The sequence below is a fragment of the Oreochromis aureus genome, linkage group 3 (genome assembly GCF_013358895.1).
Source record: "Oreochromis aureus strain Israel breed Guangdong linkage group 3, ZZ_aureus, whole genome shotgun sequence".
NCBI lineage: Eukaryota > Metazoa > Chordata > Actinopteri > Cichliformes > Cichlidae > Oreochromis > Oreochromis aureus.
The window spans coordinates 27,528,779-27,630,006 of record NC_052944.1 but is presented as its reverse complement, the minus strand read 5'-3'; the positions used below and the strand labels follow the sequence as shown (position 1 = coordinate 27,630,006).

General features: G+C 40.4%; 1 protein-coding gene across 2 annotated transcripts; it reads left to right on the top strand.

The window, feature by feature from the left end:
- The first annotated feature begins 13,918 nt into the window (after positions 1-13,918).
- LOC116316896 (alpha-2-macroglobulin-like) lies at positions 13,919-59,548 on the top strand. Of its 2 annotated transcripts, XM_039609801.1 has the most exons (36): positions 13,919-14,038; positions 14,186-14,366; positions 14,525-14,681; positions 19,709-19,761; positions 20,123-20,143; positions 23,657-23,822; positions 23,909-23,993; positions 24,080-24,203; positions 26,962-27,076; positions 27,171-27,280; positions 27,364-27,531; positions 28,301-28,516; positions 29,075-29,138; positions 29,298-29,443; positions 29,763-29,912; positions 37,396-37,536; positions 37,883-37,970; positions 38,116-38,224; positions 38,533-38,758; positions 39,738-39,864; positions 40,027-40,148; positions 40,240-40,291; positions 43,108-43,191; positions 43,556-43,732; positions 43,819-43,894; positions 44,106-44,262; positions 44,353-44,427; positions 45,050-45,212; positions 45,285-45,472; positions 45,650-45,862; positions 57,629-57,750; positions 57,892-57,982; positions 58,094-58,162; positions 58,248-58,353; positions 58,514-58,555; positions 58,743-59,548. In XM_039609801.1, the coding sequence occupies exons 1-36, from the start codon at positions 13,959-13,961 to the stop codon at positions 58,745-58,747; spliced, it is 4,269 nt and encodes a 1,422-aa protein (XP_039465735.1). In that variant the 5' UTR covers positions 13,919-13,958; the 3' UTR covers positions 58,748-59,548. The 2 variants fall into 2 exon arrangements, with proteins under 2 accessions (XP_039465735.1, XP_039465736.1); XM_039609802.1 differs by lacking the exon at positions 37,396-37,536.
- Positions 59,549-101,228: the final 41,680 nt, after the last annotated feature.

Genomic DNA, 101,228 nt, shown 5'->3' with positions numbered 1-101,228 from the left:
GAGCAGCGCAGATACTGAAGGACCCGTCCCGTCCTGGCAACAACTGTTCCAACTTCTGCAATCCAGTAGAAGGTTCCCCATCATCCGGGCAAGGACAGAGAGACTCAAGAGGAGCTTCTTTCCCCAAGCCATCCGGGCCCTAAACCAACCCCGCCCCCTACACACACACACACACCCGCCCTCTCACATCATCATCAAACCCACCGGCACAATGTACATTTCAAACTCCTTTAATTTTAAATATGTTCATATTGTGTATTCTGTAAAATAGTCAGATTGTCTATTGTTATGTAATTCACTTAATGCACAGAATTCACCTGCTTGCTGCATACATGCTACTACTGCACATTCACTTAATGTATATATTATATATAATGCCCCCCCCCCCCCCGTATAACTATGCATGTGACGAATAAAGAACCTTGAACCTTGAACCTTGAGAGGCTACTGTGTGGTTTAAGAAAAGATAGACTTGGCTTAAATTGTTTGTTAAATACAAAAACCCAGTTTCTTGGTATGGCAATTTGTATTTATTCGTGTATATATTATCTTTCCATTTAGTGATTTCCTTCCTGTTTCCTGTTTTGTGTCTCCTTGTGCTAGTCTGTCATGTCTCCATGATTGCTTACTGTGTCAAGGTCCTAGTCTTTGTATTAGCCACTTCCTCTTATATTTTGATAGTCCATCATTTCATGTGCATTATATTTAGTTTTGTTTCCCTTGTCTTGTTTGTTTCATTCACTCCTGCTGTGTTGTTTCCCATGTGTCCCACTTCTCCTTATCACCCTGTTGTGTATATATTGTCTCACTTTCCTTTTGATAAGTCTAGCTGTTTTTCTATCAGTTTCAAAACTATTTTCAACACATGGCAAAAACATCTATGATGGAATTAAATCAATGATTATATACAATAGGTTTTAGATGTTAGAATGTTGAGTTACTTTGTACCATTGGTTCTCTGAGTGAGAGACTATCTCTCCACTCCGTTACATATTATGTATGTACGCGGTATGGGGTACAGGGAGAGGCAGCTGGAGGGTGGGCCAAGACACACAGCAGATGGAGAGTGGACACACTGCCTGAGGGCCTGGACATTGTGCCATTGCCTGTGAGACATCCACCTTCCTCAACTTGCTCAGGCGTAGTGGGAGTGGGGGTCAGTGGGTGCACCTGCCAAAAAAAGGTATGACGGGGCTCCCTGACACGTGCTGGATGAAAATAAAACACTCCACTCTTCCAGCAAGACGGTGGAGCATCCCCTCCAAACACCACACGCATCTAACATGCCCATTGGGCATGGCAGCCACAGCAAGGGAAGCTTGCTCTGCAGGCTGGAGAACTGGTCCGCAGTGAGGAGCCACTAGCTGCGTGAAACTGCGACCGTGGCAATATACCAGAGGGAACGGCCGGCACAGGACCCTAAGTGGGTGCTGAGTGTGCATGTGAGACATGATGCCAGCAGCCAGGGACTCAGCAACTACACTTTCTTTTTTGGGATCGAGGGCAACAGAATCCTTGGAGGCTGCCCAGGCAAGCTCTCCACCACAACGGTAAATCGACACAAACTGTCACCACCCACTAATCACACATAGTAGAACACAGTATTCTTGGGAAAGAAGAAGGGGGACGGATGGAAAGGAGAGGGAAAAAAAGCCTCTACCATCATGGTCCTGAGTCTGGTGACCCAGTGTTTATGTTTTCATTAGTTTATATTCTGTGATTTAGTGGTTTTCTCATGGTTTAGTCTTTTATATTTTCTAGCTCTCTAGTTCTTCAGTGTTTTGTGATTTCTAGTTCTTGGGTTGTGTTCCTGTGCCCCCCATGTTTAGTGCAGGTAGGTTTAGTTCTGTCTTCATGTTTATTTTCATGTTCCCGATTCATTCGTGTCTCATGTCACAGTTTCTTACTCCTGTCCCTGTGCTCCATGTTCTCTCTTTTCCTGATGTTTCAGTGTCAAGCCCATGTCTCTGTGCCTGTCATGTGTTTCCTGTTTTACTTTGTTGGTCCTTGTCCTACAGCCTCTGAAACATCCCTCCAGCATATTTTAGCAGCATTGATGCATGACTATGAGTTATTTCTTATATTCTTATTATAATGATGTTATTGTTATCATTGTAGTTATTATTATTCATAGTTGGTCAATGGTCATAGTTATTGTTATCATTATTGTCATTACTATGATTATTGGTGATGATGGTGATAATACTGAGTTAATGTTACTTTAAGTATTATTATCATTATTGTTATAATTTTCTCATAAATTGCATTAATCCTGTACTGAATAGAAATTAACACCTTCACACTCACTACACACACTCACTGTCACGGCTGGGGCAGCAGTCGTGTGGAAATGGGAAGGAGGATGTGAATGCGGCGGTGATGTGAATGAGTTTATTTACAGTGCACAAAACGTAACAAAAGCAAGGGCTGAACTAAACATAAACCTAAACCGGGAGAAACTAATAAACAAACCTGAAAACATAAGGACACCGGAAGATACATGGAAATGGCAAGGAGAAAGCAGGGCAGAGAGATGCAGAGAGACACGGAAAAACATTGATTAATACTGAGTAACACAGACGACGCGACGAGGAACACAGGCAGACACTATAAATACACACAAGGTAATGAGGGAATGACACACAGGAGGGGAGCACAGCTGAACCTAATTCACAAGACGAGACACAGACCTATAACGTAAAACAGAAAACACACAGACTGTTTTACAACACAAACTCGGGGACACGAACAGAGTACAAGACACAGGTAGGGCTGATAAACACTAAAGCACTAAACACAAGAACCAAACCTAAGAACTAATACTAAATCAGAATTAACACAAAACAAAAGGTGATACAAAAAGGAAACACAAAACGCTGGGTCAAAATGACCCAGGATCATAACACTCACAATCATACTTGTAATATTTTTCTTACAAAGTCTTTCTTGTCTGTAATTTTCCTAAAAAAAAATTTTTTTTAAAAAGGACCTACTGTGAATCACTACTTTATTGTGTGTCCCAGGGATCCCAGGAATCCCAGGGGCTATGTTGTCAGGGGGCTTTTGCCCCCTGGTAGGGTCACCCATGGCAAACTGGTCCTCCATGAGGGACCAGACAAAGAGTGATTCAAAAGACCCCTAAGATTACAACATTGAGGGAACAGTTCACCCTGCCTGGGATAGGGTTACCGGTTCCCCGCCTTGGAGCCAGGCCCGGGTAGGGTGCCCAAGGGCAAGCGTCTGGTGGCTGGGGCCCGGCCTGGTACAGCCCGAAAAAGAGACATGTGCCCATCCTCCTGTAAGCCAACCACAGGAGGGCCGGCGGGCTGGGGTGAGTATCCAACTTTCCCCTCTGCTTGCTGCCTATATGTTGAAGTTTCTCCTGGTGGACGAGAGGGTTTGTTCGCTGTGGGGAAGAATCCGGGGAATGGATCCTGACTGTCATCTGCGCTTATGCACCGAATGACGGTTCAGAGTACTCAGCCCTCTTGGAGTCCCTGGCTGGAGTGCTTAAGGGTGCTCCGCCTGGGGACTCTGTTGTCCTACTGGGAGACTTCAACGCTCATGTGGGCAAGAGCAGTGAGACCTGGAGGGTCGTTATTGGGAGGAATGGCCTCCCAGATCCAAACCTGTGTGGTGCTTTGTTATTGGACTTCTGTGCAAACCACAGTTTGTCCATAACGAACACCATGTTCGAACATATGGGTGGCCAGAAATGCACATGGCACCAGGACACCCTAGGCCGCATGTCGATGATCGATTGTATAATCATATCACCAGACCTGCGTCCATATGTTCTGGACACTCAGGTGAAGAGAGGACCTGCGCCACCTGGTGGTAAGTTGGATCAGGTGGCAGGGGAGGATGCTGGACACACCTAAACGTATATTGAGGATGCTTGAGATCTTCAACTCACACCTCTGACAGAGCTTCAATAGCATTCGGAGGGAGTCTGGGGACATCGAGTCTGAACGGACCAGGTTCAGCAGGTCCATAGCTGAGGCCTCAGTGTGGTTGGTGCCTGTCGCGGTGGTAACCTCCAAACCAAATGGTGGACAACCGAGGTGAAAGGAGCCATCAAGCTGAAGAAGAAGTCCTATCGGGCTTGGTTAGCCTGTGGGACTTCGGAAGCAGCTGAAAGGTACCGACAGGCCAACCGGCTGAAGCAAAAACTTGGGTGTGGGAAGAGTTCAGAGAGATCATGGAAAACACTTTCGAACTGCCTCAAAGAGATTCTGGCAAACCGTCAGGCGACTGAGGGGAGGAAAGCGGTGCTCTATCTGCACTGTGTATAGTCTGAAGGGAGCACTGCTGACCGTGACTGAGAACATTGTCTGGCGGTGGAAGGAGTACTTCGAGGACCTCCTTAATCCCACTGGCACATCTTCCTTGGAGGAAGCAGTCTGGGGACGAGGGGAAAGACCCGTCTATCTCTGGGGGTGAGGTGACTGAGGCCATTAAACAACTCCTTGGCAGCAGGGCCCCTGGGGTGGATAAGGTTCGTCCTGAGTTCCTGAAGGCTCTGGATGTTGTAGGGCTGTTTTGGTTGATACACCTCTGCAGTCTTGTATGGAGATCAGTGACAGAACCTCTGGACTGGCAGACCGGGCTGGTGGTTTCTAGAGATGGACCGATCCGATATTACGTATCGGTATCAGTCCGATACTGACCTAAATTACTGGATCGGATATCGGCGAGAAATAAAAAATATAATCCGATCCATTAAATATCAAAAAAACACCTCACAAAACTTGCGACACAGCGTAACTCGGCTCATAACCGTTGCAGCAGTATGCGTCACGTGATAGAGCGGCTGTGTGTATTTGTAGCCTCGCTACCAAACCAGCATTTCATCTCCCAGGACCTTATCCCAGAGAGAAGTAAAGCAAGTGTGTAAGTTCATCTCTGAATGTTTGTAAAGCGTTCCCATGTTAAGCTTAACAACCGATATATGGAGCGACTGCCTCTCTCTCTCCCTCCCTCTCCTGCTGCTACTTCAATCGTGAAACTGCTTAATGATCAGCTGATCGGCTTTTCTGTCGCGAGTCCGTCTCTCTTCTTTGTTTTTGGCCCACTTTGCACCAGAAAGAGGAAACCAGCGGCTGAACAACAGCAGCACGTTTAAGCTTGATAAGCTGTTGTTAGAATGTATTTAATATTACTTTCTACACCAGGATCCTTTTCACGTAGCTGACTGGCTGGTAACTGTGCAGGGGCGGATCTAGCAAAGTGTAGCCAGGGGGCCGACAGGGCATGAACAGGGAAAAGGGGCACAAAGACATACTTTTCTTTCTTATTCTCATTTAAAATGTCTAGCTTTTAATAAATAATTATCCGAATCTTACAGCCAAAGTTTTAATCTGATGTAAAATGTATAGAAGTCCATTACTTTATATAGTAACTGTTAAGTCTAATATACCCTAGTAAGCTATAGTACTTTTTCCTTTGGGAAAGTACCATCTGTGAATTCTGCAGTTCTGTTGAAGAAAGATGTTGAATCTATTTAATTATTCTTGAAAAATAATTTATTTCTGTGCATTTTTTCCACACTGCATCAAATTAAAGTTGATTACATCGATTAAGCATCATGAGGTGGAGGGTGGGGGGTGGTTCCCTATTTTCTTTTGCTGGGAGTTTGCAACCCTATTAGTTAGGTTGCTTAATATTTCTGCTAAGTACTCTTTAAAATACCAGAATAGGAAGGATGGAGTAGGTTTAAGTTTATTAGATTGATCAGTGTTGCTGAACTATGAAATATTTTGGGCGCAGTGTATTTTTTACATACAGGTATAACAGAATAGCTTTAGTGTTGTTGTTTATTTAAACTTGAGTATGAACTTATACACAGTGTTGGGAAGGTTACTTTTAAAATGTATTCCACTACAGAATACTGAATACATGCCCCAAAATGTATTCTGTAACGTATTCCGTTACGTTACTCAACGAGAGTAACGTATTCTGAATACTTTGGAATACTTAATATATTATCATGCTGTTTACAACTATGTGAATGTACTATTGCTATGATTTATTACTGTTACTGAAGGTCCGCGGCTCCGAAACGTAGTAAAGGGACCTCTGGCTAATACGTCAGGTTTGTGTCGGGCTGGTAGCCGAAAACTAGCTTTACTTTGTTGTCTGGGTCAACTTTGCTTGCCAGAGACAGAGAGAGGCGTTGAAAGGCTTCTCCAACGGAACTTATTTTTTCCGGAGGAAAACACGAACACAGTGTACAGTTGAGTCTTAATAGCTTACTTACAGCTAGGCTCGTCAGGCACTCTTCTTGGCTGCAGTGGTTATTATTATATTTACATGCTTCCAGCTCCCGTTTTTGCTCCGTGACAGCTCGGACTTTTCCTTTCTCTCCCTCCCTCGCTCACAGACACATAACGGGTATGGTAGTCCATTCTCCCTGCAGCACGGACTACACTGCCCATCAGGCTACATGCTTTAGAGCTATGCCTGTAGCATTCTGCCTTTTAGCTTAGCACAACAACAACAACAAAAAAGCGCTCTCTCACCCAGGAAACACGCAGAGAGAGAGCGTCACCCTGTAACCATGGCAACCGTAACGCTGCCGCCTGGAACAACAGAACATAGCTGTCAAACAAACCCAAACAGTCCTGACCCGCGACAATATGAAACAGGAAAGTACCGCCGTGTAATCCATTTATTTCAACAAAGTAACTGTATTCTGAATACCACCTTTTTAAACGGTAACTGTAACGGAATACAGTTACTCATATTTTGTATTCTGAATACGTAACATGTATTCCGTTACTCCCCAACACTGGGTATACAAAATGCAGCAAGATATTAAAAAAAACAGTTTTATTGATTAAAAAACACACTATATCGGATTCATATCGGTATCGACAGATATCCAAATTTATGATATCGGTATCGGTATCGGACATAAAAAAGTGGTATCGTGCCATCTCTAGTGGTTTCCATCTTTAAGAAGGGGGACTGGGGGATGTGTTCCCACCATAGGGGGATCACACTCCTCAGCTTCCCTGGGAAAGTCTATGCCAGGGTGATGGAAAGGAGAGTTCCTCCGTTAGTTGAAACTCAGATACAGGAGGAACAATGCAGTTTTTGTCCTGGTCGTGGAACACTGGACCAGCTCTTTGTCCCGTCGAAGATACTATAGCTTGTCCTTCTTCACGAGTGACGGGAGAAGGGTTGATCCACAGATGGATTGGTGCTGTGGCTGCAGTGATCCAGACTCTGTACCGGAATGTCGTGGTGAAGAGAGAGCTGAAAGTATAAGCGAAGCTCTCAATTTACCGGTCCATCTACATCCCTACCCTCACCTATGGTCACGAGCTGTGGGTAGTGACGAGATCGCGGACACAAATGGTGGAAATGAACATGCTCTGAAGGGTGGCTGGCTTCTCCCTCAGAGGTAGGATTAGGAGTTTGGCCTAATGGTGGTTGAAAATATAATTTTTGTAATTTGTAATGAAGTGATTTTACGGCTTTAACCTCTGCTTTGGTTAATCTGGGTGAAATGTCACAGAGAGAGGATAACAGGGTGTGGCTCACATCAAATGGTAGGGGGGAGAAAGGAGGAATAAGTATAAAATATCTGTGCAGAAGAAGTAAGTTGATGGGAGTTCACAGTTGGAAATTACAGCAAGAAACACCACAGAGATTAACCACTGCTGGACACTGTGGACTGTGGACAAATTGGTTTGAAGGATTTAGATTTATTATGCTGCTGTAGCCTATCAGCTTCACAGTTTGTTGTATTGTTCATTTAGAGATGGTATCAAGGGCACCAGTTTAGCTCACTGATAAAAAGGCTCTGATTTCTTGTCAGAAAATATCAGATGTTAAAAAATCAGAATTTTTTTTTTTAAATTTTATTTTCCATAATCTATAAACCTTTGGACGGTATTATGTTTAAACATGCCCCACCACAGCACCCCTTCCCTTCCCCCAAAAGAAAAAAACAAATCTTTTTCCCGTAAAGACAGATTATCAAGACCAAACAAGACTAAAGCAAATAGAAACACAGTGTGACACTGATAGGAGCTGAGTGTAAGAGCTTCTTTTTTAAAACTTATTATCAGCAGTTTTAAATGTCATGTAAAGAAGAGGACAAAAGTTAACAGTCCACACTCTTTTTTTTCCTCAGAAAATTTTTTAATTAAATTTAACCAGAGACAACATATGCACACACACTTATAACATGCACAGTGGAAAAGAGAAGATTGCAAGGATTGTGGAAAAAAACAAAAATAAAAGAATAAACATTTTGCAACATGATCTTGGATTCTGAGAGAGATCAAAGTTCACTTTGTTATTATTTCTTATTGTTATTGTTATGTTCACTTTACCTCGACTATAGGTAGTCGAGGTAAAGTGTGCAATCTTATGCCCAGCAAGCTTTCCAGAAATTAGTCCATCCACAAACCAGATTAAAAAAAAACCCTGTTGCCTGGTAATTTGGGATACATTAAAAGCCTTTCTGAGGGAGCAAAAATGTATTTTTTTTTTAAAGACAAATAAAAACACCAACACAAAGTGACTTCAGGTAGCTAATCAAATTAAAGAAATACTATGTATGCCAAGGATTAAAAAAAAATTGGAATTATATAATAAACAGGTGGAAGTCTCAGACCCGCTCGCCCGGTTACATTTCTACACCAGGTTCAGCACAGAAGGCCTCTGCTTGGAAGTTATCCAGCAGAGTCCTCCTTTTGACATAGTCTCTGTCATGTGACTCATCTTCAGTGAAGATGAGCCTCAGCAGTGAAATAAACATTTTAATAAAAAAACAAAAACCTGCAAGAGTGAAAATGAATTCAAACAAGCATTAAAAGCAGAACCTGACAGAATAACAGTAGAATATAATAAAACCAAAATACAAACCCAAATTCAAATATACTGACTAACAATTCAAACTCTAAAATTGACACAAAAACTTAGAATTGTGATAACAACAATTTAAAATCTACAAAAATACAGATATAGACATTTCCATAATTTGTATATGATAGTTTTATTATATGTACTGAAGGCATTCACATTTTTTCCTTCACAATATGAAAATATAGTTGCAGGTCCTGAAAGTACATAGTGGTGGGTTAAAGTGTCATGGTTCTGGGTCAGTTTATCCGGTGTTTTGAGTTTTGTTTAATTATCCTTGAAGATCTCTTGTTTGTTTAATGGTTTTTTTTTTTTCAATTCATGTATTCTTTAGTGTGTTAGTTTTGGCTCTTCTTAGTTGCTTGAAAGTTTAGCTCCTGTTATAGTGTTTCATCTCCTGATGTCAATTTCCTCGTTTTTAGTTTATTCGTGTATATATTATCTTTCCATTTAGTGATTTCCTTCCTGTTTCCTGTTTTGTGTCTCCTTGTGCTAGTCTGTCATGTCTCCATGATTGCTTACTGTGTCAAGGTCCTAGTCTTTGTATTAGCCAGTTCCTCTTATATTTTGATAGTCTATCATTTCATGTGCATTATATTTAGTTTTGGTTCCCTTGTCTTGTTTGTTTCATTCACTCCTGCTGTGTTGTTTCCCATGTGTCCCACTTCTCCTTATCACCCTGTTGTGTATATATTGTCTCACTCTCCTTTTGATAAGTCTAGCTGTTTTTCTATCAGTTTCAAAACTATTTTCAACACATGGCAAAAACATCTATGATGGAATTAAATCAATGATTATATACAATAGGTTTTAGATGTTAGAATGTTGAGTTACTTTGTACCATTGGTTCTCTGAGTAAGAGACTATCTCTCCACTCCGTTACATATTATGTATGTACGCGGTATGGGGTACAAGGAGAGGCAGCTGGAGGGTGGGCCAAGACACACAGCAGATGGAGAGTGGGCACACTGCCTGAGGGCCCAGACATTGTGCCATTGCCTGTGAGACATCCACCTTCCTCAACTTGCTCAGGCGTAGTAGGAGTGGGGGTCAGTGGGTGCACCTGCCAAAAAAAGGTATGACGGGGCTCCCTGACACGTGCTGGATGAAAATAAAACACTCCACTCTTCCAGCAAGACGGTGGAGCATCCCCTCCAAGCACCACACACATCTAACATGCCCATTGGGCATGGCAGCCACAGCAAGGGAAGCTTGCTCTGCAGGCTGGAGAACTGGTCCGCAGTGAGGAGCCACTAGCTGCGTGAAACTGCGACCGTGGCAATATACCAGAGGGAACGGCCGGCACAGGACCCTAAGTGAGTGCTGAGTGTGCATGTGAGACATAATGCCAGCAGCCAGAGACTCAGCAACTACACTTTCTTTTTTGGGATCGAGGGCAACAGAATCCTTGGTGGCTGCCCAGGCAAGCTCTCCACCACAACGGTAAATCGACACAAACTGTCACCACCCACTAATCACACATAGTAGAACACAGTATTCTTGTTGTCCAGGTGAGGAAGTACACAGCTGGAGAACGAGAATACTTATGCAAGAATGCTGCTTGTTGACTTCTGCTCAGCATTCAGTACAGTTATTCCCTCCAAGCTGATCACCAACCTTGTGGATCTTGGAATCAGCATCTCTATCTGTAACTGGATCATGGACTTAATGACCAACAGAAGCCATTCTTAAGGAAGGGAAACAGAGAGGAAATGCTGAGGTATGAAAAAAATTTACTCAAGAACTGGACTGAAAATTAGTGACAGCACATCTTGTGGAGTGATGAATTGAAGCTGCAGTAATCGTGCCTGCCCTCCTGGAGTCCTTTGTTTCTTGGATTCGGTAATGGATCAAGCGGGACAAATCCCTTCTGGACCGTCACTTGGCAGTCTCCTCACAGGACTCATACCAAGTAAGCAACCACTTCTTCCAGAATATTCCTCTCCAGTTCCTCCAGTTCCTGACCAGGCAGGGCACTGCTCTCGGTGAACATGAGCAAGCCCTGAGATTCTTAGAATAACAGCATCTGGCATCTGGATAGTCCAGGCTATTGATGCAAAATTGACCTCTGCCTACCGATGCAAATTCTGGCGCAGCAGCTCCATCTTCAACCCAAATCGGTGCTCAGACTCTGGTTGCTAGGGTGTCACTGCTGTCTCTTCCTCCACTCCAGTCACTGTGTCCCTGTCGGGTCCCCCAAACACTCATGTTAGCCTACCTTTTTTCTATCTCGCTCTCTGCTGTGTTTTTCCTTGCTCTCGCTTACTTTCTCTCTTTGTCAGTGTGTGTATGGCGTTTGGGGGTTACCTCTCTCCTTCTGGTGTGGCTCCTCCAGTCTCTCCATCTTCCTGTGGACACTCGCCTGTCAGCAATCAGCTGTGCTGACTCAACTACAGCTCATCACTGATCAAGCTGTCTATTTAAGGCTGGAACAACCATTCAGTTCTTGCTAGATCTAGATTTCATCAGCTAGGTACGCTCTCGGCCTCCATCTTGTCTGGATTCTCTGTGTTGGATGTCCTGGATTAATGCCTGTTTCTAAGTAAATCTCTCTGTGAAAGCTGAACCTATATGCTCTATTCATGTATATATGCAGTCAACATCTCCATGGTGTTACTCTATATCAAGTCTGATTTGGTACTTCAAGATAAAAGCCTCTTAAAATCACATGTGTATGTCATAGCTTAATTCAGAATGCCAGAATTGGTAGTACATGGTGTACTATCAGTGTGAAGCAATATCTGGCTTTTCTGCAACATATTTTCATTGAAAACATTTCAAATGCTATCTTTAAACTATGTTATCTTATGTTCCCTCCAAATTCAAAATGTCTTCTGTGAGCATTTGCACAGGAGCTGATTTAATGCATATTTTGAGGTATATTTTTCCATTTATGTAAACAGTCAGTCTTCCTGAAGCCTCAGTAGATTTGTGGATTCTTTGTGGTATCTTATATTTGAATCTTTTTTTAAGTTTTGAAAAACTGTTATTTTTTTTTAAAACTTTGCACATGTTACTACAACTTATTGTATATATTGAAGATATTATTGTAGCTTATCCAAAAGGCAATATACTTTTTTTTAAAACATATTCAAGAAGCATTTTAGTTCTGAAGTTTGGATGTTGGGTAGCTTGGATGTCACTGCCACTATAAATATGAATCCATTTTCTTTGCTGTTGAAATGTGAGATAATACTACTAGAAATGCTAGGAATGCAGTCATTGATGACATTGTGACTTCAAGCAGCTGATTACCTTAATTTATGACTGCCTAATTAATCAATTACATGTTTTTACTGTTCTGATCCATGTGTTATGTTTGAGGATGGTATGTCTACACCAGGGGTCAGCAACCTTTAACACCCAAAGAGCCACTTGGACCCAGTTTCCACGCAAAAGAAAACACTGGGAGCCGCAAATACTTGTTGACATCTAAAATGAAGATAACACTGTATATATTGTTTTTTTTACTTTTATGCTTTGTGTGAACAACTAAAGTGTGTTGCTTATGTAATCCATGAAGTGCTACAGAGAAAATTACATTTTATTTATGTAATGAACACATTTTGAACTCTTAAAGAAATATAACAAAAGGAAAGACACCCAGCTGAACTAAAATGATCCATGTAGCAAACAAAAACTGTTGTGAGCCGCCTCCCTTATATCGCCTTTGGGCTTTTGGAGCCTTGACCTGACTTTTAAAAAATAATTGGAAAAAAAGCTCTACGCTGCTAAAAAAAAGAAAAATAGATATTTGCAAAATTCTGCCTAAATATGTGTTTTTTACCTGGTTAATGTGTGTGGCGGGGCGTGGTCTGCAGTGCCGCTGCATGGGAGTCGGACGCACCTGAGCGGCACCCAATCACGTCTCGCCGCCTTAAAGTCTGTGCTATCTATGCTCTTGTGTTGGTATGTGTCGGGCTGTGAGCTGAAAAGCTACAGCCGGCTGTATGCGTACAGCAACCGTGTGTGAAAAGCGGTCAATAAAGAGATGCTGAAAAGCATGTTCATGCAAACATCGTCGGGTTTGCCGTGATGTGTTTACAATGGGACTTCTGCTCCTGAACCTCTGCTCACAGCGTCTGCAAATCAGGGCTGTACGAAGTCACTGTAAGCTGTCATCTGTGAGGCGTGAGCGGTGTTTGTTTTTAACATAGTTCACGGTGGAGAACAGCTGCTGACATAATGTCGATCCAAAGATCCATAATTGGCCTACCTGGGGTTGAAAGTCTCGATAGATGCACAGCGTTTCGGCGGGTATACCGGCTTCTGTGAGTGTGACGCTTATTTTGAGCGATGAAAAATAATAAAATATAATTTTATTTTTATATTTCAATATCACAATAATCTTCCAATTTAGAACTACAAGTTAAAAAAAGAACTAAACACAAATAAAATACACTTCAGCTAAATACTTCTAATTAATTTTCCCAAACCACCCGGAGCCGCAGTATAAGGACAAAAGAGCCGCATGCGGCTCCGGAGCCGCAGGTTGCTGACCCCTGGTCTACACTATTGATTTAACAAACTAAGCAACAAAGCATTTCACCCTGGTTAAAGGGCACTGTTGCAGCACTTACTGTACGTATGTTCCCTCCCCAGATTTCGGAAAATATCAACAGTTACAGAAAACAATTCTCTCTTTCCAGTATTGACAAAAATTGAAGGATAAAACAATAGAATACCTGCTTTTTATTAAGCACATGGACACATTTGGGAATTAAAAACTTTTCAATACTTGCTACTAGCTTTTAATGTTTAATTTTGAAGACAACATCAAATACTAAACAAGCCTGTGGGCAAAGAAAACCCTACACCATAAGTAACTAAAAAACATTAGACTTTTTTCTAACTATATACTGGACCTGTAGAAATTGTTGCATGATGAACTTTTTGTGCTTTGTGCTTTCACCAAAATTGTGGCTAGTAAATCTATAAATGATTGACTTTTAAGATACCTGGAGACCAAATAGACAGGGCTGGTCATGGGTGTTACTGTCTGTGCTAAGTGGGAGGGGGCATGGGGGTTGAGGGGGTGTCTATTTAACAGACGCTGACTCTGAAGATCTTCGCAGTGAGTCATGGGCTGTTTACGAATTCTGACATGGACACTGTGTGTCCTCCTAAGCTGGATCTGTGTGGATCAAGCGGTGGCTGAACCGTAAGTTTAAGTGTTCTTTATAAAGAAAAATAGAATTTTTTTGTTTTGTGACTTTGTGTAACATTTGTAGTTGAAGTTTGCACGAGTACTGGTTTGTGGTTTCCTTCTTTGTCAGTGCTTTATGTGTTCATCTGTCTGTGTCTGCAGGCAGTACCTGGTGGCCATTCCTGCAGTTATAGAAGCTGGAGCTGAGTCCAAATTCTGTGCAAGTCTTCTGCAGCCCGGTGAGACTGTGGTCATGACTGTCACTTTGATGTCCAGAGAGGAGAATACAACCCTGCTCACACATACATCCAATGAAGAGTTTCATACATGTACTCAGTTTAAGGTGAGCTCCCTAAGATGGGTTTTGATTTACTGGGTAATTTCTAATAATAAAAAAAAGCCTGCAGGAGAATACAGTCAAGTATTTTAAACACAGCACACAATTATTTATTTATTCTTATTTATTAATATGCCCCATTCTCTAAAATACCTCTCTTAAAGGCTCCTTCAGTGGAAGGAGAAAAGATTCTGGATTTTGAGGTGGACGTAAGAGGAGACACATTTCACTCAAAAGAAGTGAGAAAAGTCATGATCAAAGCCTACAAGGCCAGGACATTCATCCAGACGGATAAACCCATCTACCTCCCTGGACAAACAGGTAAGAGTGAGCTGATGACCCATCAGAGCTAGATGGATTTGTTCTTATACAGATTCAGCCTCTTAGAATTTCTGCTCTGAGATAGTTCCCAGCTCCTGGGAGTCCCCTCCTCCTTTTACTGGGGCGTATTGAACTTCCACCATGAGCAAGTCCCTTTCACTCAAAAACAAAAACTTTTATTTCTATAATTTCCAAATATTTTGATAGCATTTCAAGAAATATGTTCATTACAAGCTACTGAAAGAGTTTTGAAAATGTGCATTTGAGTTAGTCTGGCCATGTTTGTATAAATCACCAAAACTATTCCCAGCAAACATTCGTTCATTCATTCTTTCAATATAATCTAAAAATTAAATAGGCAAATAAAAAAATATAAAAATACAGCAGTGCTGCACAATCCAAGCACTCTCTGTGTCACCTACACTTTTGAAACACATTTTCACTTAGATTTAAACAAAAGCATTTCCTGTTCTGCCTTTGTTTAAACACTTCCTACATTCAGTCTGAACAAAGTATATTCTTCATAAATGTCTGTTACAAGCTTAAAAATATATATATATATATATATATGTATATATATATATATACATACGAGGGGTGCAACGATACACAAAATTCACGGTTCGGTTCGGTTCGATACTTTGGTGTCACGGTTCGATATTTTTTCGATACAAAAAAAGTTTCATGCCTTTTTAATTTGTCATTTATTAAAATTATAAATATATATTTTAACTCAAAAGTACAGTTTTTAAATGTAATGTTGCTGAAACAACAAAATAATAAAAAAAAAAAAATCTATCTGATCGAGAAATCACTCATCTTTGGAAAAGAGAGTTTATTACAGAGAAATGGCTCTTTCCAAAATAAAAGCTATACTATACGCTTCTTCTGGGCTATATTCTCAGCAGCATATTAAACATATCAGGTCCCCATAAGGAGAATCATGTGCTGACGGCTGTCTAAATGACTCGGGTAATGTTTGTAACATGCGTGCTTGTTGTTTTTGTCTGCTTCCACTTGTCTTTGCACTAGGATGATGTCGGCGTAAACGTGCAGTTATATTCATTGTGTTCCCACTAGTGCTGCCAGCGTTAATCTGAAATGACGTTAATGCCACAACACGGAAAATCTCTGTTAACGAGTTACCACGGATCGCCCTGTGCGTGGGGCTGGACGGCGTCAACACGTTAACGAGCTAACTGCGCTAACGCACTAGTTCCCACCAATGTAATTGAGCATTGCATGGCACATCCGACATACTGTTTTACTTTTGTCCATGACGTGCTTACCATCAGGGTCATGTTTCACATGAAAACCAAGATAGTTCCAAAGGCCAGATCTGAATGAGGGTGGGGGAGGTTCAATTTCGGGTAGCCTTGAGGCAGTTGCCATGTTGCAACGAGCATAACTTCTGTCTTGCTAGCTTGTGCTGTGCTCAGTGGATCTGCGCTCGACAGTGCAGCCTAGGCAGAGTAGTCGAACGCAGATCCACTGAGCTCTCAACACAGACAGCATCGTCAGAAGAAAAGTTGATAAAATAAATTACAAATTTCGTATTGTTCGATACATATGCGTACCGTACCGAAACATGTGTATCGAATGGTTCAATACCGATACGAGTATTGTTGCACCCCTAATATATACATATATATGTATAGGAACCAGGGCACCCTGATGAGAAGTGGGCTACTGGAACAAGAAGGCATCGGTGGGCAAGAATTGAAAATAGGGGGTTATTGCCACTGACTGCCTTGGCCAGCCGCTTGAAGAGGTACACCAGAGAGATTGAAGGCAGGAGAATAAACCAGCTGTTCTCCACAGAACCAGCCAAGGTGTACTCTCAGTGGCAGGGGAACAATATGAGAATAGCACCACCAAGGCTGGAGACAGAGCAATACTGGAAGAGCATATGGGAGAAGGACGCAACCCATAATGGCAATGCTCAGTGGCTAGTGGATCTGAGAGCGGACCACAGCAAACTCCCTGAACAGGGCCCAGTAACCATCACAGTGGCAAACATCCAAAAAAGGGTCTCCAGTAAGAAGAGTTGGACAGGGCCAGGCCCCAACATGGTTCACGCCTGCTGGCTGAAGAGGCTGACTGCACTCCATGAGCGTCTGGCAGCACAAATGAACCAGCTGCTGTTGACGAGAGACACCCAGAATGGCTAACCAAAGGCCAGACAGCCCTGATCCTCAAGGACCCCCAGAAGGGACCGGTCCCATCCAACTACTGGCCAATAACCTGCCTCAGTACCACGTGGAAGGTCCTGTCAGGCATCATAGCGGCTAAGATGAACAGGCATATGGCTCAATACATGAGTGGGGCACAGAAAGGGATTGGCAAGAATACCAGAGGTGCAAAACACCAGCTACTGGTAGACCGAGCAATCAGCCGAGACTGCAAGACCAGGCTGACCAACCTGTGCTCTGCCTGGATTGATTACAATTACATTACTGTGATTCAATGCCCCACACATGGATCCTGAAATGCCTAGAACTGTACAAGATTAACAGGACCCTAAGAGCCTTCATCAGGAACTCAATGGGGATGTGGGGTACAGCACTAGAGGCCAACTTCAAGCACATAGCACAAGTCGCCATCAAGTGCGGGATCTACCAAGGAGATGCTCTGTCCTCACTGCTGTTCTGCATAGGCCTTAACCCCCTCAGTGAGATCATTGACAAGACTGGCTACAGATACCGACTAAGAAATGGAGCAATTGTCAGCCACCTCCTGTACATGGATGACATCAAGCTGTATCCCGAGAGTGAACGAGACATTGATTCACTGATCCACACCACAAGGATCTACGGAAGGGACATGGGAATATCAATCAGACTGGAAAAGTGTAGTGGGATGTTAACAAAAAGAGGGAAGGTAGTCGGAACTGAGGGGATCGAACAACCAGAAGGCAACATTGCAGACATAGAGGACAGTTACAAGTACCTGGGGATCCAACAGGCAAATGGCAACCACGAGGAAGCCGCTAGGAAAGCTGCAACTTCTAAGTACCTGCAGAGGGTCAGGCAAGTCCTGAGGAGTCAGCTGAATGGTAAGAACAAGATCCGGGCTATCAACACCTACGCCCTGCCCGTGATCAGGTACCCTGCTGGGATAATAAGCTGGCCAAAGGAGGAGATAGAAGCCACTGACATCAAGACAAGAAAGCTCCTGACCATGCATGGAGGGTTTGACCCCAAATCCAGCACACTGAGGCTGTATGCTAAGCGGAAGGAAGGAGGTGGTGTCAGCACCACAATCCAGGATGAGACAAGAAACATCCACGAATACATCACGAAGATGGCCCCAAATGACAGTGTGCTCAGCAAATACCTCAGGCAGCAGAAACCCAAGAATGAGGAGGAAGACGAGGAACCATCATGGAAGGACAGGCCTCTGCACGGTATGTACCGCCGGCAGATAGCGGAGGTGGCTGATACCCAGAAATCCTACCAGTGGCTGGAGAAAGCTGGACTGAAAGACAGCACGGAGGCACTAATCATGGCAGCACAAGAACAAGCTCTGAGTACAAGATCCATACAGGCTGGGGTCTATCACACCAAGCAAGACCCCAGGTTCAGGCTGTGTAAAGATGCCCCTGAGACAATCCAGCACATAACAGCAGGGTGCAAGATGCTAGCAGGCAAGGCATACATGGAACACCATAACCAAGTGGCCGGCATAGTGTACAGGAACATCTGTGCCGAGTATAACCTGGAAGTCCCGAGGTCAAAATGGGAGACGCCCCCAAGGGTGATGGAGAATGACCGAGCTAAGATCCTGTGGGACTTCCAGATACAGACGGACAAAATGGTGGTGGCTAACCAACCGGACATAGTGGTGGTAGACAAACAGAAGAAGACGGCCGTAGTGATCAATGTAGCGGTCCCGAATGACAACAACATCAGGAAGAAGGAACACGAGAAACTTGAAAAAATACCAAGGGCTCGGGAAGATGTGGAGGGTGAAGATAACGGTGGTCCCAGTGGTAATCGGAGCACTAGGTGTAGTAAATCCCAAGCTAGGCGAGTGGCTCCAGCAGATCCCAGGAAAAACATCGGAGATCTCTGTCCAGAAGAGCGCAGTCCTGGGAACAGCTAAGATACTGCGCAGGACCCTCAAGCTCCCAGGCCTCTGGTAGAGGACCCGAGCTTGAAGGATAAACCGCCCGCAGGGGCGAGTGGGGAATTTTTATATTTATATATATATATATATATATATATATATAAAACTATGATTCTATGATAAATGCAGAACCCTTGAGGAATATTTAAAATGGATGAATATTATCACTATTTTACTCACTTCAGATTTTCCATGGATGCTGCTTCACAATGCAGATTAAAATTATTTTATGGTTAATAAAAAAAAAGCCACCTACTAAATATATTCAACACTTTATAAAATGACTGGCTTAAAACACTACAGACAAAACATAACAGTTGTAGCTGACTGGAGTTTGGCTATTTGTAATTTCTGTAAAGAGACCACTTGTTCACAAACATATCCCAATATGAGAGTTTGCACTCTCTTATTGTAGCTGTCAGGAAAGTCTCCGCAGGTACAGTATGAAGGTGCAAACACATCATTAACATTAATTTGGGTCTTTTTGTTAGGTTACAACTTAGTATTTTGATTTGTCCTATACATTTTTTAAACTTTGACAAAGTCTCAAGCCACCATCATTTCTTTAAACTTTGCTTTGGACAAGTTTGATTTTTCACCTGTTGTTATTTTTTTAAAGCTCTCTCCGGGCTTTATGAAAGTCTTTTGCTGCAAGCTGATATCACAACAAAGAGTGTATAGACATGGCAGTCCACCACGTTCATTTCACGCTTTGCCTCTACAAAGGACATGAGGATAAACAATATGAAACACACATTTAATTTAATTTTAGCTTGTTACAAATTATATTAGTACTACTGCTTATTTGGCAATAATGATGTTGGAGAATGTGCCAGTTTCATTTCTTGGTCAGGATTTATTACTTATTAAGGTTTAAAATCTTTGAACTTCTTCCACAGTTCATTTCAGAGTCGTTGCGCTGGACTCCAAGTTTAGACCTGTCAGTCAGCTGGTGAGTATTTCTGTCCCTCCTTTCCTCCTTGACTTTTATCACTCTGTTGAGTTTATCAGTCAACTTGCACTAACAAATCAATAGTACAATGTATTGTCTGTGTTTAGTAATGAGTTTTTACTTATGCTGTAATAACTCTAACAAGCAAACAGTTTAGCAATAGTCTTGGAGTGTACAAAATAACCTAAAAAAACATACTGTTGAAAAGTCAGTTTCATGTTAAATTGTGTTTTGTGTTTAATATTTTTGAATTTCTACCAAGCCTAAAGTTGGATAGAGAAATTGGTAGGACACTGTATAAGAAACCCATTTCCTCTAACAATTTTCTCGTTTTTGTTCCTTTTGATTTTTTGCCTTTTAGTGCAATATCGTTGAACTCAAGGTAAGAAAATAACCACACATCATTTTTTTTTCCTTTTGCAAATTCAGCATGTAAATCTAATAGGTTTGTTAAAGGTCTGAGCTTTCCTTAAAGCCAACAGCACAACAAAGTGCAGCAACTCGGAAATTTGTATGCTGATTCTGATATTAGTGTTTTACCATGGTACAATTTTGTTAATATATATTCAAGATCAAGATTCTTTATTTGTCACATGCATAGTTATACGAGCAAAACACGCAGTGAAATGTATCCCAACACGCTCCTCAAATGTGCAAAAAGGGAGAGAACATCATATACATTAAGTGAATATATACAGGGGACATTATGCGCAGTTGTAGCATTCTATGCAGCAAGTAGGCGAATTATGTACATTAAATGGATTAAATAAAAACTTCTTTCAAAGTGCATTTTATACACAGTATATATTGTGTCAGGTTAGTTCTTACACCTTTACATTAAACACACAGTACTGATAATGAAACTATTTTGTATAATTACAATACCAACAAGAAGAAGAACATTATTACACGAATCTAAAGGGGTGTCCAGGAAGCAACCAAAAGTGAGGTGACAACCAGAAACCACAGAAAGCGGCTGAAAAGAATTGCTTCCTGCAGATCACTTTGTTGGCCAATAGTTGGTCACTGGTAGACATTCCACACTCTGATCAACTCTATAATTTATTTACCACATTAGAGGGTTAGGTAGGCAATCAATGGTGTTTTTTGCTCTCGTAACCTTTAATGGCTCATCTCAAAGTGGAGAAAATGATCTTGGGACCTGCTTACATTATATTGCCAAGTATTTTTCACCAGTAGTTGCTTGGTGTTGTCAAATATTATTAAGTTTCTTTGGCCTTTGTTCCACATGTTGCTGCGAATCATTTCCAATGAGGACATAGCTTTAGTGTAAAGATTTCTTTTTTTCTATGTCTTCTTAGCAACTGCAACAATTTCTGAATTTAAAAACAGACAACCTGCCCTAAACTCAACTCAACTATAGGAACAGGAAGAAGAGGTGGTTTTAAAACAAAAATGACAGCTCTCCCCTACAAACTTTCTGTGGCAAGATTTGCTAAAACCTATCAAACCGAGGGTAACTTAAACGTTGCAAGTTACAAACAAAGAAAAGCTAACATGGAGCCTAGCCTACACAATAACATGACAAAGCTGGATACAAAGAATATGAAACAAAAAAAACGAAAGTATAGCTTCAGACATTTTAATTAGCCCACTGAGAGCACTCAGTGTGCCCTCATTGGGCTCAATGAGTGCCCTCAGGTGCGGAGACCTCTGGTAAAGACGAGACAGAACCAGCAGGCGTGAAGACCTCTGGCCGATACAAAGCTGACTGGATCTGTATTGGCTCTGCTCAGGCACCGACAGCAAGGTGCAGTCCTCACCTGGCTGAATGAGCTCACCGGAGCCTCCAGCAGAGGATGTAGGTGGCTGGGTTGACTCGCCCGAACTCTCAGTGGAGACTGATTGCTGAGACGGCCCGGCAGAGTTCACAGGTGACACAGGCTGCGCTGGCTCTTAGCCTCCAGGGGTCCAGAGTCAGATGGAGGCTGAAACTCAGCCTCTGGGGAGGACCTGGAGAGAACGACAGTCTATAGAAAGGGCAGCTTTTGAGAAACAGCAAAAGTCTTAGTAGGATTAGCTACCTGCTTAGAATGAGCAGGCGAAAAACAGTCCTTTATATTTTCAGGCTTTGAATAAACAGTCCTCAAGTCAGCAGCTTCAGGATGGACTGACTCCGGAAAAGCTAGATCAGCTGCCATACAAACAGTCCATCAGCTGGTTTCTGCCGAGCAGGCTTTGCTTTTACTTTCAGAGCAGGGGTTTACAGTCTGTGTAGGCATAGCTCTGTGTACAGAAAGAGCAGGTGAAACAAAGTCTTTTAAATCCGGAAACCTGGAAATAACATGCTCAGGAAAAACAGTCTTAGGCTCGGAACCCACTGACTCATGAACATTCAAACCAATATCTTTGTTAGAATACACAGTCTTATAAAACACACAGTTTTCAAACACTGGGGAGGCATGCTCAGGGTTAACAATTTCAGAAATCGTGGTGCCTGAGGAAACAGTCTCAGAGTTGAAATTATAGCGCTTAGAGTAACCAGTCCCTGTAGTGGCTGCTGATGCTGTTGCCGTTGCTGCGTAGATCGCCAGGAGTGGACGAAGTCTGCTAGCTCCTGAGCTTGTAGCATGTCCCGGGCTCGATGCAGTCCTTAATCAGGCCCTTTACTTATGAGAAGATTCCCCTCTAGAATCACCTCAATGGCGTTTATCCCTACAACCCTAGCCTTGATATCCGAGGTGTGGGAAATTCGCATCATCAGGCCTTGGATGCGGGTCAGGTTGCACTCCCACGATAAGCCTGCTGGGTCCATGTAGTGATCGCGTCATTCTGTCATGATTTGGCTGTGTGGCAGACAGGATTGGACCCATACATGGAAGGTTAAAGTTAAAGCGCAGCTTTATTGCTGGGAAAAAAACACAAACACAAAACCTCAAACACAAAACTAGAAACTAAGAAACTCACAGAACATCAAAGTAAAACAGGAAGCACATGACAGGCACAGAGACAAATTAGACATAGAACAGAGGGAGCTCAAAATACAAAAACAGAAACCAAACACTGGTAACCATAAACCAAAGTGAAACCAAAGATTAATAACAATAATAAAACAAATCAAAACACTGGGACACTGACCCAGGACCGTGACACTCATTGGCTATGGTGATTTCAATTTCAGCGAGTGAAATGGGAAAGATGGGAGCAAAATGGAAGAAATGGAAAATACCTAAACATCAGTAGCCTATGTTTGGGAAGTTCTACAATATCATAGTTTCAGTGGAACATAAGAACAGCTAAATAGTGAATCAGATTGAAAGATGTCTGTAACTACTGTGATGTTGCGCATACATTTGTGAAATCCCATTACGAAGCCTTGAGATGAGCAAAAATCTGCATATTTCCCTGCGTTTTCATGATGTTGATGTGACTATGAAGCTGTAAATTCACTGGCTAATAACTTGTCAGTTACACAAATCATTAGCAAATGAGCATACTCTGGATAGTCATAACATCCCCTACTGGCCATTGAACAGAATGCAGGTTTAAGGCTTCAATTTTCGGACCAGAAAGCTACATCCATCATTTATAGTTTACATCAAAAGTTTACATACGCTCATCGTAGACATGAATGTCATGATAATTTTGAAGCTTTTGGAACAACTCCACTGCTTAGGGGTGTTACTACTCATGGTTGCATCATCCACATGGCAGGCGGGGGATATCATCACGGTCATCTATCAGCCAGTCAGGATTCCATCATGGTACTGTCAGGGATGAGGAGGCCATTTTAAGTGGCTGTATCTGTATGTTATCTTTAATCTTGTTGAAGGGAAACGGAACCAGGAGCGTGGCTAGAACATATTTTCACCTGTATTCATGTGTTCATTTTATGTGTCATAAACACCCACTCCTCTTTGAATGTATTTAACAGGATCCCAATAGAAACAGGATTGGACAGTGGTTAAATGAAACATCCAATAATAAAATATTGCAGCTTTCATATTCCTTGAACTCTGAGGCCCCTGAAGGAATCTACCAAATAATAGTGTCTGTGGGTGAAGATAAATTTGGTCACAGATTCAAGGTGGAAAAGTATGGTAAGTCAGGTCTTTAAATCTTTTTACATTCTGTTTCTAAGATTCTTAATACAATGCAGATGCTAACTTTGATATTTTGTCCCCAGTTTTACCCAAATTTGACATAACAGTAAATGTATCTGAAGAAGTGAGTATTGGACAGGAAGAAGTTGATATTAAATTATGTGCAAAGTAAGTACGAGTCCTTGCTTGACAAATGGCAATTTAGATCTTCATAAAACCTGATTTTTGTTTTTTTTAAAAAATTATTTTCATAGGTACACATATGGACAGCCTGTTCCAGGAAGTTTTACAGTTACGATGTGCCGACCTCTTGGCGGCTCTCGAGTCTCTGCTAAGAAACACAAGATAGAGGCGCCCTGCCACACAGAGACCAAACAGGTACAGTTGTCAAGTCTCATATTTCTCCTGAAACAATGTGCAGATAAAAGCAGACCACATGCCCATGCAGAAGGTATCTGTATATCAGCGATCATGCAGCAACATCATTAAGCAAAATGTCTTCTGTGTGAAGTACTGCTCCTTTTAGGGCTAGGTATCGTCACTGATTTCTACAACTGATTCAATTCTGATTCACAAGGTCCCAATTCAATTGGATTCCATTTAATTTTGACTCAGAAATATTATAATTATGATAATTTACCTTGGATATGCACCTTCGATAGAGGGTTGAAAGAACCCTCTAAACCTTGTAAATTAAAAACATTTAATTCCAAATTATTTGACCAAATTAATTTCTCTGCAATTACAAACTCTGTGTAAACTATCTAGGTATACAAACAAAGCTGAGACTTGTGAGACTTCATCAGAGGTGTGAGCATCACAGCAGACGCCTTTGTGTCAAAGTAACTGAGGATCAAACACAGACAAACATGAAGGAGATTTTTCTGTCCTGGCTTTTTATAGCAGATAACCTTAAAAATATTCTGCAGCAGACAAAAAAGTGAGGAAAACCATGAATCAAGAGAGTAACATGATGATGATGCTTAAGTGAAGCAGAACAAAGTTACAGGGATTTTATTAAAGACACAGCTAAGTGTTTTGCAATCTGTCATAATTTGTAAAAGTTAAAACTTCTCCGGTTTTTAACAGCAGATCTGAGGCTTTCTTATCAGAGAAAGCCTCAGCCTGAAAAAAAAACAAAAAAACCAGCACTGTACACAATGGAGAGTGACGAAACTTGCAGTTTCGGAATCAGTTTCAGAATCTGTGAAATGTCAGCTTTCAGCACCCGGCATGCCTGTGTGCGTGCCGTCGGGTCGCGTTTTGTTTTTAGATCTTTTTGTGGAATCGGTTTACCTGCTCTCATTAGCTGTTTGGCAGTTGTTTAAATAGTTTTGTAAGCTTTAAGTTAAAATTCTGGCGTTTCTGGCAAAATACATTTGTAGCTGTGGCACTGAAATGTAATTATTATGTCACTGCAATGTTCAAAATTGGGTGTTTAATCTGGTTTCATGTTGTGTTGTTGCCACCTACTGGTGGACTTGAGAGTTGTGTCTTGTGGTGCGCATGCTTTGGGTCGGTGTTCAGTTAAGCGCATATGCCCCCAGAGACTGAGGACTCGAGCCAGAAAGAGCAGGTTGGCTGTGCATAAAATGAAAATATGGACATTGTGGACTGAAAATGCTCGTGGATGTTTAGTAGAAAGGTGCACACAGTATGTTAGTGTTTTTCATTGCTCATTTCACCAGTTTTTCACAGTGTTAAACATCAGTTGGAGCATGGCCCTTTATTCTACTCTAAACATCAAAAGGAATAACCTTCAGGAGCAGTTATAAAATTTATATTTAAAAATCGATTCAGGATTTAATCTTGCATTATTCAAATTAAAATCGATTTAAATTGGGATATCGATTTTTTAACCCCACCCCTAATCCCTATGACAGTATCTTATCTCAGACTCAGCCCAGTTTGGCTTGTTCATTTTTGTCTTCATTGTTGGTTGAGTGGGTTACTGTCATTGAGAGTTCTGTGTGCAGATGGGCCCCAGATTTAAAGGCTCGTCACCTTTAACTCCGACATGCAGGGAGAGGAGCAGGTAGGTCTTCCTGCACCACTGTTTCATGCCCCTGGGGTTTAGGTGTTGTTCTGGGCTAACTGCAACCTTGGGTCCCTTCTTCCAAACTTTGGAGGGTGGGGTGGATGTGTATCTGTGTGTGTGTGTGTGTGTGTGTGTGTGTGTGTGTGTGTGTGTGTGTGTGTGTGTTTGTCTTTCACTGTCTCTGTGAAGTTAAATCATGCAGCTCTAGCTAGCCATAAAAAGACAGAATCAACAGTCTGTGGAGTCAGCTGTAAGACTTTAGTGGCCTAGTATGAAGCAAGTGTTTTAGCACAGTTGAGATGCTACATCTGTTTATGGTTTGTCAGCTGTACAGTAGCTAAGAGTAAAGCTCTGAGACAACACCACCACCCAGGATACCATTGGATGCCCTCTGCCTTTCCTGAAAGATCTTTTGAGTTACATTTTGAGTTAAAAAAGTCAAAATTTTGAGATTATATCCAATATGGTTTGTGTATCCACTGGTTTGTGTTCATTATTTATAAATGCTGAATTTTTGTCAAGGATGGCTGTGTGGCAGGTAGGAGTAGGACCCAAATGCAGGACTTGAACAAAAGGGTTAACTGAAAGAGGCAGCTTTATCCCGCTGTAGATAAAACACTCAAAACAACAGATGGAGGACTAAATACACAGAGGATAACAAGGGGATGTAAAACAGGAGGGAAATATAGCTGAAATTAATCAGACATAACAAGAGAAGGAAGAATCATAACTGAATACACTGTACACAGGACAAGAAGCTTTCAAAATAAAACAGGAAACATGAGACACACACTAAGACATGGACTGACAGATAACAGGGAACAGGGGGGGGAGAGACATGATTGGGAAAGAGGTGAATAAACATGGAGACACGACAAACTAAATATATATTCTTTGGCTGATGCTTGTGTCAGTGTGTCAGCTCTTAATGAGCTAACCGATTAAATAATGAGTTTGAGTCTTTATTCGATTAGTAACACTGGTAGAGTTTTGACTGGATAAAATGGTTGTAACAAAGTCCAAAGTGTTGCAACCAGCTTAAAGTTTGATGGAAGTTTTTATTGTATTATTTTTGTCTTTTTGTGTTGGCCATTCTAGGCAGACAAGACAGGCTGTACAGTTGTTACCTTCAAGATGTCAACCTTCACCAAAATTCACAAATTCCTTCAAGATGAGCTGATTGTCAGTGCCAAAATGGAAGAGGAGGAAACAGGAAAGTCTTGCAATTGTTATTTTTCATTTAATTTTAATTATTACATTTTTTTAAATTATACATTATTGTTCTAACATTGAGGTTTTGTATTCAGGCATTTCGCAGGAACAAGAAAAGAGAATAAGAATTTCCAATATGCTTGGAAAAGTGTATTTTGTTGATATGCCCAGGATTTATGAACCAGGATCAAATGTAGAAGGAAAAGTAAGTTCAAATTTGTGCTATATAATTTAGAATGTAGTGTAAATAATGTGGGTTTTAGTAATGAAACATTGTGGTTTGAACAGGTTAAAGCCGTTTACTACAATGATACACCCATTTCCAAAGCACCTGTGAAATTGTCGGTGGGAGAACGTTGGTCGGGACACTTACTAAAAAATCTAACAACTGACAGCAACGGTGTCGCTGAGTTTTCATTCAGCACAGATAACGTTCATGAGGATTTTGTCCTCCATGTAAGTAGATAATTGCACTGAAACAGTATTTTTTAAGTAATCATTGGTAAGTTACATGACAATGTTTTCACTGACTTAATATGATTTCTGATGTCGCTTGCCCAAGGTGCTCCAGTAGTAATTAGTGACTATGGTGAAACTGACTACATTAGCTTGCTTCTAAAATCTGACCTTTGTTAGGTCTGCACTCGCAGGTCTTGCTGGTTCAGAGACTTGTCACCGTGAACAAAGCAAGAGAATCAGAGCTCAGTCAGTTTTTACTTGCTGTGCAAGGGAAGCCTGGTCAGCTCTTGAAGCTGAAAGCTCCTCACCTGATCCCAGACAACTTCAAATTCCAGCCTTCCCTCGCAGCCTTTTTATTCAGTGAACACAGTTACACAAGCCCCCATTGTAAAACCCATATGGTGTGTCATAAAACTAAGGCACTGTGTGTGTATGCATGTGCGAGCACGTATGTGCATGTGTGTGTGTATCTGTATACGTGACTTCCTGCTGGTCATAAAAGGGTCATCTCCCCTCACCCCCGTATATGTCTTAACTCTTTTAACGGTCCATCATATACAAGCATAGGTGAGCCCATAAAGGGCAGGAAGTAAACATTCCTTACTAAATAAGCAACCCAGAATCTTACATGCAATGTGCCTGCAGTTTAAGGCAAGGCTTACAAATTTTAAGCACTACAATGACAACTTTTGTCACAATCACTCTAACAACATTCCATTTTTTTTCTTCTTCATCAACTTATTTGTGCTTCTTTTTTACAATTCAGGCAACCCTAAACTATCCAGTATATGGAACTGCTTTTTATGATAGTGGATTTCACGTTATGTATATGTCCCGACCTCCTTCTCAAAATGCAAGAACATTCAGCTCGCTCGAGGTGAAGATGAAGAATCAACCCCTTTCCTGTGATGCAGAAGAGGATATATCTATCCAGTACACTATAGTGAGGGAAGCAGCAATTTCTATGGATGTGATGTATCTGGTGAGTTACTTCTTGTCACAAGTTCATCCACAGTACAAATATATGTATATGTATATATATGTATGTGTATATATACACATATACATAGATATATATATTTGATTTTCTTGTGACCATACGATTGCTGATAGGGAGCTGGTCATGAGATGTTGATCCATTCTCATTACCTCATGTATACAATGCACAACACACGATTAAGCCGAAACCCGGGCCAATAGCCAAAATGGTTGCACAGGTGAAAAATCGTCTCAAAATGGGCCAAAAATTTGCACTGTGTATGCCCAGCTGAACACAACCAAGACATACATTGAAGATTAAGCCTTTATGATTAAGGTTTACATGTCTGCATTGTGTTCTGGCTCTGATGTTGTAGCTCGAGGTGTTAGATACACAGGGAGAAGGCAGCAAATAAACAGCAAAGTGAATCCAGTCAATAAAAAAAACAAAAAAACAAGCAAACTGCATCTGCTTCTCAAATACTCCTGGCATGACTTACAGCTAAGCAAGATGCAAATATCGCATCAGTCATTCTGTGTCATTTTCTTCTATATTCTTCAGGTATTGTCCAGAGGAGCTATTGTCATGCAAGGATTTAAACAGATTAAAGTTAAACATCAGTCAGGTATGTAAAGACTGGCTCAAATCATAAGTTCATCAAATTCTTTTGTAATATGAAGTTTTAAAAAGCCTACCCTTTTTTAAAAACAACAACAACAACTTTGATGATTATTAAAAGAAGATGTATATATTAGCTATTTTGGGGGCTTTTTGTTTGTTTCAGTGAATGAGGGTGAGGTGTCCTTTAAGTTGAGAATTTCTCCTGACATGGCACCAGTCGTCCAGATTGTAGCTTATGCTGTACTTCCCCGTAAGATTGTGATCGCCCACAGTGCTGACTTCTCCACTGAGAAGTGCTTCAGTAACAAGGTATGTGGTGTTGTAAACTGTGTGCAGCTGTGTTAGTTATATTTATCAGTGTAAGTTTAAAGTGTAGGTTTAAAGCATGCCTTTCATATGAAACTATGACATATAAAATCCAAACTTTAATTCAAGTGGCACAGACTTGTCATTCCGAACAATGAAGTCACAGCTTTTGCCAGCATGGAGTGGGCAGTGATCACTACACCTGAACTCCAGAAAACCACATGAAAGCTAATGAATGGTTTCTGTGTTATACAGGCTTGAAGTTTTGTTTTTTAAAACCATTAAAGTTTAGATGGTGTGATGTATGATTTGTGTGTGTCAGGTGTCATTGGAGTTCACGCCTTCTTCAGCTGTCCCAGGAGAAAAAACCAACATGCAGGTGACGGCCCTTCCACACTCTCTGTGTGGTGTGAGTGCCATCGACAAGAGTGTCCTCATCAAGGAGCCTGGGAATATTCTGGATGTAGATAAGGTAACTGTGATCTCAGCCACAGCATGCATCCTTTACTCTCAGTCTCTTCTAGTTTCATAAGTAGCAGACATTATATGAAGGCAACATGGCACTCAGTTTTGGGGGAAGTTCCATAATTGCAAAGACAGGGATTCTCCTGCATCTAAAGAGCCAATCAAAACTGAATGAGGACAAGTATAAGGTTCACAACAGTTTAAGCTGTGTCATGGCAGTATCTCTCTTCCTTGCTGTGTAACCATAGCCAGGGTGCTGCAGAGATGTTTAAAGAGGCAGGTGGTCAAAGTTAAAAAGGGGCACATAGAACCAGGCTGAAGAACAACAACCCACATTAATCAAGAATGTAACATAGAATCGCATCATACTATATCACTGTCATCAGGTGGGGACAATGCAAAGCAAACATAGCCTATGTTTTACCTGGTAGGTACAATGTTGCTGTTGAGGGGTTTCTGCTTTTCCTGCTGCTGATAGTGCCGGAGGGCAGGGCTGTGTTGAGACTGTAGACTGTAAAAAGTCCATAGGAGAGATGGTAGCCGATTGAACATGTGTTATGCAAAGACTGGTGACAGCGCTTGGAACCATAAGGCAACAAAAAACTGTGAGAAATAAACTAGGCTCTGCCTGTGAATCACTCTTTGCCTCTCTTCTCCTTCCATCCCCTCATCTCATCTATCACTCTCCACTTGCTGTCCATCTGAGAACAAGGCACAACTTGCTATTGCAATAATCTATGATTTAATTATCCACACTTAAAAACTCTTGCACTTAATCCACAAAGTAATGATAGAAAATGTTATAGAACCAAAACATTGTGTTCATTGTTGTTTTTATACTTGAATACCTCTACAATCCAACAACTGGTACATGTGTTATTGTTACCTGTGCTCTTTTTAATCCAGCTAGTGAGGGATCCACTGCCTCTAGCCTCACACAGCTCCTTTTGTCACTGTTTCCTCCTCATGTACTTACAGGGCATTGCTGGACAATGTTATATCATGAGTAATAATTTAAAAAAATCTATACACATAAAACACGCGCACGCACACACACACACACGGACATACAGTGACATTTTATACCTTCTCCAGAATACTGTATATACTATGGCCACAAGTGTGCATCATGGTGCTGATCCAGAATACTTCCCTTATTATTTATTCCTAGTGCTATAATAATAAAGTAATGAAAATTAAAACAATAAAGTAATAAATATAAAATAAAGTATTTATGATGATTCCAAGACAAACATGAACACAATAAGCTAATACTCCTGTGTGCTATAGATTACAGTGTGCACTGTACACTAGGGCTGCCACAAACGATTATTTTGATAGTCGACTAGTCACCGATTATTTTTGTGATTAGTCGACTAATCTCATCATGCATCCATTGGATGTAAAATGTACACCTTATTGCACCAGCATGCATCTGCTCTTATATAACTATCATTAGCTTATAGCTTGAAGTGTTTAAGGTATGTGCTAACCAAATATATAGACAAGATGATAGTTTATTAAACTTTTAATAAAATTTGTGGATTGTCTCGGTGGAGTTTAATATACTCAGCCGTCTGATCTTTGCTCCCCAAAATATAACAGGACACTGGAGTATATTCTCCACCAGCTCACACTTCTGTTTGATCAGTTTTCTGTTTGACGTTTATTCAATTCAATTCAATTCAATTCAATTTTATTTATATAGCGCCAAATCACAACAAAAGTCGCCTCAAGGCGCTTTATATTGTACAGTAGATAGCACAATAATAAATACAGAGAAAAACCCAACAATCATATGACCCCCTATGAGCAAGCACTTTGGCGACAGTGGGAAGGAAAAACCCTTTTAACAGGAAGAAACCTCCGGCAGAACCAGGCTCAGGGAGGCGGCCATCTGCTGCGACCGGTTGGGGTGAAAGAAGGAAAACAGGATGAAAGACATGCTGTGGAAGAGAGACAGAGATTAATAACAGATATGATTCGATGCAGAGAGGTCTATTAACACATAGTGAGTGAGAAAGGTGACTGGAAGGAAAAACTCAATGCATCATGGGAATCCCCGGCAGCTCACGTCTATTGCAGCATAACTAAGGGAGGATTCAGGGTCACCTGGTCCAGCCCTAACTATATGCTTTAGCAAAAGGAAAGTTTTAAGCCTAATCTTGAAAGTAGAGATAGTGTCTGTCTCCCGAATCCAAACTGGAAGTTGGTTCCACAGAAGAGGGGCCTGAAAACTGAAGGCTCTGCCTCCCATTCTACTTTTAAACACTCTAGGAACAACAAGTAGGCCTGCAGTGCAAGAGCGAAGTGCTCTAATAGGGTGATATGGTACTACAAGGTCATTAAGATAAGATGGGGCCTGATTATTTAAGACCTTGTATGTGAGGAGCAGGATTTTGAATTCAATTCTGGATTTAACAGGAAGCCAATGAAGGGAAGCCAAAACAGGAGAAATATGCTCTCTCTTTCTAGTCCCTGTCAGTACTCTTGCTGCGGCATTTTGGATTAGCTGAAGGCTTCTCAGCGAGTTTTTAGGACTTCCTGATAATAGTGAATTACAGTAGTCCAGCCTGGAAGTAATAAATGCATGAACTAGTTTTTCAGCATCACTCTGAGACAGGATATTTCTAATTTTAGAGATGTTGCGCAAATGGAAGAAAGCAGTCTTACATATTTGTTTAATATGTGCATTGAAGGACATGTCCTGGTCAAAAATGACTCAAGGTTTCTCACAGTGTTACTGGAGGCCAAGGTAATGCCATCCAGAGTAAGAATCTGCTTAGATACCATATTTCTAAGATTTTCAGGGCCGAGTACAATAACCTCAGTTTTATCTGAATTAAGAAGCAGAAAGTTAGCGGCCATCCAGGTCTTTATGTCTTTAAGACATTCCTGCAGTTTAACTAATTGGTGTGTGTTACCTGGCTTCATGGATAGATAGAGCTGCGTGTCATCTGCATAGCAGTGAAAATTTATGCTATGTCTTCTAATGATGTTGCCTAAGGGAAGCATGTACAATGTAAATAGAATTGGTCCTAGCACTGAACCCTGTGGAACACCATAATTGACCTTAGTGTCTGAAGAGGACTCTCCATTTACATGTACAAACTGGAGTCTATTAGATAGATATGATACAAACCACTGCAGTGCAGTACCTGTAATACCTACAGCATGTTCTAATCGCTCTAATAGGATATTATGGTCAACAGTATCGAACGCAGCACTGAGGTCTAGCAGGACAAGCACAGAGATGAGTCCACTGTCAGAGGCCATAAGAAGATCATTTGTAACCTTCACTAAAGCTGTTTCTGTGCTGTGATGAGCTCTGAAACCTGACTGAAACGCTTCAAATAAGCCATTCCTCTGCAGATGATCAGTTAGCTGTTTGACAACTACTCTTTCAAGGATTTTTGATATAAAAGGAAGGTTGGAGATTGGCCTATAATTAGCTAAGACAGCTGGGTCTAGAGATGGCTTTTTAAGTAAAGGTTTAACTGCAGCCACCTTGAAGGCCTGTGGTACATAGCCGATTATTAGAGATAGGTTGATCATATTTAAGATCGAAGAATTAATTAATGGCAGGACCTCTTTGAGCAGTTTTGTAGGAATGGGGTCTAAAAGACACGTTGATGGTTTGGAGGAATTAATTATTGAAGTTAACTCAGAAAGATCAATTGGAGAAAAAGAGTCTAACTTAACATTGATGGTACTAAGAGTAGCTGTAGATAATATTACATCTGTGGGATGATTATTGGTAATTTTTTCTCTAATGATAAAAATTTTATTTGTGAAGAAGTTCATGAAGTCATTACTAGTTAACGTTAAAGGGATGGTTGGCTCAGTAGAGCTCTGACTTTTTGTCAGCCTGGCTACAGTGCTGAAGAGAAACCTGGGGTTGTTCTTATTTTCTTCAATCAGTGTGACGAATAGTAAGATGTTCTGGCTTTGCGGAGGGCTTTCTTATAAAGCAGCAAACTATTTCTCCAGGCTAAATGATGATCCTCTAAATTTGTGACACGCCATTTCCTCTCCAGCTTACGAGTTATCTGCTTTAGGCTACGTGTTTGAGAATTATACCACGGAGTCAGGGACTTTGGATTTGAGGCCTTAGTTTTCACAGGAGCTACAGTATCCAGAGTCGCACGTAGTGAGGAGGTAAAATTATTAACAAGATAATCGACCTCTGTTGGAGTAGCGTTCAGATAGCTGCTCTGCTCTATGTTGGTACAGGGCATTGAAGATGATAACAGTGGGTGGATTATATTCTTAAACTTAGTTACAGCACTTTCAGAAAGACATCTACTTTGATAAAGTCTACTCTCCACTGCTGTGTAATCAATTATTGTAAATGTAAATGTTATCAGGAAATGATCAGACAGCAGAGGGTTTTCAGGAAACACTGTTAAATATTCAGTTTCTATGCCATATGTTAAAACAAGATCTAGAGTGTGATTAAAGTGGTGGGTGGGTTCTTTTACATTTTGAGAGAAGCCAATTGAGTCTAATAACAGATTAAATGCGATGTTGAGGCTGTCATTTTAGCATCTACATGGATGTTAAAATCACCCACAATAATTATTTTATCTGAGCTGAGCACTAAATCAGATAAAAAGTCTGAGAAATCAGAGAGAAACTCTGTGTAAGGCCCAGGTGGACGATAGATGATAACAAGTAAGACTGGTTTCTGAGTTTTACAGCTGGGGTGGACGAGGCTAAGCATCAGGCTTTCAAATGAATTAAAAGTCTGTCTTGGTCTTTCGTTAATTAATAGGCTGGTGTGAAAAATTGCTGCCACACCGCCCCCTCGGCCTGTGCTTCGGGATTTCTGGTAGTTAGAATGACTCGGGGGTGTTGATTCATTTAAACTAACATACTCATCCTGCTGCAACCAGGTTTCTGTAAGGCAACTTGAGAAAGGAAGCAGGTTGTTGAACAGGGGAAGATCTCATAGCTTCTGATACATCATTCAAGTAGAGAGAGAGAGAGAGAGAGAGAAAGAGAGAGAGAGATGCTGTGTAAAAACTATAACTTTAATCCCAGCCAAACCGATTTACTGAGGAACAAATAAAACACTGAAAAAAGCCAAACAATAACATTTTTAAGTTATCTAAGTGACTTATATATCATGTTTAAACTGAGTAGCGAAAGACTGAAGGGGTTTGAAAACGATGTGCTAGAAGTTCACTGTTCTCGTCGAGCAGATATTTGAAGTTTACACAGCTACATTTTTGCCTGAAAATATCTTAAAAGTTTATTTTGTGACCCAGAAAGAGTAATCTTACAACTAACTAGCTGCCGCCATTGTTGGAATCTGGAATTGGCTGGGCCGCGCTATGAATTCTGGGATAGGTTGGGCCACAGAGGATACACCCAACCCATCCTTCAAATCTGGGGAAAAGGAGGATGTATTTGTTGCAGTCTTCGAATTTGGACAGCCTTTGTCGCGTCGCTGTCACATAATCGGCCTATAAATGCGGCCTCCGAAGGATGTGGCCCCTGAATTTGGACACAGCTACGATACTGGAGACTGCTTCTTCTTCTTCTTCTTTGGCGTTTAATGGCAGCTGGCATCCTTGTAGATGTATTGCTGCCATCTTCTGTTTCAGTCCGTTATTACACTCTTAATCTAAGGATCACAATCAGCCAGGGTTTCGGGTGAGCTCATTGTGAAACCTGTGTCTGGGAAGGGAACTCAAAACTGGGAACTTCAAATCACGGACAAACAGAATCCCACAATCTTGATTTTTAGTTCACAAACACTTGTTGTAATGACTAACTACTCCTGACATTTTGGAGATGTTAGCTCTTTATACAGTAAAGTTACAGGAGATACAAATAACATCTGGCCGTTCCTGCCACGATTTTTCCCCCTGTCCAAATCACGGACAAACAGTATCCCACAGTTGTTTATGTTTTAGGCATTTTTTGAAAAATGTATTGATAGCAATGTTGAATATTATTACACAGGAAAAAATAACTACAGGTAAAATAATTACACCGTGACGCCTCTGCCTTTCTAAATGGAGGGACAGTAACTGCGTGTGTATATGTAAGCGTGTAAAACCTGAAGATAGTCAGATTAACAGTATTTTGTCTCTATCTGCCATTCTGCAATTCATCTCATGTAAACAATAACGTGGTGCACAGCGTGATGTGAAAAAAGGCACATACCTTTAACGCTGCGTGACAACTCTGTATTCCTCGTCCACACCTAAATGCAAAAAAGGAGTTTTAAAAAATCTCAGTTTTCGGTGATTCCAAACGCCGTTTACATGTCGACGAAACAGCTGCGTTTTCAAAATTACCCGTGTAGGTGTGGACGTAGCGTAAAAGAGTTAGTAGTTTATTTTCTTACTACATGAAGATTACTTGTATTTGCTTAATTGTTTACTAAATGTTTGAGGTGTGAAATAAACCGCAATGGAGCAAAATATGGGTGTGTCTGGTTGGAGGATGTATGTGTGAGGGGGGGCGAGAACATCTTTCTTTTAAAACAAAGGGGGGCATAGCGAAAAAAGTTTGGGAACCATTGCCTTACACTACGATGACCTGGATGACTGAGAACCTTACATTACACTCTTAAATCCTACTACTTATTGCGTCTTTCGGATCTTACGAAGCTTCAAACGATGCGTTGACTATTAAATTAGTTGTCGACGATTTTGATAGTTGGCGTAATCATGACTAGTCGACTAATCGTGGCAGCCCTACTGTACACCTACTGACTGGTTTTTGTTGCATCAGTCTGCATCTCCCAATTAATTTGTGCTTCTCCCACAGCTCTGCACTGCTTTGCGAGCTCGTTCCTAACCAGCACTCTCTGTCGTCAAGGGCGATCATTGGTTAATGGTAGTCATGTGACTGATGCAAGCCAGATTCTATTATTTAGCAAAACTGTGATTAATATTTAAATATTATTGTTGAGGGGCACAGGCAGGCCTCCAAAGTTAAAAAATTAAAAATGTTCTCTTCCTATTTTCCTCTGTTTGTTTTTTTTTTTTTGTATAATACAACAATTAATACAATTCAACACTGATTTTGTTATGGAGCATCCTGTCATGTCAATTTATTATTAAAAAAATTTGTATGCATGTATAACACAATTAAAGTGCAACTTATGAATAATAATAACAAAATGAATGCACATTTCTATACCCAGATTTCAGTTGGCACATTGAAATTCAAGTACATAACTGTAATTTGACATGTTTTTCAGAGATGACAATATTAATAATATTTTAGCAATAAAAAAAACTTTGATTAAAGAGCTTGCACATACTGGTGGATTACCCATTACAGAATAAAAGATATTGTTCATTTAAGATGACCTTGGTATAAAACTTTGAGTGGTGATGTGATAACTTTTAAACGCTACATATGTTGTTCATATAAGTTCAGACCCTTAATCTGATTTTCTCAGTTATTTGAATTTCCTAAAACAACATTTATTTGTTATTGTATACCTTTGAATCATTTTTTCTGTTTAGATATTTAACTTGCTGCCTGTCTGGAAGGCATATTTTGTTCCATATAAGCTTCAAGACCCATATTCAACAAAATGTTGGAATGTGAGAAAAAGAAGATATATTCAAACTGATCACTACAAAGAAGCCTACATAACTTTCCAGGTAATATATAAATATTTTCCATGAGCATGTGTTGTGTGTTTGACTTATATAAAACATAGATCCACCTTCTTGGTCCTGGCGTTAAACCTTGACTCTGTCAAATGTTCCACATGATGTGAATCTTAATAGCTGCAAAAAATTAAAATAATAAAAAAAATATGACAAACAACGATACAATAGTCCTTCTCTTCAGCATTGGTGAGCTTGGTGTAGTCACAAGATCTTTCCATCTGCAGAGTTGTATTAGATCATTCCAGCTATCTCCAGAGCATATCAGCTGATGATAAATGTAATACTTTTCATGGCTTTAGCTGCAATTAACTCTCTGTGATGTTTGTGTGTCTAGAATGTAGGATTAAAGGTGGCAACAAACTTGCTGCTTCAAATTCCTCGTTGTGTGAGATTCCTGGGAAGGAATTATTACCATGAACCTCGTAATATTTTTATGCTTTCTTTTTTTAAAATTGCAAATGATAAAAACGTTGGCAAAATCGAAGAAGAATGTCACAGCTTCTTGATTCTGATTGAGTTTTTATACTTTTTTTTGTTTGTTTTTTTTTAACCATTCTACACCACAAGTGGATCCAATTTTCCCAAACGTAGGATCTATAGGTCCACCAGGACCACCTATGGCTACCATCCGTGCTTTCTTCCCAGAGACTTGGATATGGGACCTGGTGGAAGTTGGGTATGCTGTTTTTTAATAGGTTTTTGTTTTGCTTTTTTTTTTTTTCAAAGCCATTTTTTGACCATGACATTTACTGACATTTAAATTAGTAAGGGAAAATTAGGTTTTGTACATATAGGGGCATTTATGGACCCCTGCGGATGTTAACCTGTTTTCATGTTTAGAATTCTGCTCTGAATTCTAAATTTCTAAGAATGTGGTGACTGCGACACTGTCATTTGCATGCATTGTTTTTGTTGGCTAATCTGAGTAATGTAGCTATGTTTGACCATCTGAAAATGTCCACATTTGTAAATGTGCTGTTTCAGAGAGTCTGGAACAAAGGATGTGTCCCTCACTGTCCCTGACACCATCACCACCTGGGAGACGGAGGCTTTCTGTTTGTCCTCTCAGGGTTTTGGTTTGGCTCCTCGAAAAGAAGTTAAGGTCTTCCAGCCCTTTTTCCTCGAGCTCACCATGCCCTACTCCATCATCCGGGGGGAGCACTTTGAACTGAAGGCAACTGTCTTCAGCTACCTGACAAGTTGCATCATGGTGATCAATGTTTCTATATCAACTAAATAAATATGTCAAAAATTTTCAGCATGCTGATAGACTTTACAGATGATTTTGTCATGAACCAAAGTGCTATACCAAGTGGTCACCATAATTATTACAATACAGTGGTTTATAAACATAGTCCAGATATTATGGAAAACAGATCTGTATATACTGTCGTTTATGGTTAAGTTGGAATCTATAATTAAGAGGAAGCAAATGTGTGATGAGCAGGAAGTGGACCCGGATGCAGAACTCATCTAACAGAATAAAACTCAAAATGTCACCTTTATTTACACTGACTGGGCAGGGTGGGAAGTGACTGACTGACATAGGATACATGCACAATAAGGGATGACCCAACAAAGAAGAGAGAGCGAAGTAGAAAATGTATACTGTAAGTAGGAGGGTGATTAAGGGAAGTGGACACACGTGGAAACACAGCTGACTTGAATCAAAACTAATAACAGAGAGGAAGCAAAAGTCAACATTATACCCATGAGACAAGAGACTATCAAAATAAAACAGGAGGTAAAAGCCAGACTGGGGAAAAATAGACATATCAACTACACAGGGAACATAGACAAGACAGTGACAGACTAGACACGAAGAGGAACAAACACAAACCAACAAGAACTGAGAACTAAAAATAACTCAGAAGCACAAGTCAAATCCGTAACTCAATACTAACTAAAACAAACTTTTCAATCCAAATACTTTCAAAGAAATAAATAACAAGTCCAGAAAAAAACTAAAAAAGTGTCAGGAAGGGTATCCTGTGTAAAAATCTACCAAATCAAAACAGGTGATGTGACCCTTTGTGAATAAGGGAGTAGCTGAAAGTAGCTTTTAGTTTGTTACACTTGGTCTGATGTTGTTTTCTCTGAATATAACTTCTGTCCTTACAGAGTAACGAGAAAACACTGAATTTCTCTTTTACTTAGAAATTCAACCCACTGTTTTGTTCTTTGTGCAGGTCACGGTCTTTGCTACGCCTTCCTCAGATTATACCCTCACCCCTCTTTCTGGAGACCAGTACACATCCTGTTTGTGTGCTAGCCAGCGCAAGACTGTGAGCTGGACCATGATTCCAACAGTTTTAGGTGAGGGTAATGTTTTTGTCCACGCTGGTGTAAATGTCCTTTCAGGCAATGCCTCATCTCTTTTCAGTCTCTAAAAAATCAGTAAGATTATCTCAATAACAATATTTTAATGTATGAGACTTTACAGGGTTGAGAAAAATGATGTTTGTTGTCCTTTTTTAGGGGCTGTGAATGTGACTGTGTCTGCTGAGGCAGTGCCATCCCATGTTTCATGTGATAATGAGGTTGTGAGCGTACCAGAGAGAGGCCGCATTGATGTGGTCACAAAATCCCTCATAGTAAAGGTTGGTGCCATTAACACAAGATGACATACATTCTGCATTTGAAATTTTTTTTCTCATGAAACTTTTACTCTAAACTTTTACTTCTTCTCAGGCTGAGGGGACTGAGATGACAAAGACATCCAACCGGTTGCTTTGTCCAAAAGGTCAGTGTAGTTTCTGCCAAACAAAACGGCCAAATATTTACAAAAAAAAGATCAAATAAACTTATAAACAAACTGAAATGGTATATTTCAGTTTGCTTTGGATGACATGTCACAAAAGCATAATTCAGTAGCAAATTATGTATGAACTTGTTGAGCAGTCTTTACCTTGGAAAATAATCTCTGATCTTCCTCCCCTGTCTGATATTTCTCATTTGAAAAAATGCTTTCAAAGTTACCTGCCATTAAAAAAACATTATTCCATTGCTTGCACCTCTTCTGCACCAATAGCTAGATGCTGTAGTAACACTAATGCAACTTTATCTAGCCTGTCTGTGCAATGAATGCATCACAGGAACACAAAGATAAAATACAATTTTACTTAAATGTTTATGTACATTCATCATGGACATGAATTTATTAATCTGAACTGCTGATTTTGTAGACTGGAATGATTGCACAGCATACAGCTTTAATTTCTTTAAAAACAAGACTTGGGTGCACACATTTGAATTTTGTTGGATTTTATCTAATTTATACAGAATCAAAATGTATACACCCTGAAATATATACATGTACGCCCACAAACACTGGCTAAATGTCCTTGTCAAGTTGCATCTTGACCAGATGCCTTTGTTAGCCATCAACAAACTTCTTCTATAACTCTGGCTCAATATTTAGCCACTCTTCTTGGCAGAATTGGTAGCGTTCATTTAAATTGATTAGTTTCCTGACCTGTACCTGGCTTGTAAGAGTCCACAAATTTTCAATAGGGTTGAGGGTGGGGCTTTGGGGAGAGCATCCCAGAAGCCCAGTGATAGCCTGCTTCATCCATTCCAAAATCAGTGTTTGGGATCATTGCCCTGTTGGAACACCCAGTTGTATCCAAGTTTCAACTGTGTAGCTGTTGGCTTGAGGTGAAGTTGAAGGAAAAGTGCAATGTATAAGTACCACTGGCAGCAAAACAGCCCCAGAGCATGCTGAAGAATGCATTGTTGATATTTGGCACTATCTTCTTGTTTAAAAGTCTCATCTTTACTCCTCCAAACATACCTCTTGTCAATGTGGCAAAATAGCTCAGTCTTTCTCTTGTCCAACCATCAAAGCTTTCTCCAGAAGCCATTGGCAGCAGCAAATTTCAATCAGGCTTGAAGGCTTTGATTTTGGCGCAATCTAGGTCAGCATGCTCTCAGTTCATGGTGATGTAAAACTCACTTCACTGTTTACAATGGCTTGTGTTCCAGCAGTTTCCAGTTAATGGCACGCTTCAGCTTTGGTGGTTCCTGAACATCCCAACTAATTTCCTCTCATCTGAAGGTGACAGTTTGGATCTTCTTCCAATGAGTCATGTCAAAGAAATCTTATTAGGCCATGGACTTGTCACCCAAAATAAATTCAAACTTATGCACCCAATTCTTGTTTTTTAGAGTAGTTAAAGATGTGTGCCATACATTCATTCCCGCCTGGAAAAAGAACAGTTCAAAGATGTCATTAAAAGCCCCAAATTACCAAAACATTAATATCCATGATGAGCAGATGTAAACCGGACCATTGGATCTCATCATTTTGTCATTTAATTCATTAGACAGTAATAAGCATCACATCCTTCAATTGAGATGAGCCCTTTTTAACCTCTGTAGGAAGTGCAGGAGCTGATGAACTTTTTTGTCAATGGAGCCGGCATGTAGGGTCTAAGTCAGTTTGTTTGCCACATGCACCCCCAGGTATCTTATATGCCTCTCCAGCAGTGTTCTTGATGTAGACTGGGGTGTGCACGGGCTGATTACTTCTGAAGTCGAAGACTAGTTGGTTTTTCAACATTCAGAATCAGGTTGTTGTTGTTGCACCACGCTACAAAAGTTTGTATCTCTATTCAGATGAAATGAGGACCCCCAATGCTATGTCATTGGTGTACTTTATGATGTAGTTATACTAAACTTTGCACAATAGTCATGGGTCATTAGGCATAAAGCAAATAGGTCAGGACACACCCCTGTGGGGACACTGTATGTATTGTGCTTGATTTGTCCTGTCCTCCCTGGACATACTGTCCAATCTCCTCACAGGTTGACCACATCTTCCCTGAAAAGTGGTCTGAATAAACTTAACACACTGACGCTGTTTCCGTGTGAAAATTGAGTTTTCATTTAACAACATACATGGCCAAGTTGTTGTTGAGAGGCTATTAAAGCTTAAAAAGTCACAAAACTTAGTACACACCTCAGACATGATGAAAATGATACTAATGGGTCTGGCAAATTGGTTCTATAGCGCCACCTAAAATTATTAAATGAAGCAGGCGTAGGTCTGTTTCATTTGGATTTATGAAATTTCAAAGCCTCGTGTAATTTTATAAAAGACTTCTGGAGTGAAACTCTTAACCGAAGAATTCAAATATTTTGAATTTAAGATGCAACTTTTGCACCATTTTCTGCTTTTGTACTTTTACAAACTTCGAGAGAGTTAATAGGATCAGCACGGCCTTTTAGTTCAATCTAAAGACCTTGGCGACACCAAATTATGAAGCTTTTGAGGTTTGGTTAAGGATGTCTGAGGCGACACGCCAAATTTTGATAATTCCCCACAGGACATTTATTTGTTACAGAGTATCTCAGCTATATATGAGATATTTATAGTTATATCTCATATATACACTATGTTACAAACTTGACATGCTTGGTAAAAGTCAGTCTGGAGACATCTGTGTGGAATTATAAGGTCACACTCATAGCAGTGACCACCTACTGATTCAAAACCATTGTGGTACTGACATTCTGATTAAGCTTCTCTCTGTATGGTGATTGTTTGTCTGTACACAGGAGACACACTGACAGAGGAAACCGAGATACAGCTGCCTGAGAATGTGGTTGAAGGATCTGCCCGCACTTTTGTATCAGTCCTGGGTAAACCTGATGATTTTAATCAAATGAGTTTAGATTTATCCAAAAAGAAATATAGCAAGTTTCATTTTATAATCAGTACAATAGTAAGTGAATATAAAAGACAAATACAACTGTACTGGCATTTTGTTGTCTGGTTTTGAAACATGTTTTGAAATGAGACTCCAACAGTTTTGCAGTTTAGAAAATAGTTTAGAAAATAAATTCCTGTAACAAAGTGCAAAATATTATAATTTAGTATGTACAGTTTTTTATAACCTGCTGTATTTTTCTAAATATTTAGCTTGTTTACTAGTTTTAATCTATTTGCAGTTCAAGTGTGCGAAAGTTGTATGTTCTGTCTCAGTGACTGAGTGCCTCTGATCAGGTGACATCCTCGGCCGGGCTCTGAAGAACTTGGATGGACTGCTCCAGATGCCGTATGGATGTGGAGAGCAGAACATGGCTCTTCTAGCCCCCAACATCTACATCCTCCAGTACCTGAAAGGCACACAGCAGCTCACCCCAGCCATCATGGAAAAAGCCACCAACTTCCTGACCAGTGGTGAGTGTGTTTGTTTCATAGTGGGGATAAAAGCAAAAGTTTATGAATAGAATATCTATTTAAGAGTTATTTTCCTGTTGTTACAGGTTACCAAAGACAGCTGAACTACAAAAGTTATAAAGGCGCATACACCACATTTGGAAGAGGACCAGGAAACACTTGGTGAAAATAATAATTACCTTAATATTCCATTTGCCTCACAAACAAAACAGAGCCTTTTGGTGAAATTTACTCCTTAAATATCCCATCCTGTTATCATTTTATTTCTGAAAATGTGGAAAATCAACTCACCTTATAATGGTATAACTGTGACACATTTTGATATAATTTTGAAACATGAGGAAGTTTTCTTTTGGTTGCTTTTTTATGTCAGGCTGACTGCTTTTGTGATGAGAAGTTTTGCCAAAGCTCAGTCTTTTGTCTACATTGATCCAAGAATTATTGAAGAGTCTAAGACATGGCTGGGAAATAAACAACAAGCAAATGGCTGTTTTAAAAAGTCAGGCAAACTCTTCAACAACAGAATGAAGGTAAGTCCATACTTTAGCTGGGACTGATACTAATTCTGTGTGGAGAGAAATTCTGGCAGCACACAGAAATAACTTGGTTTCACTCACCAGGGAGGTGTGTCTGATGAAGTGACTCTCAGTGCATACATCACTGCTGCTTTCTTGGAAATGAATATATCCCAACATGTGAGTAAACTTGATGTGATCCCATTTGTACAATGTAAAAAAAAATACAACACTGACTTGTATATGTTTATTTCATTTTCTTCTTTTGACGTCCATTTTCCCCTCATTTTTAAAAGACATTTTTATGATAGATTTCTAAATCAGTTAAGTCGATACTTTCTGTCTGTAGATGAAAAGGAAATATGTTAAAGCATTATTTCAATTTCCAGTCATGAAAATGAAGTTAAACAAATAATTACATCAAGGAAATGATCAACTTTGGTGATATAAGATAAGATAAGAAAAACTTTATTTATCCTGAGGGAAATTCTTTTGTCATACACATGCTCAATGCTGCAAGAGAGACAAAGGAACAGAGGAATAAGATATACAATATATACAATAAGAATAGTAGTATACAGTAATATACAGTAGGATAGTGCAAAATATAATATCAAATAACTCTAACGAAGTAACAATATAACTATATCCTGAAAAATAAATAGCTTAGCTATCAGTGCAGGTGATTCTAAAAAGTGACATAGTATTGTGCAATTGAATAAAAGAGAGTAGCAGCAAATGTCCTGTCCTGGGCAGGGTCAATAGTTTGTCTTCATAGGGCTCTTCTTTTGATGTTTTAAAGGATCCTGTGGTGAATAATAGCTTGGCTTGTCTCAGGGAGTCCATCAATGACCTCAGCAACACCTACACTACAGCTCTGCTAGCCTATGTCTTCACCCTGGCAGGAGACACGGAGACCCGCGCTCACCTTCTGCAGCACTTAGACACAGTTGCAGTGAGGGAAGGTGAGTCAGCATCTAACAGGAAATCATTCAGGTGTTATTACCATAACTGTAACTTTTATTGTATGTTTGTAGGAGGTTTCCTGTACTGGTCTCAGACAGCAGCAGAGACATCAGCCTCCCTGTCAGTGGAAATCAGTTCTTATGTGCTGTTGGCCAAACTCAGTGCCTCCACAGCTGCTGACGACCTGGGTTATGCCTCTGGCATTATTAGGTGGCTGACTGGCCAGCAGAACTACTATGGAGGCTTCTCCTCCACTCAGGTGCTACACCACCGAAACAGCTTAAATCTTACCTTTGAGTTCGTATACACTGGGATAAATAAAAACTTATCTGAGAGAAGCTGAATACTGAAGTTTTACTATGTTGTTGCTGTCCTGTAAAATACAAAATATAAATATATATGTAAGTATGTGTAGTAGCTGTGATTTTGTTTGTAGGACACAGTGGTGGCTCTTCAGGCTCTTGCTCTCTACTCCACTCTGGTGTTCAGTCCTGAGGGTTCAAGCACAGTGACAGTTCAGTCTGACAGCAGTCAGCTGACATTTGATGTAAATCCGGGCAACAAACTGCTCTACCAGGAGGAGACGATGGAGGGCGTGTCAGGAAAGTACAGCCTGGAGGTGAAGGGCACTGCATGTGTGTCAGTGCAGGTCAGTGACAGTACCGTGACAATGTCCTGTTTGTTCCTTTTCCAAATAAAGATGCATAATGAAAAAAACTTTAGAGCACAACTCAAAAGTGTGGTTTCACTCAGAAAAGCACATTTGCTTATCCATCTATGTATTTGATCAAATTATCCAAATTCAGGATGCAGTGGCTTCCCACTAAGGAAATGATTTCAATCATTCCTTTTTCCATTTTTTTTTCTTTTTTTTTCTTCATAGTGGATTTCACTAAGGCCAGACATGTGTAATATCTCCAGGAAGGTTCAGCTATACCGTGCTTGGAAAATCTCCCGAGGGTAGTCTCATAAAGGCATCCTGCTAGCATGCCTGCACCATCTTAGCTGGCATATTTTTAAGTCAAGAACCAGCAGTTCTATTTCCAGATCCCTTCTCACGTACAATCCCTCATTTCGATAACTTAGAGTAAGTCCAGATGCTCTATGGAGGAATCTCATTTTGTATCTGAAATGTCATCGCCTTGCTGTGTCTCTCCTGAGAGCTTTTCAGCTTTGGAAGGTAGATTGACTCAGCTCTCTTTTCAACACATCAGTCTGATACATCACCCACCAGTGTTGGTCAAGTTACTTGAAAAAAGTAATCAGTAACTAATTACTGATTACTTCCCCCCAAAAGTAATCCCGTTACTTTACTGATTACTTATTTTCAAAAGTAATTAATTACTTAGTTACTTTTTAAAAACAATTTACAACCTGAATAGGTGATAAAGTGATAGATCTTTCAGCCCAATTCTACTTTTTCTGCATAATCCATCATACAAAATGTAATCAAATGGAAAAGTCTCTTTTTAAAACTTGTTTTATTAGTTTTAATCTTTTAACTTTATGCATCAAGCAAAAATTAAATTATATGGAACATTCTCTGACTGGAAGAAATTTGTTTAACATTTAAACCTATTTTCTGCACATTCCAGCACATAAAATAAATTTTTTTGTGTGTTTACACTCACTCTTTCAAATAAATGCAAGTAAAACACAGCAGAAAATAAATAAAGTCAAAGGCTAGTTGCTCTATTTTCACCTGTAAAGCAGGACTGGGGTAGGCGGAGGTTTACCCTGGTGCAGGTGTGCCACAGCGGTCAGTTGAAGACTCCGCGAGTTTCTCTGTCAATTTCCCATTACAGTCATAGCACACTCGGTGCTTGCTTGGAAGTTAAGGGGGTTTTTTTCGCTGTAAAAAGAAGTTTTCTTCCCACGCACAACGGACGCTAATGTTTTTGTCACTTTTTATGGAATCAAACTCAAAATAAGGTCAGTACTTCCACGCTTTAAACGCTGCACGCTCATACTCTCTCCCGTACTTGATATATTATCCATTGTTGATCTGCAGACAGCTGTTGTCACGAACGTCGCACTCGCTTACGTCACTATCATGAGACGTTCTCGCAAAAAACTCACGGTTTTAGTAATGCAGTAACGCAGCGTTCCTACGGGAAAGTAACGGTAATCTAATTACCGTTTTTGCAATGGTAATCCCTTACATTACTCGTTACTTGAAAAAAGTAATCGGATTACAGTAACGCGTTACTGCGTTACTTGGGTTACTGCCCATCTCTGTCACCCACATTACGAATTTGTCTGTCCATCTCATCTTCTGTTCAGTCATGAACAAGATCCTGATTCAGTTGAGCCAGCAACCTGAAGGGAGCGATCCATGATTTTTTAAAGCATAGAATCATCCTTTATTTTAAATAATTTTTCATCATGACCATGTTGAACAGCTGAAAACTGCTGTTTCAATTAAAGAAGCCTCAAATCAACATGACATTTTTGCCTACAATTAGTGTACATAATCGTCTGGCCACAACCACCGAAATAATTTAATAACTGTAATCAGTCCCCTAAAATGTGGTGACACTATATTTTGAACATAAATGAAAAACATAAACATAAAAACATAAACAGATTCATATTCTTCTTCTTATTATTATTATTAATTCAATTCAATTCAATTTTATTTATATAGCGCCAAATCACAACAAAAGTCGCCTCAAGGCGCTTTATGTTGTACAGTAGATTGCACAATAATACATACAGAGAAAAACCCAACAATCATATGACCACCTATGAGCAAGCACTTTGGTGACAGTGGGAAGGAAAAACTCCCTTTTATCAGGAAGAAACCTCCGGCAGAACCAGGCTCAGGGAGGGGCGGGGCCATCTGCTGTGACCGGTTGGGGTGAGAGAAGGAAAACAGGATAAAGACATGCTGTGGAAGAGAGACAGAGATTAATAACAGATATGATTCGATGCAGAGAGGTCTATTAACACATAGTGAGTGAGAAAGGTGACTGGAAAGGAAAAACTCAATGCATCATGGGAATCCCCAGCAGCCTACGTCTATTGCAGCATAACTAACGGAGGATTCAGGGTCACCTGGTCCAGCCCTAACTATATGCTTTAGCAAAAAGGAAAGTTTTAAGCCTAATCTTGAAAGTAGAGATAGTGTCTGTCTGCTGAATCCAAACTGGAAGCTGGTTCCACAGAAGAGGGGCCTGAAAACTGAAGGCTCTCCCTCCCATTCTACTTTTAAATACTCTAGGAACAGCAAGTAGGCCTGCAGAGCGAGAGCGAAGTGCTCTAATAGGGTGATATGGTACTACAAGGTCATTAAGATAAGATGGGGCCTGATTATTTAAGACCTTGTATGTGAGGAGCAGGATTTTGAATTCAATTCTGGATTTAACAGGAAGCCAATGAAGGGAAGCCAATACAGGAGAAATATACTCTCTCTTTCTAGTCCCTGTCAGGACTCTTGCTGCAGCATTTTGGATTAGCTGAAGACTTTTCAGAGAGTTTTTAGGACATCCTCATAATAGTGAATTACAGTAGTGCAGCCTGGAAGTAATAAATACATGAACTAGTTTTTCAGCATCACTCTGAGACAGGATATTTCTCATTTTAGAGATGTTGCGCAAATGGAAGAAAGCAGTCTTACATATTTGTTTAATATGTGCGTTGAAGGACATGTCCTGGTCAAAAATGACTCCAAGGTTCCTCACAGCATTACTGGAGGCCAAGGTAATGCCATCCAGAGTAAGAATCTGCTTAGATACCATGTTTCTAAGATTTTCAGGGCCAAGTACAATAACCTCAGTTTTATCTGAATTAAGAAGCAGAAAGTTAGCGGCCATCCAGGTCTTTATGTCTTTAAGACATTCCTGCAGTTTAACTAATCGGTGTGTGTTACCTGGCTTCATGGATAGATAGAGCTGCGTGTCATCTGCATAGCAGTGAAAATTTATGCTATGTCTTCTAATGATGCTGCCTAAGGGAAGCATGTATAATGTAAATAGAATTGGTCCTAGCACTGAACCCTGTGGAACACCATAATTGACCTTAGTGGGTGAAGAGGACTCTCCATTTACATGTACAAATTGGAGTCTATTAGATAGATATGATACAAACCACTGCAGCACAGTACCTGTAATACCTACAGCATGTTCTAATCGCTCTAATAGGATATTATGGTCAACAGTATCAAACGCTGCACTGAGGTCTAGCAGGACAAGCACAGAGATGAGTCCACTGTCAGAGGCCATAAGATCATTTGTAACCTTCACTAAAGCTGTTTCTGTGCTGTGATGAGCTCTGAAACCTGACTGAAACTCTTCAAATAAGCCATTCCTCTGCAGATGATCTGTTAGCTGTTTGACAACTACTCTTTCAAGGATGTTTGATATGAAAGGAAGGTTGGAGATTGGCCTATAATTAGCTAAGACTGCTGGGTCTAGAGATGGCTTTTTAAGTAAAGGTTTAACTACAGCCACCTTGAAGGCCTGTGGTACATAGCCGATTATTAGAGATAGGTTGATCATATTTAAGATCGAAGAATTCATTAATGGCAGGACTTCTTTGAGCAGTTTTGTAGGAATGGGGTCTAAAAGACACGTTGATGGTTTGGAGGAATTAATTATTGAAGTTAACTCAGAAAGATCAATTGGAGAAAAAGAGTCTAACTTAACATCAATGGTACTAAAAGTAGCTGTAGACGATATTACAACTGTGGGATGATTATTGGTAATTTTTTCTCTAATGATAAGAATTTTATTTGTGAAGAAGTTCATGAAGTCATTACTAGTTAACGTTAAAGGGATTGTTGGCTCAGTAGAGCTCTGACTTTTTGTCAGCCTGGCTACAGTGCTGAAGAGAAACCTGGGGTTGTTCTTATTTTCTTCAATCAGTGACGAATAGTAAGATGTTCTGGCTTTGCGGAGGGCTTTCTTATAAACAGTGTTGGGAAGGTTACTTTTAAAATGTATTCCATTACAGAATACTGAATACATGCCCCAAAATGTATTCTGTAACGTATTCCGTTACGTTACTCAATGAGAGTAACGTATTCTGAATACTTTGGATTACTTAATATATTATCATGCTGTTTACAACTATGTGAATGTGCTATTGCTGTGATTTATTACTGTTACTGAAGGTCCATGACTCCGAACAGTAGTAAAGGGACCTCTGGCTAATACGGGTTCCGTGTCGGGTTGGTAGCCGAAAACTAGCTTTACTTTGTTGTCTGGGTCAACTTTGCTTGCCAGAGACAGAGAGGCGTTGAAAGGCTGCTCCAACGGAACTTATTTTTTCCGGAGGAAAACACGAACACAGTGTACAGTCGAGTCTTATTAGCTTACTTACAAATGGGCTCGTCAGGCACTCTTCTTGGCTGCAGTGGTTATTATTATATTTACATGCTTCCAGCTCCCGTTTTTGCTCCGTGACAGCTCGGACTTTTCCTTTCTCTCCCTCCCTCGCTCACAGACACATAACGTGTATGGTAGTCCATTCTCGCTGCAGCACGGACTACACTGCCCATGAGGCTACATTCTTTAGGGCCATGCCTGTAGCATTCTGCCTTTTAGCTTAGCACAACAACAACAACAAAAAAGCGCTCTCTCACCCAGGAAACACGCAGAGAGAGAGCGTCACCCTGTAACCATGGCAACCGTAACGCTGCCGCCTGGAACAACAGAACACAGCTGTCAAACAAACCCAAACAATCCTGACCCGCGACAATATGAAACAGGAAAGTACCGCCGTGTAATCCATTTATTTCAACAAAGTAACTGTATTCTGAATACCACCTTTTTAAACGGTAACTGTAACGGAATACAGTTACTCATATTTTGTATTCTAAATACGTAACGGCGGTACATGTATTCCGTTACTCCCCAACACTGCGCAGCAAACTATTTCTCCAGGCTAAATGATGATCCTCTAAATTTGTGACACGCCATTTCCTCTCCAGCTTACGAGTTATCTGCTTTAGGCTACGTGTTTGAGAATTATACCACGGAGTCAGATACTTCGGATTTGAGACCTTAGTTCTCACAGGAGCAGTATCCAGAGTCGTACGTAGTGAGGAGGTAAAATTATTAACAAGATAATCGACCTCTGTTGGGGTAGCGTTCAGGTAGCTGCTCTGCTCTGTGTTGGTACAGGCCATTGAAGATGATTACAGTGGGTGGATTATATTCTTAACCTTAGTTACAGCACTTTCAGAAAGACATCTACTGTGATAAAGTCTACTCTCCACTGCTGTGTAATCAATTATTGTAAATGTTATCAGGAAATGATCAGACAGCAGAGGGTTTTCAGGAAACACTGTTAAATGTTCAGTTTCTATGCCATATGTTAAAACAAGATCTAGAGTGTGATTAAAGTGGTGGGTGGGATCTTTTACATTTTGTTTTTTGTTTTTTTATAATTTTTTATTTTTCCATTGACATTCAGAAACAGACATTCACAGCATATACATCACATGAGGATACTTCTTGCATCTGTTGTCTGCCCTTATTGCCGAAATAGTATTTTAGTTTATATCCAGGTTATAAGAAGAAAAAAAACTTACAGCCATAGCAACAGTTGAAACAAACAGGCAAAAAAAAAAAAACAACAACAAAAGAAAAAACAACAAAAAAACAACAAAAAAAAACTATGTACTGATAGGGGGTGATCTTACTCTTGCATACTCTCAGACATCATAACTACTGGTTTGTGAAAATAAAATCTGGCCTATGAGGCGTGACATATTTGACCCAGTTTTCCCAATATGATGTAAATTTATCCAATTTGTAATTAACAAAAGCTGTTATCTTTTCCATTTTATAGATGTCCATTGTAATGTCCATCCATATATTTATAGTTGGGCTCTCCGGTGATAACCATTTTCTGGTAATACCCTTTTTACAGGCCACCAGCAAAATATTTACTAAATGTTTATCACTTTTCGGCCATTCCTGAGGTACGTGTCCAAAAAACATAGTCTTACTCTCAAGGGGTATTTCACATTTGAAGATATACTGTAGAGCGTTGTGTATTTCTCTCCAATAGTCCCTCAAAACAGAGCAGTCCCAAAAAATATGGTAGTGGTTTGCACTTTGATTTCCACAGTTTCTCCAGCAGACAGGGGGGTTATTATCATAGTGAGACTTCTGGGAGGGTGTTATAAAATACCTAATTAGACTCTTCCAGCCGAATTACCTCCATTTTTGGGAGCTTGTACACATCCATTGATACCTCCATATCGCCGTCCATTCTTCCTCAGATATATTTATCCCTCCTTCCTTCTCCCATTTTATTTTAATATATGAAGTTGAATGTGATGTCAAGTCCAAAAGACCCTTATACAGACATGAAACAATTCTATCAATAGTTTCTGAATTACAGCTTTTTATAAACAAATCAATCAAACGTGTGCCTGTCTTTGTTGCATTTTTCATCTTCGTATCAACATAATGCCGTAGCTGCAGATATCGATAGAAGTCTTGTTTTTCTAATAAATATGTCTTTTTAAGCGTTTCAAAACTGAGCAATTTTCCATCTTTCATTATACTACATAGGTCTGTTATACCCTTTGCTATCCAATCCTTGAATCTAGAATCCAATTTATTAGGTATGAACTCTGAGTCGTAAGCACACCATTTAAGAGCTATAATGTTGGCCTCTAGTTTATGTTCCTTTATAACAGTTTTCCATGTTTCAAGGGTCCGTTTCACCCATGGGTTATCAATGTTATTTATGTAAGTTTGTAAGTTATTATCAGCTAAAATTGCCTGGATGGGAATGGGTAACATTTTTTCCTCAAGGTTTTTCCATTGGGCAGTGTATGACGGGTTACACCAGCATATCACTGCTCTCATCTGCACTGCAAAATAGTAATATCTGAAATAAGGCAAGCCCCATCCTCCCTTTTGCTTAACCAGCTGTAATGTTTTGAGGCGAACCCTTGGTCTTTTACCTTGCCATATATACCTAGATAACATTTTGTCCCACTCGTTAAACTGATTTTGGTTAATCTCTATTGGTAGGGTTTGAAATAGATATAAGAACCTTGGCAATATATTCATTTTAATAGAGTCAATTCTTGAGCTAAAGTTAAAGAAAGGAATTAAATTCCATCTTGCTATGTCGTCCTTTATTTTTTTATGTATAGGTAAATAATTCTGTTCAAATAATTTTGTAAGATCTTTTGATAGGTTGATGCCTAGGTATTTAAAAGACTCTGTTTGCCATGCCAAGGGGTAACTACTTTTTATTTCTTCTGGTGGGCTATAATTATATGAGAGTAGCTGGGTTTTACCTATATTGATTTTGTACCCAGATAGTTGGCCGTATTGTTCGAATGAGTGCATCAATTTAGGTAAAGAGTACGTTGGGTGTCCCAGATAGACCAGAATATCATCCGCGTAACAGGCCAATTTATATTCCGTCCCTTTAATAATGATTCCCTTGATGTCTTCGTTTTGTCTAATGAATTGAGCTAGTGGTTCCAAATATAATGCGAAGAGTAATGGTGACCATGCACAACCCTGTCTGGTACCCCTTTCTAGGGTAAAGCTGTTAGATAAATATCCATTGATTTTAATCCTAGCGGTAGGGTTGTCATATAGTGCCTGTATAGTTTTAATAGTTGTATCATGGAAGCCAAATTTGTATAATACCCTGTAGAGAAAATTCCAATTGACGGAATCAAAGGCTTTTTCAGCGTCTACGCTTATCACAATTGCTTTAATTTTGTTTTTTTGTATATGGTCCATAATATGTAGTGTCTTTCGTATATTGTCTTGTGTTTGGCGTTGATGTATGAAACCTGTCTGGTCGTTATGTATCAATGTTGGTAGAAACTCTTCTAATCGTTTGGCCATAATAGACGTATAGAGTTTATAGTCCACATTAAGAACGGAAATTGGCCTATAAGATCCACAGTCCATTTTATCCTTGCCTTCTTTTGGTATGGCTGAAATTATTGCCTCCTTCCAACTGGATGGCGTTTGTGCCTTTTTCAAAGCCCAGTTCAATGCGGGAAGTAGAACAGGTATTAATTCTTTTTTAAATTCTTTATACCACTCTGCGGTGTAACCATCAGATCCTGGTGACTTGCTTAATTTGAGCCTACTAATTGCAGCTTTTAATTCTTCTTCAGTTATATCCGCTGTCATTGTTTGGTTTTGTTCTTCATCGAGAGTGGGCAGATCTAGGGAATTCAGAAAGCTGTCCACCTGAGTTACCGTCCCACCAGGGACTTCAGAATATAGGGTTTTATAGAATATTTCAAAAGCTTCCTGAATTTCATTTAATTTATTTTTTATCACTTTTGTTCTTGGGTCCCTAATTTTATGAATTGTATTTTCCGCTATCTGTTTTTTCAGTTTCCATGCCAGTATTTTCGTAGATTTAGAGCCGCTTTCATAGTGTCTCTGTTTCAGAAACATTAGATTTTTCTTAATTTCTTGTGTGGCTAGATTATTAATTTCATTCCTAATATTTTTAATTTCTCTTAATGTATCCTGTGCAGAATCTATTTTATGTTTTCTTTCTAGTTCCTTTAGTTTGTTTTTTAGGTCCTCTAATTTCCTATTCCTATTTTTTTTCTTGAATGAGGATATTGCTATACTTTTCCCTCTTAGTACGGCCTTCAAAGTATCCCATAATATGGGAGGTGAGACCTCTCCAGTATCATTGAGCTCTAAGAAGAAACTGATTTCTGATTTAATTTGTGCCTTAAAGGATGGGTCATTTAACAGGCTTGAGTTCAGTTTCCATGTATTATTTTTAAACCGTAGGTCAAAATCAATAGATAAATATATTGGTGCATGGTCACTTAAATCTATTGTCCCGATTCCACAAGTACGTATTTTATGCTTATCTTTGGCAAATGTTATAAAATAATCTATCCTTGTATAGAGAGAGTGAGGAGCAGAATAATAAGTGTAATCCCTTTTGTTAGGGAAAAGGTCTCGCCATATGTCAATTAATCCTACTTCCTCCAGAAGTATATTTACCTTCTTATATAGGGATTTCATATCATGAGTTTTCCTACTAGACGAGTCTAACTTTGGCTGTAAATGTATATTTAAATCTCCTCCACAGATCAAAAGGCCTTCTGTTTCTGTTACCATAATATTAATAATTTTTTGGAAAAAGCTAATGTCACTCCCTGGGGACGCATAAACGTTCAAAAGGGTGATTGGATTCCCATCTATCTTTCCTTTTACTAAAATAAATCTGCCTTCTTTGTCACCCATTTCGGATACTTTTTCAAAATTTAGTTTGCTTGAAATAAGGATTGCAACTCCTCTCCTATGTCCTGATTTATATGAAGAGAAAAACAAGTTAGTGAAGCCCATTCTCTTTAATTTTACGTGCTCCTCATCTGACAAGTGGGTCTCCTGTAAGTAGGCTATATGAGCTTGTTCTGCCCTTACTTTAGATAGGATTTTGCTACGTTTAATTGGGTTTAACAGCCCATTAACATTAAAAGATATAAATTTTACTTTGTCACTAGCCATGCGTATTAACTGTGTGTCCACAAAATAAACAAAGTATAACTTAGTAGATCTACTCCCTGAACAAACAAAAACATCGAACATAGGCAACAGATAAAGAAATAAAGCTGTGATTCCAAGGCTGGGGTCTCTAACAGACGACCCTGGGCTGAGCTAGAAATAACATCTAGCTGTGAGGGAAAGCCTCTCCCACCTGTGGGCTGAGGGCCCCCACCATGGCACTTGGAGAAAAGGGGAAAAAAAGTCTCTGTTCATTAAGCAGAAAGTGTGTCCTTATGCTTCCCTCGCTTATATATATATATATATAGATAGATATTCTCACCCAAATGGGGTAGTGGTATGTGCAATTATTTTGAGGTGAGCGTAACACCGCATGTTTTGAGTTCGGTTTAATTTTACCTCACTTTAGAAGTCAGTCAGTGCTTATAACTCCTCTGAAGAGGGTGTGACCTGTCTTCTGGAGGCTCGCAGTCCCTCCCTGATGTTTTTCTCTCGCTCCTCATCTGTCCCTCGCCGATTCGGCCCTCCCGCTGTTTCCCAGGCGGTGCGGGACAGCTGCTCCGCCAGACTCTCCTTCGGTATAATGACGCTGACTGGTAGTCCTCTGTCCTTCATGTCCATGGTCGCCTCCTCCGCTGTCTGATACAGACGCGTTCCATCCTCATAAAACACTCGTAGTTTAGCCGGGAACGGAGTGTGGAAGCGGATATTTTTCTGCTTTAACACCCGCTTCGCCTCTGCATATTCCTTCCTCCTCTGCAGTACTGCTGGAGGGTAATCCTGGTCAAAGTATATTAGCCTCCCGTTCAGAAAAACCTTCTTCTTTTCCCAAGCTCTGCGTAGTATCTCTTCTTTAACCTTATAGCGGAGGAATTTGACTATTATTGACCGCGGTTTATCTTGCCTGTCTCCGGCGGGTCTTGGTGCCAGCGCCTGGTGCGCCCCCTCAATGTCGAGCTCCGCAGTAGGGTTTATCTCCAGCGTGTCCCACAGTAGTTTTTCAACAAAGTCCATCATAGACGACCCCTCGGCTCCTTCAGGAACATTATATATCCTTAAATTCTCCCGTCGGGATCTTCCTTCATGGTCGAGTAGCTTGTTTTCTTGTTGGTGCACGACTTTTATCACCTTATTCAGCACCTGCTCCAGATTCTGAACGCGGTCTTCCATTTTTTCTATTCGTACCTCTGCCTCCGCTATTTTTTGGTTAACGCTAATCATCTCTGATTTAATATCATTCAGTTGTTTTTTTGTGTCTTTTCGGAAGTCCCGAATCTCCTCCAAAACTTTTGCCAGGCTTGCGGCGGCACATGAAGGAGCTGGGTTAGCATTAGCTTCGCCATGTTGTCCCTTCGTAGGAGAGCTGTTCTCCGAGTTTTCTGCATTTGCAGTTTCTGCGGCGGTGGTTTCTTTGTTTGCACGCGACTTCCCCATTCTTGCCCCTCTTGTCTGTTCGAGTAATATCTGAAGATCTGGTATTTGACGGTCTAAAGGGGCGAAATAACTATTTTCGCGAGGGAGCTGTTACTTTAGGCTGCCATTCGGGATGGTGACGTCACCGGAACCCCCGGGTTCTTTTACATTTTGAGAGAAGCCAATTGAGTCTAATAACAGATTAAATGCGATGTTGAGGCTGTCATTTTTAGCATCTACATGAATGTTAAAATCACCCACAATAATTATTTTATCTGAGCTGAGCATTAAGTCAGATAAAAAGTCTGAGAAATCAGAGAGAAACTCTGTGTAAGGCCCAGGTGGACGATAGATGATAACAAGTAAGACTGGTTTCTGAGTTTTACAGCTGGGGTGGACGAGGCTAAGCATCAGGCTTTCAAATGAATTAAAAGTCTGTCTTGGTCTTTCGTTAATTAATATTACTATTATTATTACTATTATTACTATTATTATAAATTGCAAACCTCTTTTGGTTGCCTATTTCCCAGATTTCTCTTCACTACAACATCCCGAGTCCCACTGATGTCACTACTCTCAGCATGGAGGTCAAATCAGAGGTTGATACAACAAGTGAATCCAGACGCAAGCTCACTCTGACAATAAAATCCCTGTAAGTATTTAACAGATTAGATATGTGCTAGGAGAATTTTATTTACCACTGTGGCACAACTGTTGGAAATGTGGCTGTCCAGATGGAAAAGCATCTATGGATACACATCAGTGCAATCACTTTTTAACTGTTCAAACACAGGTACAGTGGAAAGGAGAATACTACAAACATGGTGATCCTGGATATCAAAATGCTCTCTGGATTTGTCCCAAATGAAGTGTCTTTAAAGATGGTGGGTTATTGCAGTTATTAGCTGAATAGAAATGTTGCTACCATGTGTCAGTTTGTGATGAGATAAAGGTGATGATAAAATAATAATAAGGAGACTGTTGTCTCCTCACAGCTCAAAGGTGCCCCATTGGTGGATCGTGTTGAACAAACAGAAGATCATGTTCTGGTGTATTTACAGGAGGTGAGCGATATTCACAGTGTGGATACCAGATGATGATGTTTGTATTATTACAGAGTGTGTCTTCTGTTTTGTAAATTCTGTTCAGTTACCAAAGGACATGCCCAAGAACTACAGCTTGACAATCATAGAAGAACTTCGAGTGGAGAACCTGAAACCAGCCATGATCAAAATCTATGACTACTACCAGCCAAGTACAACTCTAACTCACTTCACTGCAACAGCACACTGACACACTTTGCTCCTTAGTGGAGCTGTACAACAAACAACAGTTAACAGAATTTGAAGGATCAAATTTAAATGTGTTGTAAAAACACAGCAAGTCACATTTTTCCACTTTGTTTTCTCTCTCAGGTGACCGAGCTGAGACTGAATACATTTACCCATCAGCTGCAGGTAACCATTATAGCAAGAACACCACATTTCACACAAAATTAAATTGAATTTATTTTTAAAATATTTGTTCAATCTCAACACAATACAGTATTTGACAATACAGTTAAATCAGTACTTTTTTTTAGGCCTGAATGAAAATGGTTATTTTAACACAATTGGATCCTTACGTTTTATTCTTTTGTTGCAGCTTAAAGATGTGCAGTCAGTCCTGAGGTCATCACTCAAGTTATACCGCTTACATTTTAATTTTTTAAACACACATATGCCTCCATATGTTTTGTTTTCATCTACAAATAGTTCTTCTGTATAAAAATTTCATCCATCTCAACCTGACTCTAGCATCCTATTCTGTCACACTAACACTCTGCATGTCTTCTTTCACTACATCCATGAATCTTCTGTGGTCTTTCTTTTTTCCTTCTGTCTGACAGCTCCATGTTCAACATCCTTTGTCCAGTATGTCCGCTATGTCCACCAACCTGTCTCTCATGTACACACAGATATATTCTGTCTCCATTCTAGTCACTTTCATTCCTCTTCTCTCCAGTGCATACTTCCTAATTCCAGGTTCTCTTCCACCTGCTCCATACTCTCACTACAGATCATAACATCTTGAACCCATCTGTATGTTGATGGCTAAAGGACATACTTGTGGCTTTTGATAATGGCAGCATTGACAGAGTTGCAGAGAAGAGTATCTCACTGAAGAAATTAGTGTTGTAAGTTGAGAATGTGTTGTGAAATTATTCCTAGTAATGCATCTTTTAAACAGAAAATGTGATTAAATGTTATTATATGACAATTTACTGCATTTCCCTTTTTGTACTATTTATGTACTATTCAGCTTTACCATTGCTTTAAGGAATTTTCCCAAATATGTGCATATATTTTAACTTTTTGGTTCTGTGTACACGGATAAATAGAAATCCAAGGTTTTCTGGGCTGTAGATCATTTTCAGAAATATGTATTACAAATTAAATATTTAAGAATTATTCATAACAGTGTGTTGTTGTCTTTAAGCAAAAAAAGTTGCATGAAAGTGTGAAATAGATTATTTTGAATTAAAATGGTTGCTTTGGTGACAATCAGACTGGAGGCCGCATATCACATTGGAAGTCTGTAATTAAGTTTATTTGTATTCATTTAATCTGAAAAAATAAAATCACGATCAGAGCGAGGCCATGGAAAGAGAACAAGAGACAGGTGGATGTTCACAGCCCTGCAGCGCTGTAGTTAATGAGAAGAGCCAAGACTCAGGTTTTAAGACACCACCTGGAGCTCTTCCTGAACCAATGAGGAAACTTATGATCAATAAAGTAATTAACTGCTGGTGCTAAGACCCTCCTCCTCCTCCTCCTCAAGCAAGAGCTCAGAGAGAGACCGCAAGTTTTCACCTGCCTGACTTTCACCTCCTGGAAAAAGCCCCTTTGATCTAACTGCATCTGGTGCTCTTCAATGGACCATCAATCAAGTAATTACAGGGAGAGGTGGACCTCTCTTTGGTCAATAACCGATTTTAAGGCCTGTCCTGACCAGCTGCTTTACTGGCCGGCATCACTTTGTATCAGCAGTGATCAGTGTTGCTGGTCCCCTTGCATTGCTACTACATTCACCTGTTTGTTCCACTTGAAACATTGCACTTTGAGATATTTTGGGGATATTTTGAGATATCTTGAGAGACATCATCGACCGGAACCAAATTGTTTTGAAAGTATGTGCAATTTTCATTTTCTTTTTAAACAAGCACAACATAATAATACATTTTTTTCTTACACTCTGTGTAATTTTGCAATAGAAACTTTGTTCATTTTATGTATGTGTAATCATGTATCTTTAATATATAAAATATGTAATCTTGTATTTGTGTATTTTGTAGTTATTGCATAAAAATGAGTCACATGTAGCACTGATAAGCACAAATGGCTGAAAGAAATGTTCGATGGAAAAAGAAAAAAGATGTTGTTCTCTTAATCTTTAAGTTTCTAAGTTACCAATGTTTAGATAAGAAAATGCGAAGGGGATACTAGCAGCCCTGACCGAAGTCCGCATATAAAACAAGACAACGCCTAATTTTCACCCCAGTTTCAGTCTTTTTAAAAATGACATTCAGAGCCTTTTCCCAATTTGCTTTCAGTGAATTTTCATGATGGTAATAACCTGGGGCATATGAGGGGGCAGACAGCAATGTAAAGGGGGCACCTGGTGGCGATGGAAGTGAGAAAGGTGTGGGGGTTGGGTGGGGTGCTCTGGATTAGGGCTGCCACAAATGATTATTTTGATAGTCGACTAGTCACTGATTATTTTTGCGATTAGTCAACTAATCAGATCATACACCCATTGAGCATAAAACGTACAGCTTATTGCACCAGCATGCATCTGCTCTTATATAACTATCATTAGCTTACAGCTTGAAGTGTTTAAGGTATGTGCTAACTAAAAATAAAGACAAGATGATTGTTTATTAAACTTTTAAGAAAATTTGCAGATTGTCTCGGTGGAGTTTAATAAACTCAGCCATCTGATCTTTGCTCACTAAAATATAACAGGACACTGGAGTAAATTTTCCACCAGCTCACACTTCTGTTTAATCAGTTTTCTGTTTGGCGTTTATTCAGCTGTGTGAAAACTAGAACCGATTTACTGAGGAACAAATAAAACACTGAAAAAAGCCAAACAATAACATTTTTAAGTTATCTAAGTGACTTATATATCATGTTTAACCTAAGTATCGAAAAACCTCTGAAAATGATGAAAACGATGTGTTCTCAGAGGCTCTAGTGAGCCTTGAACCACTGGCTATCTATCTGGTGGGTGACAGACGTCTCAGAAAACGTTGGAGCTACATTCTCGCCTGAAAATATCTTGAAAGTTTATTTTGTGACCCAGAAAGAGTAATATTAAAACTAATTTCCAACAATGGTGAATTGGCTGGGCGGCGCTGTGAATTCTGGGATAGGTCAGGCCACAAAGGATACACCTGACCCATCCTTCAAATCTGAGGAAAAGGAGCACGCATTTGGGGGAGTCTTCGAATTTGGGCAGCCTTCCTCACGTCGCTGTCACGTAGTCGGCCTACAAATGAGGCCTCTGAAGGATGTGGCCCCTAAATTTGGACACAGCTATGATACTGGAGACAGCTTCTTCTTCTTTGGCATTTAACGGCAGCTGGTATCCTTGTTACCACCATGCCTTGTTGCAGGGCGATTCTAGGATCAGAGCTTTGGGGGTGCTGAGCACCCAGAGAGCTGCCCAGCCAGGCAAAATAAACTTTACTCGTCACGATGAGACTTCTTCCCTGTCTCTGTCAGTCCCTGCATCCTTAAATGTCTCCAGTTGTACCGAGTTCCCTCTGACTGTCTCCTTGGTGCATTTAAACCCCTGTTTCTCCCTGTCCTCATCGTCTGTTGTCTTCGTCTCCATTATCAGTCATCATAATTTTATCCTTGTTAGATTTATATTGTTGATTGTCATTTATGCTTAGAAATATTTACTCATATATGCTTAGAAGTATATAATCGATTGTGTAGTGATAGGAGGGTTGATCCTTAATAGTCTGTAACAACTCTGTGTAGCATGAAGAGGGGAGTGTGTTCACTCCTCTTCAGGGTGTTCTGGCATAGATCACACACCTCCTAGGAGAGGTCGTATCTTCTCTTGCTGATATATGGTATAACAAACACACGTATATCTGTTTGAGTCTGAGAGCCTTTTGTTTAGATGTACCGCTAGACTCCTGGCACCAGCTTTGGGGAGTCTTCACGGGGTCACATTTTGACCCCACACATATACACACACACACACACACACACACACACACACACACACAGGGTATTCTTTGTTCACATGTATACCTAGGTAGGACGTTATATGTTAATGAACCTATGCATATTCATGTAACCACAATAAAAGAGCAGTGTTACGGGAGAGCGGACGAGAGCAACTGGGGTCAAGCGAAGGAACAGCGCCTGTCCAGTTCTCTCCCGTGCACGTGAAACATAAAGAACTTGCCTACTCGTGTCTTGCTTTGCTGTGTAATTACATTGCCTTCAACGTTCCAGCGAATAGGTTCAAGCTACAAACCTATCATTAATTGGTCCTTCGACGCCGGATCCCTGGAGTCGGCATTCACCGAGGAGAGAACCCTGACGTCAGCGAGACGTGAGAATTTGTCATCGGGCCGGTGGATTAGCTGTCCATTTTCTCTCCTCGACGAATGACGATCGGCGGGATCCGAGGCTGATATTACACGCAAGAGCAACACCAAGTAAGTACTGTACAAAGGAGAGCGCTGTAGCTGCGCGGGTACACGCGAGCACGGTCGCGTGATTTGACGCGGGCCAAGCCATGCGGATAATCGCAGGCTTATAAACAAAAGAGAGCGATGGCTCCTTAATTGAGTACGGCTGCGCGGTTTGACGCGGGCCTAAGCCGTGCGGGTTCACGCAGGCTGGGGAAAGTTATAGGCCTATTTTGTGTTGTTTGTGTAAGTCTGCGTCAGGCACAGTTTGTGACGCCGGTTGTTGTTGTTATCATGGGTTCCCGAGCAAGTAAGACTGCCTCACAGGGAGATGACACATTCATGCAAGGATTCACTCCCGGCAGCGCGAGCCATTTATATTCTCATGATTGTCATGAGCGTAAACTGGTCGCGGAAGAGATTCAAATGTTAGAAGTTTTCAGAAAACATGGCAGCCTTGAAGAGCGTGCAGAGAAGGCCAGTCCACATCAGCAGCAGTTAAGTTATGCTCTGATGAATTGCTTTCATTCATCCATTGCTGATTTCATTGGAAAACAAAATGTTAATCATAACTCTGACGGGTCCGCTGAATGTATGAACTGGACCCGCCATGCACAAGAAGCAATTAAGGAAACACAGAAGAAGTCACAAAGCTCTGCAGCCACTGCCTTCTTAGCAGATGAGACCTTTTTCCAGGGGCAGGCTGGAAGGGGGCAAAATAGAGGCAAGAATGGAGGAAGTAGAGATAGGTGGAGACCTAGGGGCGGACAAAAGCGAAGGAATGAAAAGTGTCACAGGTGTGGGGACATAGGTCACTTTGCCAGAGAGTGCCCTAGTCGCAAACCCCAACTGTGATAAATGACTACCCGTCAACACTGCCAATATACACGTATGTTTAGATGATTCTTTAGATATCCCTGATCAACAACAGCCTGTGCTCCAGACCATTAATTTAACCAGTTGTTAACAGTAATCTGCATTAAGCTTAAGGTTGCTCAAATTCAGTACAATGACATATGAGATGAAGTAAAATAGGCAAATATTTTAACTAATGAAGTGCATAGAGGCACTTGACCTGTTTGAAAGACTGTCGTTTTATTATGAGCCATTGTTGAGATATAGAGCACACCTATGAATACAACTATTATGCTGAACCCGGTATGAAACAGCTGAAAACTACATGATGGAGAAGCTGAATTTAATATGAAAGTGTAACGGTGCGTTCACACCGAACGCGATAGACGCGAGCGAAAATGCCCCAAACGCCCCTAATTTGAGGCGTGCACATTCGCACCTCAACGTGTGTCCAAGAAAAATCCATCGCGCGTCAAAATTGCATATTTTGACGCGCGTGAACCGGAAATGTGGGAGGGATGTGGGAGGAAGTTGTGCCAGACGGTATCTTTGCTAGATGGCAGCTGTCGAGCTAGCGTTTGAAGAGAGAGTCTCCCTCCTCTATTTACTGTGGAGAGCAGAGCAGCGGCGTTAAGGACGTCCTCGCCGTACCTGGGTCCATCAGGTCCTCCAGAGGCGTGAGCAGTTTGGTGAGTTTCACCACTTGCTCGTAGGAGCAGCGCCTGGATGACGGCCGATTTCAGCGATATCACCGTCTTTCCCTCGCCCAGTTTGAGGACCTGCTGTCCCGCGTCGGTCCCAGAATCGCCCGCCTAGACACCAACTACAGGCGCTCAATCCCACCTGCAGAGCGCCTGTCCATCTGCCTGAGGTTAGTAAAAGTGTTTAATACGGTAGTCCTTTATTGATACCTGTGCTAATATATGCTAAACTATCGTTTATACACTGCTAACATGGCTGTGGTATGCTAACAGTGAATGCCGTAGGTGTTTACTGATAGCAAACTGTGGTATGGAGACGACTGTTTATAATATTTCTAGTGATACTCGATAGTTCTCATCAAGTCCCGATTTAATTCGATTTATGCTGTTATCAGTGTTAGCAATGATAGCATGGCTGTGGTGTCTATCAATGTATGCTCTCAGTGTTTGCTGATGTCAAACTGTGGTATGAGGACCACTGTGGGTTAATCTTTGTAGTGATACTCACTCCTTTTTCTTTTTATTTAGACCTGGTTTAATTCTGGTATAGTTGAATATTTGTATATAATCCCGCAGCTGTCAGACTCTATAACAGGGGTCAGCAGCCTTTCTTTAAACTGAGAGCTAGATAAAATTGTGAACAGTTTGGTTCATCTTTAGTTATATGGTTCTATCGAGCATATTCTATCTTGATAAGCTGTCTTATCACAGGTTAATTTTTCAAAAATATTAACAATGATTTAAGCAAGGAAAGGGCTACATGTCAACATACAACTCTTTATTTCTATTAATGTCTTACTTCATTCCTACCTGATTGACATGTCTAGGAATTATGAGTGATTGGCACACTGTAGTGGTAAAAGTTGCTACCAATCAAATTATGATATGGTAAAGTTAAAACAAAACACAACTGACTGTTTTATATTATATCTAATATATGTTATGTAATTATCCTTATAATTACAAAATGTTTTATGTAAGGTTTAAGTTTTGTAATTTAAATCTGACATCACAAAAGTATTTTGGAATTTGAATAATGTATTTTGTAACTGCAGTACACATAATACTAATTTTGAACAATTTTGTCCAGGTTCCTTGCCACCGGGGACTCCTTCAGGACCATCGCGTTCAGTTTCAGAGTCGGTGTGTCAACAGTGTGCCAGATCACCCCCCAGGTAGCGACGGCCATCTGGGACTGTCTAGTGGACGACTTCATGGCTGTGCCTTCACCTGGAGACTGGCGGTCCATCACAGAGGGATTCCAGGAGCGCTGGAACTTCCCTCTCTGCTGTGGAGCTCTGGATGGGAAGCACGTCCAGACAAAGGCACCCCATATATCATATAGGAGACACACACATTGATATACACTAAATATTTATTCCATTTCTTTTTTTTGTGGTGCCCAAATTTATGCACCTGCTTGATTTATCACATTTAACACAAATATCACTGTGTGTGTCTCCTGTATGATATATTTAACTGACATTTTTTATTGTAACAACCAACGATTTATACAGGAAAATAATGGCTATTAACAAGGTTGCCCAAACTTTTGCATCCCACTGTATTAGTATATTCTGTCATTATTAGTATAATATGAAATAAATTCTACATGTGTCAAGTCGTGTGCCAACATTTGCTGTGTAGTAGAACTGAGACATTAGTCATTATAAAAATTTATTTGAAATAATATTAAAATTCTCAAACAGAAAAACATTAAACATAAATATATAAAATATAAGTATTTACAGAGAGACAGGAATAAAAAGGACCCAGCTGCTCTCCAGAGCAGGAACAAGGCTGAGGAGGAAATGCTCCATTGGAGACTGGCGTGGCCTCTTCAGGGACACCAGGATGGCCAGCTCCACCACCGATGGACCGTCCTGGGACCAGTCCCTCATCTGCCTCGGAGCTGTCCTCCTCTCTGGGCCTGTAAAACAGCACAAAACACAAAGAAATGAGAAAGCTGCTACTAGATTTTCATTTCAACATTGAAAAAAACAAAACAAAACAAAAAACAGGATATAATCAGATTGGTTGTAGATATTTAGTAAAGGTGATCACAAGGGAATCCCACCGAGTAAAAAGCTATCAGTGCATGCGGTACATCTGATGCTACAATTGCATACCTGTGGGTGCAGCAGCAGGAGCTGAGGGACTGGGGAGCAAGGAGAAGCAACAGGGGATGCTCTGCTGCAGAATCAGCTGGTTCTATCAAGACAATATTAAATGTTAACAGGTTGAATACAATAATCATAGAGAAAGTATATACAGTGGTCCCTCATTTATTGCAGCAGGGTTGTCAGAATAACTAGCCCCTCGCCACGCACTTTATACACTTTTTTCCCCACACACATGAACATAAGTCACAGTTCTCACAAGTTGTTTCTCAAAGTGCAAACCTTTGTAGATTGCAAAACGTAAAAGTATTATGCCGTGTTTTGTCTTCATCTGCCTGCCACTTTCGTGCGCCTTTTTTATGGGCTCAAAATGTGGTCATAAATATTTTGTACTTGTAAATCAGGATTTGTATGTGTAAAAAGAATTTGTGCGTGCGTAAAAAAGATTTGTATGTGTAAAAAGATTTGTGTGTGGACTTAGCCAAAAACCCCCTGCAAGTTACAAGTACAATTTTGACCCTATTTTTCTTCCTGTCATCTGATTGGTCAATGTCATGTCAATCACAAATGTAACAATCCAATCAGAGAACAGATGGGTTTGGCTGTCGGAGGGGCACTTTTTTGAACTGCAGGTCCTTGAAGGGTAATACAGTTTGAAGCTGGAGGATCTCTATATAAATATCCGATAGCAGCTAGTTCCCCTTACTTTCAGCAGCTGTTGAAAGGATAAAGTTGTGGTATGTCAGTGGTTAGAAATACCATTATTACTTTAGGATTAGTTTAACACAAAGTCAGGGCTGACCCGGGACCATTGCTGTGAGTCACAGTGCGCAGCATAAAGGTCCTTTCACATCGGACGCAGGATGTGCTGCTAATGCTAACTGCTAACTAAAAGCAAAGGATCCAGAATTTGTTGCGCTGGCTGCTGAGCTCTGTGGGTTTTTGCAGCAGCTCTACCTGTACTAGATGCACCTGCTCCTTGTCGTTTCTATCCCTGACTTTATGTCCTCTACAACAGTTTCTGGTTTTTTGCTAGTTCTTCAAATGTTCAATAAAAACATGTATGCTAATTCATAACGAAGAAAGCTTTGTAATGAAGACTGTCATTTCCAAAACACTGCCCCCCCCCCGCGGTCCGCAGCGCTGTTGAAAAGGCTGTGGAAGTCCCTGTATAAAGCACGTAGACCTGTGACACAAAAATCACCAAACTCGGACGTCCACAGACTGTTTTCCTTCCTGGTGATGAAGGAAAACGCTGGGTTGGCATGTAAAGGGCATTTATTCCTTCAAGGACCTGCAGTTCAAAAAGTGCCCCTCCGACAGCCAAACCCATCTGTTCTCTGATTGATTGTTACATTTGTGATTGACATGACATTGACCAATCAGATGACAGGAAGAAAAATAGGGTCAAAATTTCGTACTTGTAACTTGCAGGGGTTTTTTGGCTAAGTCCACACACAAATCTTTTTACACATACAAATCTTTTTTACGACGCACAAATTCTTTTACACATACAAATCTTTTTTTTACGCACAAATTCTTTTTACACATACAAATCTTTTTTACACACACAAATCTTTTTTACACATACAAATCTTTTTACGACGCACAAATTCTTTTTACACATACAAATCCTGATTTACAAGTACAAAACTGATTTACAAGTACAAAATATTTATGACCACATTTTGAGCCCATACTTTTTCCCTCGCGGTGCAGGTGTCTATTTCCGAATGAGGGTCATAGTTATGGGTGTTTTTGTGCTGTTTTATCTATTGGATGTGATGGTTATCAAAACAAAACATGATAAATTTGACAAGCGCAGGAGACACAGCACGGAGGAGATTTGTCAATCAGGCTGCAGAATGCAATGCTGTACTGTGCAAAAAAAAAAGAAATCAGCGAAAAAGCGAGGCAGTGACGGATGAGCGGGACCACTGTGTGCTGTTTATTAATAAACAAAATATATTCAGCACCGGGTTGTTTGCTACGGTGTTGATTAGCCTTCCCTCCATTGAAGAATGAAGGGCTTTGGCTGGATCTGCCCCTTTGACCTAGGTCACAGCCACGTCACCAGGCTCCTGATTGGTTGTCGCAGCGCGATTTGACGCTGGAGTTCAGATTTTCCAACTCGAGCGGTAGAGGCGAAACGCGTATGCACAAAATGCAACACAAAAATTCACGCGTGGTTTTTTTTCGCGAGTCAAACGCGCCCCCACGCGCTACACTGACAGCGTTTCAGGCGTTGCGCGGCGCAAATCTGCCTCGAATTTTCGCTGGACGCGCAATCGCGTGTCATCGCGCTCTTTCCATTGACTTTACATGTAAACCTGACGCTCTGGCCGCCTCTATCGCGTTCGGTGTGAACACACCGTTTGCCACTGTGGGCAAAGCACGCAACCACTGTGTGAGGTTGCGTTGCTGTCTCTTCTGAGCTGATGAGCAAGCTACACATTATCAGATTGGGAGCTGGCTGAGAACTCATCAAAGAGAGAGAAACAGAACTATGATAACTCGAGTATGTAGCGTATCCATGAGTTCAGCTTCTTCTTTCAGATGCGCAGCAGTTTTCCTGTATCTTGACTCATGTGTGTAGAGTGTTCATAGCATCAGCATCATGTTTTTGTTTATTTGTTTTGTTGGGTTGAAAACTAACTAGATAAACTTGTGATCATACTTATGGATCACCATGGCACATATCATCAGCCATATGTTTTATTTATGCAGATGAAAAAAGTGAGTGTGAATGTGCCTGACGTTGCAGTGTGTGTGTGCGCTGTGTAAACGTAATTATCTCCAATTGTGAGACCGGTGATTCTGCAGGTCACCAGTTATAAGAAAAAAAAGAGTAAAAAAGAGACAAAATCTGCATTGTAGATGGAAAATAATTATAGGAAAAAGGTTTTGTGTTTATCAGCCAAGAACAACTACAATCTCATTTTCTGCCTTTAAGGAAGAAGAGTTCAAAAAACAGAGAGAGAGATGTGTGTTGGTTAAGCAGTGATAATAATAATGAAAATGTTTTAGTTTTGTCACTTTCAGATGAAAAGCAGACCTGGATCGATTTTCCACATGCAGCAGTCGGAAGGAAGTTATAGTTTAACATCATTGGAAATGTTCAGGCCAATTTTTGGCTAACTTATGTACAGCACCATGTGTTCCTCATCCTCACAAGCGAGCTCTCACTCCTCCCTGAAGACAAGGAATGCAGCCCCAAGAGCAATAACATGGCAGATAAAGAGACAGCAGCAAAGTCCTGAGCAAAGAGTCCCAGCAAGCAGCAGCAGTGTGGACAAAAAGCATCGGAGAAGAAGAGCAAACCCATCATCCTGACTGGATGAATGGCACTGTGTTTCCAACAAGCTGCAAATTCACTGTGTGTGAAGGACTTCTGAGGAGACTGTTGGAGTTTGACATTTGCCACTTTCTGAGTAAAATGGCAAGAAGAGACAGTGGAACACAGGACAAAGCTGAAGAAGAAATGCCGGCTATTGGACTGTTGAAGTGGGAGAGGACAACAGAGTGAGAGCAGTAGGTGAGAACACAGAGGAATGCTGTTGTTTAATGTGGGAAATCAAAATTTGGGTTAGCAAACCTGGGGAAAAGAAAGCTGACTGCTTAAGTTGGAAAATTGTGAAGGAATCTGAACCACTGCAAAAAGAAACATATACAAAATCACACACACAAGCAGAACATGCATTAACCCTACTAACACAAACAAAAGAGAGCTCATGAAGATTAGGCAGCATCTTGAGCATGTGAGTCTGTTTACCATCTTGTCCAAGTCACCTCGTGTGATGAAAAGACCAGTGGACTCATAGCACATTAGTTAAAAATGATCAAATAATAGCAGAGAAGTGTGTAGGAGAGGCAGCTTTAAGAACATGCTCTGCTGGAGATGCAGCTCCACAGACATTGATTAAACCTGCCTAATAACACGAACAACACATGCAATGAAAATCAACTTACCTCTCATCAGTGTTAAAATAGTGTAAATTTAACAGACACTTGTTATCAAATGCTGAATTTACCCAATGCTGACAGTTAACTCTCTAGGTTGCAGGACAACAGTTTAATTTTGTGGGAAAAAGATTCTGGTTTGACCAACCAGTGATCAGACAATAAATTTAGTTGTTAATATAGTAAATTGGGAGATGCTTTCTGCCTGACTGATGCAGCACAAGTAATTTACTGTATGAGGGAAATTCTATTTTTGTGAAAATATTTTGAACATGCATTTCTGTTGTCCTGTCAACTTAGTGGGTTAATAGCTGATATGCAAACTAGTTGATCGTTCTTAGATTAATGAGAGGTGATTGAATTCTAGCACGAGTGAATGGGATGTGTTGGAGTTTGTTAGAGTGGAGACTCTAAAACACTGAGTTTCCTGTTGTGATGTGCAAGTGACTCCTGCACCCAGATACACAACTCTGAATACATGAGAACAAACTTTTTTGTGAAATGCATGACAACATGTCACATGTTTTATGATGACGGGAAAAAGGAAAACTGAATAACATGGGTCTGTGGTCTAAATGAGTGAAGAGCACAGACATAGGGATTAAATTCATAGCTAATGAGACATGAGGCTTATGTTGTGTGTTGTGCGGCTGATGGTTGGGTTGGAGTTTATCTAGCTGATGATTTTTCTTTTGTTGTGAAGTTGAGCCTGCCAATTAGTATGATGATATGATAAATCATGCTAATGGTATGATTTACCCTCCTGAGATGAGAAGCGTGTGTCATGACTTAACGAGGCCTTTTTATTTTGATACTTTCACAGTGCACTGAAAGTTTTGTTTGATGATCTCGTTTGAAGCAGATCTGCACGATTAGAACAGAAGCGCTATACGACACGTTGTCGAGAAAATTGTTGCAAGTGAGTTTCTCCACATTAAAATGGGCTCAGGAGAAAGTCACTTATCTGGGACAATTAGAAAATAAGTTCCTGTCCAAAAGGATTCAACGGGAAAATCCAGTCTAAATTCTTTTCTTTTTGAAATGACGTCATTTTGCTGTGAGTGGATGCTAAAGGCGATGATAGGTTCCACTAACAGCAAAGAAAGAATGAATGTGTGAATGAATGAGTGAAAGGGAAAAAAGAGCTGACAAAAGCTGACAAGACTTTACTGATGTAACACGACTGTGTGAAGTTAACCCCCACCTGACAAAAGGGTGGATGAATTTATGTGTGTTTCTTTTTACAGGAGCAGGAAGATGATAGCAGCATCTGAGGTTGCATGATGATTTAACCTTTTAAATGCCACTTTCTGTGTCTTTGCATCTACCAGGGGTGTTATTCACTACCTTGTGTTGCTCACAGAGGTAACTGTGACAAAGTGTGTATACACCTGCGCAGCGCTAACTTTTCTACAGCATTACAGTTTTTCATGTGATTTATACCAGGATGGCTGGTTGATGTTTTCCTACGACAGGATTTCTGGGTTCATGTGTGAAGAAAACTGTGTTTACAGGTTATGAGTTGGTGATGCTGTTACACTGTGTTGTTGGGAAAATGTTAAAGGTTACTTTGACGATGTGAATAACATGTGAGAAATTTCCTGTGTTGAAACTAGTGTCACTTCTTTCCACAGCTATGGATGGCTAACTTTATGGTCTTTTTATAGCACCTCTGGACCCTGTCAACTTGTGCCTGACCTCCAGGATTGTCCATGTGTGTTGCTAATGTTTGTTTTTCTAAGAGTGCATGTAGAGGATTCAGCAGAGATGGACAAGTAACATGAGAAAGCAAATAAGAGATGCAATGTTTATGGAATAGTTTAATATGGGGCTCATTAGCTGGCCACTACTGAGCTCCTAGTGATAGCTAAGTGGAGTGACTTTGCTTAAGGGAAGTCACCGATTACATTAATGTTAACTGAGCACATGGGATGATCCATGTCTGAGGTAAATTATGCCAATAATTGTAGTTTACTGATTTGAGAAAACCTGCACATGATACTTGTCCTGTTGATGCTGAATGCTTTGTTACTCTTATGATACAATTGTTTATAAGTGTGAAGTTTGATTTCACTTCCAGATCTTATTTTCCAGGCCATGATGGTGTGTATGCAGGCTCCAGGCAGAGCCAGGTTTTAAGTAGGGATGCACCGATACCGATACTGGTATCGGGTATCGGGGCCGATACTGTAAAATGTGTCCGTACTCGTACTCGTAAAAGTTAACCGATACCATGAACCGATACTAATGTAGCCCGAATTTGGGAGTAGATACTCATAATTCCCATGGACTTGAACGCCACGGTAACATAAGGTGTTCACAGTTATGTGATGTAACTGTACCCTGAATTTAATTTGCCCTGTAATATGTCACAAGGTAAATACAGGTAATTAGAGCAATCAAACTGTTATGTTAATCATAAAGTATTATTTTATGGTATGTAACTCTGAAGGGAGTTAAAATATTGTTCAGAGTTCTAATTTTCTGGAGGCCCGTGAAGGTAGCATAAAACGGGACCTGTGTATCTGTTGCAATGGAGGAGGAGAAGAGAACGGCATGGAGAGATGCACGAGGTTAGCTGAACCAAAGTGAGAGACTCGGCTAGTTTTACTGAGGTTAACTAGCACAAAAGAGTGTGTAACTAGAAAGCTAACCGTGTGGGAGCTTCGCAACAGAGTGTGGGTGAAGTGACTTTTTGTTTCAACGGTCGCACCACCGTGGAAAACTGTGTTTCCAGCTACGATCGCCGAGGCTAAAGGCTAGCCCGGACTGCTTGGCTACACCACGGAGGCAGCCGCTATGGACTGTCGGAGAGCTGGACAGTGACTGGCTAACGTGCTGTAGCAGAGACAGCATCGGTCCGCAGGGAGTGGATTTAGTGTGGGACTGGTGAACGGCGACCTACCGAGCAACGGAACTGTAAGTCAGACTTTTGTGCTCTTACTGGGGAGAAGAGGATTTTTCTCCATCGTCCGGCGTGAGCAGCAAACAGGCCTGCAACAAGTGTGAATGTGAGTGTGTGTGGGGCCCATGTGTGAATATTGTATGTTTAGTGGATTTATATAACGTGTTTTGGAGTGTATATTAGTGAGTCACTTACCAAAAGGTGATAACATAAGTTGGGTTGTTTAATATAATTTGAAAGGGAATTATTTCATTTATACAGTGTATTTCATTTGGTTAAGGAATTGGAATATCATTTGAGTTTAAAAAAGGGATGTGTTGTACAGTATTTGTCTCTGCCCTTACGTTCAGTATACGTTTCGTTTGGGTTAAAGAGTTGTCTGGGGTCGTTTCTTTACTACTGGTTAAGTTTAACTTGTGTGTGGTAGAAGTATCGGATTTTGTACTCGGTATCGGCAAGTACTCAGATCCAAGTATCGGTATCGGATCGGTTTGAAAAAATTGGTATCGTTGCATCCCTAGTTTTAAGCAAACTTAATATGCAAAACACACTAACATCTTTTATTGCAGGGTTACGGAGCTGCTCCAGAGGAGATGCCCTGATGTTGCCTGGGACATGATCTAGCTAACCTTTTTCTTTCAGACAGGAATCTGGTTTTGATGAGTTGACTCATGGGAGTGTCCATGCGTCAAGAGGAGGGGTCCAGAATTACATGAATTACATCTAAACTATGTTTTTATGATTTTTGTGTGATTAACAGTTCATTTACGGGTATTAAACCTATGCAAAGTGGTTTGATGATGATTGACATGCTTTCCAAGTAGGAGTTTTTCCTCCTAGCAAGGAAATACAGGTGCAGCAGTTAAAGTATTGCTGAAAGCAGTGGCGGTCCTAGCGTGTTTGGCGCCCTGGGCGAACACTCCCTCTGGCGCCCCCCCCCCACACACACACACACACACATACACACATATGAAGAGAGAGAGTCAACAATTGACACTGACTAATTAATATTATATTATTATATATATTTTTTGGAGTTTAGTCTGTTACTGTTACTTTTTTTTTTTTTTTTTTACCATTTTTTACCATTTCTTCTTGGAGCAACTGTAACCCACATAATTTCCTTAGGGATTAATAAAGCATTGCGATTCTTAATGTTTCAGGATATATGACCTGCCATTATCCAATGACACATCTGCTTACCTGTGTCTTTTGCTCGCTTCTCCTTGTAGGAGCCATAATTAAATGTATTGAATTTTAATGATCACTGGGTTTACATTTGTTTGTGTTGACCGCAGCACGAGTTTCCCCTTGTTGCATTAGAGCCTGTGATGTTTTAAGAGTTTGAATCGCGAGCCGATCACATTGCTCTGTAAACTTTTCAAGCACTTTAATAAACAAGCAAGCAATTCCACCTCTCGCATTATTGCGTACAGTTGACAGCGCATCAGGCAAATAGGCAGGCTCCATCCCCGGCCTCTCCTCTTCTTTTCTGTTTTTTTGTTTTTTTTTTAAAACGGGTTGTGTGTGAGACTTTAAATCAACAAAATATAATATATACATTTTAAATTGTTATTGATCCCTTTACCCCGAGTCCTAAAGTATATATTTATTTTCTTACTCTTCTTATATTTGTTGTTTGTTTACTTGCACTGCTGTAACTGGAGCCTCGTCGTCTCGTCTCTCTACATACTGGACTGTATGTAGCGGAGATGCCAATAAAGTTCACTTTGACTTCAGCAGCGCGCAGGCGCACCGAGGGCTCTCGCGCTCACTTTTCACGTATAGAATTTCGAAAAAACATCGGTGCAAATTATAAGTCTGTATCATGATGTCTGGTGTTTTCGTGTTGTTGGTTTGTTTTAATTTTGTTTTATTTTGCGAGTTGGTTATTAGATGCCGCTCCAGCCAGCCAGAGAATCCCCCGCCGCCCCGCCCTCTCCTCACCTCGCAAACAGAGGGCGCCCTTACTCCCAGCAAATGGGTGATAGAAAACCGATCGGTGCCTATGCCATTCCCAATATGCGCTGGCTGATGTCGGGGCAGCATGAGTACGAGCAATTTATTTATTTATTTATTTTGCCGATGCCCGTGATGCCGCCCCCCACCACGATGCCGCCCCGGGCAACTGCCCGTGTCGCCCGTATCTAAAACCGCTACTGGCTGAAAGGAATCTCCTGAGAAATCTTCAGAGGCCCAGTGAGAAGCGAGAACCATTCCAGGCATAGCTGACAGCCCAGGCAGTGGTTGAGGTCAGAGGTCGAGCTGTTTGGGGCCCATCATGAGATCAGACTTTGGATCCACAGCAAGGACCACGAAGCTGCGTTGGAATGAGAGCTGTGCCAAGGGGAGCTTTCCAGAGGCCAACAGAGGAGATTGTGGACGACAGACAGGCACCTGAAGGATGAGGGGAGCGTGCCAAGCTCCAAAAGTGACAACGCAGGGGGAGTCCAAGGATGGCATCATGATTCTGTGAGAAGCACAGGAGCCAGAAGCTATGGTGGTGATGACAGCAGTTTCCTATGAACATCACCTAACGCTGTGTCACTATACTGTGCATACGATGGCACACTGAAGACTGCTGGGATCATAACAGCAGTAAGATAACTGGATCCAACACCCTTTCCACAGAGGGTTTTCCCTGCAGAGGATGGACAATGGAGGAGTCATAAGTATCCCCCACAGGACAAGGAGGCCTGAAGTGAGGTGATGGGGGTTGGTAGAGGCCATAAAACTAGAGTGCTGAAGAGGTCTGCAGCTTTCACCATGTTGACAAACAACAAACTCAACTGGTATGTTTGAATGTCTATTCTACATACATTTGAACTCTGGTCCTAGGAGCAGTGATGGAAACAACTGGAAGAGACATTTATGACGCCCTGCAGAACTTAAACCACTCTGCAGAGAGACGTGTGATTTACATGTCTTGCGGAGGAGCACCACCAAGCTGGAGTGTTTTTGAAAATGTTAATTTCTCTTTTGACCATTAACAATTCATTTGTTTGCTTGTAGGATGCAGTTTACCATTGAATGAGATCAATGAGAACTTGGATAACTGCTAATATGTTTGCCAAACTGTGTACATTGACATATGCTGAGTATAAAGATGTTTGCATTGACACTGTCAGACATGACGTATTCATAACTGGGTACTTTTCTAGCATAATTGTCAAAAGGGGGGAAATGTTAGATTTATATTGTTGATTGTCATTTATGCTTAGAAATATTTACTCATATATGCTTAGAAGTATATAATCGATTGTGTAGTGATAGGAGGGTTGATCCTTAATAGTCTGTAACAACTCTGTGTAGCATGAAGAGGGGAGTGTGTTCACTCCTCTTCAGGGTGTTCTGGCATAGATCACACACCTCCTAGGAGAGGTCGTATCTTCTCTTGCTGATATATGGTATAACAAACACGTATATCTGTTTGAGTCTGAGAGCCTTTTGTTTAGATGTACCGCTAGACTCCTGGCACCAGCTTTGGGGAGTCTTCACGGGGTCACATTTTGACCCCACACATATATATACACACACACACACACACACACACACACACACACACACACACACACAGGGTATTCTTTGTTCACATGTATACCTAGGTAGGACGTTATATGTTAATGAACCTATGCATATTCATGTAACCACAATAAAAGAGCAGTGTTACGGGAGAGCGGACGAGAGCAACTGGGGTCAAGCGAAGGAACGGCGCCTGTCCAGTTCTCTCCCGTGCACGTGAAACATAAAGAACTTGCCTACTCGTGTCTTGCTTTGTTGTGTAATTACATTGCCTTCAACGTTCCAGCGAATAGGTTCAAGCTACAAACCTATCAATCCTCTCTGTGCAAGTCTGTAAATTTCTTTATTAAATCATATGATTCTTAAATTCATCAAGTCTCTCTGTACCTGGGTCCTCGTCACAAAACATGACATCATTGTTTTGTACATTTTAACACAATTTAATGCCCACATTTGTGAAAGAAAAGCAAAGAAAAGTCTGTAACAAAACCATCAAATGTGATAAAGGTTATTTAAATGCTGCAAAAGAAGAATGGATTGGAATAAAAAAAATACATATCCTAACCTTAATTACTGGGGGAGAATAATGAATGATGCTCATAGTGAGTAAGAAGTAAACTGAGTGCATTTTTTGGACAGAGATTCACTTTTAATGTGTATGTATAATACGGTTATAAAAAAAGAATATTTACAAAGTCTTGAAAAATAAAACTGAAAAATAGAAATAAAGAATAAAATAAAATATCCATCCAGATCTTCACAACCAACAACATAAAATCTATCTTAATTGGATGGCCTAATTCAAATAAATTTGCAAAAAGGGTTGGCATGGTAATAAAAAAACAAACATTTATACCTATTCATCGGGGTTTCATGGAAACTCAAATTAACAGAGAGACATTAAACGCACCTCATTGCCTGCTGTAGCCAAACGTACGTCCTTCATAGCTGCACTTCATCTCAGAGGTAGATTAATAAATCAGATTTAACTTAACCTAAATACTTTGGCATGGGTTCTTTAGAAACTTGAGTCCAACTTGAAGGCGGTGGCAAGATGTGTCGCATGGATGTTTAGCTGAGGGGAAGGGGAGTTCTCTGCCGAGTGCTGTGGGACCATGCGCACGAACAGTGCAGGGAGGCAAAGAGCAAACGAGACGTGAAACCTGTCATCTCATTTGTGCCTTTTCCAGCGGATTTTTCAGCTACTGTAGTAAATCTTGTCAATATTCATTTTGTGGGTTATCTTTTATTTTCTTTCTCAACTTCTAAAAGTTTGACGTAAGGAGGCAGGACGTTTGCTTAAGGGGCCTCCTCTTGCCCCAGCAGACTATCTTTTCCAGCAGGTTTACGTCGTCACCCTCACATGGAAGAATCAACCTGATTGGCATAGTGGTATGTAGCATTTTAAACTTGTTGCGCAAACTACCTATTACTCTCTTGACATGAATTCTTAGGTGGGCAATAGCTCTAGTTTTTTCAATGTCCTTGGCATCAGGTGGATTGTTTTCATTTATTTTATTTCTTTGTCTCTGAAACAATCAAGCACAGCCTCACAGATGTATTTTCTGCTATTGCCAGAGGTGGGTCGAGTATCCAAAAATTGTACTCAAGTAAGAGTATCATTACTTTAAAATATTATTACTCAAGTAAAAGTAAAAAGTAGTCGTCAAAAAAGTTACTCGAGTAAGAGTAAAAAGTACTTGGTGAAAAGGCTACTCAAGTACTGAGTAAGTAGCTTAGTAACTGTTTGAAATGTCCGATTTATTTTATAAATAAATGCTATCAGACAATCAAAAATAAATAAATATACAAATTTTAGTATTTTCAAAAGGAATATATGTAAAAAGATCCACAAAATAAGGCACAACAATTCTAATTTCAAGATTTCAGTTTTTCACAACGTAAAGCTTTTTCAAGCAAAACCCACAGTAAATATATTCGCATTTACAGCAGCCTCAGAGAAAACTTTAGAACGAGGCAACTTCAACATAACAGACTATAGCTGATGCGCCAGAATGTCATACTAGGGGTGGTTCTTTTAAATACAAGGAGGGATTAAGTAAATCAGAAACAAATGACACAGAGATGCAACAGGTATAATCAGGAAAAGTTTATTCCCAAGACGGACAGCAGGAATAAAAAACAAAAAAACAAACAAAAAAAAATATATCTGTGCTAAAATTCCACAGAAATAGACATTCTAACAAAACTTATTTTGTATACTAAAATACCCTGAAGTATAGACAGTGGATTAGCACAATGTAATATGTAAAAATGTAAAAACTACACTCACAAATAAACACTGAAATCAGAGTAAAACTAATAATAAAAGACAAATACAAATTTCTACTATGTGGATGTACTGTACATATGTGTATATGTTTCTTCAGTCAGTGAACTGGTGGTTCAGCTTCAGCAGAAGTTGGCTCTCAAGGTTCTTGCTGTGAAGCTGTGACCATTTGGCAGTGAACAGGAGTCCTGCATGACTAAAAAGTCTCTCACAGGCTGCAGATGCAGGAAGAGCTGTATTGACTTTGATCGAGAGCTTCTTGATCTGAGGAAAGCCATGCAATACATCCACACCTCCAGTGTCATTTCATTGGACAGTGAAAGGTATCTCTCCAGTTCCTCTGCTTCTGGCTTTCCTGACCCCATGGATCCATCATCTTTGTCGGTTAGGCTGCTGTTTGTGCTGGCCTCACCCAGCTCTGTGTCTAGGTGATGTCTGATGAAGTGGAGACCTGTGGAAAGACGTAAGGTTTTCAAAAGAATTAGGTCTGGTCATTATAGTGCTGTATACACTGCCAAGTTGCAGATGTTTGTTTGGAGCTAGCCTCCAAAAGCTGCCCATACACTGTGCGTTTTTTTGGCCCATTTTGACACGATTTTTCAATCGCGCAACCGTTTTGGGGATCGGCCGTGTTTTGCCTTAATCGTGTGTGCATCGTGTAGTATACATGGGGTAACGATAAGCAGTTAACACCTCACGACCAGCTCCCAATCATCAATCGTATGGTCGCGTGATAATCAAGCCAGTTTGAAATCCTGTTGCCCCTCAACGCAGCCTCTCACACTGCGCAGCACAAACACAAATGAAAGAAAAGGTGGAGCGGCACGGCAGTGCAGCGTGTGATCTGGACACAAGAGATGGAGGCACAATTTGTAGGATGAGGCAAGCTCATCCGAGCACGCAAGCGTAGAGCTGCCACCCAGGCAAAAGAAAAATAGAGCTTTATCACATTATAACGTAAACAGTTTATTGTTCTAACAATATACCTTTCACATTTGAACAATATAATATCACGTTCGTACAATATAATATTTATATTGTACGAACGTGATAATTATGTATATTGTAATAACGTGATATTATATTGTTCAAACATGAAAGGTATATTGTACAAACATTAAAAGTATATTGTTAGAACCAGGGGGTCTGGACTTCTTTGAGTTGCTTGAAGACGTTTCACCTCTCATCCGAGAAGCTTCTTCAGTTCTAAGGTCAAATGGTCGAGAGTCCCAGATTTAAACCCAGTGGGAGTATCCTCCCAAAGAGGGACAAAGGACCCCCTGGTGATCCTCTAATCACATGAGCCAAGGTGTGAAGGCGGGTGTGGTACCTAATCAGCCAGGGTTTTCGGGCTCCAATGTAGAGGTCACCTCTACATTGGAGAGACCAAACAGCCACTTCACAAGCGCATGGCATAACATAGAAGAGCCACCTCCACAGGACAAGACTCAGCAGTCCATCTGCATCTTAAGGATAAAGGTCACTCTTTCGAGGATGCCAATGTTCACATTTTGGACAGAGAGGACAGATGGTTTGAAAGAGGAGTGAAAGAAGCCATCTATGTCCACTGTGAGCGACCATCTTTGAACAGAGGCGGTGGTTTACGACACCAACTGTCTGCCATCTATAATCCAGTTTTGAGTTCCCTCCCCAGACGCCTTAACGCCCACTCACATCCTGGGCCATCTGACCTCAGGAATTCACATGACAAGGTGGGGCCAGGTTTCACAATGAGCTCACCCGAAACCCTGGCTGATTAGGTCCCACACCCGCTTTCACACCTTTGCTCATGTGATTAGAGGATCACCAGGGGGTCCTTTGTCCCTCTTTGGGGGGATACTCCCACTGGGTTTAAATTTGGGACTCTCGACCATTTGACCTTAGAACTGAAGAAGCTTCTCGGATGAGAGGTGAAACGTCTTCAAGCAACTCAAAGAAGTCCAGACGCTTTTCTTTGCAAATTCCTTTGACAATAAACCTTTCATGTTATAACGTGACATAGCTCTATTTTTCTTTTGCCCCGCTGGCAGCTCTACGCTTCCGTATCCGAGGTTTTTCAATGTGGCCTCACAAAATTATCACGAATACAACATCACGAAAAGAGCTGGATGGACATTGCTGCTCAATCACAGCTGCCTGGTCAATGTTTTTCATTAGTAATTTAGCAGAGTTGATGGTGTGTGTGTCTGTGTGAGTGAAAGACAGAGAGGGAGAGCGAGGGACAGATTTTGTATGATAAGCTTCATGTTATGGATGCAGTTTGAGAACTCAGGTCGCATCAGAGCATCAGGCCGTATAGTGAGAGACCCTGCATCGTGACCTGTGAACTTCTAACCTGTCACCCGCAGTATTGCCTTCTGTTTTAACAGTTAAAGCAGTAGAGACAAGCTGTTTGCATGTTCGTGGAACTCTAGCGTCATTAACCAGGCTAGCTGTTAGCTTACAGCTCACGCTAGCTAACCAGTGAGCAGTTAAAAAGACAGCTGAAGCTGCACAAAACACCCACAAACATATCTCACTACAACGTAGCGCCGGAAATATGACTCGCAGCTCGAGCTCGACACAGGTGCTGTAACATAAGTCTGACGTCCAGCTAACCACAGCTAAAAAGATATTTAGAGAAAACTTACTGTTTCCTCAGGTTACACGAGTTGTTTCACGCTGAAAAGTTGGTTTGTTTTGGCTCTCATTGAAGACACCGACACTGCAGACATAGCTGTTCTTTTGTGCTGCTTTTAAGCGAAACATTCTTTGTATGTGAGGCCAAAGGTGTTCATCCTCTTCAGCTCTAGCGTAGACTCTGCCATCATATTTCTTCTTTCCGTGTGTCCGCTACTTTGAAACGCTTGGGCCGCTCTGCTTGCCACAGTTTCAAACTGGTCATGTGACTGTATGGCCACGTCTCATTGGTAAAAAAGTTACCGGAAACTCCACTGACGGCATGTTATCTAATGTGTTAAACTAATTTTTTTTTTAAAGTAACGAGTCGAATTTTGCAAATGTAGTGGAGTAAAAGTACCGTTTCTTCTTCATAAATGTACTCAAGTAAAAGTAAAAAGTATCGTGCAAAAAAAGTACTTGAGTAAGTTTTTGAAAAAAATGTACTTTTTAAGTAAATGTAACGGAGTAAATGTAGCTCGTTACTACCCACCTCTGGCTATTGCTAATGGTCTCAGCCAAGCCAGGGAGGCGATACAAGCTCAGGACCTAGCTGACTTATGAGCCATTTATTGTGGCTGATAACAAGAGTACACAAACAAAGCAAATGTGAGCAGGGTAAAAACTAAACTAGAGCCTAAACTGGGAAAAATAAACTATGATAACTGTGACAAAAACATGAACATGACTCAGAACAGGTGCATGTAGTAAACTATGAGAATGAACATGGAAGATGAGCATGACCTGAACAGATCATGAATTACCTGAAACTTGACATGCTATGAAGGGAAGAACACAGGATGACCTGATAAAGACTGAATGAAACACACAGACTAAATACATACAGGTGGTGATCAGGGGAAGTGGAAACTGTTGGGATGGAATTATTTGAAGTGCCTCAATTCTATGCTTTATATTAACTAAAAATGCGTGTTCGTGTAGACTCTCGCCCACGCTTACCTGGGAAAAAGTAGATAACAGGGGACCATCTTCTAGTGGAAAGTTACTGAAACAAACACTGTTGTTTAGACTAAAGTGAAAGAGCTTCTGTAATAAAACTGTTAGGGGCACACCACCATTTTGAGATCTGCGGCACGAGTCATGCAGGACGCATCTCCCTCCTAGGAGTAATTGTGTAAGAGAATAAAGTGTGAAATGATCTACTAAGCAGTGTTTTGTCTTCCATCGGATGCCTATGAGGAATCAAAAGAACTCGGTGAAGTATTTAACAAAACACATGGGGAAACATCTGACACAAATGAACATAACAATGTTACAGGGGAAGAGTAAAACTAACTAATCTCCACAGCTGGATTCCAGGTCTGCAGAGCAGCGGTGAGTGAGAAAGAATTTTTTCATACTCCTTCTGGGTTAGGAAATTCAGAGACTGCTCTTTCCAGGGACAATTGTTCCGAGTCTATGGATTTAAAAGACTGCCTTGTGCACCTTCCAAACCCGGATTAACCCGGACTGTCTTTCCTTTTTCTTTGTCAGACATTGAAGTAAAACATGAGGTTTTTTGTTTGTGACACTAAATTGTCTCCAACTAAAGCTAAATTATGTGTTTCCCAGCGCTCTGCAGCTGGGTTTTGTGTACCTCAGTTGATTCATTCTGAGACTTTGCATGATGATGTGTTTTGTACTTCCCTGGATGTTTGAAAAATATTTGAAGATGGATGTGCCTGCTGAAAGGGCTGAAAATATAGACGAAACACAAACTCATCAACAAAACAAGTTTTTGAATCTGCTAAGGATGATTGTTTTGTTGATGAGTTTACCTCTGAGCTTGTAAAAACTTTTGTTTCTGAGCCAGGTAATATTAAAACAGTCCTGTGTCTTGTGACCCAATGTTTGTGTTTTTGGCATAAGTTATATTCCTTGAATTATTGTTTTCTGTTTTTGTTGTAATCATTGTTTCTGTTTCTAGGTTTTCTGTTCTGTTTCTGTACCTTCCCTGTGTTTCATGTCCTGTTGCTTTTGTGCTTCATGTTTCCTCTGTTTCCAGGTCTGTCGTGTTTCCACGTCACAGTGTCTAGTCTGCATCTTTATGAATGTCCTGTTTCAGTTTCATCTCCTGTGTTCAGTGTTGTGAGTTTTGCGTTTCCCTCTCTTGTCACCTCTGATTAGTCCCAGCTGTGTTTCCACCTGTTCCCCATTCTCTCTTTATCCTACCTCTGTATTTCAGTCCTTAGCCTTCCCCAGCTTGTTGTCGCGGCATGCCCTCACCATGCTGTGTGATTTTTTTATTTATTTATTTTTTCCCCCTCCTTGCTCTTCATAACAGCAAACCATGACAAAGATCTTGCCCCTTCAAAATCAGCATATTTATTGTCATGTCAGTGATATCAGTGTTTGAAATGATATATTTAACGTCTGTCTGGTGTCCTCACTTGATATTTCCGATCCCTTTGTTACTCAGCTGGGAAAAAAATAAGCCCTATTGACTCCAGAACATTTGTGATGCAAAATGTGAAAGCCAACTTCACCCGATTCTTTGATGGCAAGAAGTCACTCAGAGCCGGTGAAGTCCAACTTCAACTCTTTATTCAACAAAGCACATTCAATTCAATTCAATTTTATTTATATAGTGCCAAATCACAACAACAGTTGGCTCAAGGCGCTTAATATGCTCCTATGCACATGGAGATCACCAATGTTGCACCCTGGGCCCCACAGAGTATGCTCCAAGGATGATCTGAAGCATTTTCTCTCAATAGAGCTACTTTTATACTTTTCCACTATCCCCCTCCCCATCAACCGGGATGGTGAGTTCACCCCCCTCTGTCAGCTTATCATAACATGCTTCATTGAGAAAGGGCCGTATGCTTGTGCTTTAGAGCCATTCAAAGAGCCGTATGCTTTTGCTGTACAGTCATTTGTAGCCCAGATGGAAAAACCACAATTAATTGACACCAGTGATAAAAAAAGAAGAGCCTTGAGTATTTATTACCTTTATTTTAACTGTTCACATCAACAAAGTGTCATACTTCCTATGACAATTGGATACACCTCTCGGTTCACCCCAGATAAGGGCACCTAGCGCCACAGCCAATCAGAGCCTACGCAGGCCGCATTCACCCTGTCAGCTACGAAGTGAGGTGAAGGCGCGTGGTCCTCCCGGGTTTTTTTTCCCCCATCTCAGCAACAGAATTGAAGGCAGCTAGTGCTTAAACTGAGAATCGCAGAGAACGAAAAGGAGGAAAACCCAGAGTTTGGGAAAAAGAAAAGCTGAAAGGCTGAAAGAAAAAGCTGAAAGAAAAGCCAGCTTACTTACCTGCTGGAAGTCCAGAACCAAGTGGCTGGATGAAGGAGAGAAGTAACGTCGGTAAGACGAGTGTTATTCAGATGGAAAAAAAAAAAAAAACTTTTAGAGACTTACTGTTGTGGTCATGCTAACGCTAGTTCAGTCTCTCACAGGCTAGCCACTCACTTTTCATCTGGAGAGCTGCTGCAATTCCGATATGAGTGTGTTCGGCTTTGTGAAACAGACCGACGGTGAGAAACATGTTCCTTAGCTGCTCTGAAGCTAATTTTTGTCCGTTCACTGTGAGTTTAAAGTAACCTTGAGGGTAATATTTTGTGCAGCTCTCTCTCACGAATAGGCCTATAGTGTGGAGAAATTAAGCTCACTGCTTTAATACCTCTGAACTAAACTCACATGTGTATGTTGTTGTTTTATTTGCACATAGTTTTAAAATAGTTATGATGTGTTGTATTTTGAATGTTAATGGTTACTTACCATCAGTATTGTTGAATTACTGTTACATGAATAGAGAAATATTTGAGTACTTGAATGTTTAGTTCTTATAGTTGATGCACTTGAAAATTGAATGTTGTCCAACAAGAACTGTTTGATTTGATAAGATTTAAGATGTGTACACAAAGTTGATGCAATATTTTGATTTTACATTTAAACCTTAAGCAAAGCATCTGAAGATGGACTGATTAGAATGTATGTTTTATGACTTGGGTTATAGGTCAGGTTTTTGAAGAGGACAGGAATGTCCATGGACCAGGATGAGATTCCGGTCGTGATAGATGACGAGCCAACCACTTTGTGGGCAAATCACCACGAAGGTACACAAGTTGGCTGTTGTCAACATAACTCTACATTCTTAAAGGGCCCTAGCGAGTACTTTTATTTGGTTTAAGTGTGCATACTATTTTATTTTATACTTTTTCCTGTACAAATTGGACCATATCTTTTACGCTGTAGTGGCAATTCCTTTTCTTTTGACAAACCAAACGTCCCACAATTTAAAGTCCACAAGCCACTGCTGCACTGAGGTAATATTTCGTACGCAGGCAAAAGAAGTCCACTGTCCAAACTTGAAAGTTGAGTTTTTATGGTTTATTTATCCATTTTGGCAAGCAATAACAAGATCCTTCCTGCTGCTTCTCCTGCTCTGGTAAAAAACCATAGGCCCACCCCCGTGCATACTGGTCCTATGCCAGTCTCTTTATTTATAGAAACAAAATGGCCCTACAGCTCTTACTGACTAATTTAACAAAATAACAACAAACAAAACAAAACATTGAAACAAAATATTAACCGACAAATAAACTTGTAAATAAACCCCAAAATATAAGTAAGCTAACAACAAACTTTAACTAATTTCAAAATAATAAAATAAGAACAAATAGCTCCAACATACACCTTACACCTTACACCTAACTATACAAGAGTGGCTACAACTCAAAAGTTAACATGGTGTCCGAGTCATTATTGCTGCTCAATACTTTGGCTCCATACGAATTTGGTGTCTTCTGATTCTGGCCAGGGTCTTATAACGAGCCCAAGTAGTTATTGTACTATAATCCTCCTTTATATCATTAAAGTTGGCTACACATTCAAAGGGCTGTATGCTTTTGCTTTACAGCCATTTAAAGGGCCGTATCCTTTTACTGTACAGTCATATAAAGGGCAGCAGGCCTTTGGTTTACAGCCATCAAAACGGCTGCATGCTTCTGTTGTACTTCTGTTGTTCTAAAAGGCTGCACACGCCATTAAGCAGTACGATTAAATGCAGCTGCATGCTCAAAGGGGTCCTGTGTGCATACTTTAGCAGTGCCAAGCTGAATTAACACTGTGTTGGACTAGTCACAGTTGGCCATACCACTATCAAAGGTTTCCTACTGATCCTCACTGTTACATTTTCAAACAGCACTGATCAGCATGTGTTCATACAAAAAAATGGCACAAACTTTTCATTAATACAGTGGTAGGAATATTTGACCTAAATATATGGGTCATGTAATTTGAAGAAGCAGGTTAAATGTTTAACACAGTAACTTCACTATATAAGACACTTCATAGTAAGCGTGCATAGTATATATGAGTATATATGATTACACAGAACTTATGAGTGATTATGATTACATATGTAGTGTATACAAGTATATATGTGATAATACAATCCACAACACATGTCTCATTCTCTTTCCCGTTTCCACTAGCTTACACATAATTTCATATCCCCAATGTCTGGCTCTTTTAACCTTTGAGCAACAACGTCTATCTTGCATACAGAATATTTCCACACTGGTAATCCCCTCAACAGAAGTTAAACGACCTAACACGGATCTATGAATCATTCAAACATAAAAGGGCACCTAACTGGAGAAGTAATATATATGTCTGATAATTCTAAAACTTTAAATGTTTCTCTTTTATTTTCTGTTTTTAGCATTTGGTCAGGGGACCTACTTTGCTTTGCTACTGGGGGTGTCCCATGATGCACTGCATGTTTCTTCTTCACTCATCTTTTTCACTCTCTATGTGTTTATAAACTATTGTTATTTAATCATTAATTATAATTTCTGGCTCTTCCAGAGTCTGTCTTTTCCCCCCTCTCTTCCTCCCTTAAACATACAACCAGTCATGTCAGATGGCTGCTCCTCCCTGAACCTGGTTCTGCTGAAAGGTTTCATCCTGTTATAAAGGGAGTTTTTCCTTCCCACTCTCGGTTACGCTGTCAGTGCTTGCTCATAAGGGTTGTCTGATTGTTGGGGGTTACTGTGTATCTCTGTATTATTATTTTTACCTTGCAATATAAGGTTTTTGACTGTTTTGATATGGTGCTATATATTAATAAAATTGGATTGAATTGAAAGGCTGCGATTTTCTGTTGAACAACATTTTGTTTTTCCTGAAAAAAGGAATCTTCTTATCTAACTTACTTTTAACTGAACAGCCAATCAAATAGTCACTCTGTAGGACGAACTGGACAAGTAATTAGTTGCTCAACTGCACAACATTAAACAGTACATAAATCGATCTTCAAAAGTCTTTGTGCTTAAATTCCTGAACTTAAATTTAAAGAGAAAAAGAAAACTGGATGCTCATGACAATATAAGTGTTACTTTGTGTAACTACTTCTGCCACTGTACAGTCTGTCTGCTTATTCAGCAGAGTGAGATGAAAATAGAAGAGGCAGATTTTCCCACCCTTTGTAGGCGGGGCGGCTGGAGCACTATTGAATAGGAAAAATATATTTAAAGAGGCTTAGATCACTGTTGATGTCGAGACAATTCAACATATAAATTATGTAAGAAGTGTGATCACTTCTGGTCTTTCTGTCAATTTACACCTAAAATATAAACATTTCAACAATGTTATTCTAACCATATGTGGAAAATCCATGTCATTCTTTCTTAATGCATAATAAACTAAGCTTACTTTAATTGGAATCTAAAGATTGGTTTCTGAGCTTTAGAAGCTGATTAAATATGAATGTTGCAAAAACTTATTTTTACTCAATGATTATCTGTCATTTAGATTATTGTTTGACGTCCTGGTCACTTGCTTGTCCAACAACACTTAAAATTATTGAAAATATTTATAAAAGAAGTTTAAAATTACTTGACAAAAAATCAACTTCCTATCACCACTGTCATGTGTTAAAAAAACATAAATTATTGAACTTCAATAATTTAGTGAAATGTAAAAGAGTGTGCTTAATATATAAAGTCTGACACTCCCTTGCTCCACCACCACTAAAGGAGTTCATTAGGCGTAAAGAAAGCTTAGACAGGACCACTCGAGCCACAACCCGCTGAGACTTGTTTATACCCCACAGACGGACAGTATTTGGGCAGAACGTCCTCTCTGTCCAGGGTGGCCATTGGTGGAACAGTCTTCCTCAATTCATTAGAGAATGCTCTACAGTCACTTTGTTTAAGGCACAGGTTAAAAATTGGTTATGGACAAATTAAGTGTGTGATCATGTATAAGTTGTATAGTTTTAATGTTTTACGTGGGAATAGAATGGTTTGTATGTGTGAGTTTCGTGACGGAGTTCTTATTATGTATGAATTATGAACTTTTTTATGAATTATTATGTCCATTTGTAATATGTTTTTGGACAACAGATGGAAATTAGCCTTTGGCTGTAATCTGGTATGTTTACATTCATGTAATTTCTTTTTTTACATGTATGTCCATTAACATGCACTGTCCCAAATAAAATTTATTAAATTTATTAATTTATTAGAGATTTGTAGATTAGATGAAGACAAATTATGTAAGTGTAAACAGACATTCATGTGAAAATTCTCATGGTCTGACAGCCCCGCTGGGTTGCCTGCTCGTTGTGTCGATGTTTGTATTTCGCTCCCTCGCTTTCTCTCTCTCTCTCGACGGGTTGCTTACCTCCAAGCTGTGACGAGCACTACCAAAAACGTTCCCGCGCTGAAGCCTGCCGCACCTGCTGTTGATCGCAGCTGTTGATCGCAGCTGTGGCTTATTATCTGCCATCTTTGGGGCCGTCTACTTAACGGTGTGATCAGGCTTCAGTCGGCGCTGGATCATTGTGTGAAACTCGGTAGTATTGCTCGGACATATTATTGTGTGAAAGCTTTCCTTATGCTAAAGCTTGCTTAGTCATTGTGTTGTATGTATGTTTTGTCACTAGGAGTCGGGAACGGAGAGAAGTCACGGGAGCTGTATTACCACTAAGGAAACTGTTTGGGATGGAGTCACTGCATGTGTGTTTTCACTTCATGACCACAAGCACTGCCAGGACACAATTCTCTGCCGTTTTATAACATTATCATTTGCTTATGTCATGTCAGTCAAAATGAACTATACTTTTGGATGCTGAATAATAAATAAAACTAATAGTCTTCATTTCATTGCTTGAGTCATTGCATACAAAATTGTTGAATTAAGGGGGAAGAGGGAGAAGACGCCAAATACATAGGCAGATCCCTAATGAAATTAGGGCAACACTTGTTGACCATGTTGTCAATTACGGCCTCACAATGGATGAGGCTGGTCGGAGGGTGCAACCAAATGTTGGAACAACCACTGTGAATTCAATCATTCAAACATTTTGTATGGGGAACAGCTATGTATAGTATTGGACAGTAATCCAACATCTCATAATATCTCATGTTTAGTGCACATTACTTTTACTGTAATCTGCAACACAAAGGATTGAAAGACAACCTTGCAGAGGTGGAAGAGGGCCCCTTTTTACCCCGCAGCAAGACGAAGCCATTGGTGCAATGGTGATTGCAAACAATGCAATAAGGTTGAAAGAAATTAAAAGTGCTGTCATAGAGGATAATGGTGTATTTGGCAATATTGGATCTGTGTCAATTGCAACAATTGAAGGAGTGCTCAAGAGAAAAGAAATGCGCATGAAACAATTGTACAAACTGCCTTTTGAACGGAACAGTGAAAGAGGAGATCCGTCACCAGTATGTACAGGTAAAACATGTCTTCTATGTATACTCTAATGTTCAGCGCTGTAAACTGTTTTACTTTGTGTAGTTTCATGCAGTAGACTAGCAATTCTGTATATATATCCACAGAACATACATAATGCATTACGTTACACAGGAAAAGTTGTTACATTTCTCTCTCTCCGTCTCTCTCTCTAAAGCGTGTACTGGAGCTGGAAGCCAGGGAACCACTGCACACATTCATATACAGTGATGAGGCGGGTTTCAATCTGGCCAAAAGTGTGGAAGAAATCGCATTGGACAGAGAGTAACCACTGATGTCCCAGACCAGCACGGAGGGAATGTTACAATGTGTGCACCCTCACCCATATTCCCCTTTCTGGTCCATACAATACACAACATCTGACTTTTTTAGACACACTTTACAGGGACATAGTCCCTGAGAATGAGAGGGGTGGAAGCCCTCACTCAACAAGTATGTTGTTGTGTGGGATAATGTCCGTTTTCACCACTCACATCTGGTCAGACTGGTTTGCAGGACATGACAGAATGCTGGTTGAATATCTCCCTCCCTACCCCCCGTTCCTTAATGTGATAGAGGAGTTTTTCTCAGCCTGGAAGTGGAAGGTTTATAACCGGCACTCACATGCACAAATAGCAGAGTCATGCAGAGGGTGGATTCGCCACTCCAGGAGATACTTTCCTTGCTGCATTGGAAGGGATGATATCCATTGTGATTTAGATGAAAATATGTGGCCAGACAGACAGGAGCGTCTGGATGTGCCAGAATGATTTACGTATGTTCAGGTACAATATGTACTGTTATATTGTTCACATTTGTGCACAGCTCCACCAAAAGGGGTCAAGAGCATTTGCAATTTGTTCAGAGGAAGGAGAAATTGCTACTATGATGTGCACAAATGACTAAATGTTGTGGAGGTTGCACTAATGGTTTTGATAATTTTCATTCTGATCTGAGAAAAGCACCAAAGGAACTAAGAACAACTGTATTACAGTATATCAATGAAAAAAATAATTGTAAATTTAGACACGTGAGATTGTGCTAAAAAGAATGATACTGGGCAAGGCAAGGAAACAAAGACAATTTGAAGGAAAAATACAAATGTAAAATCAAAAGTAGTCAAAAATGGCCGATTATATTTTGGACCTCAGAGGGTTAAGCCAACAAATCATGAAAAATTAGGTTTAATTTTTTTTTCATGACAGTGCAGATTTCTGATATTTTGTGTGAAATTAGGCGTGTATCAATTAGACTCTCCATGTTGTGTAGCTTTCTGTATTTTATAGTTATTGGGCTACATAAATAAAATCAAAATTCAAATTTTTTGCGTAGTTGAAATGTTTAATTATGTGGGCTAGAGAAAATAATTAAGTTATAGACTTTATTTATAGAAAACATGTATACATACTGCATTTGAATAATTTTAACCATATGTAACACCTGCATATGTGTTTTTTTAAAGGCTTTGATTTTGCCACCTCATTTGATTTCCATGCCACCCTAGAAAAAATTCTCTAGATCCGCCCCTGGTTCAATACTGACATCTAGTGGGGTTCCTGTGGAGGCCTCAGGCTGGTGACCTGCTCAGGGTCTTCCTGCCTCTGGCCATATGGCTAGAATTGGCTCCAGCTCCCATGCAGATGGATGGATGGTTGGGTTCTTGTGAAATGTTTTTGTTGTTGTTTCAGATTTCTTGAAAAGTTTCTATCACATCAGAAAAACTATACAATCCAAAGTCCAAAATTTGCTGTCAGCATAATTACTAGTGAAATGCATTTCTCAAAACCATATTAAGACATAAATATAATTTACAGTTAAACTCTGACAGCTGAAACACCTTGTAAAGTACCTGCACAGCAGGTGGGCCAAGAACAGCTCCTGACAATTAAATGTTCACGCTTTCCATTACTGGGTGTGGCCGTGTAAACATGAGAAGACGATAGTTTAAAAGCAAAAGTAAAAATGCACTCAAAGAGCGGCACAAACAAGTGTCAGACAGATTGAAAGTTCTCATGTTAGCATAGAATTGCAGATAAAATGGATATCCACTTTTTTTTAAGACATTGACTTCACAGACCGAGAGAAGGAGAAAGTGAGGAGATTCTTTCAGAAAAGGCGAGACTCCGGGGGTGGCAATTGCGGAAGTCTTGAAAAACTTGGAGGAAGCATTTATAAATTCTGTTTCAAGGAAAAGAAGGTAGGACAGTCGGTTATTTGTAAAATGTGTTTTCAGATTTGTGTTTAAATGCAGGCTGTTTCAGTGACTCTGTTTATGGCTGTTTTCCAGATCAAGAGAGAGTTTTGCAGAGGAAGTGTCACACCATCACTCTTCCTAGTGGAGAAGTGCGGCTGACCGTGAGGCGGACAAGTTCACCACAGACCCCTGACCAGCCATCGACAAGCCAATTACTGGTACAGTTTACTGCCCTTTCAAACATGACTTTTAGTTACAGTAAAAACTGAGCGCCATAATGTGGCCAAACCAGTTTAAGAGGAGTGAGTTAACCTCCAGGAAAAGTTGGACAGCTGAGGACAATATTGACAGAAACAGATTATTTTAAAGTATTTGAAAGACATTGCAAATACTCCAAAGAATACATTTTAAATAGTAAAACGCTCTCTTTAAAAAAAAAAATTTAAAAAATCATTAAAATTGATATCAGGGAGAAGTTTAGAGAACATGTTTGTTGTTTTAGAAGAATGCCAGTGTTGTATTACTTCCTCTTCTTACAACATTTGGGAAATGGAAAAACCAACCACTTTAGTTCTGGAGGTAAACGTTTGTTCCACGTTTGCTGGGCCCTCTTTTGGTTGACAGTTCTCAGGCCTCTTTCACTCTGTCTCACTGTTTATTTATTTATTTCTGTTTTTTGCAATTATTGTACAAGTACACTTTATGTAATCCTGTGTTGATTGTCTGATATATTTTGCTCTGTGGTCTTGAAGGAAGATTGTCTCGCTTCACTGTGTACTGACCACTGCACATGGTTGAAATGACACTAAAGCCACTTGACTTGACTTGTTGAAAATATAGAGTGAAGTTTAGTGTTGTTTAAATAAGAAAGGCCTTCCCTGAAAAATTCGTCATGTGGATCGCACAGCGTGCAGATACTTTGTAGACAAGCAAGTAAATCATGTCACGTGTGTTACTCCACCTCCACATCATTCAAGATAATGTTTTTTAAAACACAGGTGATAACAAATCAAATGATAACACTTTCACTGGTCACCTTGCTAACCTTGCTAGTACCAGACTAAAGTGCTGCTTTAAATCTTCACTGTACTTTTTGATTGTAATGTTGTAATGTTATTTGAATTACTGTTCCCTTCCTATCAGTTTAAAGCACATTAAGATGACATTTTTATGCAGAGAATTGGATATTTTCTCATTTTCAGTCCGTTCTCTGTAATCCCTGGAGATGGTTGTGTGGGAAAATCCAAGTAGAAATATATCCGAAATATTCAAAACAGCCCAAATTTATTCCTCATTCTGATTCTCAGTTTGAACTTCAGAAAGTCATCCTGACCATGTCTATCCATGTGTATAAATGAGCGCTTGAGCAGCTGTACCTAATATAGTGGCCAGAGAGTGTGTGTCTGTGTGGTTTGATCACACAAAATTTTAAAGTCTTTGTGGAATCCATGGACACTGCATCCCGTTAGTACACGGGTGAAAAACCTGAACATTGTGGTTTAAATTATTCACCAGTCATTGAATTCTGCTTTAGATGGTAAATGGCCTGTATTTGTATAGCGCTTTACTAGTCCCTAAGGACCCCAAAGCGCTTTACACTACATTCAGTCATTCACACACTGGTGATGGCAAGCTACATTGTAGCCACAGCTGTCCTGGGGCGCACTGACAGAGGCGAGGCTGCTGGACACTGGCGCCACCGGGCCCTCTGACCACCACCAGTAGGCAACAGGTGAAGTGTCTTGCCCAAGGACACAACGACCGAGACAGTCCAAGCCGGGCCTCAAACGGGCAACCTTCCGATTACAAGGCCACCTCCCAACTCTTGAGCCACGATCGCCCATAGGATACTAACTAACTTAGGATACTAACTAATTCAGTTTGCTTATTTGTCAAAGGGGCAACACAATAAAATTACAAATATAACTGTAGAGAACTAGATATGTAAGTGCCACTTGCTGTTTTACCTCATATAACCCTATATATACTTATATCCAACACTTGTAAAATGTACAAAGTAGTTTTGAACACCTGAGCTTTAGAAATGTTCTGTAAGTTACTCGGACATGTCTAAAATTATTTTTCCTTTTTAGGCAGCGAAAGCAAAATACTTTTTGTAAGGCTGGCCCAGAAGGATAGACTGTCCTGGCTTAGGTCTTTACCAGTATTGGCGACAGGTACAACTGCTATCATGTGGCTGAACCAAAACAAGTGAAAATGGTGCTGCAGGACCCGTCCTTTAAGACAGATTATATCAAAGTTTACACAGAGTGGCTATGCTGTGGCTGAGAGATTTTAAAGTGACCACTGTACAGCTGCAGGGTGCTGTCCAACGGAAGACATGGCCAAGTTCAATGAAAGTCTTAATGATTTCCAGATGAATCAAGTTGCAACTCAAGAAACCATTAATCTGCTTCATCCTGAAATAGTTGAAGTTTTGATAAAATCCTAGACTTGATTGTCATGAAGCAGACCAAGGTGACCTTACAAGCCTCACATTTTCCAAATCCTTGTGTGTTTGTGTCCGGTCCTCGATGTCATGTTCAGGAGGCCAAGGAGGCCCTAACATCAACTCTGTCCATCCTTATAGTAGACACTTTGACTGTAGATGGACCAGGGGCTCACACTGTAAAATGTAATATTGTGTTTAATTAAAAATATTACATAGGCTGAACTCAATTTTTATCAATTTGTTATTAGAACTCAATTTAAATAAGTTACCAGTACTTTTTATGCAAAAACGCTGATAAACTCCATTTATTTAAGTTGTCTTAAGTTAGAAAAACTAAGTAAGCTGGAAGTTTTGCTTCTCAGTGCGGAAGGATGAAAGATGTGTTTTGAAAATGCCACGTGACTACCGTCCTCCTCCCTCGCGGATCAGTCCGCATGTTCACGGTGCATTTTTTATGGAATATGTTGAGCAAACCTGGAGAAGCGTCAGCTCAAGATATTATTGTTGTCATTGCTGTGGATCTTTACCTGATACACTGACTTGGTGAGTAAATGTTTACTCTTGTTCAAACTGATTTTGTGGCTTCTCTTAGTTTAGCACCAGGTTTAAAATCTTGCTAGCTAGTTAGTGTTAGCCTAGCGTTGCTGCTGCTGCTGGGCTCATCTTACTTAAAAATTAACACCACAGCCTTAAAAACCTTACATAAAACTATGTGGTGAAATTTTCTGTTGATTGTTTGAAATAAATAAGTTAGATAAGAGCCCAGACAAAATTCTTCGGGAGGTGCAGCCGTTAGGGGTGGGGTAGGTGTGGGATGTGGGGGTGGATAACAGAGCTCTCCGAAAACGTGGAAGCACTTTTGAAATATGTGATATTTTGATAAATTAAGTAGATATTTGAGCATTACACAGCTACATTGTCGCCTGAAAATATCTTAAAAGGTTATTTTGTGACCCAGAAAGGGTAGTCTGGGGAAAAGGAGGATCGCATTTGTCGGCCACGGTTGTCGGAGCCTGTGCGTACTTGTAAGCGTGGCAATGGCGGAGGAGCGCCGCTGAAAAACTTATTACTTTTTCTGGGTCACAAAATAAACTTTTAAGATATTTTCAGGCGAGAATGTAGCTGTGTAAATTTCAAATATCTGCTCAATTTATCAAGACATCACATATTTGCAAAAAATGTCTCGACGTTTTCGGGACGCGATATTTTTTTTCATGCTTTGTGGCAGCTTTAGAACATCTGTGGCATCTATTAATGTCAAATCTAGCCTTTATTTAACAACATAAGCAAACTCTATGTTACAATGATTACACAGCCATTAAGGATCAAATCAGTTTCTGAAAAATGTTCTGTTTTTTCTCCCTCTGCTTGCTTCTTACTGTGTGTTCACACCGAACGCGATAGACGCGAGCGAAAATGCCCCAAACGCCCCTAATTTGACGCGTGCACATTCGCACCTCAACGCGTGTCCAAGAAAAATCCATCGCGCGTCAAAATTGCATATTTTGACGCGCATGATCCGGAAATGTGGGAGGGATGTGGGAGGAAGTTGTGCCAGACGGTATCTTTGCTAGTTGGCAGCTGTCGAGCTAGCGTTTGAAGAGAGAGTCTCCCTCCTCTATTTACTGTGGAGAGCAGAGCAGCGGCGTTAAGGACGTCCCCGCCGTACCTGGGTCCATCAGGTCCTCCAGAGGCGTGAGCAGTTTGGTGAGTTTCACCACTTGCTCGAGGAGCAGCGCCTGGATGACGGCCGATTTCAGCGATATCACCGTCTTTCACTCGCCCAGTTTGAGGACCTGCTGTCCCGCGTCGGTCCCAGAATCGCCCGCCTAGACACCAACTACAGGCGCTCAATCCCACCTGCAGAGCGCCTGTCCATCTGCCTGAGGTTAGTAAAAGTATTTAATACGGTAGTCCTTTATTGATACCTGTGCTAATATATGCTAAACTATCGTTTATACACTGCTAACATGGCTGTGGTATGCTATCAGTGAATGCCGTCGGTGTTTACTGATAGCAAACTGTGGTATGGAGACGACTGTTTATAATATTTCTAGTGATACTCGACAGTTCTCATCAAGTCCCGATTTAATTCAATTTATGCTGTTATCAGTGTTAGCAACGATAGCATGGCTGTGGTGTCTATCAATGTATGCTCTCAGTGTTTGCTGATATCAAACTGTGGTATGAGGACCACTGTGGGTTAATCTTTGTAGTGATACTCACTCCTTTTTTTTTATTTAGACCTGGTTTAATTCTGGTATAGTTGAATATTTGTATATAATCCCGCAGCTGTCAGACTCTATAACAGGGGTCACCAGCCTTTCTTTAAACTGAGAGCTAGATAAAATTGTGAACAGTTTGGTTCATCTTTAGTTATATGGTTCTATCTAGCATATTCTATCTTGATAAGCAATGTCTTATCACAGGTTAATTTTTCAAAAATATTAACAGTGATTTAAGCAAGGAAAGGGCTACATGTCAACATACAACTCTTTATTTCTATTAATGTCTTACTTCATTCCTACCTGATTGACATGTCTAGGAATTATGAGTGATTGGCACACTGTAGTGGTAAAAGTTGTTACCAATCAAATTATGATATGGTAAAGTTAAAACAAAACACAACTGACTGTTTTATATTATATCTAATATATGTTATGTAATTATCCTTATAATTACAAAATGTTTTATGTAGGATTTATGTTTTGTAATTTAAATCTGACATCACAAAAGTATTTTGGAATTTGAATAATGTATTTTGTAACTGCAGTACACATAATACTAATTTTGAACAATTTTGTCCAGGTTCCTTGCCACCGGGGACTCCTTCAGGACCATCGCGTTCAGTTTCAGAGTCGGTGTGTCCACGGTGTGCCAGATCACCCCCCCAGGTAGCGACGGCCATCTGGGACTGTCTAGTGGGCGACTTCATTCCTGTGCCTTCACCTGGAGACTGGCGGTCCATCACAGAGGGATTCCAGGAGCGCTGGAACTTCCCTCTCTGCTGTGGAGCTCTGGATGGGAAGCACGTCCAGACAAAGGCACCCCATATATCACATAGGAGACACACACATTGATATACACTAAATATTTATTCCATTTCTTTTTTTGTGGTGCCCAAATTTATGCACCTGCTTGATTTATCACATTTAACACAAATATCACTGTGTGTCTCCTGTATGATATGTTTAACTGACATTTTTTATTGTAACAACCAACGATTTATACAGGAAAATAATGGCTATTAACAAGGTTGCCCAAACTTATGCATCCCACTGTATTAGTATATTCTGTCATTGGTATAATATGAAATAAATTCTACATGTGTCAAGTCGTGTGCCAACATTTGCTGTGTAGTAGAACTGAGACATTAGTCATTATAAAAATTTATTTGAAATAATATTAAAATTCACAAACAGAAAAACATTAAACATAAATATATAAAATATAAGTATTTACAGAGAGACAGGAATAAAAAGGACCCAGCTGCTCTCCAGAGCAGGAACAAGGCTGAGGAGGAAATGCTCCATTGGAGACTGGCGTGGCCTCTTCAGGGACACCAGGATGGCCAACTCCACCACCGGTGGACCATCCTGGGACCCATCCCTCATCTGCCTCGGAGCTGTCCTCCTCTCTGGGCCTGTAAAACAGCACAAAACACAAAGAAATGAGAAGGCTGCTACTAGATTTTCATTTCAACATTGAAAAAACAAACAAACAACAGGATATAATCAGATTAGTTGTAGATATTTAGTAAAGGTGATCACAAGGGAATCCCACCGAGTAAAAAGCTATCAGTGCTGCTGTACATCTGATGCTACAATTGCATACCTGTGGGTGCAGCAGCAGGAGCTCAGGGACTGGGGAGCAAGGAGAAGCAACGGGATGCTCTGCTGCAGAATCAGTTGGTTCTATCAAGACAATATTAAATGTTAACAGGTTGAATACAATAATCATAGAGAAAGTATATACAGTGGTCCCTCATTTATTGCAGCAGGGGTTGTCAGAATAACTAGCCCCTCGCCATGCACTTTATACACTTTTTCCCTCACACACATGAACATTAGTCACAGTTCTCACAAGTTGTTTCTCAAAGTGCAAACCTTTGTAGATTGCAAAACGTAAAAGTATTATGCCGTGTTTTGTCTTCATCTGCCTGCCACTTTCGATGCGCCTTTTCCCTCGCGGTGCAGGTGTCTATTTCGAATGAGGGTCATAGTTATGGGTGTTTTGTGCTGTTTTATCTATTGGATGTGATGGTTATCAAAACAAAACATGATAAATTTGACAAGCGCAGGAGACACAGCACGGAGGAGATTTGTCAATCAGGCTGCAGAATGCAATGCTGTACTGTGCAAAAAAAGAAAAAAGAAAAAGAAATCAGCGAAAAAGCGAGGCAGTGACGGATGAGCGGGACCACTGTGTGCTGTTTATTAATAAACAAAATATATTCCTATATGACAACATGCATAAAAGCAGAACGGTATTTGTACATCAGTGGGAAAATAGCGGTGGCTTGCTAGCTTTTGTGCGGCTTCCCCGGGTCAGTGAAAAATTTAAAAAGAGAAATTAATGAACTTACCAGGTTGCCCGATCTCTTCACATATCTTCCTCCAAGCTCGGTCCTTTATATTCCTGTCTCGGTACACAAAGCAGTTGGTGTCGTACAGCACCGGGTTGTTTGCTACGGTGTTGATTAGCCTTCCCTCCATTGAAGAATGAAGGGCTTTGGCTGGATCTGCCCCTTTGACCTAGGTCACAGGCACGTCACCAGGCTCCTGATTGGTTGTCGCGGCGCGATTTGACGCTGGAGTTCAGATTTTCCAACTCGAGCGGTAGAGGCGAAACACGCGTATGCACAAAATGCAACACAAAAACTGACGCGCGTGGTTTTTTTCGCGAGTCAAACGCGCCCCACGCGCTACACTGACGCGCGTTTCAGGCGTTTTGGCGACGCAAATCTGCCTCCGAATTTTCGCTTGACGCGCAATCGCGTGTCATCGCGCTCTTTCCATTGACTTTACATGTAAACCTGACGCTCTGGCCGCCTCTATCGCGTTCGGTGTGAACACACTGTTACTGTCTTTGAGGCTCGGGACCAGCACTCCTGCTGTTGGACAGAAAGACATCAGCAAGTATTTTGGTTTTCCAATATATTAGCAACTGTCAGTGACATTTATATTAATCAGGCTGAACTTTAATCATACTTTAGATCAGCCTGTTTTACTTATTGTTTTATTTGTGCTTTGGTTTGAGGAAGTTGTTTCTTGATCTTTTCCTGTCTTCTGTTATTAGACTTGAGATATGACTGCACTATGCTGTTGCTGGTGACCACAGTTAATTCTACAAGACATGCTGTGTAAGTAAACAAACAACAACAGTTTGGTCTGCATTTCTTGAAAGATCACATCCCCCAAACTTAGTTTAGAGGGTCTACACTGTATATAGTGAAGTCTGCAAGTTTTCTAACAGCAAAATCTGTTTTGTGCCCAAAATCATTTTGCACATCATTAGAATGAAAGTTATTGGCCATGTTTGCATAGCCCTTTTTAAAATGATGCTTTCATGACATTATTGTGTGTTGGGTGGTGGTCAGGGCTATGCAGACTGACAATTTGGGACATTGAATGTCACCTCTCTGGTGGGGAGGGAGCCTGAGATTGTCTAAATTGGAGTCTGTTCTATACCGAATGCAGAAAAAAATGTTTTAAGAAAGCAATTAAGTTCATGTTCCAAAAAATATGATTGTTTGCTTGCAGGACAACAGGAGAGATGAGTCCTCCGTCACAGATGGTGTGGTCAGTGAAGATGGTCGCCTGCAGGTTCAAGCTCATTGCATCTCCAACCCACATCCACTGCCACTGTACTTAAGGGAAGTTAAAGACTTTCTTCTGCACCTACATTTGGATCACCTCGATCCATGACAGTCATTCAGGCAGTAATGCCTGGACTGGAAACAAGCATCCTTAAAATAATACAACATTCCAGCTGCTGTGTTGGAATGGAAAACAAATGTGTTGTTTAAATTAGAGACTGCACTTGTGACAGAACAATAAATATTTTAT

Excerpts from the sequence above, each read along its gene's own strand:
- LOC116316896 (XM_039609801.1), top strand. The coding sequence starts at position 13,959 with ATGGGCTGTTTACGAATTCTGACATGGACACTGTGTGTCCTCCTAAGC. Across the intron at positions 24,204-26,961 it reads GCCACACAGAGACCAAACAG|GCAGACAAGACAGGCTGTAC; the intron begins GTACAGTTGTCA and ends TGGCCATTCTAG. Across the intron at positions 29,139-29,297 it reads TAAAGTTAAACATCAGTCAG|TGAATGAGGGTGAGGTGTCC; the intron begins GTATGTAAAGAC and ends TGTTTGTTTCAG.